The 142,549-nt window shown below is 50.4% G+C and overlaps 2 long non-coding RNA genes across 2 annotated transcripts; both read left to right on the top strand.

Moving 5' to 3' along the window:
• Positions 1 to 34,571: 34,571 nt before the first annotated feature.
• On the top strand, positions 34,572 to 42,492 carry LOC309867202. The gene is made up of 4 exons (XR_014313038.1): positions 34,572 to 34,816; positions 39,820 to 39,848; positions 40,082 to 40,160; positions 40,438 to 42,492. It is a non-coding gene; the product is annotated as an uncharacterized lncRNA (long non-coding RNA).
• A 6,306-nt stretch (positions 42,493 to 48,798) lies between these two features.
• On the top strand, positions 48,799 to 123,049 carry LOC309867201. The gene is made up of 6 exons (XR_014313037.1): positions 48,799 to 49,071; positions 97,780 to 97,882; positions 105,150 to 105,338; positions 106,311 to 106,410; positions 106,670 to 106,775; positions 118,298 to 123,049. It is a non-coding gene; the product is annotated as an uncharacterized lncRNA (long non-coding RNA).
• Positions 123,050 to 142,549: the final 19,500 nt, after the last annotated feature.

Here is a 142,549-nt window from a genome sequence, read left to right as displayed (position 1 = left end):
TCTAAGGGGAGAGGAAGAAAGCAACCTCTAATTCCTCTTTAATAACATATGTCAGTAGGTAACGTTTTCAATATGTCACTATGTCTGTAGCTCCGGTCAGCGGGTCGCTATCATTTTTGAGCAATAAACAAAAGACTGCTTTTAATTACTTCTGTGAAATTGGCCGACCCATGCATGATTAAATATTCATTATGTAGAATAAGGCATTTTCTTTGTATATAGATCCATATTAAATTTAGCCAGCAACCCGCTGACCGAACAGAACTAATAAATTTCTTGTAATGGCCTGCAGCTTTTCCTGATTGCTCCGTCTCTTCCTCTCAATCCCTCTCTCCAGGTCCCTGTCGCTGGCTTGGCCTCACTATTTCTCTGTCACTTTTTAAAAAACAGAGGAGACATTCAACATACGCTTACCTATTTTAATGTGTACCATTCAGGGACGTTTCGTGCACTCACAATGTCATGCATCTCTCACTTCTTTGCAGTTTCCAAAGTTTTCTAGCCCCTCCTGTTCCCAGCAGAACACCCTGTTCTCAGGATGTCCTCACTCCCTGCTCCTTTCCCCCCCAACCCCCTTGGCGATCATTCATCCACTCTCTGTCTCTATGGATTTGCCTATTTTGGGTATTTCATATAAAAGGAATCAGAAAATCTGTGCCCTGTCGTGCCTGGCTTCTTTCACTTGCCATAATATTTCTGAGGTTCATCCAAATTATCATCAGCATTTCACTCCTGGTGATAGCGACGTCACAGTCTACTGTATGGCTACCTACCATTGCTTTATCAGTTCATCTTTGGATGGGCATTTTGGTGGTTTCTACCTTGTGGCTATTGTGGCCAATGTTGCTATGAGTGTTTGTGTACAAGTTACTATGTTTCCATTTCTTTTGGGTCTACATCGAGGAGCTGAATCGCTGGATTGTGTAATAATTCTACGTTGAACTTGCTGAGGAAGTGCCAGACTGTTGTCCCCAGCCGCTGTGCCATTAAACATACCCTTTTCCCATCCCAGCAATGTTAGGAGAGATCTTACTCCTCACATCTTCACTACACTTGTTATATACACATATTATATATATGTGTGTGTGTGTGTGTATATATATATATATATATATAACGCTAATAAAACACTATACATATATATATAAATATATGTATATATGTTAAACATAAAGTGTTTTATTAGTTTGTATTGTATTGTTTTATTAGTTTATATATGTTAACTATATAGTGTTTTATTAGTTTCAGGCGTACAATATAGTGATTCAACACACCCATACATCACTCGTCTGTCACCATGACAAGTGTATGCCTTAATCCCCGCCCTTGTTATACTTTTGATTGCAGCCATCCTAGTGGGTGAAAAGTGGTATCTCATTGTGGTTTTGATTTGCCTTTTCTTAATGACCAATACTACTGAACATTTTTTCATGGGCTTATTGGCTACTTGTATACCTTTTTTTTTTTTTTTTAAAGATTTCATTTGCTCATGAGAGAGAGAGGGAGCATAAGCAGGGGAAGGAGCAGGCAGAGGGAGAAGCAGGCTCCCTGCTAAGCAGCAGTCCAATGAGGGCCTCAATCCCAGGACTCTGAGATAATGAACTGAGCCGAAGGCAGATGCTTAACCGACTGAGCCACCCAGGTGCCCCCATTTGCATACCGTTTTTGGAGAAATGTCTGTTCAAATCCTTTGACCTTTTATGAGGTGGGCTTTTCGTCTTTTTGTTGTTGCCTTGTCAGAGTTCTTAATAGACTCTCGATACTTATCAGACATATGATTTGCAAATATTTTCTCCCATTCTGTAGGTTGTCTTTTTATCATTTGCTAATATTCTCTGATGCACAAAAATTTTAATTTTTGTGGAGCCCAATTTATCAGTTTTTTCTTTTGTTGCTTATGATTCTAGTGTCAAGCCTAAGAGCCCCTTGGCAAATCTAATGTCATGAAAATTTACCCCTCTTTGTTCTTCTGCTAGTTTTATGAAGTTTGAGCTCTTATTTTTAGGTTGTGGACCCATTTGCATTAAGTTTTGAGCATGGAGGAAGGGGAGGGCCCACCCTCACTCTTCTCCACGTGGATATCCAGTTGTCCTGGAAACATTTGTGGAAGAGACTCTTCTTTTCCCCGCTGAATGTTCTTGGCCCCCTTGTTAAAAAACCATAAGAGACTCTTAACTCTAGGAAACAAACTAAGGGTTGCTGGAGGGGAGAGAGGTGAGGGGAATGGGTTGACTGGGTGATAGGCATGAAGGAGGACCCTTGAGGGAATGAGCATTGGGTGTTCTATACAACTAATGAATCACTAAATTCTACCCCTGAAACTAATAACACACTGTATGCTAACTAACTTAATATAACTAAAACATTTAAAAAAAAAAAGATGTTGCTTGAAAATAAAGGTTTTTGTGTTAGTCTTTATCTCTTCCTATTTCCTTTTTTTAAATTTTTTAATTTTTTAAAAAGATTTTATTTATTTATTTGACAGAGAGAGATCACAAGCAGGCAGAGAGGCAGGTAGAGAGAGAGAGAGAAGGAAGCAGGCTCCCCGCTGAGCAGAGAGCCCGATGCGGGGCTCGATCCCAGGACCCTGAGATCATGACCTGAGCCGAAGGCAGCGGCTTAACCCACTGAGCCACCCAGGTGCCCCTCTTCCTATTTCCTTAACTTTCTGCCTCTCTCCCATAATCTCTGTCTATACTTTTCCCATATGGTGCAGACTTAGGTTTACTATCCGTAGCCTTACCTGTCACCTTGTGGTTCTAGCATTTTTTTTTTTTTTAAGATTTTATTTATTTATTTGACAGAGAGAGATCACAAGTAGGCAGAGAGGCAGGTAGAGAGAGAGAGAGAAGGAAGCAGGCTTCCCGCTGAGCAGAGAGCCTGATGCAGGGCTTGATCCCAGGACCTTGAGATCATGACCTGAGCTAAAGGCAGAGGCTTAACCCACTGAGCCACACAGGAGCCCCAGATCTAGCATTTTAACGGGAAAGGCAATGGTGGAGTTTGGGTGTGGCCTGGGGGAAGTAATCAGCCAGATAAAGAGCGGCTAGGGAAGGGGTGAATTTGAGATCACTTGTAAGCTAAATGCTTTGGCACAGAGAGGCAGAGGGGCTCAGGGCTGGAATGGCCATCGAGGGTGTCACTGGGCTTTCCTTCTGGACCAGATCAGGACTACCATAAATAGTTGTGCATTATTTTATTACATCTCGGGTCCACCTTTTGATTTTCCATTTCCTTTAGACCTTTTGGAAAATTAACTGTATTAAATCAATGGATGATTCAAATTTCTTAGTTTTTTTCTTTCTCTCTCCTTCTGTCTGTTTCCCTTTTCACCTAACTGCCTCGCTATCCAAGGGTGGACACACAGCCTTTTATGCAGCTGAACTGGAATTCATTTTAATGGAGACCAGCAACACTATTTATTAGCCTAGCTAGGGGTGAGTCACACCCCCTCCATGGGATTCCATTTCCTCATTTGTAAACTGAGCCATGTGACAGTCCTTTACATGCGGCAGAGTAAGGGGTTATTATTCTAATAATTTTAGTTCAAGTAATTTATCGCTGCTTTAAAGCCACAAGCGTTGGAGAATGACATGATGAGTTGCAGAAAATCATGGAGAGTTTCCTTAGCAAAGGCTCAGAGCCTCACTCCTGCCACAGTCACACTCTCTTTGCCTCCCTGACCTCTAACTTCCTCAAAGAGCCCTACAGATGATCAAGTCCTCCCTGCCTTATTTACAGGAGAAGACAGGCAAAGAGGCTGTGCAGGGTGCCGCAAGCATCACAGTGGAGCCTGTCTTCCACCCAGAGGACTGGCCTTTCAGTGCACCCTTTGCCCCTTCCAGAGGTTTCCACCAAGGGTACCAAGACCACCGAATGGGGGAAAACACAGTCTTTTCAATACACGACCCTGGGAAAACTGGATATCCACATGGACAAGAAAATGAAGTTGAGACTTTCCTGTACACCATAGACAAAAATTAAAATAGATTAGAGACCTAAATGTAAAATCTAAAACTATGAGACTCCGGGAAGAAAATAGAAGAGAAAAGCTTCAAGACATTGATTTGGCAAGGTTTCTTGCATATGACACCAAAAGTACAGGCAGGAGAGAAAAAATAGAGAAGGTGGCACCATCAAAATTAAAAAGTCTTGTGCGTCAAAGGACACGATTGACAGAGTGAAAAGGCAGTCCATGGAATGGGAGGAAATATTTGCAAATCATATATACCTGATTAAGACTGATATCCAGAATATATAAAGAGTTTTGACAACTCAGCAACAACAGCAAAACACCCTGATTTAAAAATGGGCACAGGACTAGAACAGACATTTCTTCAAAGAAGATACACAAACGTCTGATAAACACATGAAAAGATATTCAACATCACTAATCAGTAGGAAAATGCAAATCAAAACTACAATGAGATACCACTACATACTCATTAGGATGGCTATTATAAAAAACAAAACAAAACACAAAAACCCCAGCAACTCAGAAAATAACAAGCGTTGGCAAGGGTGCGGGGAAATCGGAGCCCTTCTGCATTGCTGGTGGGAATGTAAAATGGCGCAGCTGCTGAGGAAAGTGGTGTGGTGGCTCCTCAAAAAATCAAACATGTAATTATCATACACATTTTCGCTCTGGGTATGGACCCCCGAAAAAGCGAAAACCAGGTCTGGAAGAGATATTTGTATACCCACGTGTTTAGGAGCACTAGTCACAAGAGCTGAAAATGAAACAACCCAAGGGTCCATAGAGGGATAAATGGATAAACAAAGCCTAGGCTATCAGTACCAGAAATATTACTCAGCCTTGGAAAGGCAGGAAATTCAACACGTGCTACAACATGGATGAACCTTGAAGGCATCATATTAAGTCAAATAAATCAGGCATGAAAGGAGTCCCACAAATATTAAATGATTTTATCTGAACGAGGTACTTGGAAGATGTAAATCTACAGAAACAGGAAGTAAGATGGCGGCGGCCAGGGGCTAACGGGTGGGGGATGGGGAGCTGGTGTTGGCTGGGGACAGCATTTCAGTTGGGGAAGGTAGAGGAGCTCTGGAGATGGACGGTAGGCATGGTAGGACAACGTGAATGTACTTACTGCCCCAGAACTGTACTCGTGAACGTGGTGAAAATGGTAAATTTTGTGCTATGTATTTTATCACAGGGATTTTTTTTCCCCAAGGTTTTATTTATTTATTTGAAAGCAAGAGAGAGCAGGCAAGAGCACCAGTGAGAGGAGTGAGAGAGAGCACGAGAGGAGAGGGAGACGTGGACGCCCTACTGAGCAGGGAGCCCGATGTGGGACTCGATCCCAGGTCTCTAGGATCATGACCTGAGCCGAAGGCAGATGCCCAACTGACTGAGCTACCCGGGCAGCCCATTTTATCTGTTTTTAAGGGCTGAAGAAAAAAAAAGGGAACTAGACCAGCAGGGGAAGAGCTCATTCTCTAAAAGTAGTCTTTTCTACAAATATTCTCTGGGCACTGTGGACGTGAATATTTCCTATGACAGCAGTACTCACTGGGGAAACTGAGCCCCAGGAAGGAAGCCCTAGAGATTCCTGGAGAAGGGGTCTGAGGCCTCTGGGGATTTGTGGCCCCTTAGTATCCACAGCACATGCTCAGCTGGGCCTGCCTGGCCCTGTCCTGCCCTCAACGGGGGCCTCTGAGGCTCGGCTGGACTTTAATTCCTATCCTTGTGTCCCTGCGACAGCTTTCTGAAGCCTTCCCACTCCCAGACCATTATAGGAAGATATTTTGAGAGGGTCTCTGTTTCTTGCCAGCCAAACCAATTTTATTTAACTTTAATTTCTATTTAAAAACTGTTAGTCAATCCAGTTATTGGAAAACTTTTAAGCATGTTTGGAACAACTTGGCTATGTGAATTTACTTCTTCAACTATAAATTTTATGAAATCTAAATAAAGATCAAGGATTTCCAATGTAAATTGAAAGTCGGAATTGAGATGCACTGAACATGTAAAGTATGCATGGAATTTTAAAGACTCAGTACAGAAAAGGGTGTGAAATAACTCATTAATAATTTTTTATATTGATTACATGTTGGTGTAATAATGTTTTGAATATAGTGGGGTAAAGAGAAATATGAGTCATACTGGTTTACCTTTTTACCTTCTCTTTAATGTGGCTGCTAGAAAATTTTAAATTACATGTGTGGCTTGCATGAGATTTCTACTGGCTGGCTCTGGACTGTGGCATCCTGGGAAGGCTCTGGTTAGCTGAGAAAATTGCACAGCTAATAAATGGTAGAACCAGAATTTCCACCCAGATCCCCAAAGCTGGAGCTTGCTCCTGTCAGTTAATTGGAAAATGTTGTTGGTTTGATCTCGGGCGTCCAATAAAACGTGCCTGGGCGGGAAGCAGCAGTTCTCCCCTAAACCGGACGGGGTCTCAGCATCTGTGTCCAAGGACTGCTCCAGGACAGTGGAGGGCATAGACATGAGAGGTTGTGTGGGTCATGCTGGACAAGCCATCTCTCTCCTTCTAGATGATTGCCACCCAGCTCAACTAGAGAGTTTTGCTTTTAGTATTCCTTTTATGTCCCAGGCATGGGATTTCCTTTGGGGACACAGTTTCTACTTTCAGAAAAAGGTTAAAGAGCATTGGTCAAGAGGGAAATCTTTGGACTCAAACAGACTTTATACTTAGGAATTTCTTTTTTTTTTTTTTTTTTAAGATTTTATTTATTTATTTGACAGAGAGAAATCACAAGTAGACGGAGAGGCAGGCAGAGAGAGAGAGAGAGGGAAGCAGCCTCCCCGCTGAGCAGGGAACCCGATGCAGGGCTCAACCCCAGGACCCCGAGATCATGACCTGAGCCGAAGGCAGCAGCTTAACCCACTGAGCCACCCAGGCGCCCCTATACTTAGGAATTTCTTGACCTTGGCCAAGTGAACTACTCTGACCCTCAGTTTTATCATCTGTAAAATGGGGATTGGTATTTCCTGCCTGAAAGATCATGACAACAATGAGATAATGAGATGACTCATGACCCACAGCATGAATATGACCCCCTCTCCCTTCTCCTCAAGGCTGCCTTGGACACAGTTGTGTGTGCATGTGTGTGTGTGTAAATGGGATGAAGCGGAGTGTTGTTGAATATGAAGGAAGTGGTTATCTTTTTATCCTTGGTCCTTTCTTGTCTCATATTTTCCTTTATCTCCAGAATAATGTGTCTTTGGTGGTAGTTCCATACCCATCTGCAGACAGGGAGGGATCTGGGAGCACTAGATAAAACTGGAGGTCTGTGTTTGCTGAACACTAAGTGTGGGGGTTGTAGTTGCTCGGGTGTTTTCTTCGCCTGTTTGATAAGAATGAGGGCCTGCAGGGGGCAGCACATGGCCAGCACTTGGCCCACGAGGGCCAGGCTCAGGGCCTCATGGGCTTTGCAGGAAATCGGAGCATTCCCAGGCAGAGGGGGAGCATTGGGGATTTCTGGAAGGAGCCTCAGTGTGGTGTTGAGTTGCTCATGGTTATGCCCCGTGAGACTCTGATGCTGGTAAAATTATGGTCCTCGGGTTTCCTGGTCTTCCTGCCCCAGGAGTGTCCAGCCAACCTCTTCAGGACCCACTTGTAAAACCCCCCAACTCCAGACCTGAGAGAGATCTAAATAGAGATCTACCCCAACATATCATTGTATTAAAGCGGGCGCAGCCACCGACCTCGCAAGCTAGCTATGTGTGCATCCCCATCTTCGAGAATACAGGCTCGGAGGGGTGCAGTGACTTTCCCTTGGTCCCCCAGAGAAGAAATGATAGATTTGTTAAACTTCTTTTGTTTGCAGGCAACAGAAAATGGCTAGTCCGTGTAAGCGAAGGGGAAGGACGTGGACCCTGGGGTGCCTCGCAGGGTGGCAAGAGACTTGACCGGCTGGGCTCCGGAGGGCAGGGCCCGGAGCTTTCTCCGCGAGAAGCGCCTGCAGGAACGAACCCCAGCTCTCATCCTACGCCGGCCCTGGCTCTCTCGGGTCTCATGTTCAGATTCCCAGGAGAGAGGCTCTGCATGGACTCACCTGGATCACTGGGCGGTGGTCAGGGGTCAGGGTCACTGGTATAGATGGGGAGGGACCATTTTGCATCCTGCGGAGGAGTCCAGACCTGTCCCACTGTCTGTGCTGGTCTCCGGCCTCCCTGCTGGGGCCTTCCTCCTTGGCTCTCAGGTAGCTTTGGGCGAGTCAGCCCTGGGGGAACCTGAAGGCATGATTTGCGTTTTAATTAAAGAGGTGCAGAGCCCAAAGGCCTTGGGGTCCTACAGGGCTGGTTCCCCCAAATGCCGGAAAGCATGTGCTCTGTAGCAGATGGGATGCCCATGGTAAGGGGCCCACGCCGGGTACCTCCCGACACACCGCCCCGGGGTGCCTCCAACTCCTGCCTTTGGCTTCCTCGTGTTCCCCCCAACTCCCTTCCATCTCCCTCTCCAAGGATTTAGTAATATGTTGTCTAGACACTGCTGCTGCTGTTTCTCCTCCATTAATCCATTTTAATTGGAAAGTTATCATAATGCAAACTCTCTTCGGTATTATTTGCGGCTTTGTGTTATTAGAACTTCACTAACTCGCTTCCCCAGCAAATTAAACTTGCTATGGAAGCAATGAGATCAGCTGCTCACAGTAAATCAGGCTGCGCGTTGTTAAGCGGGGCTGGGAACGAGGCTTCCTCGGCTGGGTGGGGATGCCGTCGCCGGAGGCGTTGACAATGGCACCACTGTTTCTAGGCTGGGGATTTGGCCTCTGTGCCTGGTTCTTCTCTCTGTGCCTGAGCACCGTGTGTTGGAAATTAGATGGGCAGAACGCGGGGACTAAAAGCCTCTGGTGGGATCTGGCATCACCCAAAAGCCAGGGCAAGGGGCACGGCGCGGAATGCTCAGAGATCACGGAGCGTGCTCAGTCAGTCTTGGGAACCTGGGAAGCAGGCGCTCCTTTCATCCAGAACCCGAGACGAAGGCTCAGAGAGGGCGGCTGGCCTTGCTCAGGGTTGCACAGGCAAGTCCCATGGTTGGGGGTTGGGGAGCAGGCGTGTGGCTGATTGGGGACGCCCCATCAGGTCCCTGACTGGACCTGTGCCACCCCAAGAGCAAACTCCTTCCTCGGGGCAGATCCTGGAAGTGATTCACTTCAGGTGGTATGAAAAGCACGTAATAAAGTGATCCGGGTTCCTGTGTGTGGATTACTCACTGTTTCAGGGGCTCCTTTTTCCTTCCTTTTTTGCTTCCTTCCGTTTTCCAGCACGGACAGTATTTTTGTGTTTTTTCTGTTTTGTTTTGTTTGTTCTTTTGTTTTTTAAAGATCTTATTTATTTATTTATTTATTTGACACAGAGACAGAGAGATCACCAGTAGGCAGAGAGGCAGGCAGAGGGAGAGGGGGAAGCAGGCTCCATGCTGAGCAGAGAGCTTGATGTGGAGCTCGATCCCAGGACCTGAGATCGTGGCCTGAGCCAAAGGCAGAGGCTTAACCCACTGAGCCACCCAGGTGCCTCTTTTTTATTTTTTTTTATTTTTTAAATGTCCACCAAGTCCTCAGCTTTCTTCCCTCCCAAATAGGGAGCTTCCGATCTTCTCTGCTTGACCATGGGCCCGATTCTAAGGAAGAGAGTGTGACAGAAGTGAAGGGGTGTGCGTTTCAAAGATAGTTCAAAAAAAGACATGCATCCTTCAGCTTTGTTCTCAGAGATGGCTCACGCTGGTGGAGGCCAGCTGCCAAGTTCTGAGGATACTCAAGCAGCCTGAGGAGGGACCCCTGTGGGGAGGAACGGAGGCCTCCCGCCAACAATCAGGCCCGACTTGTCCAGCATGTGACGGAGCTGCTCTAGAAACTTACTCCCTAGCCAAGCCTTTCAGATGATTGCAGCTCTAGCTGGCATGTTGACCACCCCCTCATGACAGACCACACAGGAGAACCCCTTTCCCCAGCCTTCTGCTGCCAGGCTGCTCCAGAATTTCCAATCTACAGAAATGGTGTGAGGTCTGAACTGTTTATAGTTGTTTTAAGCTGCTAAGTTTTAGGGTCATTTGTTACACAGCCATAGCTGATGAATACATGGCAGTCAGACAGCTATCTTGGAACCATGAGATGACACAGCATTGCTTATTTTGCAATTTCTTGTTCCACGAGATAGTAAGAGCTCTTAATTCACTGTTATGGATTTGGTTACTTGTTATAAAAGGAAGAAACCCATCAGCTGCTTTCTGTCTTTGCCTAGAAGGGATATTGATGTTTCCAGTCACATTTCACTGGCCAGCAGAGTCCCAGTGAGAGGGGGGACGGGAAGTGCCAAGAAGCACATGAAGGCTTCTAGGAGGAGGTGGGAATTGAGGTGGAAATGAAGCATGGATAGAAGTGAAGAGGCCTGGAGGGAAATTCTCCCTCCTCCCTGCTGGGCCCCTTGGGGGGCTTAATGCCCTTCCTGAGGGTGACTCCTTAGGGTTGGCTTCTTGTTTTTAGACGATGCAGGGTCTAGTGGGAGTCTCTGTGGTTCTTTCTACCTCAGTCTGTTCTCTTTGCCGGGATTCACGCTCCTTCGCTGGATGGGTAAAGGGGGCTGCGAGGAGTAGGCTCTGTGGATTTGCAGCCCTGGAGAATCAAGCTCAGGAGAAATTTCTGGACAAAATTCAGGACTTATTAAGGGGCTGAGCAGTGCATGCACATGTAAATGCTAGGATCTCAGAAAGGCCTTCTGGAGACACAATAGTCCTCCCCCTAATTTTAGGAAGTCAGACATGATGATGGGCTGGGGGGCTCTTGAGCTTGGGAGGGCAGTGGTCTGTGTGCCTGTGCATGGAGGGTATGTTAGTAGCTTCTCGTTGAACAGTTGGTTTTCAGGTGGTTGGTGGTTCTGTGCCCTCAGCACAGCAGGTCCCTGCAGCAGCTGGGATCAGGGCCCCCCAGGTGATGGCAAGTGACACAGACCATCCCACTCCAGCCCTGCCCTGCCCTGAGCATCGTAAAGTGGTAGGGTCTGTCGGATTGCCTCCCACTCACCATTAAATGTGTACGTGTCTTTACTTCGAGAAGCTGTACCTTCCTCACTTGGATACTGGCCGATGTGACCACAAAGGCAGTGGGTGTAGGGTGCCCTGAAGACTAGCGAGTGACATCAGCAGTGCAAGGAATCTGGAGCACACAGATTTGGGGGGAGATCTGTGGTAGCAAGGCTGTCACTTGGGGCAGGGGCCAGGAAAGCATTCTACTGTAAGCTGTGCAGCTGATCCTGACCCGCGCTGAATATCGGAGAGCCCCCTGGTGATCCTGTCTGGTCCCTAGGATGGGCTGGCAACTCGGCAGGGCAATATGGTAGTCCCAAGGTAGTCCCAATGGCCATCCAGGGGCACCCAGGGCAATGTCAAGGTAGTCCCAAGGGCCACCCAGGGGCAGGGATGGAGCTAGAGTCTCGTTCTCTGGTCTCTTTCCACGGGCTGCTGTGATTTCTCATCCTCCTAGAAGGGGGTCCGAGGGAACCCAGAATCAAGGGGTGCTGATGATTAGAGGGAACAGGAATTCTCACCCATTCCATTCACAACTGTGGGCTCCCCACTATCCCCAGCCCATATTCCTGAAATGGGGAATATTAATAAAAATAAGAAGTGTTTGTATACTGCCTCCTACGTGCCTGAGCACGTACTAATTAACTCTCACAGTCGCCCCAGGAGGGAGGCACTGTCCTTCTCCCCATTTTACAGATGGGGAAAACAGAGGAAGCACGAGCGTCCATCCAGAGTCTCCGTCCCTGAGCTGTGACAGGGCAGTCCCTCTGGGCGGTTCCCCAGCTCTATTGGCAGAGAGCCACAGCCCAGGGAAAGAGGGTGTGGTGGGGCTCTCACATGTGTCCACGGCAGAGCGGGGGGGCCAGGGCCGGGCTTCTGGCCTCCTGGCTGTGCTGCCTTCCTCAGAAAGGGGTGCTTCTGGACTGTTCCGGCCACAGGGCTCATTACTGATGCCGCAAATTGAATGGAATAGCTGCTTGGTTACAAATTAATAACAGATTTGTTTGTCATTAAGGCAGCATTGTTTAATAAAATTAGTTCAGCTGAGCATAATTACCTTCATATAAAATTCCCCCTTAAAAATTACTTTGATAAATCTAAGCCAATTAGGCAGGAGTAAAGCCTAGGGGGTGGGGGTTTGGCTCTGAGCTTAGTTGGGTCCCTGCAGTGTCATCCCGGGGCCAGAGTTCAGTCCCCACAGTCCTTGCGGTATTGCCTGCTCCCCTAACCCCGCCGGAAGCCCAGCGGACAACCACTTGTAACTCGGCTTCTCCAAGACAAACCCTCAGAGGGCCCCAGACTGACCCTTTCACTTAATCTAAATATTCCTCCTAAGTAGGCTCTGCCTCCACTTCCCTCACCACCCTCCAGCCTCCTAGGCTCATCGTCGCTAATTCCTCTGCTCAAAGATTCTTGGGGGCCCCCTCTTGCCCATAAACTACTATCCCGAGTCTTGATCTTATTATTCAAGGCCCTGCAAATCTGGCCTCAGGTAGTTCAGTGACAATGGAAACCAGATTGGGCATCAAGGGATGGAGGTCTTGGGTCCTGCACTGGCCCTGCCCCATGCTGGACAGCTTTAGACTGGCGACCTCCTGTTCAGTCTTCCTTTACCATCCTGTACAAGAAGAAACAGTCGTTCCTTCCTCAGGTGGGTGTGAGGATGACAAGGGAACATGGTCTGGTGGTTTCTAAACCACAGGCCCGCCACTGAGGCCTCCCTTCTGCTGTCCCCTTCTCAGCGGCTGGCCTGCCTCCCTGGCTTGGTGCTCCCCGTTACTTCCGGGGACCTCTTGCTGCTGGGGCCACCTAGTCCTTTCTGGAATAACTTTCCCCTCCTCTCTGGTTAGCTGGCTTAGGCTTTCAGGTTCAGCCAATGACATCCTCGCTCCAGATGCTTCTCCTGCTTGCTCGGCTGACCTCTGAGCCTTCTCCCTGGGACCCCCGAGCCTGACTCGAGAAGTGTGTCCCCAGCCAGGAGCAGAGATGGGTGAATGGAATCACGGCCCAAATAGCACATCAATAGGACCTTCCTCTGCCTTTTCTTTTTCTTTCCTTCCTGCCTTCCTCTCTCTTCTCTTTCTTTCCCTTCCTTCCTTCTTCTTCTTCTTTTTTTAATCTTGAGAAAGAGACAGAGAGAATTTGAGCACGAGCTAGGGGGAGGCAGAGGCAGAGGGAGAGAAAGAATCTTGGGCAGGCTCCACGCCCAGCACAGAGCTCAATTCAGGGCTCCATCTCACAACCCTGAGATCATGACCTCAGCAGAAGCTCAGCTGACTGAGCCACCCAGATGCTCTTCCTTCTGAACCTTTCAGTTGGACTCTAGTTTCTGTTTCTTTCATTGACTCTATGGGAAAATCTGCTGTAGGATCAAAAGATGCCTGTGCTGGATGGGACCTAAGAGGTAAGCAGGCCACACTTCCCCATTTACAGAATGGGGAAAATGGAGGCACAAAGCCTAGTGGGTTATTCCAGGCCTGGTACCCACCTGTCCTCACCTCCAGGCTGTAGCTTAGCTCTGGCCACATTTCTATTGCTCCAGTCTATGGAAAATGTGGTCTACGGCCACATTTTCTCTGCTCCAACACTCCTCTTTGCCCCAGTGTGAGCCTGCTGGTCATTTCCTGACGCTGTTGTCTTTTGACCAGGTGCCTGGATTTCAGGCTCTGGGAGGTGGCTAAGGGGACTGCAAATCTTTCCTGTGCAACTTGTAGGCCCCAAATCTCCAAATGGCCCTGCAGGAAGCTGATGGAGGATACGGATGCAGAATAGGGCCTAGTGCTGCACAGCTCCAGAGGGTATCATTCATAAAGGACATTGCCCCCTGGTATTGCACAGTGCACGGACCACACAGCTGTACCCAGTGCCCAGGGGGCTGAGAATCAGGGGGATGGGGAGGTCTAGGCATGTAAGGGAAAGACCCAGGTCACATTGCAGGGAGGTGGCTGAGACGGGAGGGAAGCAGGGCCCAGACTCGGGCTGGAAGGAGGATAGCCCCTTGTCACAAAATGCCCTGTGTCCGACTTGTCATGGAGAACATCTAGAGACTGCAGGCTGGCACAAACTCACTTTGTGGCTTTGAGCCTCAGTTTTCTCCTTTGTAAAATGTACTTTACAAAGGCAAGTTATGCCAAAAATAGAATGGAAAAGGGCGTCCCATGTAGAAGGTGAAATCAGGGCAAATGAGCAGACGTCAGAACACAGGGGGCATCTGGGATGGGGGCGTAGGGAAGCCCCGTCCCAAAGCCCTGGCCCGTGACTTGCTAGAAGCTCCTGGTTCAGGGTAGAATTCCAGCATCCACCAGGGAGCCAGAGCTTTTGTGACAGTGGTGTATGAATGTGAGGGGGGGTATGGGGGGTGTGGGGGGGCACAAGAGCAGGTAAGGGGGATACTATCTCACTTCCTCTGCAGAGAGAAGGGAGGACATTCCTTTTGGCCCTCAGTTTCCCCTGATGCTCTCACATTCCCAGGGTGAGACTCTCGGGGTGGCCCCTCCTGAAAGGCCTTACTGGTCATCCAGCCTGAGGGCTCTGGAAGGGGAGGGGGCCGGAGGGCGGCAGCAGGCGCGACTGAAAAGTTCTGAAAAGAGCGCTGCCTGAGCCCCAGCCCCTCCTTAGCCCCCCAGCTCCCTCTAAAGCCCCTTTTGAAGGGGACCTCCGAGCTCTAATGAGTTGAGAGCTTTTATGGGAGCCCAGGCAAACCAATTAGGTTTGCTTAAAAATATTGTATTCATTAGCATGAAAATAAAGCTGAACTTTTTAGAGATAATTGCATCTTTTAAAATGTGGTAGTCTTTGTCTGGGCTTGTCTCATAAATATGCATGCTGCATAATCCTTTTGGAACCGTGGTCGCAATCATGAGTAACACACAAATGGATCCTGAGTGTTAATATTCTGGCAAGAGTGGGGCCTTTCGGGCAGGCGGTGCCACCGGCGGCGGCCTCTGGAGGTGGCCTCGTAATCCCCAGCTGCAGCCCGTGCAGTACATGGGGACAGCGCTGTCCCGGGTCCCTGATGCCCTAGACTAGGGCTCCGGTTCTAAACGGCTCCCTTCCCTGCGGATGCCTCCAAGGAGGTGGGCTGCAGGATTCCTGGGCTTCGCTGGAGATCCAGAGAAGTGGGGAGCAGAGGTCGAGCTCCATTTATGGCTGGGGAAATTGAAGCCCAGGGGGTTAAGCGGGGTCGCCAAGGTCACCCTGCATAGACGGGGCCAAGACAAGGCTCAGTTGGTCATTGTGGGCTGAGGCTTGTCAGAAATAAAGTGAAGGTCCCTGCTAGGGCGAGGCTGTTTTCACATTTAGCAGGGAAGGAGTGCATTTCAGGTGGGTGAGCCGGGGGCGCTGGGGGAAAGGTTGGAGACTCCAACCTCATCCGTGCTGTCCATTGCCCTCCAAGCCACCCCTCCAAGCCATCTAAGTCAAAGCCATGGGCTTGGTGGATCATGCAGCTCAGGGATGGGTTTGAACACGGAGTGCCCCTCCACCTTTCTGCGTAGGAATTCCCGAGTGACCCATGGTCCAGTCCTGCCCCTCTCTCCTCTTCTTCTTGTGCGCAGCAGATTTATACGATTAATACCCCACTTCTTCGTGGGACGCTAGGACCGGCCCCCCAGGAAAGCGGTGAGCCCAGAAAGTCTCATGTCAGCAAACATTTTCCGTCTTCGCTCTGTCCCAGTCCCAGGCACCAGGCTGAGCCGGGTGGGGCTACAGAGGCAGGAAGACACTCAGCACTTAACGGGGAAGCAGACAGTCAGTCAGGCGCCTGAGACCCCAGCTTCTCACAAAGCCGCGTTGTGGGGTGGGGGGAGTGGGCTAACCATCCGTTGGGTGGACATGGCTAACTGGCCAGGTAGACTGACTTTTGGCACATGGCGGGATTTGAGCAGGCCCTGGGGATCAGCTTTGCAGAGCGGGGTCTGGGATGTGATTCAGCAATATCGGAGCCCAGAAAATTCTCCTTTGCCATTTTTCCAGTCTCGCTCCAGAGACTCCTCTCCTGCCCTGGGGGTCTCAGTTGCCTCCTGGCTGCTCCCCTGCCCCGTCCTCCCGCCTCCCTTAGGACGCTGCAAAGAGTGCCAGGGCTCCAAATTTACCAAAGAGAAAACTATGCAAATGTCCAACTCACCATGAGGATGAGGTGAGAAAAGGCATCACATATATGTACAGCTTTCCCACTTTTGTCAAGAAACCCATGAGGCTACAGGGTACAGGACATGCATTATCTCATTTAATCTTTGGGATGAATCTGCAGGAGAGACCCTGTGACTATCCACTCCCACTGTGCAGACTGGGAAATCGAGGCAAAAGAACTGAACTTCCCAGGTCTTAAGAAGATGCATGTTAATGGGCGCCTGGGTGGCTCAGTGGGTTAAGCCTCTGCCTTCGGCTCAGGTCATGATCTCAGGGTCCTGAGACTGAGTCTCACATCAGGCTCTCTGCTCAGCGGGAAGTCTGCTTCCCTCTCTCTCTCTGCCTGCCTCTCCGCCTACTTGTGACCTCTGTCTGTCAAATAAATAAATAAAATCTTAAAAAAAAAAAGAAGAAGAAGATGGGTGTGCTGGCCAGGCTGCCTGGGCTACACAGAGGTACCATGAAACACAAGGTGGCCGGGGATCGAAGCCTACTAAGAAGAAGAAAGACAAAAATGTTGGGAGGGGGTTGGGAGTGGAAAATGGATGCTATACTCTGAGTGAGGGACCGTTCTGCTGTTGGAGTCAAAGTGAGATTCTGAGCTTCCTAAGAGAGGAGGCAGGTGGGGGAGGCTGGTGGGGGCAGGTGGGGGAGGGGAGCACGGGGTGGAGTCAGAGGGTCCTCACAGACTCCAGGGAAGCGCTTGCCTTGTGCCATTCCATAGCTCTGGGAACATGCTGCCCTTTCCCTAAAGGGATAAGAAGGGCACGGAGGGACCTCTTTGGCTTTAGTTCTTAGAGAAAGAGGAGAGGTGACAGTGGGCAGGTCCAAACAGTGATGTTAAAGTCAGAGATTAGTTTGGAGAGGTGATACCGAAGACTTGATCCCGGGAGTGGGGTTCGTTGGAGGTCGGGCTTACTGCAGGAACCAGGGCTTGTGGTGGAAACACCAGCCCTGCTGTCAGATTGGACTTTTAATCCTGGCTCTGCCACCTGCTCGATGGTGACCCTAGGCGGCTCATCAATTATGTGATTTCATACCAAGGCTAAGTGGCCTCTGGAGCCCTGTTCTTTCCATGCTTAAAGATTCCAAAAGAATTAGTACTGTAATTATAGGATTAAAAAAAACCTGTTATTGATTTCTAACCGGTGAACAGTCAGGTCTGGGTTCATGGGATGTGGTTTGACACTCCACTGAGTCCTCTTATCCCACTTCATCATCAATAAAACTGATCTTACTTGGTTCTTAGGATTCATTATAAATATGTGAGAAATCAGGGAGCAGGAGGAGTGACCAATGAGAACCTCAAACCCCACACAACAAATGTATCGTGGTCATCTTTTTTCTTTTTAAAAGTGATCCTTTTTTTTTAACCTTTACCAATATTCTGTAATGACCAACATGGTACCTACATATTTGTAAGGAACATTTTGTATGAGATAACATTGTGTGAATACATTTACAGATATTTTATAGGAGGACTAGAAGAATTGCTGCATGAAATGTATGTGCATTTAACATGCTGATAGGTATTTTCAAAATATTCTCAAAAAAAAAAGTCAGTATATGCTTTTAACAATAAATACATGAGCATGTCTATTTCTCCCAACCCTCTAAACAAGATAATCATGTGATGTGTATTCTACATATTGATTCCTCTTATTGATTTCCAAGAGCTCTTTGTATACTGTGGATATTAACCCTTTGTCAGTTATGTATTATGGCACAAATATTCCTCTGGTCTGTCACTTATCCTTTATCTTAATTTATAGATTATTGTGTCATGCAAAATTTTTATATTTTTTCATGTGATTAAATCTGTCATTCTTTGCTCTTATAGCTTCTGAGTTTCACACTTTGGAGAGGAAATCATCTTCCTTAAGATTATAAAAACATTTTCTCTATATTTTCTTCTTTTTTATAATAATTAAAAAAAGACTTTTTCGGGGAGTAGGGGCGTGAACTAACTGGTGAAAGTAGTGTGTAGTCCTCGTGCCCTTGACTACGATGCCCTTTCAGTTCTCTTCGCTTCCTAGCAGATGGCAGGGTTTCGCTCCCTCTGCACTGCTTGGGGTTGGGTGGGGCCACAGGACTAGTTCTAGCCTGAGCTGTGAGCAGAAGGGATCGGGTCACTTTAGGACCAAGCCTGTAAGAGCTAATGCAAGACTTTTCAGTCCGAGCCCAGACCTTCTATGGCAATGTTTGAGATGGTGGCTGCTCTGAGCTGGTTCCCTGGTGATTTCAATGAACAGAGCCTCCCAACCATCGGACAACAAGAGTGTACCCTGAGCCAGAAATCAGCCTTTCCTGTGTTAAGTCCCTGAGATTTGGGGGCTATCACAGAATAGCCCATCCTGGCTGATTCCCAATACCTGGGCTCTTTCGTCTGATCCTTCCATCTGTTGGTCTATTCTTCTACTACCATGAACTGTCCTAACCGATACAGCTTCATGATAGATCTTGATATTTTTCAGAGCAGGCTTTCAAGCTTATCTTGTTTATTCTCATGAATTTACTCTTTAGACAAATTTTATTTTATTTTATTTTATTTTTTTTAAGATTTTATTTATTTATTTGACAGAGAGAGAAATCACAAGTAGGCGGAGAGTCAGGCAGAGAGAGAGAGAGAAGCAGGCTCCCGCTGAGCAAAGAGCCCGATGCGGGGCTCGATCCCAGGACACTGAGATCATGACCTGAGCCGAAGGCAGCGGCTTAATCCACTGAGCCACCCAGGCGCCCCTTTAGACAAATTTTAGAATTAGCATTTCAGGTTTCATAAAGACCCTAGTAGAATATGGGTTTGCAATTGCATTGACTTTATATATCCCCTGGAGGGAGAATTTACCTTTACATATGGAATCTTCCTCGTATTTATTTTATATGTGTTGATTAATCCTCTTACACTTTGAGGAGATATTTTCGGAGCTCCTGCTCTATGCTAAGCATTGTGGATAAAAGATGAACAGGATATAGTCCATGCCCTCCTGGCTTACTGTCTAGGGGGACAAGACCATTAATGGTGGCCTGAAGGGGAAGGCATAGGGCGAAGTGGGAGCCCAGAGACAGGATCTAGAAAACTCTGTCTAGCAGTTTGAAGAGGACCTATCCAGGAAAAGCATCTATCAGGCAGATGGAAGTCCATCACCAAAGGTTCCAGGAGGAGATATGGCCGGAGGGGAAGAGGAAGGTGGGAGCCGCTTCACACCACGCGTAGTGTCCTGGAGTGTAGGCCGGATCCCCAGGACAATAGGGTGCTGCTGGAATGGCTGAACTGAGATGGACTCCATGGCCTTGGTACAACCTCTGTTTGGGGGCGTGGCCTGATCTATTACCCAGGAGGGAGAGGTATCTTGTAATTCTCATATTAAATTGCACAGTTAACCAAGACAAACTGACACAAAGAATATCGGATGGCTAAGAGAAAAGGACTAAGACCAAAAAATAACTAAGATTTACTTAGCACCTACTATGTGTCAAGAGTTTTCACGGTACAGGTTTCAAGTTGTCCGCGGATGGCCCAGTATTTTTACATAATCTAGAACCTCACCATAAATCTGGCTTCTGTAAGTAGAATTTACAGATGAGAACACACCCATTACAGAGGAGACAAATGAGGGTCAGAAGGCTCAGTGATTCACCCCGGGTCCAAGGGCTGGGGGAGCACAGAACCGGGGCTGTGGAACAGATCTCAAATTTCCAAATCAGGGCGGCTCTCTGCCCTCCACAGCTGCGGCTCATTTTAAAAAGGAGCTAGTTCTCAGCCTGGGGAGGAGAGGGAGGGCTTGTTCTTGGCCAAGTTTCATTTAATTTTCCATCAGTAGGTGTCAACTGTGAACTAGTCAGAAATGCTAAAATAACAGCTTAAAAACATAGGAACCGAAATGGAAATGTAATTTTAGCGTGCCTGTCCAGCCCCCTCCCGCAGAGAAGTGCCGCGTGTGGAGTATCTCTTCCAGAAATGTAACACTTAAGGACGAAACTCACAGGAGTTGCTGGCGATGTGCAATTTAGCAACTTGGGCTGTTCAGGAAGGGAGGGGGGAGAAATCCTCCACGGGCAGAAAATTGAAAACAAAAGGAAATGGAGAAAAAAAAAAAAAAAAAGCAACGTAGCCTTCCTGCCTCCGGTTGCAGCTCCTGCTAACGGCCTGGGAAATTGCTGGTGGAGAAAAGAATGCCTCGCCTGCGAGAAACACCCTGAGAGGGCGCATTGGCTGGAAAAGGGGCCTCCATTTTGTCAACCAGGCATCAAGGCCTCCGGCTGGTAAGTTAGCAGGGCTGGTTCAGCTCCTGCCATGTGCCGGGAGCGGGACTTCACCATGAGGGGTGGCTGGCATCCTTCCCGCAAGGGGTTTACTGTTTCAGTTTGGATCAGCATTCACCAGAGCCAATGGAGTGATAATATAAAAGCTGGAGAAGAACCAGATGGCATGGGGACTCGGAAGGGAAGGTGGGGTGCAGGTCTGGCCTGCACAGGCTGGAGAAGGTGACATAAAGAGGAAACATGGGGTCATGGCCCAGGAGCAAAGAGATCTGTGTTTCAGGCTCCACTGTGACCCCCGTTCACTGTGTGAATAGCACAAACAGTTTCTCCCTCCCAAGTGTCAGATTTGTTACATGTGGAAGAGCAGAAGTCAATCAAGTGGTTTCTAAGGCCTCTGTAGGCTTCGACATCTGTGGTTCTGTGAATTGGGATTACTGTACAGGCTCTTTCAGGTCCTAGTAACAGGAATCCAGTTCCAACCCGCTTGCTCAAAAAGATGCATTTAGCAGCTTAGGTAATTGTAAAGTGTAAAGATGTGCTAGGATCAGGCGTAGCTGGATCCAGGAGCCGGCAAAGAATTCCTTGGGCTCTGTCTCCCTCCCACACCATGTCCTGGGGATGCTTTCTTCTCTCCGTGCTGGCTTGTCTTGCCAGGGTAAGGAGAAAATCTTTCCAACCATCTAGCTCCTAGGAGCTCAGCCCCACCTAAGCCACAGAGAGATGGTTTCTTCCAGAAAAGAAGGCTTCAGGCATCAAGCATCAGCTGAAGGGATACGATAGAGAGCAGGCAAAAAAAAAAAAAAAAAAAAAAAAAAAAAATGCAGAAGATTGCCACGTGGGTCTTGTATACATTTCAGGTTCAGATAGAAAAGGTGGGGGAGGGGAGGAACATTCCGCAGAGAAGTGCAGGGTCGGCGCTCTGCCGCAGGCCTGGCCAGGACATTTGTGAGGCCCAGGGCAAGGGCACACAGATGGAGGCCCCCAACCATATGTCTAAATATTAAAAAGTCATAACTCACACTAATGAGCTGTTAAATAAAATAGGTTTCTCTGCCTATCTGGACACACATTATCTCCATAATGACCTGAAGGAAGGCTCCTATTCAAAATTGTCAGCTCCTTGGAATTTTGCACCAGAGAGAGAGAGAACATCTTATCACATTCCTGACTCCATCCCAGGCCCAGCCGACACCTTAGCGCACGCGCACCCAAGCTCTGAACAGAGCCCCTGTAAGTAGCTGGCTTAGGGTGTGCGTACTGACCCTTGTTCGCCTTTAGGGGGAATGACCTGGGGAGGGGGTGGTAGGGAGGGCTCAGACCCCCTGAGATTCAGCTCTGCGGGGAGGATGAGTCCTTCGGGGGAACCTTGCCCTAAACCCCTGCCCCTACCCAGACTGAATGTTTCTTACCCTGGACTCCCGGAGCCCCGGGTTTTCTTGGTCAGAGAGAGGAGCCTACAATGGCTGGTCTCAGCAACTAGGTCTCATTCCTTTAGCATGGGGACTTCTGTAAACCAGGCCCCCAGAAATGTTGGTGGAAGGAAAAAGATTCATGCAAGAAATACAAGATGAGGTTAAGAGAAAGCGTCTGTCGGGCTTACCTCCTCTGAGAATTGGTTTCCATCCTCTCTGCAGCCTCTCTCCTTGCTGGGCAGGGTAATCTCAGGCCCTCCTCAGTGGCCCCGAGGATGGCTCTACTCTCCATCTCTTTTCAGCCCAGCTGCCTGGTAAGTGTTAGATCGTGCCATCTGTGGTGGTCTCCTGTCTTGCTCAGAGGAGGTGTCGAAGCCATCACAATGGTCTGGAAGGAGCTTATATGCCCTAGGACCTCCCTGGGGACCTGATGAAAATGCAGATTCTGATTGAGGAGGTCCGGAGGGGGGCCTGGGCATCTGCATTCCTAACAACCGCCCCCCCCCCCAGATGTTATGTTGCTGGGCAGAGGCCCACACCATGATCAAAGAGCCCCAGGCCCCTCTCCTGGGCTCACCTACTGCCTGTCCTTTCTCTCCTTCCACGGTAACCAACTGTTCCTCTTTGCAGTGGATTTTCTCAGGTGTCAAACTGCAAGTCCCATGCCCCAGGAATTCCCTCTGTCCTGGGCAACCGGAGGCTGTAGGGCCTCCTCCCTCCAGCCCTCCCCTCGGCCTCTCTTCCTCCTGGGTCCTCACTCCCAGGCCACTGTGCAGGGAAGCTTCCTGTTTTACACCTGCTGCTCCCCACTCCCCAACATGGGCTCTGTCTTCTTCCCCTTAGTTTGTACCCTTAGAAGTTGTCACCCACTAGCCTACTGCTTTATGTGTTTATCACCTTCATTGTGTGTTTCTCTCCATGAGGAAGCAAGCCTCATGAGAGCTGGGATGTCTTCTCTTGTCATTGGTGTACGGTACCCCCGCCCCCATGCCTAAAACAGTGGCAGGTACATCACGGAAACGGCGTAAAATTTTTTTGAATGATTGAATGAACGCCCGAGTCTCCGAATCAGGGCTTCTCAGACTTGCCTGTGCCCATGAATTCCCTGGGAGAGAGTGTTACAGATGCTGACTCGGGAGGTCTGGGGTGGAGGCCAGACTTCTGAATGTCTTTCAGACATCCCAGGTGCCAGGGACTCGGAAGGCCATGCATGGCTGGAGGCTCTAAATGCTGGTCCCTTTTCTTCTCTCCCACTTGTCTGCTGCCCTGCCTGGGAAGGAGGGAAGTCTGGATTTAGAGGTAGGGCCAGGGCTCTTGGAAGTGAGAGGAGCAGGTGGGACTATCCCAGTCCCCATGACGAGGGGCATTTGGCTCTGTGTGACTGGGTGGTCAACCAGCTGGCCATCTGACTGATTGAGTCAATGATGAAAACGGCCCGGACCAAACTTTCCTGTCCTGTGCTGCCTTTCAGAAGGAACGGTTACCCCTCCCACTTGTCTTCACTGTCTCTACAGCTGGCTTGAATGAGCAAAAGATTTCTCTCCAGAGCCGGGCTCTGTTGGGCTTTGCACCTGCTGCTGGCAGCTGTTGCAGACGTTCCCGTTAATGGCACAAATGGAGTCTCTAATGGCTGGGGCCTAAGCCCCGGTTGGCAGTGGGGCTGGGGGTGTGTGGGCTGCGCAGACAGACGGGAATTCTGCCAACCAGCGGAATCCAGGCTGTGCTGTGAGTCAGCCGGCCGGCCAGCTCAGAGTCTTCACCCTAAGATGCTGTTAAGAGGAACTTGGGGGAGCTGTAGACAGGCTCTCGGGTCCCTAGGAGCTCACATTTTAGTTGAGGCGGGAAGATTTGACTCTGAAGAGATGTATGTGAAGAATCAGAAAAGCCCCTGGGTTGTGTCTGTGGGACCAACTGGAAAAGTGCAGGAATTGGGACAAATTGGAATATTTCCTCTCCCAGAGACTTGGGTTAACACAGTGTTTTAAATTTAAAACGAGGATGGGCTCTGTATGTACTTGTTAGAAATTTGTGACCTGTAGCTTTTTAATTTACAGAAGCAAGGGAAAATCATGTGTGGTGCCCGCTGACCATGGTCTAAAGCTGCTAAGAGCTCTTAAGAACGATAAGGGCTTAGATTTCCTGGTGCGACTCATGTTTGGAATTTCTTGCTTTTTAAAATATCCTTCTAGTCAAGTGCTTACCCAGAAGTTAACAACGGTGATGCTGATGCGGGTGGCAGTGATGACTACGTTTTCTGGGAATACTCTCTGGGCCAGGCACATAGCGCACCCCTCAGAGCATTTCCCAGGGCCAAGGTGTTTGGTTCAGGGATGGTCACAGGGCCCAAGGAGAGCCAGTGATGCCTGGGGATAAGATCTTACCTTTCCCTCCAGGATGTCAAGCTGACAGGAATAGGACCAGGAGTTTCTACTTCCAGCTGGTGACCCTGGAAGGAGAGTCTCTCTGGGAGCCTTGGATGGGTGATACCTCCCTAAGGTGAAGGGCAGTGTTGAGACTGAAGATAGAAATCAGGACCTGGTGGGGTGCTTGGGTGGCTGAGTTGGTTAAACATCTGCCTTTGACTCAGGTCATGATCTCAGGGTCCTAGGATCGAACCCCGAGTTGGGCTTTGTGTTCAGTGGAGAGCCCGCTTCTCCCTCTGCCTGCTACTTTCCCCTTGCTTGTGTACTCTCTCTCTAATAAATAAAATCTTAAAAAAAAAAAAAAAGAAGAGGAGGAAGAGGAAGAAGAGGAAGAAGAAGAGGAAAAAGAGGAAGAAGAAGAGGAAGAAGAGGAAGAGGAAGAAGAAGAGGAAGAAGGGGAAGAGGAAGTAGAGGAAGAAGAATAGGAAGAGGAAGAAGAGGAAGAGGAAGAGGAAGAAGAGGAAGAGGAGGAAGAGGAAGAAGAGGAAGAAGAGGAAGAGGAAGAGGAAGAAGAGGAAGAGGAAGGGGAAGAAGGGGAAGGGGAAGAAGAGGAAGAGGAAGGGGAAGAAGGGGAAGGGGAAGAAGGGTAAGGGTAAGGGGAAGGAGAAGGGGAAGGAGAAGGAGAAGAAGAAGAAATCAGGACCTGGTGATGTGTTCGCTAGATTTTACTTGAATAACTTTGTGCTGTTTGTTACCTGCCACTGAACGTGTCTTCGTGGACACAGAGGCAAGCATCATTCATGCCTTGGCTTGCAGACAGGAGAGCTTGCTCTATTAAGCTTAGGGTATCCTGACAGAGGTGGGGCTGAAAAAAAGGGCAGAGGGATGGATGAGATACAGTTTCGGGTGGGATGGCTGAGAGAAGGTATAGGAGGGCCGGTGATTGGAGGACAGGTGATGAGTTCAGTCTGTACAAAGCCCAGGTAGTTGGCAAGGGAGTCTGGAATTCGAGAGAGAAGGTGGGTTGGAGACACACGCTTGGCTGCAAAATCAAGCCAACTAAGTACCACCACCACCACCAAGAAATAAAAAAGCAGCCACTCCAAAGAGACCTGTGTCATGGGTGCTGTCCCTGCAGGAGGCCCAGCTGTAGAGGGAGATGTCTGTTTCCTTGGACAATGGTGTGTGGATGCCAGGTGTGGATTCTCAGGTCATGGTGCCCCCAGGATTACAGGTCTCCAGAAGGCCCTATGCTTTTGTTGACTTATGTGTTCCCTGGGATCCCAGTCCTCTTCTCCGTTCCCATCCTGCCCCCCCAGACAGCCACTCCAGTAGGTTTAACGCACATCTTGTTTGTATGTTCTTACATGGTGCTTTGTTGTTTTATGTGCATATATCTAACTGTTATAAATGGGACCATACAAGAGAACTCATTCTGTAGTTCACGATTTTTTTTGTTGTCTTTTTTACATGGCCCCATGTTTTCAGATGTGTCCATGTGGCCAAGTGTACATTTAATTTTTTTACCCGCTGCACACTACTGTGTCAGAGAGGGAGACATGTCCTCTATGTCACTGCCTCTGCTCAGAGTGCTTCCGTTCCCTGCCTCCCTGCATGCCGCCACAGCGAAATCCTGGCCCACGTCAGCCTGAGATCCTGGTGAGAAGCCCTGTGGGCTGGAGGCCTGGGTAGCTGCCAGTGAGGACGCCCAGCCAGTCCTTTGGCTCCAGGTCTGGGTGGTGGGAAGTGAGCTTCCTGTCAGCACCTGGCGCCCACTTGTCATCTGGGTGAATAAGCCACGTGGCACATGGGTCCCTCGGCCTCAGTTGAGCCTTCAGATGACTGAGCCCCCAGTTGACATCTTGACTGAAAGCACATGTCAGCCAGAAGCATACAGTGATGCCGCTGAGTTCCTGGCCCACAGAAATGGACCTGATGGAGGTCTGTTGTTGTTCTAAGCCACTACCTTTTGGGGCAATCTGTTCCATAGCGAGAGAGAACCTGCACAGCCCCAGATGGAAGTTGCTGTGTCATAGAATGTGCTTGTACAAGTTTTAATCGCGTGTGTAGTGTAGAGAGGCAATGTTCATCCATCCATAACAGAGGAGCTGGGTCTGATTTGTCTGACCACTTCTCCATCTGGGTAGTAGCTAGGGAGATGAGTGGATCTCCCTCCTCAGAGGCCCTGGAATGGGGTTCAGACTCCCCCAGTGCTGTTGGGAGAAGACTGTCCACACCAGCAGCCAGCGTGTCCAGACCGACCCCGAAGGATTTCCCAGTGCACTGTCTCTGGTGAATCCAAGTGCCCTAGACACTGGCCGGGGCCAGCAGGCACCTGGGGACTCCTGGCACAAGCTGACCCTCTTCCCGCCAAAGGGAGTCCTGCTACCCTGACCTGGCTGTGTGAGCCACTGTCACACGTGCAATTACATTTAACCAGGCCACTGGAGAGCTTCAATCTGTTGACCGAAGTGACAGAAATTCATTCTCTTATTTTTTTCCAATCATTGTGTGTAAAAAAGATTTTGCAGTGTCATTTCTCTGCTTGCTCCAATCTTTGTTAAGAAAATGAACTGCTGGGGCTGGATGTCTGTTTTATTCAGAGTCCTTTAGCAACCCCCAGATGACGGGGGCCACTTGGATGTTCTGGACCCTGGGAGATTGAATTGCTCTGGCCAAGGATTTTTTCCTTTTTATTTTTAAATTATTTTTTTATGGTGTTTCTTTTTTCAATGGAAGAATAATTGACATACGATATTGTGTTAGTTTCAGGTGTACAAGGTACTGTATTTGATATGTATACACATTAGGAAATGGTCACCACAGTGATTCTATTTACCATCTGCCACCAGGCAAAGTTGTTACAATAACATTGACTGTATTCCTTATGCTGTATTATATCCGTGTGTTATTTATTTTGTAGCTGAGACTTGGCACTTCTTAATCCCATTCACCTAGTTTGTTCATCCGCCATTCCCCTCCCCCTGACAACGGTCAGTTTGTTCTCTGTATCTATGAGTCTGTTTCTGTTGGGTTTCTTTGTTTGTTTTGTTTTTGTTTTAGATTTCACACATACGTGAAATCAGATGGTATTTGTCTTTCTGTGACTGACTTATTTCACCTCACATAACACCCTCTAGGTCCATCCATAGCATTGGAAATGGAAAGAGCTCATTCTTGTTTATGGCAGAGTAATATTCCAGTGTGCCTGTTGGCCATCTATATGCCTTCTTTGAAAAAAGAAAAAAATGTTCATTTAGGTCCTCTGCCCATTTTTAATCAAACTGAGTTTTATGAGTTCTTTTTCTATCTTGGGTGTTAACCCTTCCTCAGATAATGGCATTTGCAAATATCTTTTTCCATTACTTAGGTTGTTTTTTGTTTCGTTGATGGCTTCCATCATTGCATAGACGTTCTTTTAATTTAATGTAGTCCCATCATTTTATTTTTGCTTTTGTGGTCCTTGCCTGAGGAGACAGATCCAAACAAATATTCCTAAGACCAATGTCAAAGACCTTCCTGCCCATGTATTCTTCTAAGAGCTTATAGTTTTGGTTCTTTTTTTTTTTAAATTTATGTATTTATTTGTCAGAGAGAGAGAGAGCGAGAGCGAGAGAGAGAGACTGTGAGCACACAAACAGGGGGAGCAGCAACTAAAAGGAGAAGCAGGTTCCCTGGAGCAGGAAGCCCAATGTGGGACTCGATCCCATGACCCTGGATTCATGACCTGAGCCGAAGGCAGCTGCTTAACCGACTGAGCCACCCAGACATCCCTAGTTTTGGGTCTTATACTTAAGTCTTTAACCCATTTGGAGTTTGTTATTGTATGTGGAGTATGTAAGTGGTCCAGACTCATTCTTTCGCAGGTAGCTGTCCAGTTGTCTCAACACCACATACTGAAGAGATGGCCTTTTTCCCATGGTAGATTCTTGCCTCCTTCTTTCCATATAAGTCCAGGTTTATTTCTGTTCCACTGATCTATGTACCTGGATTTGTGCTGGTACCACACTGTTTTGATTACTATAACTTTGTAGTGTCGTTTGAAATCTGGGAGTACAATACCTCCAGTCTTGTTTTTCTTTCGCAAGGTTGCTTTGGCTATTTGGGGTCTTTTGCAGTTCCATCCAAATTTTAGGATAAAAACTACCTTCTAGGTCTGTGGGAAATGCTGTTGGAATTTTCACAGGGATTGTATTGAATCTGTAGATTGCTGTAGGAAGTATAGATATTTTAACAATATTAATTTTTCCAGTCCATAAGTATAGAATATATTTCACTCGTGTCATCTTCAGTTTCTTTCATCACTGTCTTCTAGTCTGCAGCATGGGGTCTTTCACCTTCTCTGTTAAATTTATTCCTAGATATTTTAAAAAATTAAACTTTTTTGGGAAGGTTTTACTTATTTATTTGAGACACAGAGAGAGAACATGAGCAGGCTGAGGGGCAGGGGGAGAAGCAGACTCTCTACCGAGTAAGGAGCTGGATGCGGGACTTGATCCTGGGACTCCGGGATCATGACCTGAGCTGAAGGCAGACACGCACCAACTGAGCCACCCAGGTGCCCCCTAGATATTCTATTCATTTTGATGCATCTGTAAATGGGATTGCTTTCTTATTTGCTCTTTCTCATGGTGTGTTATTAATGTATAGACACAGCAGATTTCTTTGTATCTTGATTTTGATCCTAAAATTTTACTGAATTCATTTATTGGTTCTAATAGTTTTTGAGTGGAGGTTTTATAGTTTTCTGTATATGGTATCATGTCATCTTGAATAGTGACAGTTTTACTTCTTCCTTTCCAATTTGGATGACTTTTATTTTTTTCTTGTTTGATTGCTGTGGCTAGGAGTTCCAGTATTATGTTGAATAAAAGCAGCAAGAGTGGGCATCCTTGTCTTGTTCCTGACCCTAGGGGAAGAACGTTCAGCTTTTCACTATTGAGTATGATGTTAGCAGTAAATCTGTTATACATAGCCTTTATTGTATTAAGGTACATCCCTCTAGACCTAATTTCTTGGGAGTTTTTATCATGAATGGACATTGAAGTTTGTCAAATGTTTTTTCTGCATTTATTGAGATGATCATATGATTTTTATCTTTAATTTTGTTAATGTGCTTTATCATGTTGACTCACAGATATTGAACCATCTTTGAATCTCTAGAATAAATCCCAATTATCATGGCGTATGCTCCTTTTCATGTATTATTGAACGTGGTTAGATAATACTAAGGATTTTTGCACCTATGGTCATTAGGGATATTGGTTTATTATTTTCTTTTTTTTTGTAGTATTTGTCTGGTTTAGGTATCAATAATGCTGGCCTTGTAGAATGAGCTTGGAAGCATTCCTTCCTCTTCAATTTTTTTGGTAATAGTTTGCATAGGATAAGAATGAACTCTTCTTTGAATATTTGGTAGAATTCACCTGTGCCGCCATCTGGTCCTGGACTTTTGTTTGTTGGGACTGTTGTAATGACTGATTCAGCTTCATTAATAGTGACTGACCTGTTCAGATTTTCTATTTCTTCCTGATTCGGTCTTGGAAGGTTGTATGTCTTTGAGAATTTATCCAGCTCTTCTGGGTTTGTCCAATTCGTTGGTATATAAAAAATTCAGAAATTCAGGAGTGCTGGAGGATAGTGTTCAAATCAAAAATAATTTGAGGAAGAAGGGAAAAAAGAAATCATTGGCTCTCATAAATGGGCAGTCCAGGGGTTGGCTTCTGACTGGTAGAACCAGGGGTCATTTGAAGGCATCATGACTGTCTCTTTCTCTTCTCCTTGGCTTGTGTCGTTTCTGACTTGCTGTGTCCTTTGCCTGGATCCTTTCCATGGAGCAGACAAAACGGCAACTGGCAGTTTTAGATTCATATTCTCTCAAACTAGCAATAGCAATCGAGAGAGGTCATTTTCCCTGTTAGCTCTGGCAGAAAAGCCTTAGGACTGCCTGTAGTTGGCCGTGTCGGAATCATTTGTGCCTCCCTGAATTAATCACCGCCTGGAGTTTCAGAGGGGTGATCTGATTCACGGGGGCCTGGACTGAGCTGTTACCTAGAGATGATGGAGTCGCATGACCAGCAGGTCCATCAGGACCAGCAGGGATGGGGGAGCAGGAAAACTGGATATGTTATCAGAGGAGGGAGATAGGAAAGTGCAATGGGCCCTCAAAACTTGGGGAACCAGAGTCCATAACAAGCCCCTGATGGACAGCCTTCCTGTGTGGGTCTTTAATATATTTTGTTAAAAGATCGACTTATTTCTTGGAGAGAGTGGGGGGGGGGTGGTGAGGGAGGGAGGGAGAGAGAGAGAGGGATCTCCAGCAGACTCTTCACTGAGGGCAGAGCTTGACATGGGGCTTAATCCCACCACCCCAAGATCATGACCTGAGCTGAGATTAAGAGTCAGACCCTCAACCAACTGAACCACCCAGGTGCCCTGGCTCTTTAGACTAATTCCTCCATCTCCTCCCCTAGAGTGTGGGGCTCTTCCAGAAGAGCTGACTCAGGCTAGGTTTGGGGGTCCACAGCCACACTGATCTCGAGCCCCCATTTCGCTGGCAACTATTTTGGTTTTGCTCCAGCACACATGACATCCCTCCTTTGGCTCTCAAGTCTGCCTCATCTCATGCCTCAGTGCAATGGCTGGTTTCAGGGGGGGAAGCTTCACCTGGCCAAGTTTCAGTTTGGGCACAGCCCTGGATGTAGTAGAGGTGCTCAGAAAGGATGTGCCTCATCCAACCTCCCAGTCACAAGTCCTCCCCACCTCCGTGACCTCTCGCATCAGAGGCTTCCAGAAGAGTCCAGCATGAGGAAAGGATGTGTGGCCCAGAGCTGGCACGCCTCAGGCAAATGAACGAGGGAGTGAATGAATGAATGAGTGTGTGGGTGGACTGACAGACTGCGCTAAACTTCAGAAGGAGGCAAAAAAATAAGATGCTCTATTCCCAACATGGATTGGCAAACGGCGTCTCTGCCCAGCTCGAGTCTGGGAGCTCTCATATCCCAAATCAATTTTCAGACTTAGAACAAAAATGCATATCTATTTCTCTCCGGTTCTCTCTGCCTCCCCTCCCGAAAGAACACGTCTGCGGGGACAGATGGCCCTGTGTCAGCGTCCCTGTGTGATATTGATGTGAACAGCGAAGGGAGGCGTTGTGTTTCATGGCTGTAAAAATAGACGTGTGTTAGGAATGCATGAAGTCAGACCCCCCCCCCCTCCTCTGGCCATGCCGGGCGTGCTATTCTAAACCTAGCCCTCATGGGTTTGGTATCCAGCCGCCCGGCATGGCAGAACCATGGTCTGGAACTTGACATTTAAAGGGTCTGAAGGAAATAGAAGGAGGCATGGAGATTTCTTTTTTTAAGTCAGTCTGGCTATTTCTGAATGGGACATGCCAAGGAAATGGGAGATCGAATTCACAGCATTTTAGAACCATAGCGTCTGAGAGATGGAGCAGGGGCTTTATGAGCTGTTCTGTCTGGTTTCCCTCCTGAGGCAGGGATTCCTTCCATAGAGACTCTGACGATTGTCTGGTTTCTGCTTGTATACCTTGAGTGACAGGACACTCATTACCCCAAGGGACAGCGTTTTGTTATCAGGTGCTGTTGGACACATCTAGCTGCTACTGCATGGGACGCCTGGGTGGCTCAGTTGGTTGGACACATCTAGCTGCTACTGCAAAAATACTTTCAAGAAAATATTGCGTTGATGTCTGTCTCTCTGAAATGTCTCTGCGGCCACCCTGGGGTTCAGGCCCCTGTTCGTGGCATTAAAATATACAGCCACTGGTATTTCTCGGGCCGCGGCTCTCTGCTCAGCCCTGCACGAGGAGCTGCAGAAGTTAAAAAAGAAGACATAGTTTCCAAAAGCCAGCTAGCGCACAATCTGGGGAGATAATGAACATGTGTGGAATAATGAGATAGTGCACAGCGACAGCATATTATTAAATTTGACATTGTGTGATACTGCCTGTTTCCTTCCCAGTTTAAATCAGCGGCAATTTTCGCCACCCCCATGTCGATTAATGACACCTACATTTTAGCAGGCTCTCTGGCTTGGGGGGCTTGGAACGACCTTGACTTACTCTTGTTTGCTCTCCATCCCCGTCTGGTCTCTCATGGAGTCCTGTGGGGGGCGGGGGGCAGGGGGAGGTCTCTCAAACACCCCCTACCCCCATCTCTGCTTACACGGTCTTCACAATCTCCCGCTTGAGGCTTAAGACTTGCTTCTAGTTTGGCATGATATTCCTCTCCTCAGACTGCCTTCTGCTTATACCTCCTCCACGTGGTTTCCCGTGCCCCCACCCCCCATTTCTCCAAAGCCTTTTGCTTGCTCCCGTTCATGCCCCTTTTCTCTCCTGCCTCTCTTTTTGTCCAAATTCCATTGCTTCTTCGAGGTCTGGCAGAAACTTACCTTCTCTGTGGTCCCTGCATCTCTGTATGGACAAGTTATATATTTTCCGATGGTTGCAGTTTTCTCTGTAGCAAAACTGCCAGTCGCCCCTTGGATCAGCTCTTGGCTTTCAAAGCTCATAGACCATATGCTGGAGAAGAAAAAAAAAAAGGCTTGGTGTCCTAAGACCTGGGTTCAAATCATGACTCTGCCACTTACGAGTGAGTTGTGCTTGCAGGCAAATCAAAGACTCTCATTGGCCATTGGTGTCCCCATCTGCATATTGTGGGAGGGATTCTACATATCGCCCTGGGGTTGCTGATTAATTGAGATCATGAATGTGGGGAGTCTTTTTCGGATATGCAATGGCTCACAGGAATTGGTTGCTACTATGGCTATGTCTCCTTTTATTTTATTATTTTTTAAAGATTTTATTTATTTATTTGACAGAGATCACAAGTAGGCAGAGAGGCAGGCAGAGAAGGTTGGGGGAGAAGGCTCCCTGCTAAGCAGAGATCCCGATGCGGGGCTCAATCCAAGGACGCTGGGATCATGACCAAGGACCCTGGGATCTTGACCTGAGCTGAAGGCAGAGGCTGTAACCCACTGAGCCACCCAGGTACCCCCATTGAGCCACCCAGGCACCCTCACTATGTCTCCTTTTAAAAGAGGAGGCAGCTGGGCTTGTACCCTTTTTTATATCCTTGGAATTTATATCAGCAACAGCAATTTATATCACCTGCTGTTTATCTAGCCTTGTTCAATTGAGCTTAGGGGGTTAGAAGTGAAGGCATGGTTGGTTTCTAGCCAACGAACTTATACGCTCTGGGGAGATAATGAACACATGTGGAGTGCTGAGACTGTGAGATTGGACAGGGTGCTATTAAATTTGACTTTGTGTGAGCCTGCCTAAAAGCCGGTTGGGACTCTGGGGTGGGAGGTGCTGGCAGAGCTTGGTTGATGGGGGAAGACTTCCTGGAGGAGGCAGCCTGGAGCCAGATCTTGAAGGCTGGGTAAACCCTGGGTAGGGGAAGAAGAAGCAGGAGGGTAATCCAGGCTGGGAGATTTCTCTGTAGAACACTGATCACCCGGTCCAGGGTTAGACCACAGAGGGACTCCCTGTCCGTCAGGAGCTGTGCTGGGTGAGAAGGTGGGGATGGGGTGTGGCAGTTCAGAGGTAGTTTCTCATTTGCAGATGAGAAAGACTGCAGCTGGGGTCTCTAACTCGGGAGGGAGGGGCCGGGTGCTTGCATTTGCAACTTGCATTGGAAATACTACTCAGGAGTTCCATTTTGGATCTAGTGTTCTCTGGTTTGACTTCGTCTGGCTTCCTGGAGAGTCACACACGTGTTGGGGGGACTCATGAGCATTGCCTCCCACTGGGCAGATACCAGGCATAACCAGGCAGTGGGGGACTCAGAGCGTGGTCCAGTGGCATGGCCAGAATGATGCACTCACAGGGAGATTACATATGAATTTGGAGAAGCTATGGAGGAGATAGCTAGTGGTGATGTTGCCAGGGCTAAGCCCCCTAAGATCCATCTCTAGGTAAGACCTGGGACTTGGAAATGCCTAGGTCTTCTTGTTATCAGCCCCACGCATTTTCTGGGGTGAGTCATTCATTTACGTGCTCTTATTGCCAGTGGGTCACCATTACCCAGTTCCTGGTGGAGTTAGAGATAAGCTATCAGGAGTCCTTTCCGGTGGTGTCTCCTGTCCCACCTTTATAGCCGCTGCATTTCAAGGAACCTTTGCCTGCAGCCTATTTAGGGGATGGGGTGCTGAAGGCTGCTAAGCTCAGGATGAGAGCAGGTGATAGCAGAGCCCTTGCGGAGGCTCACAGCCTCCTTTGTTCTTGTATTTGCCCAGCCTTGAGCAAACAAGTCACAGTAAACTACGCTGCATTTGGATATTGGAAATGCAAAGAGAAAGTGTCTGGAAGAACAATAAAGGAGTCAGAGCAGAGGCGACGGGTGCGTGCAGGAGATTACATTGTTTAATTCCCCTCAAAGGCAAGGTGGTTTCCCAAACGAGCAATGGTTATTTGAAGCCTGGTTGGAGTGGGGGGGGGGGGGGAATGCCTGGTGTCGGTGTTTCGCTCTTTCCAACATGAAACTCATTTGCCTGGATGCTGACTCAGAATTTGCAGGCAGGACGTAGGCACCCAGTTTAGCTCAGCCCCCGTGAACGACAGAAGAAAACATCAGGCCTCAGGAGCTCCAGCCTTGCTGGGGAGGAAAATCAGGTAAGAACAAAGCAGTTGGGGAAGCATAAGGGGCTCAGCCAAAAGGCAGTGTCTCCATAGGGCTCAGATGCGGGGAAAGCCTCTGTCTTCCCTGTGCCAAGCAGTTGCTTCTTCCCTCTGTCCGCACTCTGCAGTCCTTGGCTAGCACAGACCTGCATTTGTACCTTCACGTAGTCAATTACACATCTGTCTCTCTCATTAGACCTGGGGTTGGCGCACTATAGCCTGGGTGATTCTTGTAAGTGAAGGTTTAGTAGATCATGGCCGCCCTCATTCATCTGCTCACGGTCTCTGGCTCCTTTGGTGCCGGGAGGGCAGAGCTGGGTTCTGGGAACAGAGATAGTCTGCAAAGCTGAAAACACTAGCCATCCAGCCCTCCTCGGGGAAGGGTGGCCAACTTTTAATTAGACAATAGGCAGATGGAGGGCAGGGGACTGGCTCTTCCTCCTTTTCAACCCCTAGGCACAGTGCTTTGCACACTAATGCTTAATTAAAAGAAGTGTCCAGGCAGGGGAGAGTGAAGAGCATCCAGGGAAACAGTTCAATTACTTAAGAGCAGGAGCCGTTTTCAAGGACTTTAAAAGCCTTCATTTACATATACAGAGTTGATAAGCTAATTGCACAACAATCTTGTCCTAAATTAAAGCAGCCCCTCAGGTCTCATTAGATAACACCTTGTTAACCCAGTTCAAGGAAACCCGCTGTTTCTCGATGATAATAAAAGTTCAATTTCCATAACCCAGACTCTTTCTCTCCCCACCACCCTGATCCCTCTTTAGTCTGAATGAGATGTCAGGTAGACGTTTCCCCTGAAGTGGAGACACCCAAGCAGATAACCCAGCATAGTGTTTCTGGAACTGTAGAGGCTGGTGAGCGGGGCACCGTTTCTGGCATTTTGCAGTATAGACCAGGTGCTCAGGGACCGGGAGCATCCCCAGGGTCTAAGTGATCACGACATGGAAATTTTAAACGTTGCCTCTGAAATTAACATTCCTTGCAACAGAGCAAAACCAATATGAAAGAATGTTTAATTAGAAGTCTACGAAACAAATGACATTATGCTATCTCCGACTCCATTCTTCAAGTTAGTTTATAAATGATATTAAACGAGGACGTGAGTACATTTTAAGGTGTTTGGCGGGGTGTAAGGGTGGGGCCTCTAGATGGGGAGATGGGTGCAGAGAAGTATACACATTTTGTGGGGTCCAAAAGTCAGAATTTTAGGGGCTCTCTTTAAGGGTATGGATATAGGGCAGTATCTTACTTCTGTAAATGCTACACAAATGTTCTGCAAACGTTACTTTGTGGGGTGGATGGATATAACTGGTGAACATTTTGTTAGAGTGTTTCCAGAGCCTTGCAAAGACCTAGGTGGGAGGCCCTGAAGTTTAGGTTCTATGGGTCTTATAGTGACCACTCCCCTAAGCGACTGGGTTGTTAGATCAATGGAGTCAAACAAGCTTGGGAGGAAGCCCTGTCAGCACAGGATTGGAGAGTCACAATTCTTATAACTTTTTAAAGGTTCTGGCAGGGATGCCTGGGTGGCTCAGTTGGTTAAGCAGCTGCCTTCAGCTCAGGTCATGATCCCAGCGTCCTGGGATCGAGTCCCACATCCGGCTCTTTGCTCCGCAGGGAGCCTGCTTCTCCCTCTGACTCTGCCTTCCACTCTGTCTGCCTGTGCTTGCTCTCGCGCTCTCTCTCTGACAAATAAATAAATAAAATCTTTAGGAAAAAAAAAAATAAATAAAGGTTCTGACAAGTCCTGTCGTTCAGAATATTATTTGATCCAGAGTTTCTGAACCTTGTTCTTGCCATAGAGACCCTCTCTTGGGGAAATATTTTCAAACAACTGAGAAGCAGGCTGGGAATGGCTGACTTTGCCCCCATCCCTTCCTTACCCCTTCCCAATCCCATTTGCCTTTCTGAAGGAGCTAACTGGGGCAAGGACTCCAACCCTCCGGCTGTCTCAGGGCGGAGCTGGGACCCTCCCCAGCCTGGGATTGCAGTCACCGCCTGTCAGCAAGGTGCTTTTCCCGCAGGGGCTGGCTGAGAGGCGAGGACAGGGTCTGGCCTACTCAGAAGGGGGTTCTCATGTAATAAAATACTTTTCCTAAAAAAAAAAAAAGTTCTGTAGCTCAGACTTTCTCTTCCTCAGAATTTTAAAAGAATGGGGCATTTTGACTCAAATGAGGGCAAAGGGGGTTGACGTATGAATTCCTGAGTCTCACATTTTTTTTTAATATATTTTTATTATTATTTATTTATTTGACAACAGAGATCACAAGTAGGCAGAGAGGGAGGAGAAGCAGGCTCCCCACTGAGCAGAGAGTCCAATGCGGGGCTCGATCCCAGGACCCTGGGATCATGACCTGAGCTGAAGGCAGAGGCTTTAACCCACTGAGTCACCCAGGCACCCCCCTGAGTCTCACTTTCTATTAGCACTGTCTTGTTTTTTTCTTTGAGTTTGGTGCAAGACTGGTGACATAATTTCAGGTCCCTGTGCAAAACGAAAATGCTGGGGGGCCCCGTTCAGAAATTATGTCAAGAGAGTGACAGCCAAGCACGAAACCACGTGGGGGCCCCTTCTGAGCTCAGGGCCTCAGTGACCCAGGAGGCCAGTCATGGTCTGGGTGTATTTGTGTTTACTCATTTACTCATTTCAAAGATCAAGGTTCTCAAGGACCTGTAAAGTCTGTTGGGGAGACCCAGGGGTGTAGGGGAAGGACTGTGATCTTAGCATAATGGGCCACACCTGGGTACCACGTGGAGGAGCGTTTTGGGGGGGGGGGCGGGTCAGTAACTGAGCTTAGAGTCACTCAGGGAGGCTGTGTCGTTCACATTATCATTATAATTAGCTGCTGCTCCTCCCCTGAAAACAGGGCTCCAACTTGCGTGTTACCCAAACAGTGCTAGCTACCACAGTTCCAGGTGGATGGGGTCAGCTTGCAACAGCTCTCTCTTCCTGGCTTGTAATAATTAACTCTTCTATCAGGGGACTCCGTCTCATTGTATCCCTGTAAACAGTTGGTAATTAGGAGCATTGCAATGGGGTGAGAAAGTGGGAACCCAGGAGGGAACAGCTTCCCTGGTTCTGAGGGCCTGCCTTTACAGCAGCATCGGGAGTCGGGGGAGTGGGGGGAGTGGGGCGTGGGTGGGGAGATGGACCAGAAGTAGAATGGGGGCCAATCCTTTTACTGCCTCCTGACTAAGCCTTCCAAGTGCAGGGAGTTGGGGGAGGGTGGAGGGTGGGGTTTCTCAGCAGGTAAGGCTAGCAGTGCTTTTTTTAAAAAAAGATTTTATTCATTTTTTTGACAGACAGAGATCACAAGTAGTCAGGCAGGCAGAGAGAGAGGAGGAAGTAGAGTCCCTGTGGAGCAGAGAGCCCGACGTGGGGCTCAATCCCAGGACCGTGGGATCATGACCTGAGCGGAAGGCAGAGTCCCCAACCCAGTGAGCCACCCAGGCACCCCTAGGAGGTGCTTTTGATAAGGGTTTTCTGGGCTTCCGTGCCCCAGTGTGGATTCAGAAAGGGTTGGAGGCACACTCTGAGCTGTTCTGAACTGCGCACAAACTAAGTTCATGCGCACCGGGCTCCTGCCTCCCGTGTGTTCTACCTGGGAAGCCTGGTCCAGAAGCAGGCGCTGTACCGCTCCCGCCCCAGACAGAATCTCCTCCAGGTCTGCAGAGCGGCAGGAAAGGAGGGACGTTGTTCGACAGCTGTGGGAGCCAAGTATGGAACCTAAGAGTGACCAGAGAAGGTGGTGGTGGTGTGCATGTGCCCTGTTTTCTTCCCTTCAGGCCACTGAGGGCATCCTCTCCTGACCCTTGAAAACAGCAGTGGTTTTTACGGAACAAGCTTCCTCGTTTTTAGTTTTTACTCTTTTTGGCTCGTGACATTGAGCCTCTGCGTCACTCTCTTGGAGCTAAGGGAGAGAGCTGGGGAAGGGGGGGCTCTGCCTGTGCTCTGTGGGGGTGGCGAGATCAGTGGGGCACCCCCTGGAAGGCCCAGGAGGCAGGACAGCCGCAGGGGACAGGGGACGCAGGCCAAATGCGAGACCTAAAATCCCTTTCTCTAAGGGGGGAGGGGGAGACACTCTGTACTGGTCCAGAGGCGAGGCCATGCGGATTGGGGAAATACAGTTACCTCTCCACACCTGCCCTCCTCGACGACCCCCCATGTCATGCGTCCTCGTCCTCGTATTTGCTCTCCTGTCCCCAGAACAGATGGTTTTGAGATGCCCTTTGTTGAGATAGTCCTTTCACGGAGGGTATGTTTGTTAATCATGAGGTTGAGAGCAAGGGTGTCAACACAGGTACAATTTACCTGGCTCTTTCTAATTGCAGTAGAGAAGCCCTAATGGATTAATAACTTTAGTGGGGGTGGGGTGAAGTAGGTCACTACCCCCTTCTCTTTGGAGGCTGGCTTTCGCTTGTCAGTGCTTCTGCCTCGAAGACCCAGCCTCCTCTGCCCATTTCCTTAGTGTCACAGGTGGCTTGCTCCCTCCCTGTCTGACCTACTGGGCGACCCAAGGCAAGTCCCTTCCTGTCCTAGGGTTTCCTCTGCCCGATCTGTAAGCAGAGGGCAATAGACCATCTCTGCGATGGGGAGGGGTCGGGTGGAGGGGTGCTTTGTCCTTATAGCCTTCTCGCTGCAGAAAGCGGGGATGGGCCTATGGAAGAAGGTAGCCTGAGAAACTTTCCAGGGCCATGCTCTTAAAAACAATGCGTTTCTCCACTTTGTGGTAAAACCTCCATGCTGACCTCAGTCTGATGTTAGGTTTTCTAGGCTAGGCTGGTGGATGTCCTCACTGGGGACAGGGGCATCTCCCACAGCCTCATACTGGCAATGACAGCTCGTGCTAGGGTCCGTCCTGCCCATGTCACAGAGATGATAATGAGTCCTTACTATTTACTGAGGGCTTTACGGTGGGTGAAGGACAGTGCTGAAGGGCCGAGACACAGTACCTTATTTCATCCCTTGTACTATTATTTCCGTTTTACAGGGAGGAGTGCTGAAGCTCAAAGAACGCAGGTAACTTGCCCACGCTCACAGAGCTAGCAGGTTGCCGAGCCGGGATTTCTAGCCCACACTCTTGACTACTCGCCGACCTCCTTCCGTTCGGTGCCTGTTTAAAGGGCCATTAAAATTGGGAATGCTCCTTCTCCCAGCCACAGCCTTCTTTGATTCTTCTTATCATGGTGAAACCAGACACCCAAAGTCGGAGATGACCAAAAGGGTTTATATTCTCTCTCTATTCTTGTAAGTTGCAGTGCCCAGTGACAGCCTGGATTACCCTCACTGCTCAGGGCCCCTGCTGGAGACGGGCTTCAGTCTTCTGAATGGGTCAGCACTCAGCACGGGTTTGCCCCTTCCTTTCTGGGGGCGGGGGCCGTGGTTGTGGTGTGGCTGAGTTACTCCTTCCTATGCCTGGCCTCTACCTGCTTGGCCAAGGGACTGGGCCAGGCTGGGGAAGGGGGTGGGAGGCCAAGGGAGAAGGGCTTCTTTTTCCTGTGGCTTTTCTTGAGGAGAAGTTGCAGACCAGTGGTGCTCTCCGATCACAGCCCTTTTACCTCATTTGGAACGGTGAGGAGCAAGTACAGTTCACTCTGTTCTTTTCCAGAAATTCCAAAAGGCAAGCAAGCATGGTTTTTAGACTTTTCAAGGAATTTACAAACATCACATATTCCCTCCTCTGTCTGTCTTCTGTGCAGTCACTCTCCTGGAACAACAGTGGGTAGCCATGGTTGTGGTCCGTGCCACTGCCACGGGGTAATGTTGGAGGGTCTTGGGCCCCGGATGGGGCATCCCACAAAATGCCCAACTTCTGACCCCAGGAGCTGCGTCTTCTGGCTACAGAGTGTTCTCCCAACCCGAGTGAGCTTTCCGGCCCGAGGCTTTGCATATGCCCAGCAGGGTCTGTGTGCTCCTCTTGGAAGAGGCAGAAGCTGAGGCCCAGGGAGGTGAGGAACGGAGGCCATCCAAGTGGAACCAACAGCTGCAGCAACACCGGGTTCCTTGGCCCGGATTCCGGGATTCTTTCCACCGACCAGCTCTCCTGTACGGACAGCTCAGGGATCAAAGAAAGCACCTTGATTTCAGATTTTCTTCTCCTCTGACTCACGTTCAGGAGACTTGCCTCCTTCTAGCTTGGGCTTTGTACCTAGAAAGTTTCCATCCGAGGCTGCTACCTCCAGGAGGAACAGAAGGTCCCAGTGGGACTTAGGAAAAATGAGATCAGTCCCAGGCCCCGATCTCTCTGAAAAGTTGTTATTGAATTCTGTGTGTGGCCCTGACCTGGATTTAAAGATTTGCAAGAAGACAAATTCCAAACAGATGCCCATTAGGGCCCTGACAGCCGCAGCTTAAAGATAACATTTACATTCTGCTGGGGTGTGGATCTCTCTGTTCCCCGCTCAGCCCCTCTCCCGCCTCCGGTGGGATCAATACCTCGGCTGAGGTTACATGGAGGTGGCCACATTCTTTTAAGCTGTTTGCTCAGTGCTTGGTTTGCTCTGCTAACATGCCAGGCACTTCTTCCAACAGGCCTGTTTGCCCAGTATTAGGGCTGTTTGCCGAAACACCTACCCCAATCCGAGGGGGCTCAGCTTTCCAAACAGTTGGTCCCCACATCTGTCAATCAATAACGCCAATCGGGTTCCTGATATGGACAGCAAGTGTGGCCAAGTCCAATATTTGCCCAAACACCGCCCCTTCCCCCTGCACCTGACTCTCCCTCAGCCTGACAAGGCCGACATTCGCCAAACGCACAGGCTGCTGGGAAGAGGCAATGTTGGCAGGCAGGGAGCTGATTCCAGGAAGGAAGGGCACACGAACAAACACGATCGCTCCTTTATGGAGGTAATTTACTGAAATGCATGGTGATTACCTGCTCATCCAGCCCTGGCGTCATTAAAAATGGCAGGCTCGGGGCTCTGGTTTCCCTGGGGCTGGCAGAAGAAAGTGGATCTCAAGTTGTGAAGATGGAGGTTGGATCCGGGGGTTGGCTTGGCATCGCAGGTGACCAGAGGGACATCAGGCCATTATCAAACCCAGGAAATCAGCTCTGAAGAAGGACGAAATGTTCACGAGGGAGAACATACCCTCAAAGGACGCTGATATTTAGTGGGTGCAGTTTTTTCACAGATTCGGACTTAGTAGGTTGGTTCACAATATTGTGAATGCACTAAGTGCTCCTCAGTTGTTCTCTTTCAAATGGTTAATTTTATGTCATGTGAATATCACCTTAGTTGGGGGGGAAAAGAAAGAATGAATCCCAGGGAGCCCGGGAGGTTTACATTTGAGAGACTCTGATGCCTAACTCGGGCTTTGGCTCAGAGTAAACGCTTAATAAATGTTTATTGAAAGAACAATCTAACATTTGCACAGTCAACAAAGCTCTTTGTTACACATGAGCTCATTTCATCCTTAAAGAGCCCAGTGAGCTGGGCAGGGAGGAGAATTGTTCTGTTGTAAAGGAGAAACTGAGGCCGAGAGGGGAGAGTGGTTTGTGTAACGTCACAGGGCTAGTCGGGGTGGTACTGGGACTCAAGCCCAAAAGTCTCTGTGGCCAAAGTCTATGTTTGTACAGCCTTACTGTTGTGTCTACCTCATGACTTAACGAATATGACTTCCCCCTTCTTTTAGGGTATTGATTACTAAAAATACTTAAAAACTAGACTGTCCAGCAAAGTCACTGATTCTCCGTCCGAGTTCTACCACAGGACTTGAAAAATACTTGTTGACTCACTCAGTGGCAGAGACCAACCTCTGGTTGCCGCGGTGACTGTCCAGCGCAAAGCTCGGCTGATTAGGTATCAGTGAAGCCCAAGAACTCTGGCTGCGAAGCGTCTGGAAGAGGGAACTGGGGTCTGTGGGTGGTGACTCCCAGAAGGCATTGCTGGTGTCCTCTGGGTGCACAGCACCAATGGCACCGTGCGTGAGGGAGCCTGGTGCTGGTTGGGCCATCTTACCACTGTCACTTGTTGGTCTAGGTGGTGATAGTATGAACCCTTGATTAGAATTATGGAGAATTTCAAGACCATGATAGCTGAGCATGAAATCTAGTACATGTTGCTCTGAGGACAGGGTCTGAGAGACTGCACAGATCTCTGTCGTGTGGCCCCGGGGCAGGCATTGGCTGGCCTCCAGGGGAGCATCTGGGGGTGGGTCTGTATAAAGAGCCCAGGTGGGGGGCAGGAGGAATAGAAGACATCGCTTACTTAGGGCATCCCCCTTTTCTTGGGGAGAACTCCAGCATGCTTCCCCCTCACTTCAGGATCAGAGCAGCCTCCAGACCCACGTGGGTTTCCACCCTGGCTCTACTGCCCAGAATCTCTGTGACATGGGTTGGCACACTGAACCCCTCAGAGCCACTTGCTCCTTGGTTATAGAATAGTGCTTTTCTCATCTGGTTAGTGAGGGTCCAATGAGAAGATGCTGGGGTGCCTGGCGGGCTCTGTTAGTAGGGTGTGGGACTCTTGATCTTGGGGTTGTGAGTTTGAGCCCCACGTTGGCTATAAAGATTACTTAAAAATAAAATCTTAAAAAAGAATGAGAAGATTCCAAAGGGCCTGGCACAGTGCTGAATACACAGTGTCCCTCTTCGCAGACCATACCACCGCTTCTCCAGATGATGCGGGACTGAGTTTATCTCATCTGGACTTGAGTTGGCTGGCAAGAAAACACATAGGTGGATTGAAAAGTCAGATGCTTTCAGAGGCTAAGTGGAAAGTAGCTAGGAAGGAGAGAGGCTCCAGAGGCAAGGCTTAGGGAATGGTGGGGACTGTGGTGAACTGGAGGTTGGGGGCCCTACCTAATGCCACTGAACACGGAAGACCAAATTTATAGGGTAAGATGCTGCCGGTTCATTAGGGGGCGAGGGAGGCCATTTTGAGAACTTTCAAACAGTAAGTTGAAAACTGAGACATTACATCGACATTGAGAGGCGAACTTAAAATGCCATAAGGCTGCACTCGGTAAGTTATAAATGTGGCTCCTGGTGCCAAAGCAACAAGGTATCAGAGTCAGTCCATGCTTCTCATCATCTGCGCCAGAGAAATGGATCCACGTCCTGGGGGCCAGCTCTGAAAGACACCGCAGGGGGCTGTGAGGGTATCTCAGGCTGTGTATGAAGCATGGGGTGATGGGCACAGGCCTTGAGTGCAGGGGATCAGCACGTGCAGAGGAGTTAGAAAAAAACAAGTTTGACTGAAAAAAACCAAATTCAGTCTGCTTTGATTGTCACCTCGCCCTGGTGATTATACACAATGTCAGCGATAAAATTCTCTGTGAAAAATCTTTCCTTGGCCTAAGGTGTAAGCCAGTGGGGGTTCCTGACAGTAATAACAAGTCTGAGCATATAAGCCTCCTTATTACCGCTGCTTTAATAAACATTTTATTGTACAGCGATATTAATTTGGAGAACTTCCAGTTACGGAGTTGTGTGTCCCTCCTGCCCCGTGGTAGCACAAGTACCTGAGCTTAAAAAAGTAGATTTGATGCCGCTGATAGCGGAGCGATCGTAAAGGTGCAAGATGTAACCTGACTTCTTGCACGCTGCCACGCTGGGTAACCATGGGAATTGAGTTTTGTTTAAAATCTGAAATGACCAAAGAGGGCGCTTTGTGAGATGTAACGTTTTTGTTTAGTGAGTGCAGATTTTATTTTATTTTTTAAGATTTTATTTGTTTATTTGTCAGGGAGGGAGAGAGCACAAGCAGGGGGAGCAGCAGGTAGAGGGAGGAGTAGTGTCCCCGATGGATGTGGGGCTCGATCCCAGGATCCTGAGAGATTGTGACCAGAGCTGAAGGCAGACGGTTCACCTACGGAGTCACCCAGGCATCCCATAGCGAGTGCGTGTTTTAGCTCATGCTTGAAAAAAGTTAACTGAATCTGAATAATGTGTTCCAAGTGGAAACTTATTTTTTAATTGTTTTCAAAAGAACAAAATCCAGAAAAGGATTTTTATCAATAATTGGTATCTTTTGCTGACGTTTTAGTTTTAGTAAAACCCTCTTGTGAGTTCACTGGATAATTATTGACATAACTTATTATTCTATCAGACTGTAACCGAAGGATCAAAGTTCAAGCTACTGGGCCTGTGTCAACACCGTTTTAAGATAGTGGTGCTTTTTTGTCCTGTAGGGACTTGGAGTGACTTGCAGTGTCTTGTAGTATTGTGAAACTGGCCGCTGGTTTGTAATCATTCTGAGATTATAAAGAAACTTCAAGTGGGCACCTGTACCAACCTGAAATGACCTAAATTCAGTGGAGCTCAGCAAAGAAAGGGGGGAAGAAAGAAAGAGGAGGTGATTGAAACAATGTCTGGATGTATTAAGAGTATGTAACACTTTGGAAATCATGAGTAGTTATGGAGAATTCTGAAGAAATGACAATGGGCCTCTCAAGAGCACATGTAATACTGTTTCTCATTGCATATCATAATTTTTACAGAAAATAATTTTGTTGCTTGGAGGAGGAGTGAGTTAAAAATTGATCCCCCCTGGTGTCCATCTTTCTCCTTATGTTGCTGATTTGCCAGCTGTGGTCAGGCTGCATGGGTTGGGGGCCCTGGTCAGAGTGGGGTGGTTACAGTCAGGGGCTGAGGTGTGGTGAAGTCAGTTGCCATCACACCCTCTTTCTCAAGCAGCTCCTACTCCCTTGGGAAGGGGCCTGTATTTGGGCTTTCTTGTTGCCAGGAGCAGACGTGCCCTTGGGTTGCCTCCAGTCGGCCATGTTGGGAGGCTCAGCTCCTGTCTCATCCTTTCCTGAGATGTGGTGCCAAGCCTGGAGGGAGACTGGGGCAACGTCACCCGTCTCTGGGATTGCCCCAGCTGGTAACAGCCCCCCCCCCCCATCTACTTAAAAGTAGCCGTGTTTAGAGTGGGGTCACGTAAAACAGACAGATAGGTACAAAGTTCCTCCAATGGCCCTCTGGGAAATTCTTTGGAATTCCATCAACACGACTATGTGTTAAATGCCTTGTTCAGGTGCAGGCCTGGTGCTGGCCCCCACGGTATCGACAGACTCAGACAAGTCCCAGTCTGCCCTGCAGGAGAGCTACATGGGTCCGCCTGTGGCTGGAATTCAAGGAAGGGCGGTGGAGACAGTTCTAAGAGCAGGTTGTTCAAAGCGGGGTGACAAAATTCACACCAGGGGTGCCACAGAAGGGCAGGAGCCTTGGTGGAGTGGAGCTGCAGGTACTGAGGGTGTCTTCATATCCTCGCACCAGCACTTAGCAGCTCTGTGACCTCCAGGGAGACCCCCCAAGAAACTGGGGGTGGAGGCAATAGTTCAGCCTCACTGGCAGACATCCCTGAGGGCAAAGTAAGGCCACACTGAAGCTCTAGGCCCTCCACAGAGGAAATGCTTACTCAGTGCATGATGAACTCCCTGGGGCTCTCTACCCAGAGGCACAGTGGAGGCACAGTGGAAAATTACCCTGCACCTCACACTCAGGGAGGTGCCCCTTTTTATAGGGGCTGGGCTCATTTTGCGCATGGGCTTCTGGTGAGCGAGCCCAAACCAGACTTGGAAGGCCTAGAAGGAGCAGACAAAAACCGTGCCCTGGCATAACCTCTGTCAAATATACTTTGTCTCAGCGGAGCTTTTGAGAGAAGCCGGAGAGCTCTTGTAAAATATAAATTGTCATTTTTGTTGCTAATAATAGTAATGACAATTCCTGGGCTCCCGTCCTGAGATCGTCTGTCTGCAGGCAACTTTCATCACTTTCCCGAGGACTGGTCTGGCACCCAGAAAAATACTTCCAGCATACCTTACCCCTGGAGCCTCTCTGGGACCGTCCCTGTGACCTCTGGACGCATCTCTAGATTTGTCATCTGTATGAGGGCGTTCTCAGGTACCAGGTCACATATTTTAGCTTCTTTTGATAAATTAGTGACAAATGATTTAATCTCACAGCTACCCCGTGATGAAAGTCTTTGTCTTTACTGTGCCTCAGAAAGGGTCAGTGGCTTGCCTAAGGACACACAGCTTGAAAGAACCAGAGGTGGGATTCGAACCCAGGTCTGTATCAGTCCAGAGCCTACACTCCTAAGTCCAGCCTCTGCTATTGGACAGAAACAGTCCCACCTCTGGGGGCTACAGGCCGAGATGGCCCCCCGATAAAGGTTTCTAAGAAGGGGAGATAGCATAAAAACAGGTCTTGCCCTAACTTGACGGAGCATCTTACACTCAGTTACCAGCATGTCAGAATTCATAGGACGTCTGGTCAGCTCCGTGCCGAATTGCCTGGAGCACTCAAGGTGGTGAGAAGCTGTTGAATTAATAAAATGCATTAAGTTGATTGCAGGGGAAACACTTAATCTACAGAGGATAATACACTCTTTGGAGGCATTTTCAAGTACTTTCGAAAACTCCCTTTTCCACACCAATAATTGATAGACTAACCTCAAATTGTTCTTATTTGTTCATTAACGTAAGGCCCCCAAGGGCTCACTGTATAACACTTTATTAGCTGGGATTGAGTAATATATTTTAAAGTAATAAAACGACATTATTTTTAAATTATTTTTTAATGTGGACTTTCCAGCCATTGACTGCCCTCTCTGATAGGTCTGAATTAGTGAGTTTTAATTGTGTGCAAAGAAGCAATAAAATAATCATTACGAAGATGATGGGTGTATCTTTTATGGCAGACGTATGCGTCGTCCCATCCAGCCTGAGGAAACCCTGCACTGGGCGCAGCACGCAGCGCCCCCTCCTTTGCAGACGCAGAACTCACACTCAAAGGGATTCAACCTCTCACCCAGGGCCCCTGAGTGGTGGGGGCCAGGAGTCAAGTTCAGGTTCGTCTCCTTTCTCTAGCACTCACCGAACATGGTTGAGGTGTGAGCTTGGGTGGCACTGAATGGGGCTCAGGCTTTTCCCAGGAGACTGGGGTTACCAAAGATGGGAAGGTAAGAAAAATAAGAGAGAAATCAAGATATATCCTTGTTGTGTATCTGCTCAGGACTGACTACCTCTGAGGGCCAGGTGGGCACACAAAGGTGAGGGAGGGTGACATAATGGTTAATTTATATGTCAGCTATGACCAGGGGGTTGGTCAAACACCAACCAGTCTAGATGTTGCTGTGAAGGTATTAGATGTGATGGATGTTCAGATCTGTAGACTTTAAGTAAAGCAGATTAGTCTCTATGTCATGGTGGGCCTTGTCCAATCAGTCGAAGGGCATAAGACCAAAGATCGAATTTTCCAATGAAGAGGGGATCCTCAGCAGGAATTCCCTGTAGGAATGCTGCTTGAGTTTCCATCCTGCTGCCTTGTGGGACTCACATTAACTCAGCATTAACTCTTACATAAATTTCCAGCCTGCTAGTGTACCCTACAAATTTTTGCCAGCAATTTCTTAAACTCTCTCTCTGTACACACACACACACACACACACACACACACACACACACACACTGTTATTCCCGTACATTTTATTTCAGTGCACCTTTCTATGCCATGATAAGATGAATTACAGCTCCTATGTAACTGGGATTTTTATGTACTTGACCTCTTTCAGAAAGAACCCAAAGAAACTAATGTAAGCAACTCTCAGGGGATTTGTTCGAAGATGCCACTTCTGAGTCCATCTGGGCTCCAGGTCCATGTGATGCCACGTGCTGCAGTTGCCCCTGGTCCAGGCCCTAGATAGTGGAGCTCTGCAGCCCAGCATGACACATATCCACAGAGTCATCTCCAGTCTCGGGCCCAGTGAGGCTCTCTCTCAGGAACAGTAGATGGGTTCATGGCCACAGACTTGAAATCAAAGGGGATTCTAATGATCTAGAAAATTAAATTCTCCAGAATTGCCAGGGAATTGACTTCTCTGGAGTCCTTTTATCAGGTAGCATTTTGGACCCTCTGACTCTTACCTTTTTTTTTTTTTTTTAAAGATTTATTTATTTTATTTGAGAGAGAGAGCATGGGGAGGGCCAGAGGGAGAGGGAGAATCCAAGCAGACTACCCGCTGAGTATGGAGCCTGGTGCTTGGCTCCATCCCATGACCCTGAGATCATGACCTGAACTGAAATCAAGAGGCAAATGTTTAACCGGCTGAGCCATCCAGGTGCCTCCTATTCAAATATCAGCTCTATAAAGAGACCAGCTCATGCCCTCTTGTCCTCTCCTCCATTCTTCCTCCCAGAGAATGGTGGCAGGACAGGGGTGATCATTCCTGTTTTACAGGAAGAGAAACCGAGATGAAGAAAGGATGCACCTCGCTTCTGATCCTGGGCAGCAGCTGTGGTGAGCCAGGGAAGGGGCGCTGGGAGGAGACTTGCAGGCGCCGGTCCATTGCTGGGAGAGCACAGGCCCCGTCGAGTCTGGCCTTACAAATTAGAACCAGCCTTGCGGCTCCAAAGAGGTCCAGGCCACTGATAGAGGAGGATGTGATGAGCTCTAAAATCACCGTTTTTCTTTTCTTCAGGTCATTCAGATCCAAGGCGGCCCATTCTGTGCTGATGCTCTTTGCCCCTCTGTTCCTGGCCCCAGGGAAGACTTATGCCCTAAGTCTATTCTTGCCGACTCTGGCATGGGACGTGCTCTGTCTGGGGAATAAGGATTGTACCCATCAGCCAGAGGGTATGGGAGACACATCGTTGGACAAAGTGGAAGGAAAACATGGTCTGGATACCTGGGTTTTAATGCCTCCAACTTTTTAAACTAGCTGTGTGACCTTAGACAAGTCACTTAACACCTCTGAGCCTCAGTTTCTACCTCTGTAAAATAACTGCTTCTTAGGGGGGATATCAATGGTTTTAAATGAAATAATAAACGTAGCCATGTTGTATAGACTGTAAAGCACCTAAATTAGCTATTTAAAAAAATATTTTATTTATTTATTTGAGTGTGTGTGTGTGTGTGTGTGCGCGTGTGCATGTGCGCATGAGTAGGGGGAGGGGCAGAGGGGAGGAAGGGAGAGAATCTCAAGCAGATTCCATGCCCAGCATGGAGCCCTATGTGGGGCTCCATCTCATGACCCTGAGATCATGACCTGAATTGAAATTGAGAGTCGGGTGCTCAACCGAATGAGCCACCCAGGCACCTCTAGCCATTGTTGTTTTTGATGCACCTTAAAGGGGACAGGGAAAAGGAGGGATCTAGAACTGGGGAGTTTTGCTTTCTCTGATCTCATGTTACAGGGAGGTCATAGTCCAGAGAGTGTAAGCAGTCTGCCCCTAACGGCAGAGGTCGAGGATTGGATTAGGGAATAGGATTAGGGTTAGGCAGTGAGGATGGGTGGGAACAAAGGGGACCGGACCACGATGGGACAGATGAAGGTCTCAGGAGGAGGGTGCTGGGGCAGTGGGCAGTGAGGCTGGAGGGCGGCCAGGTGGGCAGTGGCTCCAAAGGCGGACAGAGGAGTCCGTGCTGTCGCTTGGGGTAAAAGCCAGCTCTTTACCAAATCCTGTATAGGGGCCGCTAGTGCGAGGACACGAGGATAGTGCAAATCATTCCTGGCATGGGACTTCTGGTTCAGAAACAGGGCAAGATGACATCCAACCCAGGTCATCTTCAGATCATCACAGACCAGGGACTAAAGAGGTAGGGCAGGGGTGGGGAGGAGGGCAGAGCTTTCCAAGGGGAAACCCAGCACTCTCATTCTCTGCGGTCAAGAACCGTGGGCTGTAATAGTCTTGCCATCATCAAAACTAGGCCTGAGTCACCTTTGGGCAGAAGTGAGAGAACATGGGGCATGGGGACAGGGGTGCATACCTTTGCAGGCACCACACCCACACATACCTCTCAAAAGCCAGTTTACCACTAAAAATGACCCGAGGATTCTGGTAATAAGAGTTGTCATTCAATATAGGCTTTGAGTCATTTCTCCCATGAAGGAGGAAAGAAAAAGTCAACAATAGAGAGTAGGATTCATATCTAGGTGGATCTTGAGTGCTCTGTGTCTCCTTCTTTCCTTCTACTGAAATATTTCCCTTTAGGTCTCTCTTACTACTTTACATTTCACCATTAGAGATTTGCTCCTTTGGTTATTCAGTCTCCAAGAGTTCTTCATACAAATGCAAACGTCCCTGGGAGAGGCAGCCCCGCAAGCCTGGAATGTTGTGATCCAGCCCAGGTAACTGGGACAGGGAATTGGTTTTATCTGGGGGCTGAAGGGCCAAAAGGGGGAGTAAAGGAGAGGGAGTAAGGATGGAGATTATTATCCTCACTTTACAGATGAGGAAACAGACTTACACAAATAAAGAAGGCAAGTGGTCTGTGATGGTAGCAAGCCAAACCTTACTTTCTCACCTCGAATTGTGGGCTTTCTTCAGAGTTGTTCAGAAGCAACTCCATGAAATTTGTTTCAGAGAAAACATGTGTTCCTGGCCTTCCCATCTACCTCCAGTGCAATCCAGAATGTGTGGGCACTGTGCTCCCTTTGAAACGGGCCATTCGTAAGCTGGATGGTGGCTAGGACTTGTATGCCTGGTCCTAAATGGTAGAACCTCAGCGATCAGGTGAGAGACTCCCTCCTTCCTTCCCTCCTCTCCTGCACTCTCTCTGTCTCTGGAATTTGAACTGAGACCCAAGGGATGTTGCAGTTGTGGTCGTGCTAGAACCTGGACATGGCATGGTCATTACAGGGCTAACAAACACCTCAGGTTCTGAGTAGGGAGAAACTTGGGTGACAAGGAGCAGAGGTGCACAGAACCAAGAAGAGAGATACCCCAGGGAGAGCTCCAGTCTGCCTGGTGGAGGAAGACACCCCCATCCCAGGCAGGGACCTTTAAAATGTCTGCCCAGTGGGATGTGAGGATCCCTGTGGAGGGGTACTCTGCTGAGGTGTGTCTCCTGTTCTTCCTCTTTCTGACTTGGAGTATTCATTGATGTTACCTTCTACTTGTTATATCATCAAATATGGAATGTTTGGGAGGCAGGTGACTTTAATCCCTAGATTGTTGGTCTCTGGATCAAGAGGAGCCTCGTCTGTACACGATAAAGAGATCGCTGACCTTCATTGATACTGATCACTGATACGGAGAGCCCCACACACCACCCGAGACCCTGGGGCTGTATCCCTTGGGGAGGAATGAGTGTACTTTGCTTGGTGGAGGGAGAGAGAATGAATTGCGTGTTTGGTGACCCCAAAAGCTAACAAACTATTAGCAGTCATGAATGCTGCTCTCAAATTATTTCTCGCTCCCTGAGTGCTGGGCCCCTGGTAGGACTGCACATTCAGGCCCCTTGTGCTGCGTGGGGCCAATGAGCTGTGAGGGCAAGTTTTCAGGGCCCATCCGAGACCCTTTGGGCTCTTGCCCTGAGACAGCCAGATTCAAGATGGCGCTGCTCCCTCAGCCGGGACCCTGGGGAGAGGGAACTTGGAGCACCAAACCCAGAGAAATCACTTCCAAGACATAAAGCTTCCCCGTTGCAAGCTATTTCACTCTGGTGGTTGTTGGTTACCATGACTCACCCTAGTGCATGCTGACTGCCCTTCCTGGGGTGCGAGCATGGCATTTGTTCTAGATCCTTCTGGAAAGGAGATAGAGGCACGGACATGGTGCGGCAAACCCATGCCCCGGTGGCATTCCTCCGGTCTCTGCCGCCAGCCTCAGTGCCATCCCTCAGGCTGTGGGCCAGGAGTGCAAAACAGCAGAGGGCACCAGAGACCTGTCTCCACTCTCCCCATCATGGGGCCATCTCTCCATGTTGGAGGAGCCAGCAAGGCAGGAGGGGTGCTGGGGTCTCAAGCAGGGACAGAGCTCAGGGCCCGTCTCTGTGCCATGTCACTGGTTGTGGGTGAGTGTTTGCAGGATGCAGACTCACCCTCGGGGGGCTTCCGAGAGACTGGGGCCGGGAGCCAGGGCCCCACTGGGGCCTCTAAAGAGCAGGCCTTCCTCTGGCTCCTTCCCTCTTGGCCTCGCTCTGTCTTCGGTGTCATGGTCAGACCCAGAGTGAGGCTGGGAGGGTAGGCCGGGGGCCAGCACCGAATGTAAAGGGCACTGATACACAGAACCTGCACAGAGCCGAGGGTTCTTGGGCCTTCCCCAAGCCTTCGGCTGCTGAGGCCTCAAATTCCACCATTCTGCTCTGGCTGTTCAGCCTGCTGCTTGGATCTGAGATGCTGAAATGCAGCCATGTTTCTCTCCTTGGTGGGGGGTGGGGTGGAAGCTGAAGGGGGTGGGGCCAACAGCAGTGTTTCCTAGATCTACAGAACAGTGCGGGTGTGGGGTCCAGGAACTTCGTAGGCTCGGAGAGCTTTGTCCTGGGAGTTGGGCAGCTGTGTGATTCCCCTCCAGGTCCCTTTCCCTCCTTGGATCTCAGCTTCTGTCGATGGGGAGCTGGGGCTGGCTGAGCTTGGAGCCGTTCTCAGCATTATATCCTGTGCTTTCAGGAGCAGGTTTCACCGCTCGGACCCAGGAGGCAGCCTGGCCCTGGGGGAGGGGCCCCCGGAGTCACTAGCTGGACGTGCAGTCTTGCTAGGCCGTGCTAGATGCTTACATGGGCTTGCTTGCTTTCCTTTAGTGTTGGCATACGCCTCAGTATTTACACTTGCCTGGATCATATAAAGACGAAGGTCAGGTCAAGTCGGTCCATGTAACCTTAGCTGGCCCAGAGTCAAACAGAAGACGTAATGGTGCCTGCTCTCCCGCCTGCCCTCCCTACCTTCTCTCGGTGCTGTTCCCGGCCTCTGGGCGCTGGTCCTTCCCACTTGGCCAGGAGGTCTGGCCTGGCGTCTGGATCCCTAGTCAGAAAGTCTTCCGGATCATCTAGCCAGTGGACTCCAAGCTGGCATCTTGAGGATGCAGTGGGGGGTTGGGGATGTCCACCTTCTGCTTGGAATGCTTTGCCTACCCCTTCTCCCACCCTCACCAGTGAGCCAGGCTCCTTGGCAAAAAGATGGCACCAAGCTTTCTCCCACAATAACCCAAGAGGTCTGGAAGGTGCAGTCTTGCTGGAGAAGCCGTCTCCCTCAACCCTTTGACCTTTGTCTGCTCAGATCCTGGGAGGCAGGCTGGGAGCACAGAGGCAAGCTGCTTCCCCATCCCTCTTCAGCTCCCCTGCTGCTCCTGTCCCTTTGAGCTCCAGAGGGAGGAAGGGTATCACAGAGCTCATTGTAAGCCATTCTGGTTTGTGACGTGTTTTGAGAGTCCCGTCTCTCTCGAGCTGGTTGTGAACTCCTTAGGGCCTGGCAGAGGCGTGCTCGGTGTTTTTCCTCCTCCTGACTTGTTCCTCCTCCTACTGTCAGGTTCCATCCCGTATTCCATCAAGTTCACCGACCTGCACTATCCATTCTTTTAGCCATTCACCAAGGTGGGCCATGGGCAGGATATTCCCAGGAGCTGGACGCACAGAGAAAAAGCAACAGGCGACAGTCCTTGAAGGGCCCAAGTTTAGGGGGTACGACACTTATAAATAAGGTTGTAATTCAGGGCGGTGAGTGCTGTGACAATGGCCTATGCTGGCCCATATGGGTGCATCTGGTGAGTTGGGGGCGCTTGGTCCAGCCTGGGAGAGGTGAGGAGGGGACGGGCTCTCCGACAAGGTAAGGTTTGAGTTAGGTGTTGAAGGAGAGGCTGTAAAATTCCCTAGGTGGGGTTCCCAGAGTGGTGGGAGAGAACTTTCTAGGAAAGAAAAACACAAAAGCTGGCAGGGGGAGAGGGTAGGGCCCCTTGTGGGATTGGAAGTGTTCACTACTGCTGGAGTACAGACGCAGGTGAGTAGAGAGGGGCCTGGGAAGAAGGTGGGACCCGGTCCCGGACGGCCTGGGGTCATTTCTCCAGTTCAGAAGAGGAGGATGAGGAGGCCCATTAAGCTGGGTAGTGGCAGGAGTAGGGTAACAGTTCTGAGGCACTATGTGGGGAGAAGTGATCTGGTGGGATGACCATCTGGATGTGGAGATGAGGAGGTGGGGAAGGGAGGCCGACTGCCCGGGTCCTGGCTCCAGGGGCTGCCTGCTTGCAGCCCCTGACGCCAGGCCAGAATCAGGGAGAGGAGGAGCAGGGTGGGTGGGCGCTGTGAGGGTGAGTCAGGGGTGGATATGCTGCGTTTTGGAGGCTCGTGAGCCCTCCAGAAGAAGTTTTGGAGGCTCGTGAGCCCTCCAGAAGAAGGTGTCCATAAGCAGTTCATGGAGTTTGGAGAATTAACCCTAGTGTCTACGACAGTTGGGTAGTGTTTGCCTCCCTGTGCTATAGATGGGGTGATTAAAAGGGGGGTAAATAGAGGAAGACAGAGAAAAAAGCCTACAAGAGAACTCCTGGGAGTGTTTCAAGAGTGAGTGGGAGAGGAGGGGAAATGAGTGGGCAGTGGGGGAGGAGAGGCATGGTGGAGGTCAAGGGCACAGTAGTGAAGAACCAGTGGTTGCTATTCCCAAGGGTTGCCCAGACGAGGCACACAAGCCTGGGGTTGGGCATCAGCAGGAAGGTCACTGGCACCCTCGGCCGCAGGGATGGCAGTGACACGAGGGGCGAGGTCATGGACTGTGTGCAGACCTGTGAGGGGCAGGCTGCCGAGTCGCCTCCTACCTGCACAGATCTGAGCATGGTGCTGGATACTCAGTGCTCCCAAGAACACGTGGTCAGGAAAATGTGTTGAATGAACGATTGTGAGGTCAAAGAAGACACTTGTTTGTCACGAAGACTGGTGAGATTCGAGATCTGAGTGCCTCACCTCTCCCACCTCCCTGCCCCCAGAGTGAGTCACCCTCAGAAAGGTCCCGAAGGGGGGTTTCCAGTCCTTATCCAGATCTGGAAATGATGAGCTAACTCGGGAGAGGTGTGGAGGCCTGTTTGGAAAGCTGTCCGGGGGGTGACAGCTCTTTCCTCTGGGGGTTTTCCTGTAGCTTCAGCCTTGTCTGCACCTCTGGTGGTGAGCTGGGCATCGAGGGAGCCTCTGACTTGCTGGGCTTCGGGGGGCAAAGCTCCTCTCCTGGAGAGCCTATCCAGGCCAGAAGGAGCACTCAAGTAGGAGCCTGGGGCTAGGATTCTGGCCTGAGCTCTGCCATTACCTCACATGAGGCAGTCATCTCTCTGGGCCTCAGTTTCTCCAACTGTGAAGCAGGGATTCCAATACTGCATTCACAGGGGTATCCCAAGGATAAGATGGACTAGTGGATAAAAAGGTGATATGAAAAATAGAAGTGCTACACACACACACACACACACACACACGCTAGAGTTTTCTTCAATCATTCACTCATTTGTGCATGCACACATTAATTCAGCAAAAGGTGACAAAGCGCTCGCTGGAGGCTGTAATTACAAAATACTGAGTGCTCGGGGCAGAGCAAGTGGGCAGACATTGCAAGAGGAGCTTGCCTTTGAGCCTAGTGATCCCTGCCCTGCACTGCCTGCAGGGGAAAGGAAAGGCTGGGCCTGATGGGTCGGAGGGTGTCGGAGCCCAGGGGTGCCACCAGTCCTGACAACTCACTAGCTCCATAGATTTGTGGTGCTGGGAACTCCCCTTCTCTCCATTCTGGTGGGGAAGTTTGTACTGAGTAGGGTCAAGGCTTGTTTTTCTGCTTTGTCCTCTGGACCCCAGAGGCTGCCCCAACCTGTTATTTGGTGGCAACTGGGAGGGGCAAAGGTGTGCATGGGAGAGAGTCCTAGGGCAGCACATGGCCATGAGCTGTCTCCTGGATATGCAAGATCTGTGCTCAGATTGGGTGGGTGAACTGGGATTAGGTGCTTAACCTTAATGAGACTCAAGTTCCCCACCTGCAACATGGGGTTCTTAATTCCTTCTTCTCTCTGCTTTATGAAGATGAAGTGAAGCTGCTTTAAAATATTATAAGGACTCCTGTTTCTCCTCCTCCTCTTCCCCAGACACTGGTTCATTATCATCAAAATCATCAGACCACCTTTCTGGGCTCCTTCCTACTTCCCCCTTCTTGGGGACCCCTTGGTGCCATGTCTACTCAGCGTGACAGCCAGAGATGGGTCCTGCCAACTTACCGTTCTGCGGATCGAAGTGATCACTGAACGTCTGGTCAGTGCTGGTCAGGATTGGCTGATCTCTTGTCACGACTCTATTCTGTTACAACTCATGGAGGTTGTAACCCAGACGATTCTGGGTGTCAGAACCATGAAACATGAGCGTAGGAGGAAGTGTTGGAGAGTGCATGCTCTGGCTGCAAAACGTAGGCAGGAAAGAAATTGACTGGATGGTGCCCCTCAAGTATGAGTGTCTTTTTTGGCAATCCTGCCAAGCCCTCCACCTGCCGTGAATCTGGAGGGCCAAGGTGGGTATAGTTCAAGTGCAGGACGCCGCACAGGTATACCTCATCCCTCAGCAGGCATTCATGCGGATGCTCAGATTTGGGCAGCTTGGCAGAAGATTACAAAGGTGCAGGGGATCATTGGGTTTTACAGGTTCAGCTTTGAGGTATAACTGCCTATAAATGACTTGAAGGTCCACTGCATGCCACCATTAGTAAATTGGCTGAGGCTTAATGTGAATCGTCAGCACTCAAGGCTCGTGGGATAGAAAGACATTTGGTCTGGGGAGGGTCCTGCCCGTGGTCCAGCTTCTCATCCCAGGGTGGATTGGTCGTTCTTCCCCTGTCATCAAACTCTCGAACCCGGGAAATGATGGCAAAGGAAGCCAGCTGCTGGGGCTGGAGGTACAGTGAGTCTAAAAGGTCTTGGCTGCTACTCTCCTCGTAGGATCAGAGGTAAGTCCTCTCTCACTTCTCAGTGGAGAGACCCCATCGCAGCCTCTGGAACAGAACATGCATTTGTTCTCCTCCTCCACCCGGAGGGTCTTCGTGCACAGCTGACTCCGGTGGCAGAGGGGTTTCCCACGGACCCAGACCCAAGGCTGCCCAAAAGACAGCCAGGCTTCCGGGCAATCCCTGACATGGCATCTCCTCACCGGGCCTTCACCAGGCCTGGGGGTTTCTCTCCTGGGAGCAGAGCCGGCCTGCTCCCTGGGAGCTGTGTTCTCGCCCACGAGGCTCCACATACTCCACGGGCTGGTGGATGGCCTTCCAGGAGCAAGCCCAGACAACCCAAAATCAATTTGCTAAAAGCCAATTTGCCAAATGATCAATTCACTGAATGACTAATTTGCCGTAGGACTGAGGATTCATTTTTTCAAGTTTCACTTTCCCTGTGGCTTTGCCCTGCAGCCTGGCAGCAGAATTCTGCCTGAGTGTCAAATTTCTAATGTGGAGCCTGACTCTAGCACTCAATATTTTATATGGAAAGGCTAGGCTTGCCCCACCCCATCCCTGCCCCTGACTCTCCTGCTCTGCTTTCTAGGTGGGTGTTCTCTTCGGATGTAGTTTCTGTCTGCTATCTTCATGTAAGCTTATCCTGTGTCTGCTTTTGGAGGTACTCAATGAGAGTGGATCCCTACTGCAGTCGGGGGGAGGTGGGGGCGCTCGGGACCTTGCAGTGGGGTCATTTGAGAAACGGAAGGAAGTGATACTTTTCCAAACCTGAGTTTGGGATCTAGGATTCATGCTCTTGTTATTATCATTTACCATTTTAATTGAAGTTGTAATGGACATGGAAACAATGAGCATTTCTAACTGGAAGAACGAACCTTTTCCTTACTTATGAAACTGTGGAATCTGAATTATAGTTTGGAACCATTTTATTGCTTTCACATAGAGCCATAAAATTTGCCAGCTACCCAAAATGAGCAGTTTAAGATCTCGAGTTATGGGAGAAAAAAATCGGTTATTCCAACTCCTGGTTTTCTATGTACGTTATCTGTATATGTATCTGTACTTATACTCATACCTATACTTGTAGCCATTAGTAGGCAATTTTGAAAATCAGATTCGTCCCAAATACTTTCACAGGCTTTGGAATGCACCATATTCTTTACCGCTAGATTGTCCTTCTTAGTAGGCTTCACTTCTATTTGTACTTATTTGCATACGCGTACCTAGTGAATGCTAATTTTTCCTCTTCTTTGCCTTTTCATCAGGCTGCCATATACCCTTAACAGAAGAACACTGTGCAGGTGACCTCTGGGCAGGTTAATTAATTTCCCTGAGTCTTAATGACTTCATTTGCAAAGCGGGGCTGAAAACACCTAGCTGATGAGGTTTCTGTGAGTATGAGAAGAGATAGTAGGCGGGACAATGCTGTAATCATTCTTGGAGTTGTGCAGATGTAGGATGTTAATATGGCATGAATTCTGGGTAGCAAAAGCAAGTCCTGAGATTTGTAGTCCTTTAGAAGAGGGATGGCAGGAAAGAAATTGCCACGGTCAAGGTGAAAAAGTATAGAGCTCTGTCTTTGCTGAAGTTTCTCTTGGCCTCCTCTACCCGCCCAGGCTAGATTCTTTCTTTGCTGGCCCGGGAAGTCCTGCTGCTACTCCTGCCTCATTATACCCCCTCTTCCCTGAATGGCTCTGAGCACCAACCACACCGACTCTCTAGATTTGCCTCATTATACCCCCTCTTCCCTGAATGGCTCTGAGCACCAACCACACCGACTCTCTAGATTTCTGGAACATTCCATGTGCCTTCCTGTCCCAGGACCTTTGCACAGGCTGTTGGCCCTTTCTTACCTCCCCACTAAAGACCATCTTTAGGTCTTAGCTGAAAGATCACTCCTGTGAACTTCCCGTGACCTTCCCACAAGTAAGCTCCTCCTGGAAATTGTTCTTTCTTAACACCTGTGCTTATTAATTTTTCAAAGCATCAGTTATAACACCAGTTAATGAATTCATTGTGTAATTATTTGTTCAAGGTCTGCCCTTTTGACTGGTCTATAAACACTATGAAGTCAGAGAGTGCGTCGTGTTCACCGCTGTGGGCCAGCATTTTGCGCTGTGCCTGGCACATGGCTGGTGCTGGGTAAACATGTCCTGCACAGATGAATGAATGGCGGGCGGGGGAGGGGGGACCCGCAGGCTAGGAAAGAATGACTGTCTGTCCGACTCCTCTCTTTTGGACCCGTTCTGCTATTCCTCAGTAGAGCCCGATTCCCTTTCCTTTTGGGTCAGTCCACAGTTCAGGTCTTTGCCTCTGTTCCAGGCTGGAGTCCATCAATCAGCAAACGTCCCATGAGGTGAGCCTGGGTGACACTGAATGTCAGGTGTGGAGGCTCTCCAAGGACAGCAATAGCTCTGGGGAGTGGGGGGGGGGCGTGGGCAGCTATGTGGAGAGGGGGGGGCTTACAGCCCAAGCAAATGAAGGTTGCAAGGAGGACCTCCACCAGCCCCATCTGCTGTCGAGACTATGGCTGGCTCAGGACCAGGCAGTCTGGGTGAAGAAGCTCTCTTGTCCTGGCAGGACCCCGAGGTCGCCTGGTCCCTCAGGGAGCAGGACTGTTCAAACCTGGGCAAGCTCCTGCTTGTACCTTCTTTCTCTGGCTTGTCCAGCATGACTGGGTGTGGCAGACAGGAGCCGTGGCAGCCCTCTGGGGAAGGGTGGCCCTAGTCCTCTTCTCATAGGCACCCCACACTCGTCACCCACTTCCTGGCCTGAAGCTACTTTAGGGAGCTGCTGAGCGAGTTCTGCACTGACTCCTTCCTCCTGCCTCTATGGCACTAGACATAAAAATATAAGAAACAAAACCTATAGAAAGTAAATGGACAAAGTATGAACTTGTGTTCCCCTCCCCCACCCCATCTTAAAAATGTTTTGTGGAACCAGAGAATGTTGGAGTGGAAGCCGGTTCAACATGACTTTTGTCAGAGGAAGAGGCTTAGATACCAGGAGGTGGGCTGAGACCCTTTGGCTCTCCGACCACACTTCAGTGGCATGTGCCTTGCAGAGCAGATAGGAAAGCACTGATGTAGATCCCCATCACTAGGAGAGAACCTAGCTGTGTTCTGGGCTCCATCTCCAGCCTCTCCTCCCGAGTCCTAAGCAAGGTAGGGCTTTAGTCCTGCTGAGACCCTCTAAACCCAAGCAGGAAGGACCCTCTGACCCGGATCCATCCACCTCTCCCTCCCACCCATCCTACCTCCCTTTTCTCTAGAGCACAGGAGGTTACGGGACCCGTGCTGTGGCCCATCTTTCTCCCTCCTGTTCCACAATCTATTTTCCCTTCCTTCTCTTTTCTCAGCTGACACACACAGATGCTAATGAGCCAGTCGCACAGAGAAGCAGTGGGAGTAGAGAGGCTGGAGAAGCTGATGGCGCTGCAGTAGTCAGGGCAGCCTTCCTGAAGGAGGAGGCCCCAGCTTGGCTTTAAAGGAATGGACAGGGTTTAGAGAAGCAAAGAAGAAGAAGGACAAGCTACAGAAGAGTTCTGGGATGGGTGTGAAGAGTCCGGGGCGGGCAGTGGGTGGGGTGGGCTTGTGCGTGTAGGGCTGCGAGAGAGGCTGGCTACGAGAACGCTGGGAAACCAGAGCTGAGATGTTTTGTTTGACAGAGGATCCAGTGGTCCCGGCTGCAGTCGTTTTAGCTAAATAAAGCAGTCACTGTGATTTTGAAACCACAGTGGGCTTGCTCCACTGTGATGGCAACTAATTATGGATTGTAATTGTTTAAACACAGGGAGGTGTTTTGACCTGAATAGTAATAACGTGAAGGGCCTCCTTTGGTGTCTTCCCGCCCCCTGCCCACGAGCTGTGGCCGGGTCCCAGACACCCTGCCCTGCTCCACAAGCTCGGCAGTGAAGTGGGGCAGGGAGAGATGGGGGGCAGCGTCCACCAGGGCCCAGGGAATGAGCTTTTCTGGAACTTTGCAAGTCAGGCCGCAGCAGTGGGAAGAGCCGAGGGACGTGGGTCCAGACCTGTCCCTAACCCGGGGCTCAGGGTACCTGGCCGGGCTGTCGTGAAGATGTAACAAGTCACCAGCCCTGGGCAAGGGAGCTGGATGGCTGACCCTTGGCAGAACCACATGACCCCATTGTGCAGATGAGGAAACTGAGCCCCAAGTGGGGCCTGACTGGAGTCACACAGCCCCCAGCAGAGACTGGGGGTTTTCAGAGAACTCTCAGTGGCAGAGGCCACCTGTGGTGACATGTCATGCGGACAAGTTGCTTTACCTCTCCTGCCTGCTACCCCTGCAGGGGCTTGTCCTTCTGCATCTGAGTGTCCCAGGGTCAACGGGAGGCTGCTGGGGGTGGGGTTGGGGTGGGTCTGGATTTCTTCACTGGGTCCAGTGCTCCCCTTCCAGCTTTCAAACCTCAGGGGCTTCCTCTGTCCTTCTTGTCCCAAAGCCCTGACAGTATCGGGCTAAGGCACAGAGCGGGGTGCCCCCTCCCTGGCCCCGCGTAACCTAGCAGAGGCCCTACTAAATATTTCACAGGATCCGAGTGCAGACTGCTCACTTTACAGCCCGAGAGGCTCTGGAGGGCATAGGATGTTCCTGCAGAGTGAGGACTTGAAGCCACTTCTCCTGACCTCACTTCAGTGTTCTCCCTGCGGACTCACTGAATTCTCACCAGCCTTGTCCTCTTGGGTTGAGCTCTGGGTCCTCTGCCTGGGACTCTTCCCCAACCTTTTTGCTTATTGGGCTTCTGTGTATCCTTTAGGTCCTGACTTAAATGTTATGGCCTTGAGCCCCTGCCTTAATCTGGTTGGATCCCTCTGTATTCTGCTCTAGTAACATCGTCTAGGGTAGGGACTGCTCATTCCTTCCTGATATACATGATTACCTTCTTCTTTTATCAACTCCCGATTTAATAGGGAAGCAATGTGTACAGTTAAAAGACTATCTCTTACAGCCTTCCTGACAGCTAGCAAGTTGCTGAGTAAGGCTACTGAAAAATTGAGAAAGTGCTATTTTTAATCTTTGCATTTTGCTCTTTGCACCTTTCCTTCATTTTGCCTGGAACACAGAAGTGATGGCTGGAGCTCTAGCAGCTGTCTTAGTCCTTCCTGTTAAAGGTATCAAGTTGGGGGTACCTAGGAGGCTCAATGGGTTAAGCATCTGCCTTCAGCTCAGGTCATGATCCCAGGGTTCTGGGAATGAGTCCCGCATCGGGTTCCTTGTTCAGCGGGGAGCCTGCTTCTCCCTCTGTCTGCTGCCCCTACCCTCTGCTCGTGTTCTGTGTCTCTCTCTCTCATAAATAAATACAATCTTTAAAAAAAAAAGGATATTAAGGATGTTTTTATGTTCGAGCAACAGTCTGGGCCCCTGAAGGCTTCATGAAAGCCATCACTCCAGGCTGGGCTGCCCACATTTGGACTTGTTTTATGTAAGAGATAGAACCCTCACTCATTTTCCTCACTATAGTTGGATTTCTATTCCTGGCAGTCAAACTTAATCCCAATTGATAGACATTCTTTGTGGCTGTTATCGTAGTTGATGCTAGTTAAATGCAGACCCTTTTAATGCCTCCCTCCTTAGAACAGAGGCAGGACCCTCTCTGCCTTATTTACTCCTGTGTTTTCAGCGGCTGGTATAGTGCTGGTATTAGTAAATTCTCTTGAAATAAATGAATACACCCCATGAGAACCTGGTGTCTAGCAGGGGGTCCTACAGGATCATGTAGGGAAAGGCTGGCTCTGACAATGGCCTTCGTAATAATTACGAGAAGCAACTTTAGCTGCCCAGGCTACTAGGAACTACTTTTCCTTTCCCTTCAAATTGGCTCCCCAATACCAACATTTAAAGATATAATTGAATTTTTTTTCCAATCTGAAAGTCTCTTAGAGGAGATTCTCTCATATCTCACCACCTATAACAGCTACTAAAAAATACACAAGGGACCAAGTCAAACACACTAGCAAATCAATTTTTTTTCAGTCTTGGTTTCGTTCAGCTGCTTTTCTCACATAGTTAAGCTCATATAAAAATCTGTGTCTTTTCCTCCCCTCCAATATCATAATAGAAGCTTCCCATTTCTTAAAGGTTGGACTGAATTACAGTTTTTCAGTGGAGATGTAGCAACCTGTTTTCCATCGTGGGAATTACTTGGCCTGCCCCCTCTTCTGGCATTCTTAGTTGGAATGGTGTTGAAATGAGCACCTTTGTGCCCAAAGCTTTTCCTGTGCTAAGGGTTATATCCTTAGAGGAGCTTCTCAGAAATGGAGTTATTTGATCACAAGAGATAAACATATCCCAATGTCATTTTGCCAAACAGGAGCCAATGCAAAATTAAAGGGAAAGAGAGACTCGGTCCTTTTGCTTTTCTCTGGGCTCAGTTTCTCTAGCTGTAAACTGAGCAGGTCAGATTAGAGGGGTCCAGGTTCCCTTACAGATCAGAAGATTGGTTGACGGCTGGGAATGAGGCCTCTGACATTCTTCAGGGCACGAGGTCATAAGGTGAGGGAGGGGCCCTGAGACCTGGATATGTCAGCCAGTGCCTTGGTCCCTGCCGCCCCCTTCTTCCCTGCAAGATGAGCCTGCCTGTCGGTGAGTCACTGGAGCCTCCAGGCCCCCTTTCTGTGTCTCTCTCACCTGCCTACTATTGCCTCGACTCCCAGAAAGCTTGTACTTTCTTGGAGCCCTAACCATCCCAGAGAGGAAGGAGAGCTTCAGATCCCCAAGTCTCAGGGTCTGCCTGGGGATCCCTGTAGGGCTGAGGATTCACCTTTGAAGGCAGATGTAGGAAGAGGGCAGTGCTTCACCTGAAGGAACACCTCTGGACCAAAACATCAGACCATGTTGCTGGCCCCTAAGGGACCTGAGCACAGCACAGAGCATCAGTCACTCATGGGAATGACCAGAAGGGCAGCTGGTGCTCTATAACTCAGGTCCCTAACCTCCACTCCAGACAGTGTTATTGTATATATCCAGGCTATGCCGCACCAGCCTATGAGCTCTTGGAGGGCAGGGATTCTCTCTGATTTGTCTCTGCATCTGGGTCACAGAGCGGATGCTCAATACTATTTTAAGTGAACAAGAGAATGGAAAGGCCCAAATGTGGTGGGAAGAATTCTGGGCAAGATGGGAAGGGAAGCCAGAGCTGGGATAGGAATGAGTGGGAGGGAACAGGAAACGGTGGGGAAAGTCCTGGGCTGGTTTTCTCCGGCAAGACAACATTAACCGAACCAGCCCCCAATCACTGCAGCCTGGTCCTTCTTGCATGTGCGGGTTCCAGGGTCCTGGCAGAGAGCTATGGGTGGAAGGGAAGCAGGTGCAGGAGGAAGCTGGGCCCGTAGGGTTCATTTGTTCATCACAAAGCATTAGTTTTTTACCCCGCTCATTCTTCCGCTTAATATTTTCAACATCTGCTGTGTGTTACGTTTTGTGCTAGGTCTGATGTTCAAAGATGGAAAAGAGAGCTCAGTTCCTGGAAAGCCTGGTACCTGGTATGTCAGTACCTGGCAGGCAGAGTGGGTGACGGGACGTGTGGGGGACACCCTGGAGGGAGCAGTGGTCTACAGCTAGGGTGGCCACGCCTGGGGGAAAGGGTCTTCCCAGCTGCTGTTGAACCCTGGGGGCTGCAGTGAGGCCCCACTCTGAGGGCAGAAGCCTTTGCAGCAGAGGCACCAAGGAGAAAAGTAGGCATTCCATGCTGTAACAACTGGACCGAGCTTTGAGTGGGGTCAGAGGTCAGGCACAGGGAATGGGAGCCTGAGAGATATTGCTTACCCATAGAGAAGTGGCAGATAAGATCAAACAGTAAATTACAACCTGATGTGTATGCTAGGGTCATGGGTCATGTCAATGTAAAAATATTACCTGTGGAAAGTAAAATGCAAATAAGAAAATACCTGTGAAGATTTGAGAGAGAGAGAGAGAGGGAGAAAGAGAGAGAGAACTGTTGATTGCATTAATGGCAAGGTAGACAGATTTGTTAGATGGTTTTACAAAGTTAATCTTAAGTAAGTTAGTGGTTATATTATTATTACTGTAGCACTAATCAAATTGAGAAGCAGGACAATACTGCAGCGTATAGGGATGGGAGGTGTTTTCCGATCACGCAGTAGATGCCTTACCACACAGGGGATGGGATGAGATGAGATGAATGCCCTCCAGGTATCCTGTGCCCGGAGTCTGGACCCCTGCAGGCCCTTCAGGGAAGCTCTGATGTTGTAGGTGGTCCAACTACCCTTCCATTTCTCTTGGGGATTCACTGGGGGGAGGGGGTGGTTTATTTTCCTTCATAAGCAACAGTTAACTACTACCCCTCTGTAGTTAGTAAAGTAAAGGCTGTACCTGTCTCAACACTTCTTCTGACTGGGCTGCTGCTGTAGCCTGTGGCTCCTGGCTGTGTTAGGGCTGGTGGCACATCAGAATTGTTCTTTTATTGTGACAGGAACCTGGAAAAAAACGTGCTTGCCTTTTCTCTGTGGTCTTTTAAAGTTAGTTTGTTTTTTTGACATATGTTTGCTGGGGTTGGGACATAACTTGATGGATGTTTGTTGAATGACTAATTATTGACAGATGGGCTCATGGCCGCCATTAAAGTAGGCTAAGCAAGCAAACTACTGAGTGGAATGTGGAGTCTAGGCTACACAGAGTACTCATCTGCTGATCCCTGAGCCATCCTGCTGGCTATTATTACAGAAGCACTGAAAGGAAGCACTAAATTTGGAAGACATGGAAATACCAGGGAAGGAAGGAGTCAAGTAAGATCTAAGGGTGAGGAAGAAGAAAGGGTGAGCTATCCAGTCCAGAAAACAGGTGATTTATTTATCTTTCTTTCGTTCTTCTTTTTTTGAAGATTTTATTTATTCATTCGTGAGAGAGAGAGAGACAGAAAGAGCACAAGCAGAGGGAGAGAAAGAAGCCTCCCCGTGGAGCTGGAAGCCTGACATGGAGTCCAATCCCAGGACCCCAAGATCATGACCTGAGCCCAAGGCAGATGCTTAACCATCTGAACCACCCAGATGCTTCCAAAGAGGTTATTTCTTAATAGGTGTCTTGTTCAATAATTGTTTGATGCAAGAAACAGAACTATAAACATAGCTCTTGATAATAACAATAATGAATCTGTTGGAAGGCTATGAGGAGTCTCACGAATCCAAGGGCAAGGTTGACAATCAGTGTGCAGGAGAACCTTAGGGTGACACTACTGGAAAGTTATGAGAGACCCAGACAACTGCTTGCCTGTGCTCTGTGTCCCTCCTTCTCTGGGGCCTTGTGATTTGTTTTGTTTTATTTTTTTAAATCTCATTCTCTCTCAGGAGGTCTGTTTCTGTCTTTTCTGTGAAGACTGGCCTTCTCTAGGACCAAAAATGTTCACCTCCATGGAGATATGATCTCTCAGATCATGGACCCAACACCAAGAGTCTAAACCTAAATTCCCAGGAGGAATCTGATTGGCCAATGGGCAGCCAATGGGTGCATCTCCTCAGTCAGGTGTCTGTCTCTGCTCCAACAGGGTGCATTCAGGTGCATAAACACGGCTGCAGGGACCACTCTTGTGGGTGGGAAGGCCTTCTTAGGGAAGTGAGCACAGGCACGGCAGGCACGTTGGCAAACATGTCTCCTGTGGGGGAAGACTGGAATGACTTGGCATTGAATAAGTGTTCCACCACATGTAGAAAATGCCCACCATGTACTTTTAAAAATGAATAGCTTCTGAAGCTTTGAGTCCAGGTCATAAGGGCCTACATAACTGCTGATTTCTGAGGAGTTCCCCCCTCATTTTCTAAGCCTTTGGAGAGAGCAGTTAGTAGGAAATGTTAATGACCAATTTCAGCAAATGACCATTTTGGTGCTCCCAGGCCACTAGGGCTGGCCAGAGCTAATTTTTAGAATGCCCCCTCGATGATTCTGGCAACTTGTTTAATGTTGACCTAGAGACATGAGATGGGCCCAGATCCAGTCCTACAGCTAAGCCGAGATTCACTTTACTGTGGGCAAGGGAAAGCCGGTCCAAGGACTCCATGTGGTTTTGTCTCCTCCGAAGGCTCTGTGCCTGGTCTGGTCTCACTGCAGGGCTGCTTGCCTGGGCTGGGGAGTATGGCTGTGCTCGTGACCCTCACCGGAGCCCCTCAGGAGTCTTGGTTCCAAACCTACTTCACAGCTGTGCTTCTGTGCCTCAGGGTTCCCCCTCTGGAATGCAGGACATCCCGCCTTCCTTCCATCACCCCTGTGGCTGGTGCAGGCCTGGCCACTGGTTTCTGTTCCTTGTTCCCTCTGCCCCTCTGGGATGGCTCTTGGGAAGAACCCGACATCCCAGCTTGCCCCAGACATGAATGGAGGTCACTGTCCCTCTCCGGGACTCTGTTTGAAAGCCTTTCACTGTAGCATGTTCGATGTTGGCTCCCGTGGCAGGGACTTGAGCCCAGCTGGCAGGGAGAGTGCTGTTCTGAGGAGAGGGCTGTTCTCTGTTCTGAACTCGCGCCCGGTGGCTGTGCTCCCTCACAGCAAGGACCAGCCCTGACAGAGGCTGCTTTTCTAGGTCTTCATCATCACAACACGGTGGCTGCATTAGCTTGCCCACAAAGGACCCTTGGCTCTAAACTTCTGTTCCCAGTAAATGCAACATCTCGCACCTTTGTGAGGCCCTCCCTTGTCCGGGGCTTGGGTGACGGATGGATCAACGGCTCAGTCACCCAGGCTCCATGAACCCCAGCCCCTGCAGGCCCACCCCTCCCCCGCCACCTCCCCCAGCAGATTGCAGCAAGGGGTTTGGTTTACAGTCTGGGGCCGCCTCACCAGCATTATTCCCCGGCCCCACCCCAGGGGATGGCCTCCCTATGTAACCTTTTTCAGCTCCTCCGGCTACCCTGGAGTGTTGACTTAGCCGGGGAGCAGGCTCCCTCTCGAACCTCGGTGTGTTTGCTCAGCGGAGGAGCAGGCTTTGGGTCCGCTTAACTCCACGAGCACATAAGTTCCTCTGTCTTTCCCCGAGCGTCCCACGGAGGGGGTGCGGCCGGGGGAAGGCGGGTACCTAGGAGGGAGGTGCAGTTTCCTGCTCTGCCACCCGTGATCACAGGCTGTTCCAATGCTGCTCAAACAATATGGAGAAAAACCCCGGCTGAATAGCCCCAGTGTTAGGCTGCAGAGTCAATATTGGCTGAACAAACATGGCAAATAAGGAGTTGCTATTTGCGTAGCTATGAGTACTTGTGTGCTCTGGCTGCCTCGACAGGGCCCTTGGAAATGAAGGGAAAAGGAGGTGGTGTCTGGAGGTGGAGGGGACGCGCGAAAGGGCTGGGCCAGGGTTTCTCACCTCAGCACTGTCAGCCGGGGGGCCTGATGATCCTTTGTTGTGACCGACTGTCGGGCGCATGGCCGAGCACTGAGCGACATCCTTGGCCTCCACCCACGACATGCCAGGAACACCCCCTCGCCAGGCATGACAAAGATGTCTCTTGAAATGGCTGGATATTCCGTGGGGGGCTTCTCCCTCAGCTGCCATGCACTAGTTCAGCTGTGGGCCAGGCTGGGGAGCAGGTGGGTTTGAATGGGTGAGGGGTCAAGGGATCTCCTCGTGCCTCTTGACCCTCTTGCTCTCCACATGGCTTGGCCAGTGTTGGGTGTGCCAAGAAAAGACAGCCTCTTTAGGAAATCAGTGCAATGTAAAAGTGACTCTTCAATCCCAGAGCCTTTTGGGCTTCTGGTCCTGGGGCGGCATGAGGAGGTGTCTGTGGCCACTTTCCTACCTTGGCCTTGTCTTGGAACCCACTCCAGCTCTCCTTCCTGAGACAGAGAGGTTGTGAGATGCTCAGATGACGTTCGTCTGTCTCTCTCTCTCTCTTGAATTTCTGGCGTGTTTCACTCTGGCTGGTGACCTTCTCAGTCACACATGCCTATTTATAACAATCTGTCCCTGGCTCTCCGTCCTCCTCTCTGTCACCCAGGGTTGTCCTGTGCTCTCTCAGCTCCCGCAGTCAGCCAAGCCTGAGCACCGTGGGAAGGCATGTACTGGGGAGGACAGCAGGGGCGTACTGGCCACAGAGGCCTCTCTGGGGACACTGCCTCAAGCTTGGCAGGGTCATATCCAGGCTCACTCTGGGTGCTTTGTGGCTGGGGACAGAGTGCCAGAGGGAAAGTGTTTATAGCCTGGGGCAGGCCCTGTCTGTGGCAGGGGCCTCCCGTGTGTGTGACCCTCTGTCTGCTTCTGGGCCTGACGCTGTGACCGCATGGTGGCCCAGAGAGCCCATTGCTGAACAGCTCTGGCCACATCCTGATGCCTGGAGCCTTCCTCTCCAGTCTGGGCTCTCTCGAGATGCCCTGGTGGGGGCGGATGACCAATTAAAATGGTGATGCCGGGGATAAGTGGGCTTTCAGTGCATTTCCCTGCCTGCGCGTTGGTCCCTTTGACCAGAAGCAGAGCCCATCCCTGAGTGGCTGGGATGATGAGGCACCCTGACCATCGTAGCCAACGGCTTCGGTCCCAGGAGGTTGCGTCACCGGAGGAGGGAGGGTTCCTGTGGGCTCAGATGGTGAGAAGGAAGGGAATGTGCTTATCATCAGGAAGGAGGAACGCGGGCTGGCGGAGGTGGGCAGCCCGGGTGTGTTTAAGCAGCTGCAGAAAGGCAGTTAGGTTTTGTTTTGTTTTTTCTTTTTTCAGAGTTAACACACACCTCTCCATGCCTCACACCATTTGGCATCTCCCCGATCCCCTCTGTCCTTCCTTGTACCTCTGTCCCTTAGGTAGGGCTGGATAGAGAAACCTGGCCCATATATTGCTTCCCAAAGAGGCAGTTGCCTACGAGTCCCACAGAGCAATGGGCATCTTCCGAAACTCTTCAGACTGGCCGCCTGATTTCATGAGAGACTTGGCTAGGGGCTGCTTTGTATGATTGGGCCCAAGGCTCAAAGGCCCAGAGATTGGGCACACTCCTTATGAAGCCGCCCTATTTGTGGGGCCACATGGGGAAATGGGGTCTGTAATTGGAGAATCTGGGGAGAGTGTCTCAGGGCCCGGCTCAGCCCAGTCAGAGCCTCCCTGGCCTCTTGTCCAAGTTCCCCTAAGGTGACCTAACTTTCTCAAGCTCAAATTGTCCCAGCTGCCAGGGGAGAATAGGAACATGGAGCCCGAAGGGTTGTCGTGGGGCCTCAGTGAGCCAGACTGGGTGTGTGGCAACAGTCCTGTGCTCAGTGTCCCAGACGCTCCAGCAATGGCCGTCTTCCATTCCCTTCACCTCTCCCCTGCCCGGTCCTGGCCAGCTCAGGGCCCAGCCTCAGAGCAGCTCCCCACCCAGGTAGCCTCTGATGACCCCACTTCTGGGGCTGCCAATCACATCGTCCCTCTCTGAGGGAGGAGAGCAATTGAAAGAACATCGAAGACCATGAAATCAAAAGACCTGGCTTTGAACTCCGCCATAAGATATCAGGCCAGTGACGTAACCTCACTGAGTTTTGGTTTCCTCATCTGTATAATGGGCCTGCTGATACTTTCTTCAGAGGTCATTGGAAGGTAGGGTGTGGGAAATATTGGTAGAGTGATGAGGCCCCCTTTGGAATTTGTTTAAAATGCAGATTTCTGGGGCACCTTCCTGGCTCAGGAAGGAGATCATGAGACTCTTGATCTCTGGGGTGCAGAGTTTTGAGCCCCATGTTGGGTGTGGAGCCTACTTTAAAAGAATGTGCACCTTTCTTGGCAGTATTGCCAGAGCTTCTGGTACAGCTGGTCTGGGGAGGAGCCCAAGAATCTGCATTCTGGAGAAGCGGGCAAATGATTGTGAGGTAGACCGTGCGTGTGATCCTAGTGTCCCGGGGACTCACCAGACAGCTTGTACAGGGGAGGCCCCCACTCTGCACGCACATATTATTCTCTCCAGCTGCTTGGGCAGCACTAGGGGCAAAGTCTTCTTTGGTACTTTGGAGAGTCCCCCCCAGAGTGCCGCATCATGTCGCAGTCATCATGTGGTATCTTTCTAGATCTTTCTGTCCTGCCTAGTCTGCCGCCTGTCCCTGCCCTTTGCTGCTGTGACGAGAGCACTGTTTCCAGATGCATCTGAAAGTGCCCATGATGCAGTGTCAGATGGGAGCTGGGTCCAGGGCAGGGTAGGGGTTGCGGCTCTGGGAACCTTGGTGTCACACTTGCCACTGGCCCTCAACTGTCCATAGTGCTACAAAATGTCCCTTGCTAAAACTCCTTGAAGCCCCTGGCCAACACCCTGATTCTTACTGGAACTGAAACAGTCCCAGGCCTGGGCAGAAGACAGACACCAGCCCCTCCGCCCAAGATGTCGGGGTCCTGATGTGGCAGGCACAGTGCTTCCCTCTCTCCAGCTTTGTGGTGTCCGGCATAGGGCTGGGCACGGAGTACAAGCCCCATAAGTGCTGGGGGACCAGCGTGTAGCTCTGAGGAGACTCTGGAAGCTGTTCTGGAGGCTGGGCTTTGCTCTTTCTTCAGCTCCATCCCCAACACACCTGGCGCTGTCCCAGGGATGCCTGAGGCTCAGCCAGCCAAGACATGGCCTCATGGCCACCACCCCGTGAGATCACACCTCCAGATTCATCCAGGACCTTGGCACCTACCCACAGTCTTCCTCCTCATACAAGGCCTTCCATTGTCCCGGGGACATCAGTGTCCTCATAAATGACACCTCCCTCAGCCACCCCTCATGCACCTCCCACGCCTTTTCAGATCTGATGACCATCACTGCTGCAGTCGTAACCTCGCTTCTACCCCCCTACTAGGGATTCCCAGAGCTGGTTGATCACAGGTGCCATTTGGGGAGCTTTAAAACATAGATTCCCAGGTCCCAGAGGCTCCAGAAATGAGATGCAGAAACTGGGTCTGAACTTCTGGGGACTGGCCAGGTTGGGGACCACTGGAACTTGTCATCCTCGGTTGCAGTTCTCTTTGGAATTCAACCCGACAGCAGCCTCCCCCAGCCATGACCTGTCCCCTTCAGTCCCCTCTCACCCTGTACCTAAGTCTCCCCATCAAGTCCCTGAGGCTTTCAACACTTTTCTTTTCCTCTTGCCCAGCAGCTTCCTCCTGTCTCAGTCTAGATAGCAGGAGCCACACTTCGACGCTTGGGCCCATCCCCTCATCCCTTGTCCCTGCTTGTCTCCCACTACCTCTATGATGAAATCCGAGGTCTGCCTTCTTCACTCCTGCCGCCAGCTTGTCCCCACTAACCCCTGGCATCACCGTCACCTGCAGGGAACTCCCACTCCCAGGAGCTTGTTGGGATGCCTGGTCCTCCTCTCATGAACTGGGAGCTCTATCTCCCATCACCCCCTGCCCCCATCCCAGGACCCATCACCTTGGGCACTACTACACACTGAGTAAGCCAGACAGGGCCTTGCCCTCCTGAACACACAGCCTCACCTGAGAAGCAGACATGCAGTCCTCACCAGTATTCCTGAAGAAGGCCAAGTGTGAGGTCCAGCCTCTCACCCTGTGGGGAGAATGAAGCCATTTGGTGGGGACGGCCTGCTTTCAACTGCAGCCCCTGCTCTGTGGGCACATGGGCAGTGCCCAGGACCCCTGTGTCTGCAGGCAGGCCATCCTCTGTGCTCTGGCTTCCCCCTTCCCAGGACACCGGGAACCGCCCCCTACATGCTCACCCTCCTTTCTGTATTTGCTCCTCATTCCTTCCAGGTCCATCTCTTCCCTTTTATTACCCATAGTCCTCTGAACAGTCCACTGAGCTGCACCCAGGTAGGGCTCACTGATACTCACAAAGAACTGGCCATACAATAAAATGGCCTATCCAGGGTGAGGGGTGACAGAGAAGAGGGCAGAGACACGGGAGGCCTGGAAGGGGAGGAGAAGGAGGCTGGGCCAGGTGCTAGCCAGATATTCCTGGGTCAAGTCTGCACAAGGACTTCATGGGACAGGTGTCAATCTCCTCGTTTTGCCTTTGAGAGGTAAGGTGGCTTGCCTAAGGTTTGCAGAGCTGCCGCGCTAGTCAGCCCTAGATCCTACGTGTTTCAAGTGCGAAGGGTGTGAATTCAGGGAATTAGCGCCTTTGCAGCTGCAGGAAGGGTGGAGAGTGAGTGAAGGTCAGGAAGTCATTGCTGAAGGCCAGCCCGCAGGTTCCAAAACATAGTTCTCTGAAACTTCCCTGGACCCGTGCAGAACCTCAGGAAGCCAGCGGCTGTAAGTAGGGGAGGGCAGGTGCCGGCCAGAGGTGGACAAACTTCCCATCTGCCTCAGGGTCTGTCTCCAGCTGCCTCTGGAGAAGGATGGTCTCTTGCTCTTTAGCCTTCTAGAGATCATAGGCGAGTCTCAGGGGTGGAATCCAGGCTGAGACCCTGTGCTGAAAGGGAAGCTGGGAAACCCAGCCTGCAGAAGAGGCTGGCAGGATGCCAAGGTGGGGAGAGGCCAAGGTGGACTGACAGACGGCCCAGCGGGGCTGCTGTGTGCTGAAGCTGGGGTCTGAGGTCCCATCTACACGCTTTCCATCCCTCTGCTCTATTTCCCAAACCATGAGGACTCTTGTCCCACTTCCTTACAAGAGACCTTTGTCCTTGCTGCCCTGGTCACTCTCTAGAATTGACAGAAATCCCTTCAAGCATCAGTGGACACAGAGGGCTGTGGGGACAGACTAGAGACTACATATTGGCACTTTCCTTCTGAGATACTTCTTGCTTGAGAAGTAAATGCTAACGCTCGAGGTGTCCGCTCAGGAGTGGAATGCTTTGTTCAACAGCGACATGGAACTGTGCTGTATGTGGTGACACTGTCAACCTACTGGGGACCATGTTGGTCGTGTCTCTTCTGTCTCTGCCTGGCAGGGGTGGGTCACGAGAGGCTCCCGAGAGCATAAAACAGAAGGAGGGAGACGAGCTTCTTATCAGCCTGGAGAATCTTGGCAAGTGGCAGAGGATTGTGGGAGTAAAGTGCTAAGCAAAGGACCTTTACCTCTTTCCTTCCACTCTTGCAGGTGGCTTTCTAGGTCAATGACCAGACTTCCCTAGAAGGGAGTGGAGCTTGGAGGTTTACTGTCTAGGAATGGAGCTAAAGAGGAAGTTACATCCTTCCCATGGCAATTTGCCATGGGCTTCATCATCTTTTCCCTGAGTAGCTTTGACTGGGAGGGCTGGGGACACTTTGTGGGTCAGGAGCAGTGTCCTGGTCTGGGTGACACTTCTTCAGGAATTCTCAGAATCCGTAGTTTTGTTCTGTCTTCCTTTCCTAGTTCCTGCAGACCCTAGGCCAGTATTTGTGTGTGTGTGTGTGTGTGTGTGTGTGTGTGTGTGTATTCATTTAAGCAGGAGAGACGACACTGGATCCTAAATTTTTCTCAGTAAATTGCAAATATTATGAGATGTACTAACACTCTGGGCCAAGACAAATGTAATTTTGGATTATTAAATCCACATGACAAATGAGTGCCTATTAATTTTTATTTATCTTGACTGAATTAACAGGAACTAGCAATGGAAAAGAAAAATAATTGTCTTCTACTTCTTTCTAAGAGCGGAGTGGATTTGGAGAAAGCTCTATGAACCAGCAGCATACAATCATAGCACGCTGGAACTGAGAGAAATTTTTATTTGCTCTAAGTTAACAGACATGTATGGAGTATCTCCTAGGTCTTGGGGATTCAAAAGCACCCTGTTCCAGTCTTTAAGAGCTCAGAGTCTGGTAGGGGCACCTGCGAGTTCCCATTCCACTGCAACAGTGAGAACTTGGTTGAGGAATAAAGGTTTTATGAGGTTAGAGTGGGTTATGAGGTTATGAGGTTGGAGTGGGGAGTTAGGGAAGGCTTTCTGGAGGAAGTTATACCTGAGTTGGGTTTTGCTGTATGAATAGGAGTTTGCAAAGAAAAACAAAAGTTGGGGAAAGGCACTATTTTCTTTTTTTTTAAAGATTTACTTATTTGTCAGAGAGAGAGAGAGAGACTACACAAGTAGGGGGAGCATCAGGCAGAGGGAGAAGCAGGCTCCCTGCTGAGCAAGGGGCATGATGCAGGACTCTATCTCACCCTCCATTGTGGTACCTGAAGTGGGGCTTGATCTCAGGGCCCTGAGATCATGACCAGAGCCGAAATCAAGAAGGGAGGGTGGAGAGGAAGGAGTGTTGAGATAACCCTTCTGGGCAACAAGGGGGAGGTGGGGCTACACACTGACCTGGAGAAAGAAGAAAGAGCAGATTTGGGGAGTAGTATGGTAGGAAGTGGCACACAGTGAGCTCTATTTTGAACACATTGAATTTGAGATGTCCAGTGGGCCACCATTTTTGGAACTCAGGGGAGAAGTCTGGGTAAGAAAGAAATCTGAGTCACTCATATATAGTTGGTAATTAAAATTGGGGGCATGGATAAAGTAACTTGGGGAGAGTACACAAAAATATTGTTTGGATGCATGGATGGCTCGGTCAGTTCAGTGGTTGACTCTTATTTATTCATTCATTTGACAGAGAGATGGAGAGAGACCACAGGTAGGCAGGTGGCAGGCAGAGGGAGGAGAAGCAGGCTCTCTGCTGTGTGGGAAGCCTAATGCATGGCTCAATCCCAGGACCCTGGGATCATGACCTGAGCCAAAGGCAGCTGCTTAACCAAGTGAGCCACCCAGGTGCCCCATGTGGGTGACTCTTGATTTAGGCCCAGGTCATGATCTCGGGGTTGTGAGACTGAACCCCATGTCGGGCTCTGTGCTCAGTGTGGAGTCTGCTTGTCCCTCTCCCTAACTGTCCCCCTGCTCATGCTCGCTCTCTCTCTCTCTTGGTTGCAAGCAGGTACAAATCTGGAAATGCCCTTGGGCTAACCCTCACCAGTGGGGGATGCAAGTTGGGGGTATCAATGCCCCAGTCCCCCAGCCTCATGGAAGAGAACACGGAGGCTCCGACGTGATCAAGGGCTTACTCAAACCACGCAGCACCAGCCAGAGCCTGGCACACGGTTGGCGCTCGGCGCACATGTGTGCAAGGGCTGACTGATTGGCCAAACGGATGAATGAGTGAATGAGTTACAGGATTCAAGCCCAGCATGTCTGGCTCTTAGCTCATGCTCTGGCCTGTCTGGAACCATGTCTTCTGAATTCTCTCTGCCTTCCTAATGATGAGAGTCCTAGGTGGGGGGTGAATAAGAGCACCTTAAGCCCGACGTGCTCGCGGCTTTGAGCAAAGTGCCCACTTCCCTCAGCCGGTCCCTCTAAACCAGGAGCCTGCAGGCCAAGTGCTTCCCACTTCTGGAATCTTCCCTAATGGCTCCTGGGGCAGCTCCACACCAACTCCCCAGCTGCCCTTTTGAAGACGGTGTTTGCTTTTCCTGCCTCAAGTTTTATCATTTTCTCCAAGAAAATATTTGTCTTCCCATTACTTGAGTTATGCCTCTTGGGTCCAGCAGGGAGGCCCTGGAGGAGGACTCGTCCTGTTTTTTTGTTTGCTGTATGGGGAGAACAAATAGCCTTGTTTGACTTACCTGCGTTTTCCCAGTAGGTGGACCCCTCGGAGCAAACACGGGGTAGACCTGCCTTCTGGCCCTTGGACTTGATGTTGACTGAGGAGTGTTTAAACAGCAAGGGCTTCCCTCCAGCCAGGCCGGGGTGGGCCAGGCCAGTGTCTCTGCTTGCTTTATCTCATAGCACGTGCTCCTCTCCTCAGACAAGATGCTGGAGCTGGGCCTGGTACCTTCTGGAGTCCAGGAACATTCTGTATTCCTCAAATAGCCGCCCGGCCCTGTCATGAATAAATGAATTGATCTAAGAGGGAGACTTCAAAGAAAGGTTTCTGGAAATGACAGGGTGGGATGAGGTGAGGGGCTGTGACCCCGGGACAAACCTGAATTTGTTGTCTGCAAGGGGCCCCGGAGGGTTTTGGAGCCTGACAGAGCTGGGTAAGCTGCTGTTTGCATTACTACTACTTCACTCTACAAACGTATAGGGAGCGCTTCCTAGGGGCCACCACTGATTTAGGTATTAGGGATGCATCAGTGAACAAAAGAGGTCATGGTCTCTGTCCTTTGGAACTTACATTTCGATGGAAGACAGATAAACTAATACACAGAAAAACTGTAGCAGGTTAGAAAGGGGATGGGTAAGCCTGAGCAGGATTAGGGTGATAGGCACGTTCTTAGGGGTGGGGGTGATATATGGGTGGACGGTCAGGGTAGGCTCATGAAGAAGGTTTTATTTGAGTAGATGTCAAGGAAGCGAGGTGCTTTGTTCCAGGCACTTCTGATTCCAGAGCCCAACTCAAGCCTGTACTTCCTCTTTCCCACCTGCATGAGACCAGACAGCTGAGCGCATAATAGTGCTCAGTAAGTGTTCACTCCTCTCCCACCCTCTTCTTTTTAGGGTCTCTTGGGCATTCATCCACTCGGGGTTGGGATGGGGCAGATCTGAGAGGGGGGCTCCTGGCAGGACAGCATTTCCAGAGCAGGGTGTGGGCACCAAGGGGTGACCATGGGGAACACCTCGTTCCCAAGATGGCCATGACTGATCTTGAGAATAGAGGTGACTTTAGTTGGGGAAAGCAGTTAGACTGGGAGGGATGAGTCTGGCTCACAGAGTGAGGTCCACTGCACTCCCTAAGTTTGCCCAGAGAGCAAATGAATGAAACAAAGATTTCCTGAGGGCCTCCCAGGAGCCAGGGGCCTCAAGGTGCTCCCCATCCATGTCATTCTTACAACAGCCCTCAGTGTAGGCAATATAATCTCCACTTTACAGCTAGGACACAGGCTCAAAGGTTGAAAAGCTTATGTGTCACTGAGCAGCTGGGATATAGATCTGGATCTGCCTGATTCCACAGACCAATTTTTTTTTGCTTCATCGTCTTTATCAACTTGCCCATTCACACAACCACCAAAAACGCCACTGTCACCATCACCATCGTCCTCTACATCACCAACAGCATCAACGCCAGCATCACCACTGATACCACTGTCAACACCACCAGTGTCCCTGACAACCACGTCTCCCAACAGCCTTCATGACCCCATGATCATAGGCAGTAGGGTACCAGTCTGACAGGTAATAGGCTTTGAGTGAGTCAGTTTATCTCTCAGCATCAGTTTCCTTATCTACAAAGTGAAGATAAGCCTGTCTACCTCAGAAGATAGGTGAGGTGCAGAAGCCAGTCTTCTGTTTCCTTCACTCCTCTGAAACTAATTTTGTCCAGATCATCGAGGACATCCATAATTGTCATCCTGATACCCTTCCCCAGGAGCATCTGAGCTATCTGACCATGTCCTCTGCCTTTCTCCCTCCTGGTTTTTATGACACTCACTTTCTCGTTCTCCTTCTAACTCACAGATCTCTCCTTCTTTGCTGGCTCTGTCTCTTTCAGTGGACCTCTAAATATTAGAATGTTCCAGAGCTTGGATGTGGCTCCCTCCTTTCTTTATCCACACAACCACTGTGCCTCCCTTGGAGCACTGTGATAACCCTGACATGACCAGGGGATGGTCAGGGAGGTAGACCTTAGGGCAGGCTGTGTGCACCCCTCCCCCTCCCGGGGAAGGAGGATCCCTTTCCAGGTCCATCTGGAAGTCAAAGCAATCTTTTCAAGGAGGAGATATAGGGCCAATCCTGAGAAGACATTTTTGTAGTCAGTTTGAGTGGTCTCTGTCTCTTGAATCTATCTCCCTTTACCCTTACTGTTGTTTACGGGGTCTGCACTGTCTCAGGTGATCAGAGCCCCTGGACTCCTTCCACCCCCAAACATGTGCACACCCAGGTATCAGTGACACAGAACCTCGCAGAGAGTGACCCCCCACCACCTGGGAGGGGGTCGGCTTAGCAAAAAACAAAGCAGAGAGCTAAAGAGAGATCTCCAGTTGGTGCTGGGGATATTCACAGGATACTTTCCTGGAAACCAAAATAGCACCCCTTTGGGGGCTACTGTTTCTGCCCCCACATTGAGCCCATCCTGAAACAGATGGTCCCCCGTTGGGCTGTTCTTGCACACACGAGCAGAGGTATTCTTTTAGGTCCTCTTGGCCTCAGGAGCATTTTGAATCAGATGCCAGGAGAAGCAGATTGCCTACCCCTTATTCTGGGGGTTGTGGGCGGACGTCTTTGAGAGGAGATCTCTTCCAAGAATGTGTTTTCTCTTACATCTTCAGGATGCGGTGCACTTCACTCTCTGCTCTTTTGAGGCTGGCATGGGTGTGAGATGGCTCTGGGAGTAATGCTGGCACTGCCTTGGCCCTTCCCCCACCACCGCTAGGAGAAATACCAGGTAGAGGAGTCCCACTCGGCATCACCCTCCCTGCCCTTTGCACAGGGCTACCCCATTGGTGGCATACTGTCTCCTCCCCACTGCTAGATTAACGTGCCTCAAATGGCTCTGTGTGATCAGGCCATTCCCCTGCTCCAGAACCATTCAGTCTCTCATTTCCCCTCGAACAAAATCCCAGGCTTCTGTCCCCTTCAAGTCCCTGAGACTGAGGTTTCATTGGCTTTCCAACTGTGACCCTTGTTCCTTCCCTACCAAGTTCTTCCCTCCAGACAAGCATCACGGCAGCCTCCTCACCACTGTCTTACCTAGAATGCCCTCTCCCACTCTGTTGTGGTCCATCTAAACTTCTTGTCCTTCCAGACAGGCTTCAGTGCAAACTTGCAAAGGCCTGCCTCTTCCCTTGGAGGTCTTCCTGATCCTTCTGCTCATGCCCACCCCCTCAGCCCCATTGGACCTGTTTATTCTCCTCTGACTAACCCCCACCAAGGAGAGTTTGTTTACAAAGGCCCACTTGCTAAAGTGATGTCTGGAAGTGGGAGAACCACAAGGGATATCACAGTATCTGGGGTTAGTCACAGTAGAGCTGTTACCACCCCAAGTCCTGAAGAAAGAAGGGGAAGAAAATGTCAGGCAACCTGCAAGGAGAGAGTCCAAAGAGAAGACCCAGGCACTGGGACCTTCCAGGGGGGAGGCACAGTCAGCAATGGCGAGGGCTCCTAAGGAGAAGTCAGGTAAACACACCCAGACCTCAAACTCCTGTTTCTGATCTGCTGCAGCTTGCCCTTGTTGGCTGAGACCTTAGGCAAGCCAGAGGGCAAAGGAGTCCTTGACCCAGTCCCTGCAGGACCCCTGCAAAGGGCAAGCAGCAGAGTGAGGGGCGGGGAGCAGGGAGGGAGGAAGGGGAGAGAGATGATACCTCCTACCCTAGATTTCCAGTGGGTAAAGGGTGAGCACTTCCAAAGTCACCAATAGAAAGGTTCTTAGGATCAAGCTGTTCAACTTCATTTCACGGATGGGAAGACAGAAGCCCAGAGCGGCTTCATGCTGGTCTGAGGCCACACAGTAAGGTAGTCTCTGATGGGACAGCAGGGTAAGTGCGAACCCCACATCAGTAAATGGGTTCTTCGGAGCAGACTACTTTATACATAACCACACAAGAAGGATGTGTTTAAGGCGTACAGGCTGCGCTGGCATGCCTGTCCCCTAATGGGGGTCAGTTTGAAAGGGGGAGTCAGCAGGCCTCTGGGGAGATTTATCCTGAAGGGAGAGGCCGTTACGCAAATGGTTACCCGAGGACAAGTGGAACTGAAGTTCCAAACACAGCGTAGTGAGAGATTGTCAAGCCCGGTCCTCACCTGTCTCCCTTGGACACGTGCTGCAGTCCCATAGGGAGCGGCGCGTGTGCGCGTGCGTGCGCCATGCGCATGTGCATGCAGGTGTGCACATGTGCATGCTGGTGTGCGCCTGTACGTGTACGTGCGCGTGCGCGTATGCGTGTGTGTGCACGCGCACGCGCACGCGCGCCATCGGAGGGCGGTCTGTTTTAGGGTCTAAAAGAGCTTCCTTAATGAACTCGGCAACATGTCGGACTCCACGTGGCACCACGGGAGGGACCCAGATCACAGACCCTGACACAAAAACAAAATGGAGAACGGTCCTCCCTCGCCCCACCTCAGACCTCAGCTCCTCTCCACTCTCTTTTACTCTATTTCCTCTGCTCTTTCGGGAGATGTTAAAGCAGTTGTCCAGCAGTTTACAATTTGGGGACCTTAACGTTTCTCAAGGTCACTCACAACAAGCCTGTGACAGAGCCAGGGTGGGGATTACAATACCCAAATGTCAGATATGGGGATGAATTTGGGGACGTCCCAAATGGTCCAGGGTCCCACAGGGAGAAGGTGATGGAAGACTATGCCCCTAGCTGGCTGCAGCATATTTATACCCACTGCCCCCTCCCCACACCCCCCACCCCCGCCTAGACACCACCTTCCAATGAAACTTCGTTTTTCTGTCGCGGTCTTTCTACTCACCCCTTCCTCATCTCTGTCTTCCTGTCCTCTCCCGACTCCCCATCCTCTACTCCATCTGTCTCTCTCTCCTTTTTCCACTCTCTTCTTCTAAAGTGGTAAAGCTTCTCTCCAGTCTGAGAGGCCCAGAGCATGGTTTCAGGAACTTTCTTGACTGCTTCTTGATATGGAGAGTGTCTGCAGATAGGATTTGCTGGGAGAGCCTCTGCCTCCCTGTGAGGAAAAGTAACTGCATGACTTTCTGCTTCTTGTACTAACCCAAGGGCTGTGTGCAGACAGTATGTACAAATCACAAGCACCGTTAAGTCATCAAGCCATCTTTCCTTGAACCAATTAGATCCTGACATCTGCTTACTGTTTGATTATCTTCTGACTGAGGAAATGGAAAAGTTGACAAGCAGCTTGACCCAATAAGATTAGGCTCCTTATCCCAACCCCCCTTCATAAGCATGTTTATAGAACACCACATCTGCCAACGTCTCTGAGTCTCTCCGGGGCACCGGCAAGACAAAATACGGACAAATATTTATATTCCATAAACTCAAGATGGTTTTCATACTGTTTTCATGTTTAACCGATTTCAAATGAACGACAATGGCCCTTAATGTGGTTACAAGAATTTGCCATTAATTTTCACTTAAAATTGGGTCCAGCCGGTCTAGAGGCCTACACTGTATTACAGTTCTTAATGATTTGCCTTCCAGAAACATGGGCTGCTTCCCGCTGGCTAATTGGCACAATAGCTTAGCAGGGGCCTCTGTCTCCTATTACATGTGAACAAAAATTAAGTTCAAAATATCACTCCTATTTTGGAACTGTACTCATTGTGTTTGAGGCAGGCAGCTGGGAAACTGGGTGAGGGCCACAGGCGTGAGGCCCGGCAGGCCGGCCCTTCTGAAGATGCCAGCTCCCGCTCCCAGCAGGGGACAGGGTGGGGCTTCCAGGGCCCACGGGGGTGCGATTCAAAGCCTCTGAACTTGGCAAAAACGTTCTCATGTCCTTCTACCTCGGCGTTGGCATCAGAGCAGTGCCTTGGGTTTCAAGACTTTCTTCATAGGTTTCCAAGACTGATGGTGGGACAGAGGGGGACCATGACAGGAAGAGAAGAGTTGAGTCAGAGGACTAGGATTCTCCATTTAGGGGTATGTCATTTAAACCTGATGGAATTCAGTTTCTTTTTAATCAGTGCGGCCATGTGATTTATTCAACACTTTTGTAGGAGAGCATATGAAATGGGATGGAATGTTGGGAAAACAAGCTTAACCTGGAGATAGTGTCCCCCTATGAAATAAGAGGGGTTAGACCACATGGCAAGGGTTGGGGACTGTAAATAGTCTTCATATCCATATTCACTCTAAGAGAAAGAGTGCCCTTCTGGAGTGCAATATGGAGCATGAGGCTGCTACCTCTGAGCTCGGGGAAGATGTTCCCTCATCGATTGCAAGTGATTATCGATGATTATGATTGATTATTGATGTCTGCCTGGTCACTGGGAAGGGAATGGCAGTCCCCTGTGTTGTGCATTGATCGTTTCTGGATTGGATGACTTTCAAAGACCCTTTGGATTCTATTTTTTGATGAGGAATAATTGAACAGTGAACCACGTTAACTTCCCTCTCTGATGGTTGAGTCCTAGAGAACCACAGCAGGAAGCCTAAGGTGGTACTTCTCAAACTGGAATGTGTACACTTGAACCCTGCTGAAAAAGCAGTTTCTGAGTCAGGAGGCCTGAGGTAGAGCCCATATTCTGCATTTCCAGCAATCTCCCAGGGGTTGCCAATGCTGTCGATCTATGAAGCACACTTTGAACGGCAAGGATCTAAGGTAACACTCTGAACCCGGGCAATGGCCTTGCACTCCAGGCTTCATTTTAATGCAGCCACCATCGTCAAGCACCTTCTGTGTATATGCTTTTTTGTCCCAAGGATTTTTCACAAATCATTTAATTTATTCCTGTAGACAGCCTTTGATGTCAGATAGATTATTTCCAACCCCTGCTATCCACTTAAAAAAATTTTTTTGCAGCTGCAGTGGGGTTTGGGTGCCTTATTCCAGGTCTGTATATGGTAGAGCTGAGACTCACACTCATCCCTGCACCGGGCTGGCCCTCTGAGCACCTAATTTGTAAGCCTAACAGGAGAGCTAATGTGGCGAGCACCCTCAACTCAAATGGGGCAGCATGTGGAGCTGTGCCAGGGATTGGACTGTTGCCCAATGTGCCCTCGGATCACATCAGAAGGCCAAGTTCTACCTCAGTGACTCCTGGCTCCACCGTTTCAGATGATGTTTAGGTGGGTGGCAACATCCCGTGATCCTGGGTTCATGGGAAAGAGCTCTCTTTGACCTTATGAGTGTTTCAGAGCTGTTTGGAGTCTGGGCACATTACCTGACCTTGAGCAAGTTACTTCACCTTCTGATGTGAAGCCCCCTCACTTATCAAAAGAGGATGATAAACATTTTTGTCTTTCAAAGTTGTTGGGAAGATAAAAATTAATAATGTAGAAAAATCCACAGTCTGGTTCCTAGAACAGATGGAGCTCTCAGTTCCCCCCTTTGGCCCTTCAGAACAACCCTTCATTTTTGCTCTTCTGCACACGGGTAAAACCATTTTAAAGTCCCTTTAACACGATGGCATCATCTGTAAAAACAGATTTAAAGTGGATATTTAGTGTAGTGCCTTCCCCACATACAATAAAAGAAGAAACTATTAATTACTACCATTCTTTCCTGATATAACAAAAAAACCTATATAAGTAAACTTTAAGACTTAGACTCTAAAATAAAACATGTCAGCACCAAGCCATACTCAGTCAACACAGACGAATTTGGAAATTGGAAGCAAACTTCCAGCATCATCATTGTGATTTGGCGTGAGCGAAATCATCGATAAGTTTTGCAAGTTTTGCTGCCTTGTTTCTGCAGTGAGTGGTGTTAATTCTGTTAAACGTTGTTGTCACAGAGTGTTCCTTAAATAGCTTTTAATTGGTTTTAATTTGGAGAAAGGCTGTTCTGCTTAAGATACCAGGGCAGAAATTGTCAAAAATAAAATTAACAGATAACAGTCTGCAGAAACTCACTATAGACACGCTGTACCATTCCATGCAAATCCATGGATACTTCGAATTTTGTCCATGTCACTTGCTGATATTCACAAAGCAGTAGTTTAATGGGGGATCTTCTAATGGGTCACTGATACCGTCCTTGTGCTTTACAGTGGACTTTTCATCTGCATGAATTCATTAAGGTGGTGGAAAAGAAGTACAAATTAGTCAGCTGTTACACTTAACCCTGAAATGTTGGGTCTATTTAGGTAATTAATGTTATCAATGACCTGTGAAGAAAAGGATAAACAATATAAAATTCTTTTCTAAAAAAAAAACAAAAAAAAACAAACCCACAACAAAACTGCAGAAGATCAATTTACCGTCATCCCGACACTCAGGAAATAAACAGGCAGGAGCACTTGACGCCACAATCTTCCTTCCTTCCTTCTTTCCTTCCTTTCTCCCTCCTTCCCTTCCTCCCTCCCTCCCTCCCTCCCTCCCTTTCCTGAGAAATATAGTCAGAATTTTTCCACCCATCTTTTAAGGCATTAGTATAGTTCTAGATGCATGATTCCATTCAAGAATTCTATATGCTTTTCAGCTGAGGGAGCAACGGCCAGTCTGACAGCTCCGTCTTTGTAAAGAAGCCGGCTGAGGTGCCCACATTCTCTCAGTTCTAAAGGCAGCAGAGGTCAATACACTTTACTAGGAGTTGCCAAGTATTGTCAAAGAAAAGCCTCCCCTCCCCCACAAAAAAAGAATAGCCCCAATGTCATTGCACTTAGCATTGGAGGCATGCCATAGTTTGTTCAAAGGGCATCTGGCATAAAATATGTATTAGAAACATTTTTTCCCCCAAACGAAAGTAGATCTGATTTATGCAGGGGGAAATCGACAAGTACAGTGATCACTACGATATATCTACACTATGTAGTATGCAATATGTCCTTGCGTTTGCTTGACCAATAAGATGTGAAGAGGCAGGATTAGAATGTTCCTGTCTAGCAAACAGAACCATGATTCCGTAGGTCACTGGATCCAGGATAGATACACTTGAATATGAGTGAATTTTACTCACTTGATTGTCACGAGAGCCAGAGTGGAAGTCTATTCAAGGGCAGCCTTGTTTATCGACCAGTAGTGTCATGTGTGTTTAAAAGCTGGTTGTGTGGTCACTGGGTAGCTCAGGAGACACTCTCTCTCTCTCTGTGTTTTTTTAAGATTTCATTTATTTATTTGAGAGAGAGAGAGAGAGCACAAGCAGGGGAGATGGGGAGAGGGAGAAACAAGCTTCCTGCTCAGGGGTGCAGGACTCGATTCCAGGACCCTGAGATCAGGACCTGAGCCGAATGAAGGCAGATGCTTAACTGACTGAGCCACCCAGGTGGCTCTAGCTAATAAGACTCTTACAACCAGTTGCCTATGTGATAGCCATAACTGGTTCCATAAGAAGGACAGGGCACAAGGGCCCCTGAAATGCTGCCTCGTCTCAGTTTGACATGGGTCTCTTGGTTTCCCAGGTGTACAGTCCCAGCTCCTGCTGATGGAGGTACCCACAGTCCAGCCCCAGCTTCAGCTCCAGCTTCCCCCACCCAGAGCCCCTTCTCAGCCCGCTGGTCTCCGTTCAGAGCAAGACTGTGGCGCTTCTGTCTTGCTTCTCTGCCCTGGGGTTCTCCTGATTTGCTTAGTTTCTTCTCTGCCTGTTTCAATCCCACTCATCCTGGAAGACCCTGCAGAGACTGTGGATCTGCGGGGCCACGAGGAGAAGCCAAGGGGGTGCTCGGAATGGGCGAGGAAGAGACTGTTTAAAGGAGTGGCTGGGGGTGGCCTGGAGAGCCACCTGCAGAACTGCAAGAGAACCACGAAGGAACCATGGCTGGCAGGGAGGGCCCTTGGCAGAAGTCATGGCCTTCAGTTGAGGAAACTGATCATGGCTCAGCCCGCACCTGGCAGAGATGGAGCCAGAGGAACACAGAGTCCCACTCTCTCCTCCTGCACCGCTTTGGCCAATCCCAGCTTGCAGATGGAGGAAAGATGTCCTTTGAGCAGCCCTCAGAGTTGCAAGCTGGATGGAGGGGCTGTGGGCTGAAAAGGGTGGGCAGGCCTCCGCCTTCGCCTGGGAGTCCCTGTCATGAGTGCAGCCCAGAGAGGTCTCCTTCTTCTCTGAGCCTCGGGAGCACCCTTGACCTTGAGGAGCTGTAATGCCTCTTAGTTGTGCTGCAAGGATGTGGCTCTCTCTCTCTGGTCTTTTCAGTGTATCATGTCCCCCCACTTAGTGTGTAAGTTCCAACAGGTGCCCTACCTTTTTGTATTTGCCATACAGAAGCAACCAAATATTCTGGGGTTTCTTGGCTGCATCTGTTTTGAACAGTCTGTCCCTTTGCTCTCCTTCCACCTACTCTGCCCCCCGCCAGGGCATCTGGATCTGAACTTGGGGTCTTGGTAAGTTTTGGGGGGAAGGTGTGAATATTAAGGTAAGGGTGAAGAGTCTGAAGCTTCTGGGGCTGGCTTGGGGAGTTTTCAGCAGATGTAACAGGAGACATGAGCACAGGAGTTAAGAGAACCTGACATCACACTCAGGGGGAGGAGCTAGAGGCGGGTGGCAGGGAGGGTCACCAGAACCAAGGGACCAGAGACAGGGATTGACATGGGATGTGAGTGGGGAGTGCAAGACCATGGGGACCTGAGCAAGCCAGTCACCCTCAGGGAGACATAGGGACGGGCAGGGGAGGGGCTTAGATGCAAGGTTAAAGAGGGTTCCAGAGCTATTGTGTAGGCTAGTGCTGTCTGAAAGAGCAGCCACTAGCCATGGGTGGCTATTTAAATTAACTAAAATTGAACTACATTAAAAATTCTGTTTCTTGGTCATACCAGCCACCTTTCTGACGACCTACCGTGTTAACCAGCATTAAGTTAGAACATTTCCATCATCACAGAATGTTCAATGGAACAGGCTGGTCCAGAATATACTAGAGAGTTTAGGGTCCCAACAGTCCTAACAAAACTACCTGTTTGGGGATGCCTGGGTGTCTCAGTTGGTTAAGTGTCCACTTTCAACTCAGGTAGTGATCTAAGAGTCCGGGGATCAAGCCCCACATGGGGTTCTTTGCTCAGTGGGGAGTCTGCTTCTCCCTCTCCCTCTGCCCCTTCCACTGCTCCTTCCTGTCTCTCTCTCTCAAAACAAATAAATAAAACCTTTAAAACTTTTTAAAAAAAGTACCCGTTTGTTTGACTTGATTGGATCTTCTCTGTCCCAATATCAGACAGACCTAGCTCTGCCTCTCCACTTTGTCAGGGAATAATTGTGTGATGAGTCCCCAACCCTCAGTGTTCTCATCCAGAAAATGAAGACAGTGAGAGAGGACTAATTCCGTTAAGGATTGAAAGTTGTCTTCAGGGGTCAGGGATGCCCAGGAGTGGCTTAATAAATATCAGTTCCCAGCCTCCCTTGCAACAACAGTGATGCTAAGTAGCATTTACCACCATCTTGCCCTGCCCTGAACAGTTTATAGTGATTGCTATTGGGTCCATGGTCAAAGGAACGAGACTGATACAAAGCGAAGGTCAACCAAAGCTTTATTTCGCGCCAAGCATCGAGAATCAAACTGACCAGCCAGGGCCGTCTCTTACAAAGAGGCGACCCCTCCCTGCCTTACTGACTAATTGTTAAGGGACAAGGGACATGTGGTTGGGTCTGGCCACACACAGGTGGCCAATGAGATTGTAACACACAGAGAAAGCTGCACAGTCATGCTACGTCACACAAGGGTGGCCAATTGAATTACAAATTACCCTAGTACATATTTAAACTAGCCTATCACCTTGGTCAGAATTGGCACCCAAAAGGCGCCCAAAGGGCCAAGCCCATACTCCTTGGTAGCTAGGAGACAGTATGCGCCCCCACTGATTGGATACCTCCACCTGGTCTGACCCACCTTTGTATTTGGGCTTTGTTACCTGGGACTGGTTTCTGGGACTTGTTTTTAAATAAGTTCCTCTGGCAGGGGTGGGGGGGGTGGGCAGGGTCAGTTTAAGTTTTACTGCATAAACAACAAAATCACTATTTAACAGGATGGAATTGCTCTGGCTAAATAGGCCCTTACAATTGCCTCATCGAATTCCTACAGTACCTGTAAGAAGACAGCATTACTGTTCCCATTTGCAGATGGGGAAAGGAAGCCCCAGAGATGAAAACGCATCCCCGATGTCAGGCAGCAGCAGAGCCACATTTCTGTATACCTTGGGTGGCCCCCCCTGCACCTGGGCTGATGGGTGATTGCTAACTGGCACATCAGTTTTGATCAACTTTAATCGGCGCATTGAAAATTTCTCCACCCCTGATCATCACCTCTAACATTTGCTCCTCAATCGGGTCTTGAACATGAATCCAGGAACGTTCAGTCTCTGTTTAATTAAGTGCCTAGCTGGCCAAGGACTTTGGATCTGGGAGATTTTAGGAGATTTTTTAAAAGATTTTATTTACTTATTTGACAGAGAGAGATCACAAGTAGGCAGAGAGGCAGGCAGAGAGAGAGAGGAGGAAGCAGGCTCCCTGCTGAGCAGAGAGCCCGATGCGGGACTCGATCCCAGCACCCTGAGATCATGACCTGAGCCAAAGGCAGCGGCTTAACCCACTGAGCCACCCAGGCACCCCAGACCACACATTTTAAAAGAATCTATAGTTGTTGTGTCTTGGGAGATCTACAAATTATGTAAATTTCTACCTCGATGGGGGAAATCTCCCGTTTCCTCATACATATATTCAGAGAAACCAGAGCTGCAAAAGGACAGACTCTAAAGCTGGATCCTGCCTCCCAGCCTCCTCAGAGTGGGGCCCTGGCCTCCCTGCCTCCCTGCCTCGCAGGTGACTGTAGGGTCCCCTTGCTGGCTGCCAATAAGAGCAAGGCCTGGGGGCTCCAGCACCCACACGGAGAAGGTTCCAAGAATCATGTGAGACCTTGTGTGTACCTGTGGGGAGGCAAGAGAGGAAGACTGGGCAGCCTCTAGGGCCTGAAGTTATAAGGTAGTGTCACCCTGAAAAGAGACCTGGGGTTCACGGGTCTCTCTGCCAACTCCTCTGGTCTTTCCCTAAGTCATTTCCTCTGGTGAATCCCGGCCTAAGCTGGTGTTTTCCCTGGGTTATTATTTGGGGTCTGTGGGGAATTTTGAGCACCTCGAGGTGGAAGTCACCAAGCTATTTGGAAAGACCATGAGTAAGTCTCAGACTCCATGATATTGCCTCCAGGAAGCCTGGGGAGTGGCGTTTTGGTGTGGCCTGTCCTGACTTCAGACTCAGACCTCCCTGGGCTCCATTCTTGGCTCTGGCTGTTAACGAGTGGTGGATCCCGGGCCCAGGCAGCTCCCTCTCCTCTCTCTGATATTCTGGAGTCCCAGCTTTGTATTGGGACTTTTACCCAAGTGATGCTTTCTAACTCACAAGCCTGATGTAGGGTAAACAGTGTCCCCCTTTTACAGGAGAAGAAACTGAGTCTTTGGGAAGTAAATGGCTCCCCCTTCCTTCCCCCTGCCCCGTCCCTCCCCCATTCCCTCTTTTTCTCCCTCCTCCAGCCCTTCTCTCCTACTCCTCCCCCTCCTCCTCCCTGCCCCTCCCCCTCCCCTATCTCTCCCTCTCCTCTCTCGCCCCCCTCCCTCTCTGGAGACCTTCCACCAGCTGAGCTCCCTGCCACCTACTTCTGGGCCCCCAGTCTGAAGTTCTACATGGACCACGGGGAGGAGACGGTGTAATAAGTCACTTGTGGAGGCTCGGCCCCACTGGTCTGACAGTTGGTCACCACCAGGCTTGGCCATCACCCAGACCCCCTCTGAACACGAGATCAAGGCTTCAGGCTCTGGCAAGGACATAAAACGAGGCAGAAACAATGGAGAGACTTTTCAAAGGCAAGCATTCTTGACCTTTGTCCAGACTCCAGGAATGTTTTGTTTTGAGAAGAATCTAATTCACACAATGGGTTTGGGGCTAAGAAACTGGCTTCGTCAACGTCAGTGAGCCCTGAAGGCTGGGCAGGACCAAGGCGAGCCCCTGGGGAAGGTTCTGCTCCACTAGCTGTAAATGACCTTGGGGACCCCCAAAGGAGTTTTATTTAAGCCATCCACGGGCAAAGAGGTGGAGAGAAAGTCCCAGGAGCCTGTCTCTTCCCTCTCCCGGCTCTGAAGGCAAGCTGGGCATATTGGGCCTGCTCTGATTGTCCCTCCTCAGCATCTCCCAGAGCACTTAGGAGGCTCCTGGCTCCCCCCAACCCAAAGGCTGTATGTCAGCCTCTGGCTGTGTTGGTGGGTGCTAGAAAGCCAGCCCTATCCCTAAACCAAAGGAAATGCCCACACCGCCCCACACAGTTTGTTTCTAGAACCACCCTTGGCACTTACTCCTGCTGTAGGGCCATCGCCTAACAGCTTCTGGTTACACTGACAAAAGAGCAGGGTCTGCTCCCAGAAACTCTTCTGTCTGCAGCCCCAGCTCTCGCCCCACTCCCTCTGCTGTTACTTCTTTAAAAGTAATAATTTCTTATTCTTATAAGTTATGGACCCTGGCCCAGTATGGAGAGGAAAGTGGCTCACTGATGAGTGGGCCCAGAGAAGGGAAGGGCCTTGCCCGAGGTCACACAGCTTGTGGGAGCAGAGCTGAGGCCAGACTTCCTGACTCCCAGGGGAAGGCATTTTCCTCCCAAGCCCCATGCCCCACCAATAAGCTGGCTTCCTTACTTCCTTCTTGCCTGCCTCAGAGGAAAGCATCACCATCTAGAAAGCATCATCTCACTGAGAACAAAACAAAACAAGAAAAGGGCAACAAACCAGAAAGAAAGAAAACTGCCCATGATTCCCCAGCCCTGACATGAGAAGGCTTCACTACATAAATCTCAGAGAGGGGACCTAGTCCCTGACCTGCTCCGACCAGGGCCATTTTGCAAGGGCAAGCTGTACGCTTTGGGACTCTACCCTCCCCTGCCTTTGTAGGGGTTTTATGTCTGTATACTTCGGTTAGCATGTCTTCAAGAACACCAGCCCTGCTATTGGTTTTTCTGGGGCTCTTTTCTTTAAGGTTCTGCCTCTCTCAGGCAGAACCAGGGACTTACCAGCGATGCAGGGAGGTTATCTCCTCCCCGCCAAAGTTTGTCTCCTGTTAGGTGGTTAGGGCCCTCCCTGCCAGCTGTCCCTGTAGTGGTTGCTGTCCTGTCCTCTACTGGGATATGAAGCTGCCTGGGTCTGCTGTGTAACCCATGCTGATTGTGTACAACGCTTTGAGAAGGGGAGCTGGCTACCGTGTGGCCTCTTTGCACTTTCTAGAATGATGGTATAAGTCCTGGCAAAGGAAGGCAGAGATTGCCTTATTCACCCTAAGTCCCCAGCACCTGGCCTGGGCCCGCCTCAGCGCATAGGAAAGATCTCGAATTAAAACATACTTCCATGTCCTTCTCTTCTATTCAAGTTGCCCAGCCCACTGGCCCTTGAGTCTTGCTTTCCTGCTTGGGCTCCAGCTGTTCCCCGAGCCTAGAATGTCTTTCTACCGATTTCTGATGCTCAGAGTCTTGCCAACCTCCAAGGATCATGCCATCCCCTAGTAGATGGTATGCTTCTTAAGAAAAAGGTTGAGCTCCCTTATACTTGTATCCTTGTACAGAAGGGCCTCAACACATGTTGTTGCACAAATGAGTGAGTGAATAGTTTCACAAATGAAACTGGTTCCTTTCTTTTCTTCTTCTTTTTTTTTTTTTTTTCTATTGTGATTCCATTTTACCTCCTCAGAAGACTGCCCCCAACCCAGCCTGTAGAACCCTCTCCCTTTCATTGGGCTAACTTCCTGGGTGTACCTCTTGATGCTTTCTTTGATCCCTGACTGGCTTCCACATCTCTAGCTATGCTTGGCTATATTAAAGAAATCCTTCTCACCGTCTTCCAATATTCCGTCACATTGCCCGCAACAAAACTGTGTTCAGAGGGGAGTCCTAGAAGAAAGGCTGTAGGGCAGGCTAGCCAGGGGTGCTTCAGAGGGTCCAGCTGAGGCAGAGAAGGGCAGGAGGAATCATTGGTCCTGGTAGGAAAGGAGTCAGGTCTTAGAAACAGGCTGGGACACAAGAACAAGGCATGTACTATACGTTCTAGAACTCAAGCCAATGCTTTTCCATCTAGAAGGGACAGCATTCCCCTGGGCTCACAGTGGCAGAGAAGAGCTGCTCTGCCAGTGATGTTGGCCATCTGAGATCTGAGGTAAAGACTTATGGATCTCCGTTGTGATTGGTTGTTCTCTGCTTGGCCTGGGAACTCTTGACCAACAGGAACTAATAGGAACCACTCTTGACCAATAGTGACCAGAAGAAGGCCAGAGTGAATCCTGTTACTTAAGTCGCCAATGACATTGTAAGCTCCTTGAGGGCTGGGACATGTCATCAGCACATCCCAGGGCCTGTCAAAGTCCTGCTGAGTCAAAGGGTATGGCATTAGACTGGGGAACCTCCGTCTTTCATCTGCTCCCGAGGACCTGATCAGACACAGTGAAATGTCACGACTCCTGCCTTTTGTGTCTTGGGGTTCCTACAGCCCAGAGCTCATGGTTGGACATGTGATAGGTATAACACAAGTATTTTATAAGACTGAAATCAGCTTATGTGTTATGTGAGAGCTTCTCTGCCTCTTGAATCCAGGTGAGATGTACTTAGACCATTGAAAATTCCTTCTCTGTGGAGACTTAGGGACCCTGAGGTTTCTGAGACTTTTTAGGGGACACATAGCCTCCTGGATCCTGCTGCCTCAGGTTCCTCACACCCAGATGGGCATCTCAGTCTCTTCTCATTTTCCGTGGAACAGCTCACTGGCACAAAGCATTCATGAGTGAGACAGACTGATTTGAAGACATAGGGTGGGATGGGGGTGGGAATAAAGGAAGGATTTACATCACATCATTGCAAACAACTTCAAGTTCAACAGCAGGTGTTTCCATTCTTAAAGTGTCCCTTTGGCCAATGCACCACTCCAGACATTCACAGCTCTGTACCATCTTCTGCTCTCCAATTTCCCCCTTTTCTCTGATTCTCTCTCTTTCCTCATTCTGAGTAATCCCGTTTCTTTCTTCATTTCCTACAGAGTAGGGTGGCCTTGCCCCACCCCCGCAATGGCCTTAGCAGCCTTGCTCCCCCCCACCCCCATCTTCAGACTCCTCCATCTGCTCTTTGAGGTCACTCCCCAAATAGAGACCTTTGGCTCCTTAAAGGAGTTCTTGCATCAGCTGTAGGTCAGAAAGCTTCATGCACTGGCTGGATGTGGAGCACGGAAGCTGGAAGGGATCCCGGAGATCATGAGTCAAACTCAAGTCAGACAGTCGTTGGCCCAAGGTCCCTGGCACAGTGACACCCAGGGCAGAAGCTGGAGCCTTGACCCTTGGCTCTCAAGCTCGCCTGGATTAATTGATTCCATGAGTAACTCAGGACTCCAGTGCATTCTTACAAGTGTTGTGATTAGGAGCAGGTCTCCAGGCGAGACCACGCTATCCAAGTGAACAGCCTGACAGCCCTTAGTCGTGCTTCTTCATCACTCCCCGACTCCCAAGTTAAACTCCATGAGCACAGCCCTTCTGTCTCTGCACTGGTCTTGGGATGACAAGCAACGCCAGGATTCCAGCCCTACATCTACCATTAAGATGCTGCTTGATGTTCATACAGAGTTGTTTTCCATTTGGGCCTAAGTTCCCCACCCTTAAAAAGAGGTCTGTGTCTGGCACCATCCTAGCAGTGTGTAGGAATGTCCCCGGTGCCTTCGCAGGATGACACACTTGATTCCAAGTGTATGTGTGTGTGTGTATGTGCGCGTGCATGAGAGAGAGAGAGAGAGAGAGAGCACGCACACACGCACACACATGCATGCTTGTGTAGGGAGATTTAGGACTTTTTCCCCCCATGCAACTGAAGGCAGTTCCATTTATATCTGTTCTAATGACTAGGGTTTCATAAGGGCTTCTAATCAAAAAAAGATTTCCATTGCTTAAAAAGCACTTGGAAACCTCTGTGTAACTGACATCTGGGGTCCAAGGCTCTGTTGAAATCTGAGCCTTTATGGCTACAATAAGGAGGGCCACGCCACAGGGCTTCCCCATGGCTATGTCATCCACAAGGCCACCATTAGCAAACTGGGACATCCATCATGAGGCAGCTGGGTGGGTGGGTGGATCCCCACCATGGGGGCTGTTCTGGGGCTTTCTAAGTACTGCTAAGTATGAATCAGGCCCCAAGTTTTCCATTTCCTCTGCCCAATACACTCTTTCATGAGAGCATATAAATATGTACTTCAGCAAAATGCAGAAGCAAAAGTTCCATAGTCCAAAGGGGGTGTGGGCGGGAGTAGAGGGCTGGTGCAGGTGGGCACACAACGTTTCCACTGTGGGCGGTACGCAGGGGTAAAAACCCTTTCCCTCCCGCAGCCCTTCCTAGGAGCCGGTGTCTGGCCAGCCCATGAGCCCCATGATCCCCGAGTGTCTCTCCTTGTTCTCAGCATGCATGGTTCAAGGGCAGGTGGGGCAGGACTCAGGCAGCCCCTGTGTGCACGCGGGCTCTCCTGGCCGGATGTGTGGCCCCCAGTCCCCCACTCACACTCAGACACAGCCTGATCCACCAACAGCTTCCTTTGGCCTCATTCTGAGATTAAAAGGCACAATAAAATGTGTGTATAGCACTTCTAAGAGTTTGCCAGAGGCCTGGGCATCACCGCGCCTGCTGCTTATTCCCCTGTCCAGAGTGATGGATGGGCTGAGTCTCTGGGGGGGAACAGCTCTTCTTTTGCTCTCCCTGGGTTTCCTGTGACTCATCATTGGGAACATTGCTGGTGAGGATATTTTCTTCCCCGATAATATACAGATATATCCTCCTCCCTGGATGAATATACAAAAACCAATTCCTTGCATACCCACAATAACCAGTTGGAAGATAAAAGCAAACAAAAACATAATCTACCTCTGAATGATTCTCCATGAGGATGGGGTGGAACTTTCATGAACAAAGCCACAAAACTTTATTAGTTTTGTGTAAGAAAACTTTCAAGTAAGTGGAGAACACAACTGGCTTTGGGGGAAAAAGGAACAATGAAAAGACATTTATTTTTCCTGAATTAATATGTTGATCTGGCAAAAATATGGTAAGAATCTCAATGGAAACATTTGGTAATTTGACAAGACAACTCTAAAATGAGTCTGAAAAAGTAACAAACTAAAAATAGCTCACGTACTTTTAAGAACAGGAGGCATGGCTTGCTTAGCAATATTAAGTTTTATTTTAAAGGTAGAGCAACTGTCCCTGTCAATGTACGAGCTCCAGGAACACGGGGCATCAAGAGGACAGAATGGATAACTGTAAAACCAACTTTACTACAGGCATAAAAGCAACACAGAGTTCAAGGGAAGCATTACAAATCAGTAGGAAAGACTCAGATTAACAATGGGTGCTGAGAAAACTGACTACTTGGAGACAGTCATTTATACCTTTTTCTAAAGGAAATTTCAAATAATTAGAGCAGGAGACAAAAGAAACCCACAACAATAGAAGAAAACACAAGGGAACATTTAAATTAGAGAACATCCATTTAAGCTCAAAAACAATTGAAGAAATGACAAAAGCAATTGCCTACCCTAAACCTCCTGATATGTATTTAAGAAGAAACTGCAAAAGTGAAAAAGGAAGCGACAAACTGAGAAAAATATTTGCAACAGATATGGAAAAAGGTTAATGGCCTTGATGTATAAAGAGCTTTTACAAAGCCTTAAAAAAAAAAAAAAAGTGCTAACATCTCATTAGAAAATTTGGCAAGGAACATTCATGAACTAGGATGTACAAATGGCTAACGTATGAAAAAAACATTTCATTTTACTATTTGCCAAAGAAATGCAAAATAAGACAAGATTCTGTTTTCACCTGTCTGATTGTTGGGATGGATGTTGCTGTTGCTGGCTGCGTAAATGTTAGCGACCAGGTGACAAAATTGGAACATAAATTGGCACAATCTTTCCAGAAGAATTTCAGTTTTCATAGCTTTGATCCAACTGCTCTACTTCTAGGAATCCGTTGGAAGAAAACGCTGGAGACAGTATCAGAATATTCATCTCAATTTTATTTATCAGACCTGAATATTAGAAATCATTAAGACCTATGATAACAAAGGGTTGATAAATAGCATGTATTTATGTTGTAGAATACATTTTTTTAAAAAGATTTTATTTATTTATTTGACAGACAGAGATCACAAGTAGGCAGAGAGGCAGGCAGAGAGAGAGGGGGAAGCAGGCTCCCCACTGAGCAGAGAGCCCAATGAGGGGCTCGATCCCAGGACCCTGAGATCATGACCTGAGCCGAAGACAGAGGCCTCAACACACTGAGCCACCCAGGCGCCCCTGTTGTAGAATACATTTTTTAAAAGCATATATCAAACGATATTTAAGGGGCACCTGGGTGGCTTAGTCAGGTGAGCATCTGACTTTAGCTCATGTCATATCCCAGCTGGAGTCTGCTTGTCCCTCTTCCTCTGTCCCTCCGAGGGCTCATGATCTCCCTCCGTCTCTCTCAAATAAGTAAATCAAATCTTTAAAAAATATTTAAGGGCGCCTGGGTGGCTCAGTCGTTAAGCATCTGCCTTCAGCTCAGGTCATGATCCTGGGGTCCGGGAATTGAGCCCTGCATCAGGCTCCCTGCGAGCAGGAAGCCTGCTTCTCCCTCTCCCACTCCCCCTGCTTGTGTTCCCTCTCTCTCATGTGTCTCTCTGTCAAATGATAAATAAAATCTAAAAAAAAAAATTTAAAAATACAGGAATATGGTTACCATACTAAAAATATGGTTAAATATTAAAAATGAAGCTGTGTGCGTGTGCGTGTGTGTGTGTTGTGTGCAGTGACTCAGTTTTCTACTCCTCTGTACGCAGTGTGGAGAAGAGGCCAAACTGACAGAGTCTGTGACCCGATTTCCTGCCCTCAGTCCTCCCAACTATAAAATGGAATCATGGGGTGCTTGCCCCCCACCACGCCCCGGGGCCATGGGAGGATGAATGAGGTATCCCATGTTGGCGTGATGTAAGTTCTAATTCTTCATGCACCTGTAGCTTCTCTCTCCAGGGAGGTGGAATTTGCCTAAGGACAGGAATCCAGGGGCTCCTTTACCTGAGAGACAAGGAAGATGGGATGCTGCGCAATTAAGATCTAAAGGTAAACTTTAAAGTTCTGAGGAGTTTGAGTTCCAGCCCTGACTCAACCTGACGCCCCCTGTGTGACCTTAGGTCACTCACCATCCCTCTCTGGGCTTCAGCAGCTCGGGATCAGAGGAGGGAAGGAATAGCCACGGTCCCCGAGAAAGCTGTCATGATGCCATTCTCCTTGCATGGTTAAAAGTCACGGTCATCTCCTAGTCTGTCTGGGTCAAGGCTGTGCTCACAGGGCCCTCAGGCAGGGCTCCTACCCCAAGACGGACAGATTACTTGATGGACGCAAGGGAGTTGACTCGTGACTGCAGGCGTTTTCATTTGTTTCATTCACTTCTGTGTCCTCAGTGCCTAGAACAGGGTCTGGCACCTAGTGGGTGCTCAACACCTACCAACTGAATGAAGAATGAGTGGGGAGAGGATTGATGGGCAATCCTGAAAGTCAGGCTGGATGGCTGACCTGAGATGGGTGTCCTTGGGGACCTGCCCCGCTGGCCACAGAGCCATCAGGGATGGAAGGAGGGAGGTAAAGGGAAAGGGGGTGCAGGTGAAGAGTGTGTGTAGGAGACTGGGGGTTGCAGCTGCTGTGTGCACCCTGAACAGGTCAGGGGGTAGAAGGGTGGTCCCAGGACCTTGAAACTGTGCTTCATGCTTTACCTATATTATGTTATTGGAGCTTCACTCGAATCCGGGGAGGACAGTATCATCACCCTCATTTTATATGCAAGGCAATGACCTCCAGGAGGGAGGAAAATGTGCCCCAAGGTCAAATAGCTTTTAAGTGGAAAAGTCGGGGAGGGCTGTCTGATTCCCGAGCCCTTGGCCTTGACGTTATATGCTACAAGTGTTTCTCTCCCTAAACTTCTCTCAGTGGAAAGGAAAGAGTCCAGTTTTGCTGTGTGTGCATCTTGGGAGGTATCCCAGCACGGCCCCTAAATCACCTCTGATTATGAATGTTGGGCTGGGAATGGGCCATCGGCTGGTGATGGATCCCCACCGTCCATCACAGCCCCGTGGTGCTCCGACACGCAGTGCTGAAGTGTAATCAGAGCGATGGTGTCCTGATCTATGGGGGACGTACATCATCCCAGGGCTGGTACCTTGACATAGTACCTTAGCTTGCTGTCAGCGGGACGGCCCCTTAATGTATTTCTGTAATATATCACCCACTGAAGGGGGCCAAGGAGGCCTGTGGACGCCAGTCAGCTAGAGCCCTTTGCACGAGTTTCCCTGAGTTAGTTCTTGGTCTCTTAAAATTGACTCGTGCTTGTGGAATTTGTGTGAGCACAGAGAGAGCAGAAAAGAAGGGGGCAGAAGCAGAGAGAAGCTGAAAGGCTAAAGGCGAGAACAGAGGTGGGGAGGAGGGAGGGGAATGCAGACAGCGGAGGGAATAGAGGAGGGAGAGAACAAAGAGTGGGGGAAGGGATGGGGATGGGTGGGGTGTCCAGGACTGGGGTACCTGAGCTTAGAGAACAGAAGGGTCGGGGAGCAGTGCAGAGGTGCTTGCTTTGTCGCTGGGCACAGATGTCATGTGAGGAACCCTTGTATTTGACCTCTCGGGGATCTCGTTCTCCTGGGGACTGGACAGGAGGAGGGAGGACACATGGGTGATGGCAGGACTGGAAACTTCTCCTGCTCCCTTCACAGAGTGCAAAGGGGGCTGTGTGGTCTGCCAGGAACTTTCTCATTCTGCCTCCCTTGCTCCAGAAGTCATCTCGGTGGGAAGGATCCCCAGCACCCCATGTCTACCCACCCACTGGATAGCTTTACTCAGCTAGCCCAACAGCACCACCCACTCAGAGGACCCCACACTGTGGTCATCGTCCATGCCTGGTCTCTCTCCCTTCTTACTGCAGCCAAAGGTCTCTCCAGGCTCCAGTGCCCGAGATCTGGTGGTCATGTCCTCTTCAAGAGCCCTGCATTCACACCCGTCAATTCTTTTCCATTTCTGTTGCCTTTATCCTAGCGCACATCAGCAAATCTTGGGCCAGCTCTCAGTCAAATATTTACTAAGAATATACTCTGTCCCAGACACTGTGTCGGGGGGCACAATGCTCACCTGTGCACGTGCTCAATCTCTCCCCTCATCAACCTATTCTGCACATCACTACCTAATTGGCCTTCCTAAAGAACCCATCTGTTGTGTCACTTTTTAATCACTAACATTGCCAAGAAAGGGCTCCCCACCACCGACTGGATGTCTTTGTGCCACCCTTGAGGACTGTAAAGAGCTGAATGGGAGCATGATCTGCGGGTAGGTGCCTCTGAGGGTCTACGCCCAGCCTGGAGGGGCGTGGCCCGTGTTGTCCACCACTCCACAGCGTGGCTTCTCTGCAGAGCTGATGGAGAAGGTGGTGAGAAGAATGCATAACTCTAGTATAAGGTCAGGCCCCACAGTGCCCAGTCTCACTGTGCCATCACGTTAAACCATAATCTAGGAAACACAGGGCACCTGGGTGGCTCGGTTGGTCAAGGTCTGCCTTCAGCACAGGTCCCGCCATGGGCTCCCTGCCCCTGCTTGTCTCTCGGCTCCCACTCCCCACCCCCGCTTCTCACTTACTCTCTCACTCAAATTAATAAATAAAATCTTTAAAAAATTAGAAAATACAATAAAGCCGATTTCAGTCTTTACTGGATCTCTGACAGGGCATTAAAGGAAATTCATTTTTTTTTTTTAAGATTTTATTTATTTGACAGACAGAGATCATAAGTAGACGGAGAGGCAGGCAGAGAGAGAGAGAGAGAGAAGCAGGCTCCCTGCCGAGCAGAGAGGCTGATGCGGGACTCGATCCCAGGACCCTGAGATCATGACCTGAGCTGAAGGCAGCGGCTTAACCCACCGAACCACCCAGGCACCCCAGAAATCCACGTTTTGACCCTCCTTAAAATTTCACTGTCTTTCCTGTCTTTCCTTCCATCCTCTTGGCCCTGTAGCAGCTCCACAGTCTCCCCCCATCTAAACACACCTGACGCTTTCCCACCAGCTCTCTTCTCAAGATCAGGTGTTTTCTGCCTCACGCTCTCCTTCCTCCTCCCCTTCCCACTGCCCCTTAATTTTGTATAGCAACTGAATCGCCTTGGGTTCCTTATATTCTTTTCGCTTCATGCATTCTTTGGGTTCTCCAAAAACACAGGGGAGTCTGAAAGCCAACCCAGCAAGCCTGTGGGTTCCAACACCAGCCCTTGGACAGGCTACCTTTACTGCATTGAACTGCTTTTGCCCTTTCATCAAAATCAATTGAGCATACTTGCTCGGGTCTGTTTCTGGGTTCTCTGACCTGTACTATTGATCTGGCTGGCTCTCCCTCTGCCATAGCTATCCAGTCTTGATTACAGTGAGCACCTAAGCCTGAAATTTATTTTTTAATTTTTTTATTTTTTATTATTTATTTGACAGACAGAGATCACAAGTATGCAGAGAGGCAGGCAGAGAGAGAGAGAGAGGAAGAAGCAGGCTCCCCGCTGAGCAGAGAGCCCGATGCGGGGCTCGATCCCAGGACGCTGGGATCATGACCTGAGCCGAAAGCAGAGGCTTTAACCCACTGAGCCACCCAGGCGCCCTAAGCCTGAAATTTGATTCTTCCCATTTTAGTCTTCTTTTTAAACACTGTCTTAGCTGTTTTCATTTTTTTTTTGTCTTTTCCTATACATTTTAGAATAATCTTGTTTACAAAAAAACCTTGCTGGGATTTCGATAGGAATTGTGTTAAATCTGTAATCAGTTTGGAAGAATTGACAATTTTACTAGGGTGAGTCTTCCTATCCACGAATACAGCATGTTTCTCCATTTATTATCTTTGATTGCTTTCATCCACACTATATAGTTTCAGCCTATAACTCTTATTTTATTTACACTCTAAGTATCCCTTCTTGGGGGGAGCAATTACAGGTGGTATTGTATTTACCATATTGCTGTCTATGTGTTCATTGCTAGTATATAGAAATAGAATAGAATTTATATATATATCTTGAATTATCTTTTTTTTTTTTCTGTTTCTTGTCTCTGTTCTGCGTTTCTCCATTCTCTTTTTTATTGCCTTTCTTTGGGTTACTTGAACAGTTTTTTGGAAAGAAAAGTGAGCAGGCACTGGCCTGAGGGACCCCCACCCTGCCTGGCTCTGGGCATAGGGGTTGTCAAGTCAAACCCTGCAGAGCTCAATTCCCAGTATGAGCTCACTGAGTGGTGACTTGCTTCTTTGTCCTCTAGGTGAGTGGCAGATAGAATCCTGGGTCTTCGGAGGTTTCGTGTCTTCTTAGTCCCAAAGAGTGGTTCGTGGGGTGTCACATTAGGCACTGAGCAAGCTGGACTGCAGGAGGTGATCGGAGGACTTTCACCTCCTGTAGGCAAAGAGCCAACACGACTTCATTCAGGATGGACTTGACTCAAAGGCACAGTGCATAGGAGAATGCCTTTCCCTGAGCCCAGCCCAAGGGGCAGTTAAGGAAGGGCTGTATTCTGGTTGAGGGAGCTTCACATCTTGGTGGGGGCTGAGGCAGATGAAAGAAATTTGACTGTTTAGTTGATAAAATGTTCTATTTGACCAGGGGGGACAAAACAGGACAAGCCTGAGGGAGGGAGTTGGGATATCAGGGTGATTTTCAGGGGTGGGAGAGGGATACTGACTCCAGTGGGAGGAAGGTGGGAAGAGGAAGCCATCCTGGGACCTGGAGAGAACCACCTGACCACCAGCATGTCCGCTTTCCTTAGCCACAGGCCTCTGGGGCTGCTACCAGAGAGGATAAAAATCACACGTGAAATTTAGTAGCTACTCATTCAGTAGCTCCTCCTTTACGAGACAAAGAATGGGAATTCGGAGGAACTGTGTCTGCTCTGTCACAGGTTAACAAGGGGGCAGAGTTGAGTCCCGTCTAAGTCATGCGGGAAAGGATGGTACTGAACTGCAATGGCCTTTTCTGGAACAAAAAGGCGCGAGCATGTGATTTCTTTAACCTTAGAGGCTTCCCAGGGCCACAGGTGTAGGAAACATTCAACAGTGTCAGGCTCATCCTATAAATTTGAGTTGACTCCTGCAGGAAATCTGGAACAAACCCAGCATTTCTTCAGGAGGACCATCCAATCCGGGACCTCAGCAGAGCGACACGTTACCCCCCCTCCCCTCGCCCCCGTCGCCCCCTTCCTGTCCCCCACCCAGATGAGCTGCTCTCTGCGAGAGAGCGAGCCCTGAGCGCTGGGGGGCGGGGCCAGGGGCGGGGCCGGGGCGGGGCTTTCCCTGCCCGAGCAGGGGTCCTGGGCCCGTGGCTGCCCGCCTAGCTCAGGCATTAGCTTCCCTCCTCCCACTCCCCCCACCCTCCCAGCTCCTGGCCGCCCCCTTCCCTGCCTGCCACACAGCTGTTTTGCCAACATTGCTGCCTGATTATCTTTCAAGTGGCTTCTTGGAGCAGATGTTCCGGCTCCTTCCTGCATCGAAAACAAACAGGCGCTCTGTTGTCGTTTGCTCTCCTGGGGAAAATCCCTCTGCTGCTGCAGATTCTTCTTGAGAGGTTCAGGGACTTCTGTGAAGTCTCTCCCAGCTGCTCCTTGCCAGGAATTTGCCTCCAGATGGATGACAGGGGCTCCTCAGGTCTTCCGAGGTGTGTGGCCCTTCCTGGACGTGGGCTGGGGGAGTACACTTGTAACAGAATCGGATTCAGACCTAGGGGAAGGCAGTGGAGGTTGGTGGGTTGGGGGGACTCACTCCTGTCACCGCCTTCCCATAATGTTTAACCTTTCGAAAAACGTAAACATCTCACCAACTTGGATTCTGAAAGATCCCCCAGCAGTTTGTCCCCAGTTGAAAATCTCTGTTTGTTTTCAGGAACCTCCCCAACAAGGAAATGTTGCTGGCTTGCTTTCTGAGGTTTGCGTTATGAGAGCCATAGGTTTTCAGTTTCTGTTTTATGAATGTGAAAGTTGAATGTGTCTTTCAAAAGGTGCCCATTTCATAACCTCTCCCTGTGAGGTTCAGGGCTCTGGCTCCACCAGGCATCAGCTTGGCCAGTGGTCAGGATGACCCCTGGGATGCCAGGAAGTGACATCTTGTCACCCTGTTTTGTGTGTGTAAGAAATGGCGGCCACAGCAACTCACTCCTGGAGGTGAGGTCCCCGGGGGTGCAGCGGGGAGGGGGCCTCCAGCTCCTACACCAGTTGGTTGCGGCCTGTTAAGGGCTCTGGTTGGAGAGGGGAGAGACAGCAGCGGGGACGAGCCTGGGGTAAGGGGCTGGGGTATCAGGGTGATTTCTCAGGGTTGGGAGAGGACTACTGACTCCTGTGAGAGGAAGGTGGGAAAAGGAAGCCATCTTGGGACCTGGAGAGAACCGCCTGACCACCAGCATGTCCGCTTCCCCCAGCCAGAGGCCTCCTGGGGCGGCTACCAGAGGGGATAAAAATCACGTGTGAAATTTGATCTGTCCCCAAATGTTCATTGATTTGGCAACAGATCTTGCTAGGGCCCATTCCACTCCCCCACTTTGTCATCTAAGTGTCCTCCTCTGGCCTGTTCAGTTCTCGCCCCACTCCAACTGGGGCCCAGCATTGCCCTGAGGCGTGAGCCCTGCCACACGGGGTGTGGGGGCTGTCCCGTGCTTCCCAGGCGTAGCAGAGTGGAGCCCACTTGACCACATGTCCTGATATCCTCTCATCTCTCCCCGAAACTAGTTTATCTAGTTTCGTCTAGGTGAGACGCCAGCCTCCCCTGATTCTTTCTGTCTCTCTGGCTACTCCCTCTCTGTCACCTTTGCTGGGTTTTCCCTCTTCAGGGGCAAATAACCATGTTTCTCAGTGAGAGAGGTAGTGCCCTCTGTTCTGTCTGTAGACCGGGGTTTTGCACATGTTAGACAGCATGCAAACACTCCAGGGTGGCTGCTACCCATGTGGGCTCCGGAGCCTCACCCCAAGGCTCTGTCTCAGTGGCCCCAGGGGGCCCAGCAACTTGTACGTTCAACAAGCACCCGGAGGGATTCCAGGGCCAGGAGCCCACGGAACGTGCTTTGATAGAGTTCTGCATTGCACCCCTGCATATATGATTTTCACAGTATTTATATGCTGACAATTCCTCAGTTGATATTTCCAGCTCAGACTCTCCTCAGATCTCCAGGCCTGTATGTCCAGATCTACTTGATATCTCTATCTGGACATGACCCAGGCATCTGAACCCCGGGATTCCTGAAAGGAAACTTGATTTTTCCTTCCCAGAACATCTCTTCCCAGCTTCACCTCGGAAAAGAGAAGCTAAACCCCAGCGGCTTCTTCAGATCCCCCTTTCTGCCCACCCCAGGTCCAAAACCTCTGCAAGTCTGGGGTCTGGGCTTACCTTCAGAATGTTTCTCCAGTCGGCTGAGTCTCTCCCACTCTGGTGCGGCTGTCCCTCTGCACCAAGCCGCCAGCCTCATGACCCGGATGACCTCAGAAGATGCCTGCTGGTCCCCCTGCCCTAAGTCATTCCTTGACACCACCCAAGGAGGAGGTATGAAACTCCCTTCAGAGGCTTCTTATTGTACTTAGGATGAAATCCAACCCCTCCCCCCACCATGACATCGGCCTATGCCTGTCTCTTCCCCAGCTGTCCTGTCATCCTGGGCTTTGCACCCTGAACTCTGTTCACACTGAGTGTTCAGCTCTCAGAACAGGCCAAATGCCTTCCTGCCTCTGGGCTTCTGTACTTACTCTTCCCTCTGCCTAGAGTCCTTTTCCCTAGTTCTCTGAGTGTCTCAGGTACCTCCTCAATTTTAGGTCTCAGTTTTCCTGACCTCCTTATTATTAATATTATTACTTTCATCCTGTTGTTCTTCATCATGGACTCCTGCCCATTCTTTCATGGTATTTCATAGAAATTCATAATTTGTGATTATGTATTTATTAATGTTTCTGTATGTCTTATTTTTTCTCCCTTTTCACCGGACAGTATGTTCTGGGAGGGAAGGGACCATGTCTGTTTTTTTTTTTTTTTTTTTATTACCTAGCCCAGATTAGCACCTGATAAATATGTATTGAATGGATGGACTGAATTTTGTTTCACTTAGTTGTCTAACAGAGGGCTGTAGCTGTTATTCTACTGCACTGTCTTCTGTTCAGACCCATTTGAGTCTTTCCTACTCCGTTTTCTTCTGGTGAACCCTATTCTACCCTGTTCTAGTCTGTTCTACCTTGTACCAGTCTGTTCTGACCTCATCTGTTCCGTCCTGGTTGATTCTGTTCCAGTCTGTCCTGGTCTAGTTCTAACTGTCTTGTCTCCATCCTCTTTTATTCTGTTCCATGCTGTTCTAGTCTATTCTGTCCCCCCCCACACACACACCTTTCTTTCCATCTGAACCGCACTCTTCTTCTTGGCTCTATTCTATTGCGTTCTGTTGCAGTTCCTTCCCCTTGCTCTATTCTGAGAGATCTAGTCTCATTTTGCCCCATTTCATTTTAATCTTGCCTCTATGTTTTCCTTAAGGTTTTGGAATACCTGCTTTGTGCTCAGTCTTTTGATAAGAATCTGTGAGATTATGGGAGAAGGAGATGTCATCCTGGGCATGAGAGAGGCCCTCTAAAGGGTGAGTAAATGGTAGAGAGAAAATAGGTGGTTATGTAGATCCAAGCTGAGCCACGATAAAGAGGATTTGGTGGAGAAGAGAGGATGACAGCATGAGAGAAAGCAGGTCATGGGCCTAGGTGTTGGTGATACACTGAGGACACCAGCCTGAGAAATTTAGGAGGGGAACTAGGGTTAGCACAAGCAGAGGGTAGTGAGGAATGAGAGGTAAAGGGGCAATGGAAGATTGGTCTCCTACTGACTGGCTTGTTGTTTTGAAGTTTTTAAACAGGGATCCTCCCATGGTTTGAAGATGGCTGTTGGGACACCATCTGGCCTTGTGATATCAGGCGAGGCAGTGTGGTCCAGTAGGATGAGAATCTCTGGGTAAGTTGTTTGGCCCCACTGGGCCTCAGTTTCCACATCTATAAAATGGGAATAATAACACCTACTTTGAGTTTTAGGAGGAGAAACAGCTTAGCCTCCTATGCTGAGGGTTGGATAAGCATTCAGCCCAGAGCCTGAACTGTCATAGGATCTCAGTAAATGTTCATTGTCTCTCATCTCACCCTGTCTACTGAGCAGTCCACACTAATTTTATGAGGTTACCTTGAGCCTCAGTTTTCCCAGCAATGAAATGGAGACAGTGGAACCAGCACAAGGTCTTAGAGGGGCACTAGACAGCAAGTTAATCTTCTTGCTTCGAGCTTGAAGAGACCAGATGCACCATTAGTATTTGTTGATTGAATGGTTGATTGTAGCTTCCTTACAACCACCATAATAATACTTAGCACAGGGCTGGGAAACCCGGAGGTACTTCGTAAATACGCAGGGACTTGAAGCAAATGTGAAAGAACCTGCCAAAGGGGCAGGTGGATTACCCCTTTCCAGGGCACACCAGGCCGGGTGGGATGCTGGGGCTGAGCCCATGAAATTTACACCAGACTTCCAAACATGCTCAGAATCAGGGAATTAGGAGACAACGGAGGAGGCTGCCAAAAAGAATTTATCTTGGAAGTGGAGCTTGGGGAATAGCACTAATATTTTCGGAAATTGAAACTCCAACCATGAAATTGCCTATCATTTATCATACATGGTCTCTCAAAGGGGAAACGGAAAAGCATTTAGTCTTATTGCTTTTTAAACACATGATTGCTGAGCACAGCCATCCAGGCTGTGGTTTTAAGAGCTGATGTGTCTGACGGGGTTCTGCCAGCATGTCCCCACAGCGTCATGCAAGGCCAAGCACTGTAGACTGTCCTGTGTCAAACACCCTGGGGTGCACATGGGGAAGGTCCCACCCAGGTCTGGCTGTGGCCACTGGGTGCCATGCGAATTTGGGCATGCGTCGGAACCCCCGATCTTCCCCAGGCCCTTTATAATGCCCAGAAGTCATCTCACTGTTAAAGTCTTCACTACTTTTAGTTTCAGGATTCCTTTTGCAAGGGTCCCACAGTGTCCACCACGTCCACCCTACTTGCTGATGGCCATCCCATGGCTTCTAGGCTTCCTTGGGTGGAATGGCCACAGTTGAACCCATGCATAAAGCACCATCTTCCCATGCCCCTGGCCAGCCTCCTGGCTTCCCCTGCTTGGTGAAAGGGCATCCCGTTGCCTTGGTAGGTAGGATCGGCTGTAGGGCATGGACACATGGTCACTCAAACATATCAGTGGTTTACAGGCGGCATTCTGCTGTCTTGTGGCTCATCCCAGCTGATAGCCCCAGTAGGGGCGGTTCCTGACTGGCAGCCTTTGCATGGGGGTGGGGCACTGTTTCTTTGTGCTATCTATTTGAGATGGTGAAGAGGGAGAGAGAAGCCATGGATCAGCATGGGCCAAAGCCCTCTTCAGTCACCCTCCTGCTCCCAATAACCTTGCAGGGAAGAGAGGGACTGCAAAATTATTGTCACCACTTACAGATGGAGATCCTGAGGTTGCATGGCTATGTGTAAGTCACCCAAGGGCACAACAACAGAAGTGCTGATGTGAGATTCTGACCCAGGCCTTCTGACATCCAGCACTGGGTCCTTTCTCTGGTGCAAAGAAGGGGCCCAGGACAATGGCATATGCTGATGTAAAGTCAGAGGACATGAGCTCTTGCTCCCCTCTTGTGCTGCCAGCTGCTGCCTGCTGCTCCATACCTGGGTGGGCCCTGGGGAAGTGGGGGTGATCATGGGGCAGCATTTCCTAGAACTCCCATGTCCCCCCTGGCCATCACGCTCTCACCCGTGGCTTTAGACAGCAGCTCTGTGCTGCTGATGTTCATACCCCCACCTCCACTGAGCGGACCTCTCCACTGAGCTTGGTGGCGGATTGGCACCTGCCTCATGGATGCCTCCCCCTGGAAGTCCTCCAGGTACCACCAAGTTGAACACACTTGTTCTTAGGGAATTCTAAGTCCCATCTTGGAAATCTTCACATCTAGACCTTGTTAACTTTGTTCCCACCGGAAAGACCTTTTGAGTGAGGTTTTATTGATTTTTCTCTCATGTTTCTTCAAGACTCACCACCAGAAATGGCTCTGTGATGAATGTGTCTTTGTAACGTTGTCAATATTCTGCTTTGTCTTTGATGCTATGATTGCTTCTCCTAACTCTTTCACAAAAATGCCTGCTCCGACCCAGTCCTGGCCGGCGCTGGGGGTGGGTGGACCTGAAATCTCTTGCCATAGTAACTTTTTCCATTTATTAAACATCAAGCCTCAAAAGTTTCCCCGTATGTCTTGGTTACCAAGAAGCTCAGAACATAATGAAATGCTCAATCCCCATCATTTTATTAGCCCACACTATAATATATATTCTTCTTCTCTTTGTACATTTTTTTTTATTGTGGTAAAATATATGCAACATGAAACTTGCCATTTTAACCATTTCTCAGCGTACGGTTCCGTGGTGTTAAGTGCTTTCATATTTCGCAACCAGTAACAGCACCTGCCTCTAGAATTCTTTTCTTCTTCTCCAACTGAAGCTCTGTGCCCATTAAACACGAATTCCTTACCCTGCCCACCTCCAGCCCCTGACTACGGCCATTCTACTTTCTGTCTCAAATTTGCCTAGTCTAGGCACCTGCTACCAGTGAAACCAGACACTCTTAGCTCTTTTGTGACCGACTTGTTTCACTTAGCATAATGCCTTCAAGGTTCTTCTATGTCACAGCCTGGGTCAGGATTTCCTTCCTTTGTAAGGCTGAGTGCTATTCCCCTGGACGTGTGTCCCACATTTTGTTTATCCATTCATTTGTCGATGGCTGCTTGGGTGGCTCCCACTTTTCTTGGCTGTTGCAAACTCGGCTTCTAGGGACACGGTTATATGATGATCTGTTCGAGTCCCAGCTCCAGTGTTTTGGTGTATATGTCGGCATGTCAATTTTAATTTCCTGTTCTAACAGCTTTATTGGCTATATGCCTGTCAACATGAGAAGCAAGTGCACTGAACCTGTTTTGACCAGCACTGTTGTGGCTGCCCTCGTTCTAGTCCTTTACCTATGCTTCTCTTTTGATTTATATTCATCTCTATTTTACAGTTGAGAAATTGCTTCTTTTTGGAAGAAGGAAGTGTAACGATGATCACAAAGCTATTAACTAATGAATCGAGCTGCCTCTGTATTCCATAGCCCACCCACAGCAGTGTGACTTCCTCCACCCCTGATTCGATGGCAGTGCTTTGGCAAGGTCATCAGGGACCCGCAGGCAGCCAAACCAGTGAAAGCCAGACCTGCTGCTGCTACCAGCTCCATGACCCCTAATCCTTCCTGAACCTTCCTTCTTGGTGTCTGGGATACCACCCTGTCCTGATTTCTTTCCCTGGCTGTCTCTTTGTGGGTCCTTTCTCTCCACTGACCTTCTCCACTGACCTTCAAAGGAAGGCAGTCTCCGTGGCTCCGTCCTGGACTATCCGCTCTTCTTACTCGGCATGACCTTTCCGGGTGATTGACTCCCTGGTCTTCATGCCATTGCGGTCACTGCCTCACCTGGCAGAGGGATCCCCAGTCTCTATCTCTAGCCCTGGGCCTCCCCACCCTAAGCATCCCACCTGCACGTCTAGCTGCCAGACCAGTTCATCTCTCCCTAGAGTGCTCCACGGTGAGCTTAAACTCAACACGATCCCTGTCCCCCGCGAAGTTCATTACCACCCCCCCACCCACTGCCCCATCTATCCAGCTGCCTGAGCCACCAACTGATTAACTATATTTCCGTTTATCATCCTGCCTCACCAATCTTACCTCCTTGGTATTTCTTTTATTATTTTTAAAAAATATTTTACTTATTTATTTGACAGACAGAGATCACAGGCAAAGAAGCAGGTAGAGAGAAAAGGGGAAGCAGCCTCCCCGCTGAGCAGAGAGCCCGATGCGGGGCTCCATCCCAGGGCCTTGGGATCATGACCCGAGCCGAAGGCAGAGGCTTTAACCCACTGAGCCACCCAGGTGCCCCCCTTCTTGGTGTTTCTAAGACTGGCCTTTCTTTAGTCCTCTTTCCAAGATCAGACTTCATCTTTCCTTGCCCGGAGGGCCTGAGCTGGCTGGAGACAGGTCTTCCCCTTTAGTCTTGCCCTGTTCCGATTCATCTTCCTCAGTTGTCGGATGAGCTTAGGTCACACACAGAGCTGGCTGTGCCCCTGCTTTACTCGCAGCCCTCTGGGGGGCTCCTTGGTATTGACAGGACGAAGTCTGGGCTCTGAGGTTGGCATTTACACCTCCACAGCCCGGCCCTTTGCTCCCCTCCAGCCGGCCTTGCCACTGTGTGGTCCACCCTTTCCTTGATGGAGTGTACCTACCACATGCCAGCTGCGAGGGGAGGGTGGTGGCGGGGCTGAGAGCAGGGTGCCTGCTGCTGGGGGAGGGCGAGAGAGACGGTCACCAATCCGGGGTCACCCAGTCTGGTATGTTTCATGATGGGAAACCATGGGGGTAAGGAGTGTTTCATACCAGATGATGGACATGCTTGGCCCCTTAGTCCTGATAGTGATTCTACGTCCCTCCTCTGTCCCCTCAGGCCTCCCTGAGTTCTCCTCTGCACCCCTTCCATGTCCTCCTAATCGGTCTCCTACCCAGTGCCATCAGAACTTCCTTTCTAAAACACAAATCTGAAGATGGCTACGGGAAACATCCAACGTCTTTGATTGAGCCCGAGACCCTTCCCAGTGAGGGTCTTTTCTTTGCCCCTGAGCTCCCCTTCCCTCCTGCTCTCACCCACTAGCCATGCTCCACTGCCGGTCCGTTCCCAGCCAGGGGCGTGGGAGTGGGCTCTAGGGGTGGGCACAGAATGGCCGGTGAGAGATGGAGACAGGAGCTGCCGAGCATTCTTCAGCACATTCTGCAGTGAAGGGGAAGCAGGAAAACCAGGATGGGAGCTAGGGAGAGGCGTGGTGAAGAACGTAGCTTGTTTATTATACCATGGGCATCCTGTCCAGGGTGACCTGGGGGACAGGGAGAAATGGGGTGCAGAAAGAGGAGACATCCAGTCTTGGACTCTTGAGAGAGGTGGGATCCAGACCCCATGTGGAACAGGGGCCCTTGGGCAGAGTAGTGGCCTTTGTCCACTCCTTGGGAGGGAGGGAGCAGAGGGGGGCGTGTGCAGGTGCAGGAGGCATGCCGGTTCCCCGATGGAAGGTTGAGGGAGTTCTGATTGCTACTATCTTCTGAGCAAAGCCTGAGACCCCTGAGGGTGGGGGTGGCGAGGGGTGTGGGGAGAGGAGAAAGGACAGGGCATCTGTGTGGGAGAACGGGGTTGTGGCGGCCAAGGCAGCTGCTCGGCGGCAGTGCTCCTTTGAAATTTGAGGCCGCGAATTTAGAGGAAAGTCAGTTTGCTTTTTCTGCAGCGGTGCGCTTCAGAAGGGTACAGGTATCATGTAGGTGCATGGCTGGAGGGCACTGAGCTTGGGCATGGCGTCTAAGTGTGTAGAAGGAAGGGAGGATGCTGGTGTAGGGGGTACCTGAGCACAGCCGATGGGTATTGAACCTGAGACAGTGGCGGTTGGTGGCCGGAGGGCTCAGTGAGGCCAAGGGAGAGTGGTCTGGAAGAACTGGGAGCAGGTGGTTCCAGATCGGGGGCTTGAAGTGGGTATTGTGTAGATGGTAAGGAAGGTCTGGGTGTGATGCCCATGGCCGCTGGGTGGAGAGGATGGTTGGAGCCAGGCAGGTGGAGGAACGGAGAGGTCTCCCTGTTGGATGGATCCTCAAAATGGACGTGAAGTCACCCAGTGGGGACGGAGAGAAAGCCAGTGGGCGAAGGGGCCCATTAAGTCTGCTGTGAATGCAGGGTGTGACCCGGGGGATAGTGGGTGACACTGCCGCAAGGATGGTAGTGAGAGGTAAAGTCAGTTGGCATGGAACTCAGAGGAGCTGGGGCATTTGAAGGGGGAGGACTTCTTAGAGGGGATCCACCTCACGTCCCAGCCCTAGGTCATGTGGGATATGGAAGAGACAACAGCCTCTCCTGGGGAGCAGGTGGGGAAGTGGTGTGTGGTGGGACAGCCAGTTAGGGCAAGAAGTTTGGAAATGGGTGTTAGGGATGACAGGCTCTGAGTCCCTGGTGCGGAGGACGGGTTGCTGGAAACCTCTGTCTTTGTGTGGGGCTCAGATGCTGCTCTACGAAGGAATGCACCAGCCCCACGCTTCTGGTTCCTCAGCAGCAAAGTGGCATAATCATGGTCACGAGCTAGTGAATGATAAGGATGTTTTGGGATGAGGGTGTGGGCCCAGCCCCAGGCCGGTCAGGTGGCTCTCCCGTCGGTGGCACCTCACCTGCCCCTGATGGGCAGGAGTGCCCAGCCAGGCGAACCCAGCAGGTGGCGGTGGGAGGTTGTTGGCCCCGCTGGCCTGGGGAGGCCCCGCCCTCCACTCTGCCCAAGTTTTGCTGGTAAGAGATGCAGTGTATTTCGAGGGCGATTGAACACCGGCTGCTCTGTGACTTGGCAGGCGCTCGCGGCGCAGGTGCGTGGGTCACTGTGAGGTGTGGGGAGGTATGCGGAGATGCAGCTCTGTGCTGGCCTGGAGGCAGGAGCAGAGGGCACGGGCCAGAGGTGGGACAAGGCAGGTGACTGCACTGGGCATTGGGAAGAAACCTCAAGGTGCCAGGCTACATGGGAGAGAACATTTGCATTCTTTAAAGTAAATTAATTCGGACTGGGAGTCCCTAGCCTGTCAAGATGGGGGAAATTCAACCTACGGGCACTGGTTTCCATGGAGATGCCTACTGGCCTCGCCCTTGCAGACCCTTCCGAGCCAGCTTTACTGGAAGCTTCGCCTAGCACTGTGATGCCTGGGGCGGCCAAGAACAACCCACACCGCCTTTGCCTGTCCATTTTACAGATGTGGGGGCGGGGGAGACCCACAGGGGCCTCACGCTGCTTAGCCTGTGTGGAATGGCTCACCTTCCCCTCCCTTCTTTCTTTATCGGGGGCCAAATCACTAGAGGACGCATCACGAGCCCACTTCCAGTCAGAAAGGGTGGTTGGTGCTGTGGGCAGGAGAATAGTCCCGACACTGAGGAGTGACAAAAGACTTCTCGGAGGAAGCAGGATCTGACCAGGACCTGGGATGATGGGCTGGGTCTGGGGACAGGGAGAAGGGAGGAGTATTGCTGGGGAACAGAGCAGCGAGGACAAAGGCGTGGCAGTAGGATGAGCTTGCATGTTTCCAGATCACCGAAGCGTCTAGCCTGGCTGCTGGTGTTGTAGCAGGACTTAGGTGACCCCCTTCCTTAGACCCGAAGCTGGTTGATTGGAGAGAAAAGGGGTCCTCATCTGGACCATGCGGGTGTGCCGTTGGGCTCACTCTTGGCTCCGTTTGTGTAAATAAGGAAAATGAGGATCAGATAGAGGATTTTGAATTCAGTTGTGTACCTCCCTCGGCTCACCTGGCTATGGACAAAGCAGGGAACCATGTTGTGTTCTCCTAACTGTGCCATGAAGAGGGGAGAGAGGGTGCCCTCTCATCCTAAGGGTGGCCCCCAGGAGACTGATGGTCGTTCGTTCTGAGGGGCAACAGACAAAACTACCAAGGCAGAAGCCTGCTAGGACCCCAGCTGCCTGGCCTGCCTTGGATGGATCCATTTCCTTTCTGTCTTCCGTCAGTCACTGCTAGCAGGAAGGGTCTGGCTGGCCCCCCTGCACGTCCCTTCTCCTACAGAAGCCTGTGCTTCATCTGTTGCCTCCAGTCTGCTGGAGGCCCAGAGCTTGGTTCACTTCTGCCCCTGGGACACCCCCCCCCCCGCCCCCGCCAGCCATGGATTCCTGCTTCTTCAGTGTGATTGAATCTTCTTCAGCATAAACATTTTAGGATCTGGGAAGTGTCTCGACCAAGTCGCTCACTCACTGGCCCCTGCCCCATCCTTTAGCCAACTTTGGGGTCTGAATTCCCCACGTGAAAGCAGACATCCACCCAACAGCCCCTGTGATGGGCCCACTAGGGCTCTGAGTAATGGGAGCTGCCATGGACTGACCCACCAGCAACTGTATTCGTGTATTTGTCTCCTTACCCTCTCTGCATCAGGATTGGAATTGTTGGTCTATTCAGCCCAGAGAGGTTAAGCGACTTGTTGAAGCTCTCACAGCTTGCAAGAGGCAGAGCTGGGATTAGAATCCAGAACCCTAGGACTCCAATGCCTAGGCTCATGCTGTGTGACCCATCCCTGAGACACCCACCCCTGGTTGGACCCTGGGATCCAGGGACACCCCATATCTCCTCCCGTACCCCCCTCCTGGAGTAACCCCTGACAGCTAGGGGCTCTATAGTCCTTATTCTTTTTTTTTTTTTTTAAGATTTTATTTATTTATTTTTTGACAGACAGAGATCACAAGCAGGCAGAGAGGCAGGCAGAGAGAGAGGAGGAAGCAGGCTCCCTGCTGAGCAGAGAGCCCGATGTGGGGCTCTATCCCAGGACCCTGGAATCATGCCCAGAGCTGAAGGCAGAGGTTTTAACCCACTGAGCCACCCAGGTGCCCCTATAGTCCTGAATCTTAAAGTACCAGGGGCCATGGCCCAGCAAGGATGGTCAGACCCACCGAGCGGTCTCTCCTCGGTGTCCACGGGAGTGGGGGTGGGGGCTCCTTCCCTGGCTCAGGCAGGCCGGCGTGCACCGCGGCCGTCTCCAGGCAGCAGTAGGATGAATACCTGATGGTGATTAGCTAAATCATAACATCGCTCATGCCATGCATAAGTAATGAACCAACTGGTGCCAGGCTGCGCTGAGCGGCAGTGGGCACCCCCCCACTCACCCCCCCGCCCCCCGCCCGGAGAAGCCACCACAGTGCTGCCTCCCTGTGTTATCTGGCACGTCAAGGGCTGCGACAATGAATATAGATTGACCTTATTATAGCAGCCGGCTGCTGATGCTAGGCGCAGCCAGGCATACTTTGCACAAATTAAAGGTGTCAGCATGTAATTTACGGTTCATGGCGAAGAGGGGTGCGGGGGGCGGGAGGCACGGGACAGGTAGAAGGGAAGGTGGGCCGGCTTTGGGGCGTGCACCAGGAGCCCACGCACTAATGACAGGAGGTGCCGCCGACGGGGGGTCATTTCATCCCGGTTTGCACGTTTTTGGCTATTCCCTGCTCAAGGGGAGCGGCCTTCTCTCCTGAGTGCCCCCCTGCACCCTCCGCGCATCCCCCCTCCCCAAGCTCTGCGTGCGTGCGTGTGTGTTTTTCAGCTAAATTACTGGTTTTACCTGAAGAGCGTAAAGTAGGTGTGCTAATTTACGGCTCGGCAGATCGAGCTGCAGTGTGGGGCGCTGTCTGGGAGGCCCCATAATACAACACCGTTTGACTAACACGCCCGAGAGCAGCTTGACATCTCGAGTTGGGCCTGTGATTAAAGTGGTAGTCTTCCTCCCCCTCCCTCTCCCTGCTCCAACGCGGGGAACAGATTAAACTCGAAGCAATAGATCTCGGTTTTCTTGCCATCCCACTGATATTCACAGTACACAGTTTGACACAAAGAGTAAGTTATACATCACAAACAACAGCCTCTGCTCTTTACCGTCCAGAATTAATTTTCCATTTGCTAAGCTTCCTGCTTCTCCGAGCCCATTTTCCTGCCACCGAGCAGGGCTCCGTTCGAGAAAAGGCAGGGGAGGAAAACCTCAGGTCAGCACTGGAAAGGGCTGGCTAGCTTAGCCCCTGGGGTTTACAGATGAGGGGAGCAGGTCCCAAAGTGGGGCGGTGACTTCCTGCCATCGTCCTGTGTGTGCTCCTGGCAGCGGCGTCCGGCGGCTGAAAGCCCATCTTCCCATGGCTGTGTCAGGCACGTCCCCCCCCCCCCCCAGCCCTGCGGAGTGGAGAAGGTGGGCGGGGGTGTGGAGGAGCTGGGAGATTGCCAGGCTGCCTGAGTAGCTGATTATTCTCTGCTTGCCTTCTACCCACTCGACAACCAGCAAAACTCTCTCTGCCCTTCTCTGAGCCCCGGGGGGTGGTGGTGGGGGGGCACCTTTAGGGACTGCTTGGTGCCTGTGGCTGCAGCCTGGGCTTGGTCAATGGCAGGCACTGGAATGAGATGGGAAGGTGGGAGGAGAAAGATGGGTCTTTTTCCCTGTTGCTTCTCCCTGCTGTGATGCTGTGGCCCTGGGAATGGCCACCACCCTCTGTGACTGTAGTCTTGGGGGGCAGCCCCTCTCCCAGCACTCTAACTCCCACTGGGGTCTGGCAATGCCATCTGCCCCTGCCTCTTTAGGTGTGGGGCTCCAGTGCCTCCTGGCACCACAGAGCCTCGGGATCCCCCTTCAGGTCCCCCTGACCCTATGTGCCTCTGTCAGCAGCCCCCTCCCTTCCTGCCCCTCCCATGGAACCGTTTGTGGGGAATTCTTTTCCTGGGAATTCCATTTCCTGCAGGACAGCACCTGGCATCATTTGAAAAGTTCTGGAGAACTCTGAGCAGCACCTCTTCTTTGTGGAGGACCCACGCTTGCCCGAGTCCTCTGCCTGTAGGCACACAGCAGGTGGCAGGTGTCCGAATCTCCCATGGCCGCCCTGGAAGTCAGGAGCCCCCCAGGAACCTTCCGGCATGAACCCAGCTGTCCTGTCGTGGCCTCTGACTGCCCCCTTCCACCAAGCCTTGTGCTAAGTGTTGCACACTTCACCTCGGGAGAGTTCACAGAGGCCACAAGCTTGGGACTTGCTGGCTCAAGGGCTGAGCTCCTTTTTCGATGCTGCATGGAAGGTTTACTTTCCTGAACCCACGTGGGGCACACACGCAGACAACAAGCACAAATGACTAAATGCCTTTTGGGAGTACTAAGATGAGCGTGGGTGCGAAGGCAGGGCCAGGAGTGATGAGCCCTGGAGGTGGCAGATGGGGTGAGTAAATCAGGGAGGGCCTTCCGGAGGAGGTAAATAAATACCGAAGACGAATGAGAATCTGGATGGAAGCACATTCCTGGGACAGGATGTATAGAACCACTGGGCTGGGCAGGGGTTAGGGAACACGGATCGAATATGGACTCCCAGCCTCGTCTCTGACTTACTGCATCAGAATCTCTAGGGGTGCAGCCCAAGACCATTTTGTTTTGTTTTCTTTTGAGGCAAATCTGATATGCCACTGCCTTGGGAAGCACAGCCCCCCCTCCCCGATTTGTACAGGGAAATGTACAAAGGAGGTGGGGCCAGGCTTAGGGGCCTCAGGGACGTGATTCCACGGCCGGAGCTTGAACTCAAGCTCCCAGGCTCCCAGCACAGTGCCCACCCCTCCACTCATCCAGGGGACAGGGTGGAGATGCAGCCCCCAGACCCTGGTCTCACAGTAGCCCGCCTCCCGTGACCGCTTCTCCTTCAAGACAGCGGGGGGGTGGGGGTGTTGGTGGATGAAGGTGGTGGCAAAGCGAGAACGCTCCTGGAATAACATGACATTTAGAAATATGAATCAGCTGGCACTTTCTGTTTTCTCCTCTGCACCAATTCCCCCCACCCCCACCCCAGCAGGCTCTCTCTCCAAGCTGCAGGAACAGCAGGCCTGGACAGCCAGGCAGGGAGTGGAACCAGCAGGGGGCCACCCACTCGGAGGAGTCGTCGAAGTCTGAGATGATGGTACAGACCCGGGCTCCAGGCCAAGCGCTGCCCCTTCTTGCTGTGCAACTTTGGGCGAGGGGTGGCACCTCTCTGGGCCTCAGCCCTAGGACACTCCCCATCACTCCTACCATGTGAGGAATGACCCTGCAAGTCTTGCTCTGTCCCCAACCCCCTCTCTGCCCTGCTGTCCTGGAATTCCACAGCTAGGGTTCTGTTCATTTGGTCCCTGAATGACTGGAGTGCAGGATGGGGCAGACGTGAGGGTGCCGGGGGGAGGAAGGATGCTGGACGTGGGACAGCCAGGCAGGGCTAGAGAATGAAAGGCCAGTGGCTCAGACAGGTGTTTTGGGTCCCATCCTCCCCATTTTTCACTCTTGTCAACTCAGGAGCAAGGTTTTAGGGGCAGGGGGCACTCCTCCCACCCCCCTCCGGTCCTGTTAGCTCCTGGCTCCATGCCAACATGTGGGTTGGGGACAGTGAGCAGCTAGTACCCTCATGATCTCTAAAACGTGAAGTGGCTGGGCATTCCTCAAGTCTGGCTGGAACAGCCCTGCTGGCATTGGAGGCTGGGCTTTTATGTCAGCCTCCCCAGCCCCTGCAGCAGCCTGAGGAGGAAGGCAGCTCTGTGTGTTTGCACCCTCCTACCCCTGGGTCAGTCCTGACTCCCCCACTTGTCCCCGCAGGCTGATGCAGGGCTGCGTGCCGAGCAGGTGCCCCAGGGACATCTACTGCATGGAGTTGATGTACCCCCAGGGGGCCCTCTCGGTCCTGGAAGGCATTAGCTTGCTTTCAAGACCGGCAACCTCAAGCCGGGTTCCTTCCTGGCCCTCAGTGACCACATCTGTGAAATGGGGGTGGTGATTCAGCTCACAGGTGGAGGAGCCCTTTCCGCTCTTGCCCTCCTTAGGTTCCCAGTCCCCAGCTTCAGGAGGAGAATGGGTCAGAGTGTGGGATTAGAGCACAAGATAGCTGAGTCTCATTTACCACTACATAGGTAGTCCCCCAGACGGGGCTGGCGTGTAGGAGGTGCTCAGTTCCTGTGTATGGAGGAGACAGTGGAAAGGAAGAAAGGGAGAGAGGGAGAGAGCTGGGGTCAGGCTAGGGTATGTAGCCTTATCGCTGGCTCCTGCCCAACCCTCCTCCCAAGGAAGGTCACCCTGAGAGGGATGATGGGGAGGGACCCTGGAGGAATCTTCCCATAAAACAGAGCTCCATTCTAGAGACTGGGGAGTTGTGCTGCCATTTTCTACCCTCCCCTACTCGGTGGAATGCCCCAGCCTACAGCAGGGACTCAGAGCTGAGCACCCCGAGCCCTGAACCTTGGCAGACCACCCACCCCAGAGCCCCACTGAAGGATGTGTGAGTTCTAGATCCTGGTCTAGGAAGGGTGGGGTTGACCTGGCCACGGAGTGAGGGTGGCGTGAGGGTGGTTTGTTGAGGAAAATGTACCCTGGAAGCGGGAAATGTAAGAGTAGGGAGACTGTCTATGTTCAGGGGCCCGGGGCCCATCTGTGGGTCCTCATCTGGTTTGTCACCTGCCACTGGCTCTTCACCATTGATCAGAAGTAGACGTTTGCTCCCCTGTGTGCGACCTGACACGTGGTCAGAGCACTCTGTCTTGCCTGGGGCTTGTCTCCACCAACATCCTGGCCAGCCCTGCTCTGAGCATAGGCAGGAAGTGCCCTGACTTTCCTCTGTAGGTGATAGGGCTGCCCTGCCCTCAGCTAGCTGGGTGAGTTTACATCCTGTGATTTTGTTTTCAAGGCACACTTCTTCTTTGCTCTTCGTCCCCCAACTTTTTTTTTCTCGAAGGCCCTGGGGGAATAGGAGATGGCCCAGAAACATTTCCTTTCCCACCCTGGGACCCAGAATGCTGTTCTCCAGGGCTGCAGGGTCTTGGATGGCCTATGTTGGGTGGGGAGGCCATTGGGACAGGGTGGGCCTTGACTTAGAACTGGAGCCTCGGGGGATTCTAGACATAAGAAGAAACCTCAAAGAGCTACAAGCAGGCCATTGAACTCCCGAGGAAGCAGGAGACCCAGAGATGCCATACAACTCACCCAGTGACTTAACATTCCTTGTTTCTTAGAAGAGACAATGAAGTCTGCCCAGGGTTGTGTCATGATGGGGCAGATCTTGGCCTGGAATGCCGTTCTCTGGGCTCCTAGCTCTCTCCCAGGACACTTTGCTGGTACCTCCGTGTGCATGATTATTTATAAAGTAACCGTAATTATCCCTGCTCCACAGATGAGGAGCTGAAGCTCAAAACAGTGACATACTGGGCAAATAATTTAACACCTTCATCTCTACTGAGATCAGATGCCACAGGTCCAGTGGGTCGGGGATGACGCAGGGGTCAGCTCCTCCAGGAAGCCTGCCGGGAGTACTTCCTTCTCTGAAGTCTTAATGAACTTATCTTGAGGGACAGAAAAAGAAAAGAAGGAAGGAAACATTCATGAGATGCCCACTCATGGCCAAGTACTGCGCTGGTGCTCATGGGGTCCCTCGGGACCACTCGTTTTACAGATGAGGGTGCCCAGGTTCAGGTTCAGAAGGCTCAGGCCCAAATCCTGAGTGGGCTAACTCCCAAGTTCGATGTGCTTTTCTCACTTAGTCAACCCCATGGTTTGTTATTCTAGAACTGATTTCTCGGTGCATGTCTCTGCCTCTCAGCTCTAAGCCCACCGACTCAAGACTCTGTCCTTCTGTGTGCATCCCGTGGCGGACACGTGGTCTGGCCCCCGGGGAAGTCAGCGAGACGCAAGGCCTTGAGAAGGTAGAGGGGGCACAGGTCCTGGAGCAGGCAGGCAGGCTTCAAATGGCTCATCTGTCACTTCTTAGCACCGTGACCTCGGGTTCTCAGTTTTCCTCTCAGAGCTCTAGCATCTTTATCTCTAACACGGCGGGGGTCATAACCCTGAGTCCCAGGCTTACCATGTGATGTCTGGGGGAGTGATGAGCTGTGAGTGTCAAGCATGCGGCATGGCACAGAGAGGGTGCCCAATATAGAGCAGCTTCTGCTCTCATCAGCTCCTGGGGTGCACCGCGTGTCCCCCACTCCCTGCTCTGACCTGGCCTTCTGGTCCTGGAGGAATCCTGCTTCCTCTGCTCCCCATGTTCTAGCTCTGGGCACCCAAGGACCTGTTTGTGTTTGTGTCGCTAGCTGTGAGTGGCAGCTGTGATCATGTCCTGCTTCTCAGCTGTTTACCCTGAGAGCCAGACTGGGCTCCCTGAGGTCTCTAGATGCCCAGAGGGAGGCAGGGAACTCAGTTAAGGTTCTGGTCTCCCCTGGCCTGCCCGGAGCTGAGGAGGAGCCCTGGAGATGGTCTCCTGGCTTCACAGCAGGGGATAGGGGGCACAGTGGGCATTGCCAAGGGGACCAGAGCACCACCCTGCAGACTTGCTGCAGACAGAGGCTGGTCATATCTCCATCCCCAGGATGGTGGCAGCCAAGTCCCCAGGCAGGGTGGAAGAGGGGGTGGGGGGAAGGAGATGAAGACAGTCAAGTCAGCCATCAGGAAGTGTGAAGGGCAGGGCCCATCTGCATGGTCTGAGCTTCCAGCTAGTTCCCCCACCCTTGGTCTTAGGTGGCAGGGGCTCCTTTGGGTGCTCAAACCAAGCTGACCTCTCAGATAGGATTTGGGGCATATCTGAGGCAGGAGTGTTGGTAGCTGTGGGTTTTCTTCTTTGCACTCACATCTTACCTGGAGAGAGGTGTAGAGGGGGTCAGAGAGTTTTTCTGGAACTGTAGCTTCCATATCTGTATCTGTATACGCCCGGCTGAGGCTCGGAGTCTGATCTTGAATAAGGACATTCCTTTTTACCTGGGGGCGGGCATCTGTTTTCCAGGGCTGGGTGGTCCTCTTTTATGATCTCCAAAGGGGATGATCCTCATTCCACTGTTTCTCACTCCTTTCTGTCTCCCCCGCTTACTTTGGAAACCTCGCTGCAGAGACTGTGGGTTTTCTTTTGGGCTGGAACCCCAGTGCCTAGCACTAGAGGGGTTCAGTAAGTCTCCTCTACAGGAATGGGAGGCTCCGTCATCCAGCCCGGCTGGATGAATGATGGCAAAAGCAGAGGAAAGTTTTAGTTTTCTGACTGTCCAGGGGTGTTCACGACACTCAGCTTGTTAGATCCCCTGCATAAGCCGCAGCAGGACCAGGTCCACAAATGAAGCTTCTTGAGCCCTGGAGGCAGGGGGCATCCCAGGCCAGATGATACCCCTGACTGGAGGGACAGCAGCAGGAGTGTGTCCCCCTGCCCTGAAGTTGGATCAGTAGTGCACAAAGGGGTCACATTTCCACCTGGGAATGGAGCTCAGGCTCCCGACGCAAGACCGTAACTCCTAGGGGGCAATAATCAATAGTAAGTGTACATCTCTATGATAAAGGCCAACAGATGAGGAGCTGAGGCCCAGGGTGGTGCCCTGGCTGGTGCCCTGGCTGGCTGGAGGTCACACTGTAAATTAGAAGTGGCCTCTGGGGGTGGGGGGGCGCCTGATTAGCTCAGTGGGTTGAGCCTCTGCCTTTGGCTCAGGTCATGATCTCAGGGTCCTGGGATCAAGCCCCACGTCGGGCTCCCTGCTCAGCGAGGAGTCTGTTTCTCCTTCTCCCTCTGCATGCTCTCTCTCTCTTAAATAAAGAAATCTTTAGAAACCAAAAACAAGTGGTCTCTCTTGGCTTGCCAGGTGGAGTGGGCAGGCCGGAGAAGCGAAGCTTGCCAGATCTCAGGAAGAGTCCTCAGGAAAGAGGGCCAGCCTGATGGCCTAGAGTCTGTTCTTGGAGCCCCTGGGCAGGGGTTCAGTGCAGGGAGGAGCCAAGAGCAGCCGTTCTAAGCATTTCAGCTCTGGCCTCACTACCGGCTACCCAAAGATGCACACGTATTTGTTTACTCATTATGCAGGTTCAAACGTAATACTATGTTATGCAAACGATGAAAATGCCCAAGGACAGACGTTTTAAGTGAGATTTCAAAATGTAAAAAATGATCTTGTTCTTTTCTTCTCATGGGCCTATTGCCGTGTCAGGCCCTGGGAGTTATGCACCCCCTTTTGGGGAGCAGAGACTAAGAACATTGGTTTTGGAGCCCAACAGACCTGTGTGTGAATCCACACTTTTCTGGTCATTGTCGATGTGGCTTGAGGCCAGCTTCTGGACCTGAAACATTTAATCCTCTGTAAAAGGGGATAATAAATCTGAGTTTGCTGTGTGGCTTCAAGGAGATGATGGGTCCAGGGCCCAGCAGGCTGCAGGAGCTCCCGTATGGTAACTATGGTGATGATGATCACGACGGGGCTTGCCCTTTCTTGCTGAAATTAACAAAATTCACCTCCACGTACCACGGGCCCACAGGCTGGTTTTCTGTGCTGGCCGTGATCACAGGGATGTCAAGTCATGACCCGGCATCAGTGGGGGCGGGGGGGGGGTATGTGTCCCTTCGCTGAATCCCACGGCCCCAGAGTCTCTGTGGACAGCCGGTCTCGGGACCTGGCTCAAGTAAAGCCCGCTTGGCATCCCTGCCAGGTGGGGCTGAGCCGTGGGTCAGATGTCAGCTTGCGCCATATTCCTTTTAAAATAATGGAAGTGTCAGCTTGAGTTCACGGGCTGGTCATGGTTTCGATCCCTCCCGAACTTCATAAGGCAAGTCCATGAATTATACAGTGCTGGAGCAGACGGCGCGAGGTACGGAAGCATCACAAGCCGGGCTTAATAAGGACACTCCTGCTATTCTTGGAAGGTATTTGCAAGTCAAAAATATGGTGCATGGGGATCTGATGTCGACTTCAGATTCTGAAGATTTCAGCTGGGTCAGCGGTATTTTATGTTAAATCCCATCAACAAAAAATAAAGACATGACGAGGGGCTCCGTACTTTGCTTTCTTTTTAATTTTAATTTTTTGGTGATAGCACATATGGTCTCATGGGCCTGCCTCCTCCCTCCCACCTCATCGGCCTACCCTCCAAGTAGTGTCAACAGACATCTGTATACTTCCACAGACTCACGGTGCGGAGGGAACGGTCCCTTGTTGAGGAATGAACACGTAAGTATTCATTCCTACCAGGGCGCCCGAGTGGCTCAGTCATTTAAGCGTCTGCCTTCAGCCCCAGTCATGATCTCAGGGTTCTGGGATCGAGTCCTGCATTGGGCTCTTGCTCAGTGGGTAGCCGGCTTCTCCTGCTCCCCCTGCTTGTGCTCTCTTGCTCTCTCTCTCTCTGTGTCAAATAAATTAATGAATAAAGCTTAAAGAAAAAAGACCTGCTACTTAAAAAAAAAAAAAAAGCATTCCTACCATCGAGAGTTTTGTGCTAAATGGGGAGACTATTAAAACTTTTCTATTTTCTTTCATATTTTTTCTCCAAGATTTTATATGACTGATACCTGCTATTCTGCAAAATATGTGTGTATCAGTCATTAGAGAGACTCAGTGGAGAAGGAGGAGAGAGAAGAGAAATGAGGATTTTACTACTTACCAAAAACTGGGGACTGATATCTATTAAAAAAAAAAAAAAAAAAAAACCCAAAACACAACGAAATTGCAGTTGAGAAGAAAAACCACAGTGAAAGTGGGGAAGCAGGTCTCTTCCAAGGAGGGTAGCCTTTTGTAAAAACCCAGATGCAGGTCCTGGAAAATGCAGGGTTCCTGCCTGGACTTCCCTGATACATCCACACATGGGTTTGTTTACAAACCCAGTATTTGCAGGGAAAGGCAAGCAGGCATTCCATGTCAGAAGATGAGGGAGGATCAGCAGCAGGAACATCCAGGACGCCTCTGTGTCCCTCCTTTCCTGGCCTTTGATGACCACAAAGGACCACAAAGGACTTTGTGAACTCACTTCCTTGGAAACTGGAAAGTCAGTAGCATCTTCATGTCCCCAAGGGCCTGGTGTATTTGGCAACCGTCAAGTGTAAACCCATGGGGGCCACAGGGAGCACATTTATGGCAGCAACAAAGTGCAGGAACCATTGGTGAGTCAGAAACCTTGGAGGCTGGCAAAGGTCCCAGTGCTCAGAAGAAGGTGTGCCGACCAGCACTTCTCCAACAGAAATATGCAGAAGAATCCTCTGGGATCTTGTCCAAATAAATATGTGGTTTCTGGGAAGGACCTGAGATATTACATTTCTAAAAGAGGCCAGGTGATGCTAATGCTGTTGGTCCATAGACCACACTTGGGGTTGTGAGGATGGAGACTGGATTCATTCTTCCAAGAAGTACATTCAGATACGTGCGTGGCAGCCCTGGGATCTGGCACTGTGATGGGGATATGGAGATGTCAACACCTGACTTGTGGCTTCATGTCTACTTCCAGAACAGTACCCTAGATGGTTGGCCCATGTAGGATGCAGGTCCCGGGATGGTGGACAAGTTAGGGGCAGAGGACAGAACACTGGGCCAAGCAGGAGAAGACCTGGGTTCTCCTGGGACCAGCAGGCTCTACTACTTTGCTGTGTGACACTGGGAAGCCTGTCATAGCTTCCTTTACCCTATCTGTGTGGGGTGAGGGGACATCCCTACAACATTCCATAAAATTGAGTAGGGTTGATACTCCGTGGCTGGACAATGTCCCAGATAATAGCAGCTGTGGAAAGAGAACCATAACTATGGGTTCAAATCATGGTTCTAGTAAGAGTAATGTGTCCGTGGGCAACCTTGCTCATCTCCGTGAGCCTCGGTGATTAGGACATTGACTGGGTGACCAATGAGCATGAGCCCAGGCCATCTTGAGAGATGGGCTCTGCTCCCCTGCCCTTTTTCTTTCCTCTTGGGGTCCCAGAGCTGGCTTCCCCAAGATCAGACAGGACAGCTTCAGCCCTGACTGAAACAGGCCTCCTGTCCTGGTCTCCCAACCAAAGCCTTCCTGTGTGAGGTCCTGGTGGGTTGGTGTCAGAGTCTGCAAATCTCCCAGGATAAGTCTGTCCTCATCTGGCTTGTCTTCCAGGGAAAGCCAGCCTGTGGAGGAATGCAACATCTCATCTGGGCCAGTCTGACAGATAGATCTATTTCTCCACTGCATGTTTCAGTGCTCCAGTAGAAATTGGAGTAAAGCCCCTGCTCCCCTTAGGGATAGTGTGAGCCCAAGAAGGACACTGAGAATGCAGACTTGCTAAGCAACCATAGTGTCTGCATCCCCCTGAGGCTTTTTTTCCCCAAATACCTTCTTTCATAGAACTCATTCGTCTCTCTAGGACCTATTTCTCCATCTAATAACAGCCCTGATTTTATTTAGGCTTCTACCCTCCCTCACTTTGGTCCATAGGTCTGGTTGAGGCTCAGTCAGAGCTCTGGGAGTGGATGTACAAAGCAAGCCTCGACCAATTGGAACATGCCCTCCTCTGGCCACAGTGATTGGTTCAGTGGGCTTGGCCATGTGACACCAGCTGGGCCAATCAGAAGGAGTCTCTGGATATTTGCTAGACATGGGGTTCTCGGTTCCAGCTGTCATCCATTGTTGCATCCTTGCCCTGGTAAGGCACACTTGTCACTATCTGTTTCCCCTGGTGTCTACTAAGATTTGCCATCTAGTCTGGTCTTTGGGCAGTTCTTCCCTCCTTGTTGACATGGGCTGGGACACAACTGTGTCCTCCTCTGATCCCACAGGACGTCTTCTCCTATTGCTGTCCATCCCCTGGGAGTCTCTGCCTCCCCAGTAGCCCTGCTGTTCTCTGCAGGCGTCTCCACGTCTCCACGTCTGTTTTCTGCATCAGTCTGGGTCCGCACGTTTGAGATCCTCCACTGGATAGTTTTACTTCTCCAAAGTTTGCTTTCACCCAAAGGCTCCTCCTTTTTTATTCCTCGAACTTGTCAGAGGTTCTGGCTCTGTTATTTCCTTTCCCACTGAGATTTGAACATCAAGAAGATTCGGGAATGTGGCTCCGTCTCCCAGCCTCCCACCTTGGTGAAGCTCTGTCCCACTCTTTTCTCTGCCTCCCACCCATTCCCACCCACCTTGCGTATCCATAGGTATCTGGCGGTCTGGCTTCCATTTGTCCTTTTTCCATTCTGCATCCTATGCCCCATTTCCTTCAGAGTTTTGTTTCCGGTTCTAAAAATTAGGCATTTAGAACTTAAAAGTAGTTCCTGCAAATCACAAATCTTAGCTTCCAAGAGCTTGTCTCTGCTCTGAGTACCAAAAACCTGTTTTGAAGTGGAAAGAGTTGACTGTTTCTCTTCACACCTCGCATTCCTGATGTAATAATCCTAATCTTTCTGGAGGCAGAAGCACCCTTAAAGAAACGTCCAGAGGTGTGGGAAGCATGATCACCCTGCTGTGGTATCATGGGTATCCTCGGCTCCCTGAAGCTTCCAGAGTTCTCTCGGGGTCAGGAAGAACCGGTTTTGGAGTCAGGGCACCCAAATTCTAATCCCAGTTCTGCTGCTTAATGGTTGCACAGAGTAGAAAAATCACCTCAGTTTTGTAAGTCTTAACTTTCCACCTCTATAAAATGGGTATTTGTTACTGTCCCATGGTCTTGCCTTTCCTGGCTAATATACTGAATTGGGGTCGATTTAGAAAAGGTAACCTTGTGTAGTGGAAGTGGGCTTCCACTTGTCATCGTTTTCGTCATTGTTGTCATCTTCTTCTTCTTCTTTTGAACGGTTTGCACAAGTATCTCTGGGATATCATGGCTGGAGAGAGACAAATATACATGTTGGACGCTGGATTTGTCCATCTGGCTTCCCAGAGCTCAAGGAGCCAGGACTCATGGTGGGAAGGACCACGGGAAATAAATGAATGATCTCCAGGGCCACTTGTCATTGCTGGGTAAGGTAAGTGCCAACTTTACAGAGAGACGTAAGATGCTTCTATTTATTTAATCACCACAAATGTCACTATTATCACAGATGACATTAATTTTTAGGAGAAAAGGAAGAAAATATGTTACATTTCTGTTTTGTGCATATGCTGATTGAATGAAAAGTTTATACCAGATGCCAACTTAAAATAAGGACATAGAAATATTTAATTGTTTGTATGTGTATATACATTTCTGTACACACAGTAGGTGTCAGCCGGGGCACTGGTTCTCAGCTGGGGGCCAGTTTCGCTTCCCAGGGGACTTTTGGCAATATCTGGAAACATTTTTGGTTGTCCTGGATGGGGGATGATGAGTGCTACCACATCAAGTGGGTAGAGGCCCAGGACATTGCTGAATATCCCATGATACCTGGGACAGCCCAGTTCTCGCGCCCAAATGTCAATAGTGCTGCGATTGAGAGCTCCTGGCAGAGACGTATATGTGAAGGCAGGAGTCTGGAGCAGTGTAGATGAAGGATGTGGAGCTCTACACCTTCCTTCCATGGACCACTGACACATCTTCCAGCCCCATCCCAACTGACTTACGGAGAAAGAACACAAGTCCCAGGCCAGGGAGAGGCTGGACCTGTGGCCCTTATGAGACACAGCCTCTGCGTTCCTGGGGCTGCACACGGAGGCAGGTACAGCTGTCCTGTTGGTTTCTCCTTTGATTTACAGCTCTCCGGTGATTCATACCTAGTGGGGGTGTGGCCACCTGGGCTGGAGGTAAAGGGGAAGGGAAGCAGGGGAACTGGAGAGGAGAAGCTAAGCTATTTTGAAGTTTTATGGAGATTTGTGAGTATTTGCATACCATTTAAACCATTGTTCCCAAAAGAACTGGTTAGATATGGTTTGTCTATAGATGAAGACACCGAGATACACGGCTTTTGGCTCTATGTAAAGTATTTGTTTATATACATAAATTTACACATACAAGTAACAAAGCAAGACATTTACTACCCTAACAGCTAGCACCGGAATTCCCTAAGGAATAGGCACTGGCCTCTTCTTTTAGGGTACCTTCCTCAGCCCCAAAGTTTGGAAGGATGAAAGGAAAAAAAACCCCAAATTTCCCAGACTCCCTTGCAGCTAGAGTTCTAATAGTGAGCTTGGTGCTGCCAGTCAGATACCATCGAGCTGAGCTTTGAAAGTCGAAGAGAGGCCAGCTTCCTATCACGTTTAGCCCATGTCTGTGGGTTAGCAAGGTTGGGAGACAGGCCACTGGTTGCCATGTCTCTGTGTCTAAGTGGCTGCCTTGTTGGAGCAGAGACAATCAGTGGCAATGGCTTTGCGACCCTGGCTTCTGATCTCCAGACTGAACACACAGGGTCCCTGATTCTCCACCTTCCTGGCTGGTCCAGACGCAGCGGCCATCTTTGTAGTCAGCTCAGTGCTGTCCGTAGACATTCCTGGAGGCCGGGGGGCCCCTCCAGCCTTTCCTGGGTATTGCTTTGTTTTTAATCTTGTACTCTATTCCTTTCTGTTTCAAAGAGTATGCTGGTTTCTGTTTCCTGCTGGCTGACACAGAGCTTTATGAAGACACCACAGGGCTTGCTGAGAATGACTGGGCCAAGATGCAGGTTTAGAAAGCCACAAAGGAGGGAGAATGTCTCAGTCAGCACTTCTTCCTCAGCTTCTCACAGACGAGGGGACCGTCCCTTCTGCTCTGTACCCCAGGCTGGCGAACAAAGGCCCAGGCTTCAAACTCTGCGTTGGGGGGTGTTCTCTCCCAGGTCGTGCAAAGCGCAGGCTGGCCCCCCGAGGGAGAGCCCGCCCACCTCCAGGTGCCTCCCATGCCTCATGCTTGTCCTGGGCCCACTCACAGGTCTAACCTGGGGGCCTGGGTGACCTCAGCGCTGAGTTTGGAGACTTCTCAGCCTGCACACATGCCGTGGCCTGAAGAACAGTGTGGAAGGACCTCCTCCAAGGGCTCTCCAGTCTGCCCTGCACTGTGCACTGTGCTTGTGAGGCTGCGGTTCCCCAGGGAACTCCACTCCCTCGGCTGTGCCATCCTTGACCTGGCCTGCTAGGTAATGGAGGACCTCTGGTCCCAAACTTAAAATGGGTCTCATTAGCTACTTCCGTGTAGCCTCATCAGGCACCCTGGGGGAATAGCCGCTCTGCAAGCTTTCGTGCCCAGTGCCCAGTTGTCAGGTTGGATGAACAGAAGCATGGCATGCGAAACAGTGGAGGGGAGACTTCTGTGCTACTCCAGCTGGTCAGATACACCAAGAGAGCTGCATGTCCACAGAAAAACCAAGCAGCCCAGGCCACTGAATGGGGAGCAGGTGGCAAGGACTGAGCAACCACCTGTGTCCAAAAGGTGCTCAAATTGAACAGAAAACAAGGAAATGTAGACTAAAGCAGAAGAGCAAAAAGGTGCTTTTCACACCTGTCAGATGGACAGTCCCAGTACCTGGGACCAGAGCGGGTAATCTCTCTGCTCTCAGCACCGGCCATGCTGTTAGCTACAGGAGAGCGGGAGGGCATTGCCAAGGGCAGAACCAGTGTGTTTTGGAAGGAAATGAAAGCGGGTTCTTCTCCTTTAGGTTCATAACGGCTGTGGAGCTAGCGAGAGGTGTGGGATGGAGTGGGTCCTGGCATCATTTTCCAAGCTCCTTTTCTGCCTCTAAAGCTTGCTGTGGGGCTCAAGGGACTGGGTGCTGAGTCTTGCCTTGCAGGCAAGGGTGCAGTATGGTGTAGCCCAGAGATTCAGCTTTAGAACCTATTCCCATGGACGTACTGTTCTCTTTGCCCAGGCTCAGGGGAGATCCCACACTGTGTGTCTGCGCAACCCTGGGAACTCCGGGAAATGCTTCTGCCATGGAGACAGGATGCCCGTTGGAAACAGTCTGTGGCCTCGGAGCATGTACTGATCTTCCCTGTTATACTGACTGGGAATGGGTGTTGGTGGGTTTTTAAAAAAATATTTTATTTTTGTTTATTTATTTGACACAGAGAGAGAGAGAATGAAAGAGAGAGAGAGAGAGAGAGAGAGAGCAAGCGCACACACAAGCAGGGAGAGCAGCAGGCAGAGGGAGAAGCAGGCTCACTACTGAATAAGGAGCCCGATGTGGGGCTCGATCCCAGAACCCTGGGATCATGACCTGAGCCGAAGGCAGACGCTTAGCTGACTGAGCCACCCAGGTCCCCCTGGTGGGATCTTTATCTCAGTCGAGTTCCCAAACTCCAAACTGTCCTAATAGCCAAAGATTTTTATAACTCACCTGGTAAGTGCCAGGCTACAGTGATGTGAGATTAATTTAGGGTCTTAATTACCTACTGTATTATTTCATTATTTACTGTAAATATTTATCTGTTTTCCTATAGAAATATTAGTGTGTTGGATTACAGGGTGTTCCTCGGAACACACCGGTGTTACATAATCAATTTGTATGCACCGTATATTTTTCCTGGAACCCCACAGTGCTGAATGTTGAGCTGTCTGGCCCTGAGATCTATTATAGTGGACCTATATTATTTCTATTTTATGTACAAAGAAAACTCAGTTTTTTTTTTTTTTTAAGATTTTATTTATTTATTTGACAGACAGAGATCACAAGCAGGCAGAGAGGCAGGCAGAGAGAGAGGAGGAAGCAGGCTCCCCGCTGAGCAGAGTGCCCGATGCAGGGCTCGATCCCAGGACCCCGGGATCATGACCTGAGCCGAAGGCAGAGAGGCTTTAACCCACTGAGCCACCCAGGCGCCCCAAGAAAACTCAGGTTTTAAATCCTCTGTTCTGAGAACAAGGGTACAGCGCTGAGACCACCCCTCCACCCAACCACAAATTCCTGATTGGACCAGGTATGCCAAGATCTTTGCAGAGCCCTCTTAGTTATTTTTGTAATAAACTTCAAAAAGGCTTTCTGTGTTTTGGATATTTACTGTTTCTGGATATAGTGGCAAGCAGAGATTTATCCACAGAAAACCTCGAGTTTAATGAAGGCTTTTTATGGCAAATGTGTTCATGTGACTAAAATAGAATAAACTCGTGGGTGTTCCTCCTCGTCGTCCCCCTCCGTGTCATCCCTCTCTCACTCCAAACCCTTGCTTATCCCGTGCCCCTGCCAGCACTTCCCTCTGGTCCATTCATGTTCAGTGTAATTAGTTCATTCAACAAACACATACTGAGTCCCGGTTGCTGCTGACAGCGTGGTAGAAGAGGTTTTATGGTTTATTAGAAGCACACCAGGCTGCCAGACAAAAGATTGCGGTCCTGGTGCTGCAAGAGTTTGAAGAAGGCCTTTCCCAGCTCTGGATCTCAGTTCAGCCATGGATGAAGTGAGGGAATAGATAAGAGGATACAAAAGCTAACCACCAGCTCACCCAGCCATCAGTCTGGAGGTGGAGAAACTTCACACAAGTAGGACAGAAACAATAAAGGACTGTGGTCCTTGGCATAGTTTGACCAGGGCTCTTGATTCAACCCTCCTCTGGGTAGCCTTTTTAATCTTCAGGGTGGCCAGCCTCGTGATCACAAAAGGGCTGCCAGCAGCAACTGGAGCCACAGATTTCACAACCAGGGAGAGGGAGGCGGGGTTATGTAAAGGTGTTAAGCACAGCTACCAAATGGATGGTTTCAATCCAGTTTTGCTCTGATTGAGCCTACACTAGTTCCAGTGGCTCAGGGCCTGACCTGGAGGTTATTAAATATTTTGAGCATGGCCCCTGGAAAGAGTGTCACTTCTCATGGTCGTTAAGCAGAGGTTTTCCAACTGATGGGCTTAAGTCTAAGTTACCAGAACCAGTCCCCGTGGAAGGGGGTTTAGGATGGTCTAAGTTGGTTTGGAACAGTCAGGCCTGCCCCTAGAGCTGGGGCTGAGGTCAGTTCTGCTCATACGGTATGGTTCCTATGTGAGGGGTAGGAATGATGAGGGTTTCCGGTTGCACACAGGGCTGCGGCTTAAGTGTCCTCTACCAGCTCTGAGGTCCCTTCCTACTCGAATTTTCTTTGCTTTTGGTTTTCCACCCTGTGCACAAGACATTGCAAAGCCTCCCTCCCCCCTGCCTGTGTCCTCACCACCCTCTTCGCTTAGTGAAGTAACTTGGTCTGGGGACCGCTACCACTGTTGGGGGTTCCGCCATCAACTTCTGATCTTCCGAGAATGTTCCCTGACTCTGAGATGAGAAGGGAAAGCCCAGATACACAGCAGTGCTGGTTTGCGGTGTCAGCCTGGGCTGGGCAGGGAGAGAGTCGTGGAAGGTAAAGACATCTGGTTGTCTGCAGGGCCTCCCCGCCGCCTGGCACTCAGACGGCACTGAACACATGAGTGGTAATCAGCTTTTCAAGTAGAACAGTAAGAAGTGGCTTGTTTTCAAAAAACTCAGAAGGTGACGTGGAAAGTACTCCTCCCCACCGCGTCCCTCTGATTCCCAGAGTGAATGAGTTGCCGCCGTCTTCCTACCATGGGTTCTCCTGGTTATGTCTGTACATATCCCAGAGGCATCAGCAGCATTTACATACATGTCTGTGTCTATAAAACGAAATCCTTCATAATGTATAGACTACACAGGGATTGCAGTAGAAACCAACATTTGTCAAATGAATAAACGAGTACCTAAAATGAAACGGGGCATCTGATTATGTGCGGCTCAAAGGGATGGAGGTTACTGTTCCCTATGCCCTCCACGGTGGTCAGCCAGGAAACAGAGCCCATGGAAGCTCCGGTAAAACACCCATGCAACAAGGCTTGAGGTACTGGAAAGGCAGAGTGCTCACCGAGGACACATAAAAGATTGTAACTGCAAAAAGGCAGCTGGTGCCCTGAGATGGGGGGAACAAAGGAGGAGATGGGGGTGGTGAGAACCCAGAGCTGGGAGAAGAAGCTGCGGAGCTGGGAGGCTCACACCCAGAGCAGGGGGTGCTGCCTGATGGGGGCTGCTGCCTCTGAGGGCCACATGCTGTGGCTCGTTCTCAGGCTATGACAGAAAAGAGGAAAACCAGAATGACCTGTGGCTTGGGGGGCCGTACTACCTGGAAGAGGAAGTCCATGGGATAGACCAAGTCCCCTGCCTCCGTGATGGTGACAGTGCAGTGGGTCCATCAGGAAGTGGACAGCGAAGGGCCGGTGCGATTTGCAGAGTTTCTGCCTGGCATCACCCAAGTAGGGAAGAGAAGGATGCACTTGGAGCTGAGAGGCAAGTGTATAATAACCCGGACGCCTTGCTTCCGTTTACCGTGGTCTCAATGCAAATTAGAGAAAAACACCTGCTCTGGGCAGAACTGGCCCTGTGTCAGGGCGCAGAATTTGGGGAGCAGAATTAGAAAACGATGTCTCCAGGAAGAAGGGAACCACACCAGGGTGTCCAGCTGGGCAGACAATTGTGGGCTGGATTGTAGCCCCTTACCGCCTTCTCGATGGGGTGCACTTACTTGCACAGGTTATGACCTACACCATTGTGTCTGGGGTCTAGTGTCTGTCTGGCCCCAGCACAGGGTGTGTTCTGTTGCAGGAGAGCATCACACATGCACGCACGTGTGCAGATAAAAACACGTTTTTTGCAAACACAGTATATGCATGACTGTGGAACAGGGAAGGGGGCCCTTGTGCTCTTGTCCTCATATTTTCCACCCTTTGCGGGGGTTGGGGGTGAGCCTGGGTTATCAAGGGGCTCCTGTTGATCCCCTGTGTATCATGCACAGAGCTCCCAGGGTACCTGCCCCTTCTCAGCCTAGGAACCAGCATCTGCTTCCGCAGACAAAGGCAGAGGAAATAGGAGTATTGTCTTTGCAAATCTAGGACAGGAAGTTCTTTCCCAGGGATGGGGTGTTGGTGGTGAACTGAGATGTGTGGGCTGGGAATCTTCGGCTAGTAGGCATCAGGGAAGTCTGAGAGGCAATTTCAGAATTCCTCATAAGAAAGGTTTCAGATTGGATGGGACCCGTGACATGATCTTGTGATAATAATAATAATGATGATAATACTAGTTGACTTAGACGAGATTTTTCTGGCTCTGAGAGGGCTGCGTGAGAAGCTGGGCATCAAGTGTGCACAAATCAAGAGGTGAGGAGGCCAGCCCGGCCGGGGGTGGGGAGAGGGGGAAGCACACCCACGAGAGAGCTATGAACAAGGCTCCAGCCCATCCTACAGGGAGCTCTGGAGTGGGATGGCCCTTCACCGTGGTCTCCAGCTGAGGTAAGAAGGCTGGGCTTTGTGTCCATGCCTCAGCTGGTCATTGGCCTCCCGTCCCCGTGAGAGGGCCGATCACTTGTGGTCCAAGACGGGTTCTGATGAGGGATGAGCTGTGAGGACTGGTGTGTTGGCTCTGAAGAGGGGATCTGGGCAGAGCACCCCAGTAGCCATCACAATAGTGAGGAAGTGGCAGTGGCTACTGCCTGCTCGTTCCCTACAGTGAGCTAGAAGCCTTGTCTAGAGACCTCCCTGGGTAGTTCCTATCCAGGTAAGGAGCCCTGCTGTCCAGCCCCACTGCTCAACGTGGGAGTCACCCTTGGTCCTTTCCTTTTCCTCCTCCCCACACCCCAGGATGTCCTAGAATGTAATGGCTATATTTTGAACATTTCTCCAGAATCTGCCCACTTTCCTCATCCTTATCTCTCTGGGCCGAGCCATCAAGTCTTCCCCCGTCAACTGAAAGAGCTTCCTCACAGGCATCTCCCCACCCCCCACCAGGTTCCCTGATACCCATTCTTCCTACCACAGCCAGAATGACCTCCAAATATCACCCTCCTGTGTAAAGCACTTTAACTGCTTCTTATCGAACTTAAAGCCTGTACTTCCTATCACGAGATGCGGGACACACACAGACTCTGTGCCCCCTTCTCAACCCCTGTTTTTCCCTAGCCCACCATCTTCTAGCCACAGTGGCTTCCGCTGGATTCCTTGCACATACCAAGCTTCGTCTTGCCCCAGAGCCTTTAGGGTAGCTGTTCCCTCTGCCTGGAATGACCTTCCCTGAACCTGCCAAGGCTTGGTTTTATACTCAAGCCTCAGCTCCAAGGTCACCTCCTTGGGCCTTCCCTGACCGGCCTAGTTAAATTCTTAGTGGAGACATCAGTCTGGCCTGGTTGAAAGGGCCAGCAACACCCCCCCTCCCCACACACACACCCATCTCTTACAGCCTGGGGGCTCTTTGCAACTGATCAAAGCTCCCTTTGTACAACCTCACCATGTAGTGGGGTGTGTCCTTTTGAAGACAGTTCTTACGGGGCCTTCTTCAGGATCCCAAAGTTGTCTGGGACCTTGCTGGTCTGGTTATGGCAAAGCCAAACTCACCACCAGGCAGGAGGAACTCAGAAGCTCATAGCTTGGCCCAGCTTCTCCAAGCGAGGCAGTTAGTAGGGGGAAAAGAGAAGCCCCTTCAAGGCTGAATTTTTAATCGCACGGGAAACTGTCCAGCCGTTTGGTCTGACGTGGAGGGGAAATTCGGTGACTCTGTCTACAGCCTTGGGGCAAGTAGGAACAGAGATGAGGCTGGGAATGTTCTTAACATGTGTATTTCCTTCAGTCATTAAAGGGGAAAAACAAGCGCTTACCACGTTCGAAGGAAACCATCATCCAATTTACAAGTACTTATGTGGTTCTGTGACTAAGATACCGAGGGCTTGGGCTACGTGCTGGGGGCCACCCGAAGGCTGTATGGTCCCTTTGGTCATGAAGCTGACTTTCAGGAGAGGAGACAGGACAGGGGAAGAGGGGTGTGTCTCCCTCAGAGCCGGCTCGCTGTCTGGCTATAGGTGGGGTTCTCATACCCCCAGAGCTCCCAACAAGTAGACAGTTCACTGCACGCACCTGGGATCGAGGGGCAGGGGCGGGGGAAGTGGGTCTGAATGCTCAGGGAAGGGGAGCAGCTGAGCTCCGCAGGGCAGGGGCGGTGAGAGAGAACATCTTATAGAAGCAGCTCTAGCAGAAGTGGCGGGGGGCGGTCCATGCAAGCTTCCCCTAAAGGATGCCCGTCACTGCCGACTCTAGCACAGTCTGCCAGCCCTTCCTCCCTTCCTCACCATTTTCTTCCCTGGGGGGGGGCGCACTCAGGGATGACATGCTGAGTCCTGGCAGGCCCCGGAGGCCACCCTACCTGGCCGATGCCTTACAATCTCCAGCCATCACACGCCAGACCCTGTCTTTTGGCCGGGGAGCACATTGGCACCTTGGACAAGCGCTCGGTTTCTGTGCCTCCTCATCGGCTCCATTGGAGGCCAAAACAGGCCAAGTGGAAACACATGGGCTGGCTTGAAAGCCCAGCACAGGGAGGCTGGGAACAGTTCCGCTTTGTGAACAAAGTCAGGCTGAAGGCAGAGAGCGAGCGAGCGAGCCAGTGTGCCTGAGAGCGAGCGAGAGGCAGGGAGGGAGTCCGCTCTGGGTAATTGGAAGTTAATTCTGAATTGCCTTGAAAATCACCACGCAGCATCCCATCCTGCCTTTGATGGGCGCAAGAAACCAACTGCTTTAATTCTTCTCCAGGACTTGTCCCCTCCCCCCCAGCAGCGAAACAAATTAGGCAAAGCAGCAGAGGAAGAGTTGCAGTTGGTATGATTTCCGAGGAAAAGGTCAGGCTAATTGTTGGCTGGGAGCTAATAGAGATGAGGCATACTGCCCCCGCCTGCTTCAACCTGCTCGCAGTCGTGTCCCACTGGCGTCTTCAAAGCCAGGCGCCCACGCGGGTTTTCATGACTCACCAAGGCCCCTTGTTCTAATCGCCAGAGAGCCTGCACCACGCGAGGCATCTGGGGGGGGGGGGACACGAGACAGGTGGGCTATGGCCCCTTCGCTTCGGAAGGGCCCACCAGGCAGCAAACCTTCATGCCCACACCGAGCTGCCTTATTACACAGCTCTGGTTTTGCAACATCAGCCGTGAGGGAATTGCCCCGGGGAAGGCAGCCTCATTGTCCCCCGCCTGTTGCTTCATCTTTATCAACTCAGCTGTAAAAATTAATATCATGGAGCCTCCCTTGAAGGATACGCTGTGTATACCCAGCTCTGGAAAGTCTAGAATGTACCTTTGCATCCTGTTTAAGCAGCCACCCGGGAAGCTCTCCTGTGCCTTTGGGGGCCCTGGGTAGAGCTGTTTCTAATGAGCTGGTGGGATGCCAGCCGCCTGTGAGGACTGGGGAGGGGCTGGACCTAGGGATGCGTAGAAGATGGGAAAACCGTCCTCTCCCAACAGCCAGTGGTTTCTGTCTTGATAAAGGGAGAGGCTTTCTGCTTGCGGACGAATGTTCCCTCTGTGCTGTTGGAATGATTGGAATGGACCTTTGAGCCCATAAAGTGAGTTCCTCCCTCTGTTGCGGGGAAACTGGAAAGTAACCTGAATGTCAGTGTTTTCAATGGGAATATGGGAGATGCCGTTGAGTGTGGCTATGCCTGAGCTGGGTCTCTCCTTTTGTCTTCTCCCCACCCTCCCCGCTGCTCCTCTCTTTGCTGACTGGGCCGGCCCTGGTCCACCTACTTTAGTCAGGCAGTTTGGTCATGGAATACTGCTGACCCAGAAAGGAAGCCTCTCTCCTTGGCTGCTTCCTGAGTAAGGATGAGGCTGGGAGGTTATTCAGATCTATTTCGGAAGCTTCGGGATTCCTTCTGGACCATTCCTGGGCAGGATGTGGTTTTCTTTCCCAACAGCAACCCCAGGGAGGCCCAAGGGAGATCTATGGGTTCAAACTTAACTTTGCCTCGGTCACCTGGATTCCCTTGTTGGGTTGTCATGCTCTCGGAGTCTTAGGGTAACGACCACCTGGATGAGAACGTGGCTCACCGAGTCCTCCTACAGTGGCCTACATGGGCCAGAGTGGGGGATGTAACGGGTCTCTATATGTTTTATGAAAATGCTCTCGCCACTCTTACTCACGAACCTTCTGCACGGAGTATGAGTCGGAGATTTTTGGGAAAAGGGTGACGTTCTACCCCCTGGAATGGCAGCAGAAGGGCAGCAACCCAGCCGCTGGGGAGGAAGTACCTTAGATCTATCCTCAGAGGTGAGCTACTAGGGAGCAAGAGGCATTCATGGGATTCATCTTTCTGAACCAACTCCTGGAACATCGCAAAAGAAAATGCGCCTGGGCAATTTTCCCAAATTCTTGAAGCGCCTTAAATTTAATGGTCTGTTGGATCTGCTGTTCCCCATCAGGGAGTTCTGACCATAATTTGGTCCCCCTTCCCCTTCGTCTTCCTGCGAAGTCTATAGGGAAGGCAGGGATGGCCCCAGCTCTGGCATCTCCCACACTGTCAGCCCCTCTGCTGTCTGCCCCGCCCCATTCTCCCCTGCTGTTGCTCAGTCCTTCCAAGGGCCTGTGAACATCACCCCGCTAGGGGAATGGGCCGACAGAACAAGCTGTGACCGTCTGCCCTCAGGCAGTATCTCCTAAATCAAGGACTAGACCAGACTGATTGCAGCTGAATGGGGGACCCTGTGGCTGAACCCCCATTGAGGTGCCATTGGGAATACTGTCAGCTGGTGTCCCCTGACTGATGAGGACCCCACTTTCTTTACAGTTGTAAAGATTACTCTCTTTCTGGGGGCTCTGTATGCACCCCCCGGGGACTGTATTTCTCATGTAGAGAAGCCAGATACTAATGTGTGTCCATTCCGAAAACACAGTGACCAAACCTTAGGATCATTATTCTAGGAGACCTTCAAGTGTCTAAGTAGACACCAAGGGTACATCCCTGAACCCCCAGATGACTGAAGCTACTTGGAGGGGCTTCCCTGATAGAAACTGACTTGTTACTTGCATGTACCTATGTCTAGTTACCCCTACCAAGTTAGCCTCCACTTAGGAAAGGAGGCACGAGATTTGTCCCCGGCTTGAGTTGACCTCCCCTGGCCCTGGGCTCTGGGGGGCACTCCTGTCAATCTCAGCTCACTGACCGGGTTGTTTTAAATCATGGAATTGCCCTATGCTTTCTCCTGGCAGGTGCAGTGGAGTGTGTGCAGTTCCTAATACATTCTGTCTACTTGGATCATCGCCTTGGGCCAAGTGGAAGGGTCAGTACAGAGCCATAAGGCAGAATCCCCCTGGCTTTCTCAGGTAGAACCTGATTATTACGACCTCTGTTCAGGTGGCTGGGTCTAGGACTCTAGGGAGGGTATGGCTGAGGTCAATCCTGCAGGCCAGTCTCCTCTTTCTGCCTGGAGTCCTGTTGGTAGTTGCCTTAGCTCAAGGCTGCTTGACACAAACAGGACAGAACTGGTTCTATTCTCGGTCTCGTTAATCAGTGCGGCTGGTGGAGTGCTGCGCTCAAGGGAGAATTTGCCAGAAACTGAGACTAAAAACAAGGGGTGGAGGTGGTTGGGGGAAAATTCTCTGCCGGCCTTTGGTATTTCTGCCTGTTTTGTGAGCAGAGGCCCTTGCCTGCCTTTATTCTGGGCTATCTTTTTAAGAATGTTGTCTAGCAAACAGCGCTGCAGGAGAGCGTCCCCCTTCGGAGTGCGGGGCGGGCCATCTCGCCGGTCCGGATCTGAGATTCCCTTTCCCTAAGCTTGGGGTTTCTCTCCGGCAATGCAACCCGTCGTGTGTGCAGCGCCATCTGGCCCTTTCCATGTTGCTTGTGGGGTCTGGGGTTTGGGGAACGAGGCCAGAAAATGCTCCTATTCTGGCTCTTGCTGTTTCTGTGAGGAATGAAGTCTTTTGTCTCTGACCCAGGAATCTTCAGAGTCTGGGGAGGTAGCTTGTTAGCTTGGGAGGAGGGGAAATCTTGGACGCCTCACAGCTCTTGACAGCCGTGATTTGGCCCAGACCCCCTTGCGCGTAGTGGACGCGTGAACGTTACCCGCCGTACGCATTATGAGAGGATAAAAGTCTGAGAGGGGGTGTCGCACTCGACTGTACCAGACCGAGCTGGCTCGTGGGCATGGGGACACCGTCCAGTGCTGTCCTTTGTCCAGCCCCCAGAGCCATTTCTGCACGCTGACCCGGGAGGCTTGCGCGAGAGGGCGAGCAGGGCTCTGGGGTCAAACCATGTGGGCCTCTACCACGGTCCTCCACACACACAGCCTCTGCTGTCCCATCTCTGAGGCAGGGAAGATGCCAGCACCGGGCTCAGAGGGATTTTGTGGGGACTCCCTAGGCAGGCTGGGCGCAGGGGAGCGCTTCAGCTGTGGCGGTGACTCTCCTGGCTAACAGTGTTGCTCTGACCTCCGAGCCTTCTCTGGAAGGGTTGCCTCTCCCTCTTCACAGCGTGTCTGTAATCAGAGTTTATCTCTTCTACCCTGAAATTGGCCAATTTACATGACACCCCTCACCACAGTCACTGGATCTGCCTCTAATCTAATTAGACTAATTTCAATTTCCTGGATTTAATGACTTTTAATTTAATTAATTTAGAATGCAGTACACAGGGTGATTAATTAGGGAACGTTACTGGGGGATTTGGAAGGTGAATCGTGGTAGGGAAGTGTTTAAATATCGTGGCGGTGTCCACCGGTGGTCGCTTGGCCCGGGAAGGACAGTGCCTGGAGAGTGGAGCTGGGATTTGAGGGGAAGTCACCAGCGTCCAGCTTTGTTCCCTCGTCTCTCTGCTTGTGGTGACTATGAGCAACTCTCAGGGGAGGTGAGGAAGAGGCAGTTGCTGGCTGCGAAAGTCAAGTTGGCAGTGAGGCAAGCATCCTGGGAGGTGAGGATAGACCTTGCTTTTCTACAGAGTTCTAGCTTTCACTGTGTTTTCCAGGTACCAGGTACAGAAGCAAACTGCGGCACCGACCAAAATGGAGATTTTATTTTATTTTATTGCTATACTCACTAACTGAGTACTTGGGCTAATAATAATATTAATAATGATGATGATGATGTTGTTGTTAATATAATGCTACATGCCAGGTGCCGCTCTCAGTGCTTTTATTTTTTTTTTTTATTATTTTTTATTTTAAATTGTATTTATTTATTTGAGAGAGAATGAGTGAGAGAGAACATGAGAGAGGAGAAGGTCAGAGAGAGAAGCAGACTCCCCAAGGAGCTGGGAGCCCGATGCGGGACTCGATCCTGGAAGTCCAGGATCATGACCTGAGCCAAAGGCAGCCACTCAACCAACTGAGCCACCCAGGTGCCCTGAGTGCTTTTATTTTGATTAACTCGTTTCCTTGTCATAGGAGGTAAGCCCTCTGAGGGAGGCATTTCCACTGTCTGAGGAAGTGCCTGTGGTACCTCTTTGGCTCTGCTGGAGACATCTGTTCCCGTATTGCATGCAGGGACAACTCCTGGTGGAGTCCAGTCTACGGGAGGCGGATGGGGGCACAGTTTAGGGCTGGGCATTGTTGCGAGGACCCCTTAAGTCCTCCATCTCCATGTTTGCATTCTCTATCTCCAGGACAGCGCTTGGAGAGCCCTCTACGGGGCCAGGCGGGCCTCCTCACGCATCTACCCACGGCTGGCCCCCCCACGGCTCTCCGAGTGGAGACTGCCCTGGGATATCCTCA

Source organism: Mustela nivalis, assembly GCF_964662115.1.
Source record: "Mustela nivalis genome assembly, chromosome: 6".
NCBI lineage: Eukaryota > Metazoa > Chordata > Mammalia > Carnivora > Mustelidae > Mustela > Mustela nivalis.
The sequence above is the reverse complement of the archived record's forward strand: the minus strand, read 5'-3'. Positions and strand labels throughout refer to the sequence as shown.